At 46.7% G+C, this 144,179-nt stretch overlaps 1 protein-coding gene across 1 annotated transcript; it reads left to right on the plus strand.

The window, feature by feature from the left end:
* Positions 1-41,375: 41,375 nt before the first annotated feature.
* Positions 41,376-119,849, plus strand: LOC126527886 (ATP-binding cassette sub-family C member 2-like; the record flags this gene model as incomplete). Its single annotated transcript, XM_072284581.1, has 16 exons — positions 41,376-41,699; positions 43,439-43,615; positions 49,430-49,597; positions 51,392-51,569; positions 59,556-59,870; positions 60,832-61,019; positions 65,230-65,443; positions 72,080-72,384; positions 80,830-80,957; positions 81,714-81,918; positions 86,420-86,521; positions 87,280-87,435; positions 103,367-103,525; positions 107,151-107,317; positions 117,644-117,838; positions 118,983-119,849. Coding segments are annotated over 16 exons (3,132 nt in total), but the record flags the coding sequence as incomplete, so codon positions are not given.
* Between the last annotated feature and the right edge of the window lie 24,330 nt (positions 119,850-144,179).

The following is a 144,179-nucleotide window of genomic DNA, read 5'->3' on the forward strand; positions in this document are numbered from 1 at the left end:
AGGAGAGTAAACTTCAGCACAATATAGAAACTGCGCTACAGCAGCTCATCTGGCGCTTTTTTTTTACCTACCTTCAATATGAAACAGAAACATAAGTGAACAAAGAAAAAGTGTCAGAACCATGTTATTATTCATTAGTCCGTGAGAAACTTCTCTCGCTGTGAGAGAAGATCACGAATTGTTCGCATTTCAAGTTGTGTTGCCAAAAGCAAAAAAGAAAAAAAAACTGGGCTATTCAGTTTTCGTTGTTTTTGTTGTTGTTAATTATGTTGATGCTGATGATGCTAATGATGATGATGAACGCGGCTTGGCTAGCACTAATAAACGCATAAATAATTTGAAAGATACATCATTTATAAACGTGGTTTTAGACGTGTGGTTCGAATCGTAGTCTGTGAGGTACCTTTGCGTGCTCGATCAATGTTGTGGGTATACCATCCACCACTAGGTGTCGCCACCTTGCAGTGCGGACGTTTGGTGTACCAGCTGCAGCACCACAGTAGAAGTACAAAAAAATACCATTTTGCTCATGTCTTTTTGTGCGAAGAATTCCTCATAAATATGCATTTATATAGGAAGTTCGTTGTAAATAATTACCAGCCACGTGACGGGTAATCATAGAGGGAATGATAACGCAGGCTTTTCAAAGACGTAAATCGACATGGAGTTTCAGCAACGGCTCGGATACCTGCGCTCCGCAGAGGAATTCGATGCAAAGGACTCATCCAGGCAATTACGGCACGACTCATCTCACGGTAATAAACAAATGTTTCAGTGCTGACGAACTTTATTCGTTGCTTAAGAACTCTTCTAGTGTCCGAGAGATAATGCTGTTCCTCAAAGAATTCCCATACGAGGCAGTCTCGAGTATTTGTCTGTGTCTGTGCGTGTACTTTGCAGGCGAAAGTTTCTATGGCTGCTGATGGAAGTTTGCCTATTATTTCGAGCCTTGAGAAAAATAACGTTGCATGCTTTCAGTAATTACACTTGAGGTTTATCGCTCCAACTGTACTCACCAGATGTATGTACAATCATATCACGACTGGGTTTCAGTCACACGCAGATGGAGGACAAAACAGGCTTCTGGCCATAATAGAGATCCAGTAACAGTGAGCAACACTATGAACTGGCCACAGATCAGTTTTCCCACACTCGCCTGAGCCCAATCTATTTAAATCGTAGTTACTTCAGTTTTATTCGTTATTTTGGGGGTTTAAAAGCTGTCGCAGAAAGTACACAAAATATTAATTCGAATTCAACAAGCTACTGCCCGCCTAGTGTACTCTGCACCGGCAATTTTGAAGGGGTATTAAAACAATAAACGGGACATGGCGACCTCATGAGCGGGCTTAGTGATTGCTGTAAATGTTGGCTCCGCCAAAGAAAAAGCAGCCACGTGGCCTGCAATCTAGAGAAAAAGTTGTGTCAGCTGTCAGCAGCAGGCAAATTCACACTAACGCTGACGCGTTGTCACTATCGTGCGGTCGCCAACTCAGCCAGTGGCTATCGTGTCAGACTGCTGAGCACGAGGTCGCGGGATCAAATCCCTGCCCCGGCGGCCGCATTTCTAGGGGGACGAAATACGAAAACACTCATGTACTTTATTTAGGTTCAGGTCAAGGAACCCCAGGTGGTCCAAATTATTCCGGAGTCTCTCATTACGGCGTGCCTCGTAATCAGACCGTGTTTTCGGCAAGTAAAACCACGTGATCTAGTCTGAGTGAGCCATTTAGAACCGTGATTTGTTCGAAACCCCGTTTCGAGAGCGCTCGCACCGCTCACTCAAGGCGCGTGCGAGTGCTCACTTAGCTGTGTTGGCGTATTTTGTGCCACAGCTTCAAAAAGTAAAAAAATTGCAGCGTGTGCCTGTTATGATGTTCTTGAAAACTAAGCCTAATCATGCCCTCGAACTTGGGTCATTACACAAGCAAGCCTTAATTGGAATATATAATTTTTTAGCTAATGGGTAATGCACGATACCAGGAAAAGAGTACCTCGATTCGGGGAACTCTATTGCTAACGAACACCACCGGTGCCCTTTTCCTAACATGCAGACGTTTTTGTAATAGTATAGACCGGCTTAGTTTGGTAACGATGAGCAGATGGGGTATCGATGCATCATGCGCATTACCGAAAATTAGATCTGACTAAGAATTTCAGGACTGCTGAACCGTAAAGCGTGATTCTCCCACCATATGTGTTTTAATGCATGTAGCTTACCAATTAGTACAAAACGAAACGTACTGGCACTTTGCGATTAGTCGAGTTAGTTGAGAAATACAGTACGGCATATTATTTCAGCGTGCGACATACCCTGGCGAAGATAAACTTTAAAAAGGATTCATTTCCAATGCATTAGGTCCTTTACTCGTATTCTAAACAAATTTCATGACTATATTTTTGTTGTGTTTTCCCATTAAAATTGCTCCTAGGAACCGTGGTTCATTCGTGCTTGTTCTGCTGAAGGTCTTGTGGATGGATGTCCTGTGGGTTGTATTGGCCATTGTTGGCTACTACGCCTCCGTATTCGCAAGAATCCCTGCCCTCGAGTAAGTTATCAGCCATTGGTGTAGTGCATAGCTGATGTACTATCAAATAATTTGAGGATAGCGCCTCTGGTGAAATGTTAAGGTCTGTCTCATTTGGCTGCATCTTTCTGAACCAATTGTCGAAACTGCCGTGCCCTCTGGCGGACGAATTCATCTCAAAACGTGCAGTTCTACACCTGTGCACTTCGGGGTCATTTCAAATCAAAGAGAAAAGTGAAGCAACGGAAGAGATCTGGCGCTTGTTGCAGGCGGTTAAGTCATTTCCACAACTTCTCAGGTTGCAATGGGCAGGTAGCCGACGGAATGTTGGCCATGGATGATGTTTTTTGTCGGAAAACATGCCCCAAGAAAAGATCGTTTTTACTAAAGCATTCTAGTGCGTTGCAAACCTTTACCTACGTACTCTGACATAAACAGACGCATCGCTTCTTTAAGCTAGCTGGATAAGTGTTGTAACCAAAGCGGCAGGCATTCACATCCCTGCACCACGAAATGACTAGGCCTGAGCGATGTGGTCTGCTGCTAAGAGACCTGCGTTGGCTGCATTGTCAAATTAGCTAGAGCAGGAAAACCACGAACTCGAGCTCAACTGTCCTGACGCAAATCAAAGAACGCAGTAAAGGTGGCGCACGCAGCGCTGTTCAATCGAAGACAAAAGTGCTGCACTCTCTGAACTACTGTGAGAGGGTCAGCCAAATAGAAGATACCTCTAGCCAGTCAGCAGACAATTATCCCTCAACTCGAGCCTGTTGAGAAAGAAGGAGGGCTAGCAGAAGGCGCGGAAACCCGCTATTAAGCTATTGCAAAAATCTTAATGTTGAGTTCGCAGCCGACTGTAAATAATACAAAAATCGCAATTTCGCCCAAGAAGCAAAGCATCGATTGCCATAACAAATTATTGGGCAGCTATAAGAAGTAAGCATAGTAGGTTTATCTGCTGTATAAGCCGTAAACTAAGGCACACTCGGCATTAAGGCGCTGCTGCGATACTTGAAAGACACGGGACTTTCTGACAAATTGTGGCTATACAATGTGTGACTTAAGACTGTGCGGTGACACTGCGTAAGACTAGGAACGCATTTGCGGGCTGCGTGACAGTGCCCACAGAAATAGTTCGTGTGTACGTGCGTGTGTGTGCTTAGGTTTTTTTTCTTTTTTTTATCCTTCTTTCTTTCTCACCTATTGCATCCCCTTGCCCCTCCTCCAGTACAGGGTAGCCAACCGGAGATAATCTCTGGTTAACCTCCCTGTCTTTTCTTTGCCTTTCTCTCTCTCTCACTAGGCACACTCAACTTGCGGACAACTTTCTGTGGCTGTGAAGAGAAAGCTGCGGGCGCTTGGCTGCTGCACATATGTTACCGCGACAAGTAGTCCGGCAGCGTTTCATTGTGCTTTTGGTTGTTCAGAACAGATGCTGAATCGACGCAGCTTTACGTGCGAGGGTATCGCATTTCCACAAACGCGGAAGGGAAAAGTCGCAAAATAAGTAAACCTTTACGCTCAGTGGTGTGTTCTGCCTTACTTAATTATCCTTAATAAGGTGTTTATGTTTTGTCTTCCCCAGCCTAAACTAACGCGGATTAAAACGCGCAACTCTTTTCACAAGCGCTTTCCCTTGTACGATCTTTCCTATTTCCTGTCTCTTTCTTCGTGTGTAACATGGTATTGGTTGTAAATTGCCTCCGTAGCTTTCCTTTCATAGACAAAGAAAGTTGTTCGCGAGTGCAACTAAATTAATAAGCATGGTATCATGTGTGTATGGGACAACATGAACACATGTCACTCGACCGCAGAAACTCGCTGTCAAAATGCTGCAGTGAGGAAACGCAACAGCAGCAGCGAGCGAATTGATCTTCGTGCAGCCACTCGCATCAACGCGAAAACACAGCGCAATTCAGGACTCTGTACCCATCGGAGATGGCTTTCAAGATACAGCGGCCCGGCCGGGCGGCGTATAAGGAATGCATATCCCACGGAGAACGGGGGTCAGAGCTGCACACCTACTGGCTCTCTCGGCAGGCCACGTCCGCTAGCATAGCCTCCAAGATTTCACTTCGTTTACCTTCCCACGCTAGCTGCCGCAACGTGTGAGATCCGGCTATTTGATATTCCATGCTGATGTAACCAGCGCAAAAGTGGACACGGGATACTGGCTGCCGCCGCGGTGAACGCACTGCAGCAGTGGGAACTGACACTCCATACGGTGATAGGAACCATCATCACTTGCATTGCGGCCTATCCGAGGCACGTGAATAAATTCGAACTGCTTCAAGAAACGCTGCGCGACGCTCGATCCGCGATGGTTGCGCAGCGTTTCTATATACCACGCACTTTCTGTGTCGGATATGTTTTCCTTATATGCGGTTGAGCGCACGCAGCCCCCTAGGCAACCCGGGGTAGCACACCCCCCTCCCTCTTCCCCAAGCCTTGCACGCGGAAAAAGGCGGTGCGCTTCCTCCCCGCTTTCCGCCATTGCGTGCGCGTGATCGATGCCCCGTCGCCGGCTCACCCTCGTATACGCTCTCACTCGCACATGCAGCACATGGCGCGCGGAGACGATTTTATCGCCCATGGACTTTATGCGGAACCTCACGGCGACGGCGATGTTGACACCGATGGCAGAAATGCGCCTGGAGTCTCCATGTAATGGCTATCGCAATGAATTTCCGGCGGAACAAATCTCACGAGGACTGTCGACGGTAATGTACTTAGTTTAGAAGTGTGGAAAGCAGCGTGAAGAGGTAGCCGCCGTGGCCACGGCTTCTTTAGGCCGGCCAGCCATGGTGCCGCGCAATCGCTGGAGCGGTCGATAGCGCGGCCGTTCAAGTCGAGCACGGTAGCGTGTTCTATTCTCACGCTCCAAGCACGTGGGCCCTTTCGTCTTACACGAATCTGGAGGTGATATTCGCTCCAATAGTGGTTCCCTTAGAAACAGTCGCAGCCACAGAAGCATTGTGGCGACGAAACGCACTACCACCACGGAAAAGCGTCATCCATGAAGCGTTTACCGTAGATGGACTCCTCTTTCAGGCTTCCCCTGCACACACTGCGCTGTCTATCGGTCAGCGTGTGGCCTTTAGAATGCATGGAGCGTCAGTGTCTTCGAATGCTGTTAAATGAGCCATTCGTGAAGCGTGCACTGCTATCGGGTGGTTGGCGCTTACCTCCGGACGCTCTGCGCCATCTAGCGACGCTGCCGGGGAGGTCAGAGCGTGGTCTCAGAGATGTGTGGCGCACTGGGCCGTGCGGACACTCAAAACGATTCCCTCGCTGGAGGCGCACCCAGTGGTACATACCCAGTGACAACTTGGCGTGAGAGGGGATCATGAAGAGTGGCGCACATGAAGTGTATTTCTGGCACAGCTCGCAAAAGCGTCAGGCTGCTCCACTTGAGAGAAACATGTGACGCGGGTTGGATTCCGCGTATAACGGGAGAAATATAAATCTTTTCTTTTCATTGAAGAATAAAATGGTTAGGTATTCACATGGTCGCCGAGCAGAAACTCCGAGCAGGAGCTGCGTAAATGGCCCAAGAATTCTAATTGCATAAAACGCAAGCTAAATTCGCACACACCATACGGTCTCGGTTAATTCAAACACAAGTATTTTTTTCATGCACTCAGGACCATAGAAACATAGCCCTTGAAGTGTTCTTGGGTCCTATCTTTACAAAAATATATTGTTTCTTTAAATAGCACCTCGTCTTCGTCCACTCTATTCGTCCTCGTCCTTGTGGCTTTTACAGTTTCAAGACGCCAGCAATAAATTATTTTTCAATGAATGATTGATTTGAGTAGCTGTCACCGCAAAGGAATCGACAAAGGGAACCGAGTTTCGAACTGTTATTTGCTTCCGCAATAATAGAGAAACAAATCGTAATAAACGAAACTCGTTCAAAATTACAAAACGTTATGCGTGGCCCTGCTACCGCAAACACCAGAGACTAGTGGAGCTGGGGGAAGGCCAGTAAAGGTGTGCCAAACCGCACACAAGACACACGACCGCCGGCAACGCGTGCCTACGACGTCCACCAAAGGCGTCTACTACGGCGTCAGCGATTCGTGAGGCCAACGCCGTAGTAGATGTCGCGGTTATCTCTGTATGGAGCAGCGGGCGAGTACATCGAGGCACTCTAGCAGCAACCGGAGAAGAACGCCCCTCCTCCCTCGCCTGACCCCCTGCCTCGCGCCCCAAAGGAGAGGGCATGCATGCGGACAAAGAAGCAGTCAATTGACAAGGCAAGCACTGTTATCACAACTTAATTTTTGATATTAACCAAATCTTTAAATGCAAAGGAATCCACGCATCCGGACAGCGTTCCTTGCTCGCATGCGCATCGCTCCTACTCTCCGGTAGGCTCGACGCACCCTCGCCGCGTCACTATGCTGCATGATTCTATTTCTATACTCTGATTTCACACTCTCTCAGCTCTGTCCCTCCCAGCTTGGCGAAGCTGCGCACGGCAAGAGAAGCCCAAGGAGGTTTTAACAGCTCCACTGTAAAAGGCGAAGGAGAGCCAGAACAACGCTCAGCCATTCCTTTCATGTCCTGTTTTTTCAGGGGTGTGGTTTTTCGCACTCCTGAGTTGCTGTGTATTCTAGAAGTTTTGTGTGAACACCTTTAAAGCCGTTGTTTCGCTTGCGTACCTTAACTGCACATAGTACGCAAATTTCACGCTCACAGTCACAGCAATGATCCTAACTAACTGCGCGATGTCATGCTTCCCTTTGTCTGCACATGTATTGCCGTATGCATATTATACGGACCTAGAAATTAAGATGAATCAGATATTGCACACTTCACGATTTCAGGTTGTTGGTAAGCAGTCGCAGCCGTACGGGCATCACCACTGCGGCGCTCCTTTTTGCTGCAACAACTGCCTGCGAATTCCTCATGACTTGCTACCAAATGGACCTGCAGACTATACTGACCGGGAGAACACGCTCTATTATTCAAGGCCTCATCTTCAACAAGGTGCGCGTTCCCAATTGTTCCCGTGCTCTACATTTTAGGCCCATAAAACTGAAGCGAGCTGCCATGACAAAAGTGGACGCTGCACAGTATCGCGTTTCGCCGAGTGTCTCTCGGTGCTGCAGCAGTGAATAACAATCAAGATTGGGGAGTTTGTGAAATATCAGCTGCTCTACTGCATGTTTTCCGAGAATTTCTAGCACCTTTCTCACAGGTAGAGAATGTTCAGAAATGGCGCGCAATCTCGTAGGCGCCAAACTCGCTGAATTAGGTACATGTTCGCCATAAATTATATCCCTCCATCAGCACTTGTTCTCCAAGCACCTAACTGTTGTGAGTGCCACTAGAAAAAAAATGGAGGGCGCTTAAGCATCGCTTTTAAGAGTGGAACGCCAAAGCTTTCAAATATCCCACGCTTCCCGGCAAATATACCTTATGTAACCGTAATGTTTACCTCGAAGCGCTGGTGGCGAACGCTATGCATGAAGCCGAGTGGGCGGGCGTTCTGGTAGAAACGAGGTTTGTTGCGTGGGCCGCAGATGCGCGGAGGTGAGCGCCATCTGGATGGTGGGGCAGTAAGGAACTGAGCGCAGCGCTCCACTCTGGTAGAAACGCTGGAAAATAGGTTTATGTTTGAGTTTACACGTAACACAATTGCGTTTTCCGGTACATTCAAACGACATTCCGACACTATCCTGTCAGTAGGTTGTGTTTAGGTTGTACTTTACCACTTTTCTCACACATCTTAGCTTGAGGAATTCAATTAGTTCGTTAACGCCTCAGCGCCACGCGCAGGGCCTGTGTGGTTGCGGTTCGGAATAATTTTGTTGGCAGAACGACGTCCGATGCAAGGCGCCGACACCGGATTTTACGCGACACGGGGCCCTTAACGCTGTCGCGTTAGAACGTTTTGGAAGCCTGAGAATCCCTTCCTTCCTCCGCTCGGTGCGCATAACCAGCCCCAGGGGTTGCCAATCAATTGCCACCTAGTTTTTTACAATGGACAGTACTATACAAAAGCATTTTATAAGCTAAAATGTAATAAAAAAAAGTTGCCGCCTACACTTTAGAAGTATGTATTTTAGCTCTTTGGAAGAAACGAAGTGTCTCATGTCAATGTAACACCCTTGAAAGCTTTATGTTCAGCCACGACGGCCGCATTTGATGGGGGCGAAAGGCGAAAACACCCGTGCACTTAGATTTAGGCTTACGTCAAGGAGCCTCAGGTGGTCTAAATTTTCCGGCTCCCCCACTACAGCGTGCCTTACAATCAGATAGTGATTTTGGCACGTAAAACACCAAACTTATATTTTTTTATTTTTACGTTGGCATCGTTTAGTTCAGGGTTTCGTTTCTTGAACAGGTGCATGATGATAACTTTTGCTTAATATTAGAAACGGTACTTGAAGTTTTTTCTGGTCAGTCCCTTTGGAGAGACAAGACTCCCAGAATAGAAGACTAATGCTTGGTCATTTCACTAGTCTAACAATAATTCCACGCTTATTCGGTCGGACAGCTTGCCCGATGCTGTTGTCACTGCATCAGAAAACGTATTCTCCATGCGGGTATAAGACAAGATTGTTTATTCGCAATTTATATATGGAAAATATTTTCCACGTGCCACATGCCGTTACCATTGTTGACTTAAGTAAATGAATAAATAAACAAATAAATGAATAAATAAATAAATAAATACCAGAAGGTCTTATCTGTGATGAAGTACAGTGCAGAGTTCATGGCAGGAAAGATAGCACACGGGAACAGCTTACACCTGCAAGAAGACAAAAGGGAAGGGAACGTCTCGTACAGCACGTCTATAAGAGAGGTTCATCAGCACCATCATGATTATGTAGAAATGATGGTGACGGTGATGAAAACATTTATTGGGTAGTAAGATGGTCTTGGAGATCCTATGGGTGGGGCCCTAGGTCCTGGGCTCCACTGGCCCTTGCTGCCCGCCGGACTTGGTTCAGAAGCGACGTTTGCACCTCTGGGTCTGAGCTGGCGAGCTGCATCTTCCATTGCTCCATACTGGGGGTGGATTGTTTACCTAGGTAATTATCTAGACCTGGGTGTTTCCTCTTAATCACCCGCGAAATGTGGTAGAGTACGAGCTTACCTCCGCATCACGGACAGGAGTTTGGGTATGGCGTCAGATGCGCAGCATGTAGCTTTAGCAAGTGCGCATAAACGCCTGCCTCTACGATTCCAAGATCGACAGCCTATTCCCTCGAGAGGAACTTGTGAGGAGTCCCGCATTTTTGACGTCCGAAGCGCTGTTGTTCTAGAATTTCTGTAGCGCGAAATGGAATATTAATTGCGGGCGCCATGGAGGGACCGCCCGCCGCAGCTCGGTTCGCATTGATTGTGGCATCGCGAATAAACGCCTGTCGGACGATATTGTTCGAACATCGCTGAACCGGGTGGGTGAAACGAGGCCCACAGGGACAGCTGTACCCGCAGCTACGCGAGGTGTTCTGAAGTTCGGGCGTCCGTCTACAGGACAGAGGGTGCACCGTTCCGTCGCCTGAAGCGCACGTTGGAGTGGTACGAGCTTGCTGCCACCTTACGCTCTAGACTGTTGCAGTCGCCCACTCTAGAATGCTGTCGGCTACCGGCGGACGGCTACGTTACCGCCCGTTCTGCCGACCCTTCCTCCCGTTTCGGCCATCACCCCACAGGAGACAGCTCTACCGTATCGGGCACCACTTGCACTCTGGGAACTTGAGACAGACTAGGGCCCTACTTTAGGACGCCTCGTGTTGTTGTGGTTGTTAAATACTTTATTCAAACAAAGGTGTTCAGGTCACGCAGGCGCCTGGGCCCCCGCTCGACCGTACTCCACTCAAGTGTTTCTTTTCCGTAGGTCCATAACCCTGGCAGGCCGGCTGGTCCCGATGGTCTGCGTTGCCGGGTCCTCAGAGCGGAGCACGGTCTCCAAGTCCTCCCACGAGGTCAGGTGCTCCAGGCCCCGCGGGGGAGGGTCCGCCGGGCAAAGCGAGAGGATGTGGATGGCGGATGCGAACGGTTCGGGACAGAGGGTGCAGACGGGGGTGGGGAAAGAGGGATGGTAATGGGATAGGGTGACAGGGGAGGGGAGTGTGTGACTTTGGAGTCGCCTCCAAAGTGTTGCATATCTGTTGTCTAGGGATGGGTGAGGTGGGGGGTAGATCTGACGTGCGGCTCTATAAGCCTGCGTCAGATCGCTAAAAGAGTGCGTGCGTTCCTTCGTGAATCCCGGATCGGAGGCCACCTGAGCCCGGTTAATAGAACCTGGGGCTAAAAGGTTGGCAGCCTCGTTTCCGGGATTCCCGTAGAGCGCAGGCACCCATATCAGCTCCACATGGCGGGGTGGAGGTGCAACGGGCGAGTCCAGTATGCAAAAAACTGGAACATGGACCCGGCCTCATACAAAATTTAGTATAGTTATTTTTGAATCTGTTATTAAGTACCGGGCTTCCGTATGGGTGATGGCAATGGCAATCGCAGCTTCCTCTGCAGCTTCTGGGGAAGTGTGTTGGGGGAGGGGTAGTGTGATGAGTCGGCAGAGGTAGGAGTCCACCACGGCGGCAACCGCCTTCTCTCCCATGCATGCGGCGTCCACCCATACGGCGTCCTGTTCGGGGCCGTAATAGCGATGGAGCGCCTTAGCTCGAGCTCGGGACGCCTCGTGTTTGACAGAGCTTTTCATGCGTGTAATATGTGTGTACCGATTTAGTATATTGTATTTGTGTTGTAACGAAACGCCTTGTCTAATTCGTCTTGCCCCGTGTCGCACATCTTTCTAACGTGCCGAACCTAACCTTGAAACCATCTCACGGTGACTGTCGATGGTAATGCGATTGGCATTTATGAAATGTAGCGACACACCGACTTGCTAAAGACACGTTTATTTAGAATCAGTAGTTTTAGTCTTCAGATTGCCGCTGCCTCGGCTATATGCGACGTTCCCAGTCTCTGGTATCGGCCTACTTTCTGTGGCACTCGCGTGCTCAGGTCGCCTAGAAGCACGACAGTATGACGACGACTGTTTGACGGCGATGAAATGACAAAGAAGTAATGACGTCGTTGGAACGACGGAGCCCATATGACGACGACGACATGGCGTCAATAGTATCACGATTCTTAAATGATGGTATGAGAGCAGCGCGACTACGACGACATGAGGACAATGGAATGACAGTGAGTATTTGACGACAATTATATAGTAACGACTGTATGACAAACACTCTACGACGATGATAGCGTGACGAGGTTGGTATGACGGCTACTGGATGACGAAACTGGAATGACGCTGATGGAACAACCACGACAGAAGACGACTACGGGGTGATAACTACTGCATGACGAAGACCGTCTGACGACAACGCAATGACGGCGATAACAACGACATAATATCGATTAAATGGCGGCAGCATTATTATAATAGAACTAGGAACTCATGTAAACAGTTTCTTGAAAATTTATCGGCATCTGCCAGGTGTCACACCATTGAGTAATCTTTTGGAAGGCCTCGTTCAGTGTTGTTGGATCTGCTATGGTTTTGATTTCTCAGCAGAGCACACAATCATCAGCGTATAATTTTAAATGACCCGGAATGTCTTTTACGATGTCGTTTATATCAATGATGAATAGAAGTGGCCCCAGCACCGAACCCTGAGGGACGCCAGAGTCAACAGAAAGAGAGTGAGGTGAATGATCACGAAATTGACATATTGTTGACGGTTACTCAAGTATGCTGAAATCCAATGAGTAATCTTGTTATCTTTTATTGTGCTATTAATTTTGGAAAGCAGCTTCTTGTGAGAAACATTATCAAATGCTTTTGCGAAATCCATAAATATGGCACCTGTTTGGTTCCCATTATTAATCTAGTTAGCAAAGTCGTGTACAGCTTGGACCAATTGCGTGCAAGTAGAATAACCGTTCCGGAATCCGTGCTGAAATATTGTAATAAAATCATGTTTTCCAAGAAAATCAGAGATGTGGGTATGTAATATGTGGTCTATAATTTTGCAAGTTGTGGATGTTAGTGAGATTGGTCTATAATTATTGATGCACTCTTTTTTACCGTATTTATGTACAGGTAGAACTCTGGCCGTCCTCCAGTCGTTCGGAACCTGCACTTCATTCAGGGACCTTGAAAATAATATAAACAAGTACTTGGCTACCCATTCTGCATAGCTGGTTAGGAATGTATTTTGTATGTTATCGAGGCCGGTGGACTTCTTGGTATCGAGATTCGAAGGCAGTTTAATAATACACTGCCGAAATGTAGCGCAGCAGAAGCGGCGAAATTCTTTGTCGAGAACATCCTGCTGCGACATGGCGCCCCAGAAGTCGTCATCACCAACAGAGGAACGGCCTTTACAGCGGAGCTCACCCAAGCCATTCTGCAGTTCAGTCAGACAAGGCACAGGAGGACAACTGCCTACGACCCTCGCCGACATGCTAGGAATGTACGTCGACGTCCAACACAAGACCTGGGATGACGTCATGCCGTGCGTAACATTCGCTTGCAACACGACGGTGCAAGAAACAACGCAGATCACGGCGTTCAAGCTGGTTTACGGCAGGAACCCGACGACGACGCTCGACGCCATGCTGCCGCACTTCACTGACGAAGAGAATCTTGACATCTCTACCTATCTCCAGCGCGCCGAAAAAGCCCGACAGCTCGCCCGCCTATGGATCAAGAACCAGCACCGTACCGACAGCAGACACCTCCGACAACGCTTCGTCGAGTACCAGCCCGGCGACCGTGTTTGGGCTTGGATCCCGATACGCCGACGAGGACTGAGTCAGAAACTATTGCGACAATTTCGGACCCTACAATGTCATTCGACGGATTGACGCATTGGAGTATGAGGTCATGCCAGACGGCATTTCGCATTCACAGTGGCACCGCGCACGATCTAAAGTGGTCCACGTGGTGCGTCTTAAACCATTTTACGGACGCTGACGAACTTCCTTATTTTGCTGTTCTCTTTGCTACGGGTGTTTTTCTTTATTACTTGCGCTTGCAGAATCGGGCGATGAATCGGGTCGGCACGTGTACTTGTTTGTCTTTATCGGGCGACATGTTTCACCGCCTAACAAATGTTATCGGACAGCGCAGGACACGCTTGCAGGTATCGGAAGTTTCTGGAATGTTATTGATGCTCCCAACCGCTGTCTCTGACCGAACCTTGTGTAATCTGATCACATGTGTGCGCGACGCGAATAATGTAGAACTTTGTGGAAGGCACGTGGGTCACAGCGATTACTCTGGAACATTCGACGACTGATGTATAAAAGCCGACGCGCTTGACCCGCTGATCATATTTCCAACGATCACCGAATGTGTTCGCCGCTATCGTTGTTTCTTGAGTGTGCCTGATTTTGAGGGCACAGGTTCGCCCAATAAAAGTTAGTTTTGTCTTTCACAGTATTTTTACTGTGTTCTTTGACGTCACTACCATGTGGCAATATTCATATTTAGATTGTGTGCACACTGTTTTTTATTACTATCGTTAAAGAAGATTAAGCAGAGTAGTTGCTGTGACTCACAGGGGATGGCTGCTCCTTTTCAGTTATTTGTAAGTAGCGTAAAAAGAGAAAAAGTAATAGTTATTGGAATAAGCATATTTAAGGGCTGCTCGAATAGCCTTATTGACATTATCTATATGACTTATTTGCATGTACATTTTAACGTGTGTAATGCCGCTGGCAGAGACGTCTGGTCAACTGAGCAGATTGTTGATGAGAAACAACTGCTTTAAGTTATTAGGGGCCACAATAACATTGGCATTAATTAAATGAGGCAACACGTTCATACATGCATGTAGAGTCTTGAGTTTGGGTTATGAGGCATACAAGGGAAAACGTCTTCTCAATAATTTTCAATAATTCATTATGAACATATTTGCCCTATGCGCGAATTCGCTCAGCGACTGTTGCCCCTGCGCCCTAAATGCAGCTCCTGTGCACCCCAATCATTCAGAGGAATCCGCACTTAGGCCGTTCTCTCTCCTTTGAAACTCCAAGCACTGTTGTTGTCCGCTTAATGTTTAATGTAAAGAAATATCCGCCATTTCAAATGGTCGTTTCTAGAGACGAACACGAATCGAGCCATGAATACCTACTCGAGCAGCATTTGATTCGACAACGCCTTATAATATTTAAATTACCCTGGAACCTTCATCGCTCCAAAATGTGGAAGTCCACCTCAAATAGGCTCAAGGCCTGGTTTGTCTTAGGTAGGCTTTTTTAAGAGACACGAATGAGACACAAATACATATACCAATGAGACAAGCACAGCTAGACAGTTTAGACATGCTTACCTGGCAAATATGAACGTCGGTATATGAAAAAATAAATATCCAGCGAAGCTTCTTCGCCGTTTCCGACGCGTATTCCTGCTACGTGCGATGGTCTATACGTTTCAGGTCACGAATATGTCAACGGAAAGCAGAAGACGCTACCCAGCCGGGCATATCACTGCGCTGCTAAGCGTCGACGCATATCTGTCCTGCTGCTCTCCCTTGCTGATTGCGCTGCCACTGATGGGAGCCCTGTTCCTCCCTTTCGTCTTCTGGATGATCGGAGCGCGGACCGGAGTGGGCCCGTCGCTGTGTTGCGCCGCGTGGACCGTGCTGGTTCTGTTCCTGCCTTTTCTCAGCTCCTTCCTGCAAAAGCGCTTCTGGGTGAGTGCCGATGCTAATGGTTCGAAGCATGGGGAGGAAGCAAATCGAGTAGGTGGGGGCGTGTAGCAAGAAAATAAGCTGGGAGGGAAGTAATACCCAAAGAAGCAAATTTTGACGCGAGCCAACTCTCCGCGAAGAGCTTCCCTTCTCTCCTTCCCTCGCAGTATGGGCCGAACACGTGACCTCTGAGACTCGGCGTGTGGGTCGAGAATGTTTTATTAACGGGAGTTTTTAAAGGGACACAAAAGGTTACTATGAAGTCGTTAAAGTGATAAAGCAATGCTCTAGGACGTCTAAGGCGTCAATATAATCGGGAGCAGAGCTTTAGTAACAGAGAAATTGAGGTAAATGCATGACACGATTTGAGACCCCCAGCTACATTCCGGTACTAGCCCGATGACGAAGGCACTCGTCATCATAATTTATGTCACTAGTACGCAACCAGTCGTATTAAAAAGAGCATTTCATTCGGTTATAAGACGGAAGAAAATGCTACTAGTCTACTTCTGTTCGCTTCTAAGAAAAAATAACATTTTGGCGTTACCCTTCAGTAGTATGGGAGGTCGAAAGGTTTCGTTTTCGCCACGCGCGCTTTGGAGTTTTAGTTGTTTCCTTATCGCGTCGTACCGCGGTGGTTCTGCTGGCTCGCGAAACTTGAATTTGGAACAAGCAGCGAGAATGCCACGTCCATGTGATGTAGTGGGATGCGCGAACGGTCCGCGGAACTTGGCCAAGGGCAGTTGCAGGGGCGAATCCAACTTTACTTATCACTGTGTGCCAATGAGTGAACATCTCCGTTCGAAGTGAATAAGTCTCGTACCTCCGCCACAGCGCGTTGGCAAAGAGCTGAAAAATCGCATAGTGTGCTCGCTGCACTTTCGTCCAGAGGATTACGAGTTCAACGCCGGCTTACTGAAGTCGTGTAGAGTACCTTTCAAAGAAATGCTTTCCCGTAGCGCTGTTCTGTCGGTCTTGTCTGCATTCTCCGAAGCGCAAGAACAACTGCAAGCCGAAGACGGGGCGGTGAGTGCGGCATTTGGTTCTCACGAAGGAGAAGCTACAGATGTGCGAATATGTACAGCCATGACATACAGTTGCCTTCATAGAAGTGCGCAACGACGCCGGCAGCGTGAGCCCTCAGCAGCAGGTCACGTTCATTAGTGCTTAAATCGCTGAAGTCGAGCCCAGCATCGCGAGCCAACGTGTCGTTGTCATGGTCTTCCATTGCAACGAGCATCAAAGTTGGCGTCATAAAATAAAGAACCAGCTTATTGTCGAGCGCTTTCCCTTCCGCTAGCCACCATAGTTCCGATTTCGCGCTGCTGTCGGCTCTGTTTTTGCTCTGTTTCTGGCCGCACGTTTGCGTTTTGCGCAGAAAAGCCGTAGCGCCGTCTGCGGGCGCCGTTTTACTCACCGACGGCGCAATGTCACTATGATACCATGACGTCACGACTCCTCAATCGGAGGGCAGGCGATTGGAACTGCGCTAGAGGTACGCGAACGCTTCAAAACACATTTTCTCTTAAATAAGTCTCTTATTCGCATGAAACCAGCGTTTCGACGTTTCTGGGATGGTATTTGAATAGTCCACGTTGACTTAATATTAACCTTTAGTGTGCCTTTAATGAACGCGGCATTGGCCGGCTTTCATGCCGTTGCTCTGCTTGCAGAGTGGAAGCACAAAAACTTACCGCGCCCTCTGACTTCTCAATCACGTGTTGGGCCAATTCGTTTGACTACATTTGTGTTGCCCAGTGTTCGCTGCTACTTTTTCATTGTGTTTCCCAGTGTTCGCTGCTACTTTTTCCCCCTTCCTCCGTGAAAGGAAGCAGTAGGTCATGTAGCCAGCCTTCACAAGTCAACTCTCCGGGAAGGCATCCCCTTTCAACTTTTCTCTCTCAGAACGTCGGCCCAGCACGTGACACTACGTTCGGTGGACTCGACCTACCGAGCTTGGCTCCCGGTAGGTTATAAGCGATGCCCACTTGTTTTGGTGCTTTGCGAACCGCTATGTGCCTGTTTTTCCCGACATCCTTCCGCAACTTCGGTCATTTATTGCGATGTACACATTTGTCCCCTTCGTCGCAACGTGCGGCTGTGCCGACCACTGTACGTTGATATCTCAACCGTTGTCTTTTCGCAACAGCGTGCGCTGAGTGTTACTAGAGTGGTGTTGGAAAACCTTACCCCGGCATGATCACGTGTTGGGTCGACATTTCCTGTCTTCGATTTTGTTGTCTTTGTTGTCGACATTTCTTGTCTTCGATTGCGGCACTTTAAACGAATTTGCTCGCGCGAAAACCTACCCAAGTCTGATTTGAAAAACCTCACGCTTGATGGAGTGCCTTCCAGTATATTGTCCACAAGCGCCCGACGTCATACCGTACGGCAAATATACACAATTCGCAGAAATATAGAAGTTATAGTTGCCGCAGTGTTTATTTACTCTATGAGCCATATTGGAAGGAAGAATAATTAAAGCAGGCGTATTGGCATTATTTGTTGTCCATTCTAATAAAAAAAATGAGCGCAGGCACTGAGTACAGAAAATTCACGTTTAGCCGCGAGAAGAATGTTCGTCTGTCGTGACAACGGCTTTGGCAGTGTAGTGACATGGCGCGGGGCTTGCTGGAGAAATTGCTGGTCATACAAGAAAACGGACTTTGTTCTCATGCAAGAGCAAGCCAGGATTTGATATTTAGTCGGTGATTTTGTGCTGTTGTTTCAGCTGTACTTCTCTCTTTATTCCTTTGGGAATTAGAGAATGGAGTGGTCGAATCCTGAAATTCAGTAAGAACACAATATTCCTGGTTATACGAGAATAATTCACAAAAATGAACAGTGTCTGGCATTTAAGCGGTTCATCCAGGAATGCGACTCGATTTCTCCAAAGTCCATGGGAAGGATAGTTCCTACAGAAAAAAAAAAAACTTACGTAACCTAAAAAAACACGTATTTTCGCAAACTAGGGCAATAGTTAAAAACACCCTGACGAGGGGCTTTACATGAAGGTGGGTGCACGTAACTACACGCAGGAGACAAGAGGGTAATTAAAGAATTTTACTAAAATATATATACATTGTAAACATACTTATACATAAATACATATACATGTATGCAATCACCGCGTATTAAATAAGGCGCGACTACTTCAGAACTGCTAGTAGCGCTAGTAGAATTGTCCACTGAATTGGGGAAGTTGCGGAAGGCTGTTCCAGTAAGCGGCTGCTCGAAATAATATGGACCACTGAAAGTTGTAGTCAGCCATGTGGGCGAGAAACCTGAAGGACGTAACGAATTCAGTGAGATATGCCGGAACGATGCTCAGTGTAGAATGCGAAGTTGAAAATGAATATGCTGCAGTGTGACAAAAACTGCAGCATTGCATCTGATTAAGCATTTTGAAGTGCGTCCATTATTTAGCTTTAAACTTGCGCAAACTCAATTAGTTTAATTATAGGAGCAACACACACACACACGCACACACACACACACACACACGCGCGCACACACGCGCACACACGCGCACACACGCACACACGCACACACACACACACACACACACACACACACACACACACACACACACACACACACACATATATATAATTTCTGGTCGAAACAATTTGTCACTTTAAGGGCGAACGTAGCAAATATTGCGAAAATGTCGAATTCAGAAGCAGTGCAATGGAAACAATCAGAACAAACTACTCGGTTTCCCAAAAATCTACGTTGACCTTGCATTTTCGCAACACTTCTTGCATTCGGAGTCAATTTTTAGCTGATTTTTTGGTATGTCCGTGAGTGGACTTCTCGAACGTCCAATTCTTGTACGTGAATTCCTTCAACCATGTGCAGAGAAGCTGCATTTTTATTTGAACTTTTATTCATTTAGTTCCAAAATAGTGATTTTTCGTTTGGCAGAGTTGTCCTGGAGTACGCCTTTGTGATGAAGTTGGCAAATGTATCTAATCGCTGGTGTCATCTACTGTGCAGCAAAATTAAGCATCGCTGAACGCGCATTCCCACAGGTGAACGTGCTACGGGCTCGTGACGAGCGTCTCAAGGCCATTGCTGATTTGCTTTCGACGATACGAGTCGTCAAAATGTATGCCTGGGAAGACGCCCTTCAGGAGAACGTCCTCCGCCCCAGAAATGTGGAGCTCAAATGGTTGTTCCGAGCGAATCTTCTGGACGCCCTATTGGACACCGTCTACTCCTCCACTAGTTCAGTGGTGGGTTCAATGGGAAAAGCTAGTGGTGTACAATACTGGCCTCAATGCACAAAGTACTGTTTAAAAATGCATAAGCTCCGTGAAATCTCTTAAAAAGCTTGGTTCAAAGCAGAGTATATAAAAAAATTAGATACTTCTGTTGCATTCTTTTCAATTTCTGTGTCTCGTGTGACCTTTTAAATGGATTTTATTATTAAGCTTGATTACTTACGCCGGCTCTTGATGATCTGCCGATGCTGCCGATGCTGCCATGTGCTCAGTAACTACAGTCCTAGCCAGATAAAGCATTGAGTTAGGAATGAGCATTTATATGCATGTCTTTCATTTCACCTCGCACATTCAGTTTCGGCACTTTCTGCTTTTGTACTGCTTTTATTGATAGAACCGACATGCTTGCACGTTTTCGTTTAGTGAATCGGACAATCTTCTTGCAATGTCACTACGTGTATGTACAGGAAGACCATACGTCTATGTTCTACTTTTGTGTTTTTCTTGCACCAAAAGCGTTCTTGCGCTAAATGAACTATGAGTTAATTTAGCGAAACATGGACAGATAAGTAATTATCTGTCCACGTTCCTCTATTATCATTGCACAGTCTTTGTATCGTTTGCTTAATCGTCACTCACTAGTGGGGGATTATATGTATAGCCAAGTGGTTGATTTCTGTTCTTTTCCCATAATTTGCTTTCATGAACTTTCTTGGCCAATAAACTCAGTTGACCTTTGACGCTAGGCAGGGCTTAATGACATAATGGGGCACAAAGCATTCTGTGTGTCCGGTTTGTGGCCGTGCCCCCGCGCTACATTATGTTATTAAGCCGGCAGTGGTGGTAGTAGTAGTAATAAACGATATTTATCAAGCGAGCAGACGACGTCTTCTCCATACGCGGGCGACGTCCTCACACCAGGACGCCTTCTAACCGCTTCTTTTTATAAATACCAATTTAGTGCGTTGGCGTGCCGCTTGACATTGCAAGTCTGCGTGTGCATAGGAGGCAGCTTTGTAATGCACCCATAGTAAACAGTCGAATTCATCAGTAATCGTACCGTACGTTTCAGTGCGTCACTTCGTTTTACATATCTTTTTTGACAAATTTACGCTTCTGTGATTAGTCAAGTATTGCGAAGTGTTCAGATATATCCTGCACGACGCTTGCAGCTCATGATCATCCTCTTCTCTACACTGTACGCTTTGGAACCGGACATCGTGCTCACTCCAGCATTGTCGTTCTCCTGCGTGTCACTGCTCTACATAACCGATCCCGCAATGAGCAGCAGCGCGCAAGCGCTAAGGACTTGCAGCCAAGTGAGTGTGAAACAAGATTGCAATGGGGAATGAAATTTCCAAAAGGCTAGCGTATATTCAAGCAACCGTAGCATTATCTTCGTTGCTGGGTTAAAAAGTAATACTTCACGTTACACTTTGGCTTCAGTTAAGCGTCAAATCTATCATGACCACATGCTCATTGCGGTTAGAGTATGGAAATATTTCTTCATTGTTCTCAATCGCCCTAAACAGGATAATTCATAGTCCTGCGAAAGCCGTCTTGTACGGAGCGTTACGTCAAAGTGAAGCCACTAAAATTTAACTCAAAACGTACTTCTCCAGCGGATTACAAAAGTAACCTTTCTCACCGGTGCCGCAGGTCATCAAACGTACGGCCATGTGGCCAGATCTGTCTTGGATCCGGGCAGCTTGACTGCTGAAGTACTGGAGCTGAGATACGTTGGCTTTGTGTGGCGTGGCGGCCACAAATGCCGCGAAAAGTGGCATCGTGCGCGTTTTTTTTTTTTTTGCAACTCAACAACAAATACCAAGTTTATGCAGGCATCGCTGGCACCTCCAAAAATTGCCAAACAGGAGGGCCCAAGAAACTATCAATAAGAAGGTTCGCCATGTACTGGCCAACGGATACGAAGTTGAGGATTCTACGAACAGGATATGTTCTCACTTAAAAACGCCTCAATCAGATTTTCAGCACAAATACTTCACTAGATTATGCTTACTGTGATTGTGTTTGTCGCATGCCGGCGCTCTTAAATGTTGCGCATAATGTTTCACAAGTACCTGCCTTGGCACACGCATGTGCACGTGCTATCATTGAACTAAGAGGAGTTGTCACTATTTACGCTAATGATTTTGAAGTCACAAAGCAGTTCCTACTTGTGCTTGCTTCTATTTTCGGTAGGTCCACGATTCCGTGCACTGTGTTCAATAAAACTTTACATGGATGCTTGAACATCAGTAGCCTTTTCATCAAGTGAGCTTCTTCTTTGCTACAGCCTCGTCAACTTTGAAAATTGCCATAATTACTGCTGATACAGGGCTGAAGAACATCAGGGAGCATAGGGAAAAAGTTCATTTACAAATAAAGGCTAAATTAGTAGCCTAACAAAAGACGCTGACCTTACGAACAAGTCATCCTTGACATGATGATACGTGGGCCTTGATGCACAGCAACACCTTTACACAAGTTGTGGTGCCTAAACTAAATGCTTTGAGCCGTGTTCGACCACGAAACATGAATCGTTTCGTTGAGAATTGAAACCTCATATACTTGTGAATTTTAGTCGCACCGCACGCTGTCTCCAGTACATTCAAAGGGCGCACTTACATTTACTTGCCGTCACGGCCCAGCAAAAAGAACCTCTTCTGTCCCAAAATATTCTACTAAATAGTACGAGGTTCTTGAAAATCTCAAAAGTACACCACATTCATCCCGAATAAATGCTGTCTACCGGCTGACAGTTCTTTCTTTAAAAGAGGAAGCAAAATGTAGTTTGGAAACAAAAAAACTCGTTTTCCTTCATGCTGCGTTCATTTTTGTCAACGAAAATTTTCTCACACTCTTTCCTCACAACTTGAGCACCAGCGATTACCTTGAAGGAGGGTTTGAAAACCGGCTATTTAGTAGTCCACTGCAAACGTGCCTTAGAACGCATACTTAGACAAGCGCATAGAAAGAACGACGAAGACAAGCGTTGACTTCCAAGTGAATTTTTTATTTCGAATAACAATCATATGTGACCCATAACGAAGACCACGGCACCCCCTCCAAAGCGCTTTTCTTTTTAGGCTTCTAGAAGGGAGACTCATTTACTCGGCATCACATTTGCTGGGTGTGCAAGCCGTGTGTCGATATGCCTTTATTATCCCATGCATCCGCCCTTTGAAAACTGATTAGGAGAGGCATCGCTCATGCCTGCTTCCATAATGCACTAAATAAATCTTGCCATCATTTAGCAGAACCTAGTTTCAGTTCGCCGATAGCTCGGTTGAAGGCGGCTGGGTACCCCTAGCAACCTTCTTGTCTCGTTCTCAAAGATTTTGCGCAGTAGGTTGAGCAATTATGCTCAGAGAATAGAGCCTCAGGTACAGCATCAATGAAATCAGACGGCTGTTTTCCTGTACATTCATGTGATCTTTCACAAACATAAGTAGGACAAAGAGCAGGTGTCCATGTAGTTTTTAATGCGCAGCTCTTTGGCCACCGTTCACGCTTTTCGCCTCGCCGTCGGCCTCACCGTAACCAGGGGTCCTATAACATAAAAGTGTACGAAACTTTTCTATTCCAATTCGCAATCAGCCCTCCGCGATCGCTCAAACACTTTTTGGGACCACCCCCACTTCACCTGCCTGTCGCACGACGTCAAGAAAATCGCGATAGATCCCCATCTGATATTCATTCAGTCATTCATTCATTTTATTTCAGCATTACGGTACATTAGAGCATGTACAAAAATGCTGGGGGCACAGACTAAAAGCCAGAAGCTTGACGGGGTTTCTATCCGATAGTTGCACTTTCACAGGGGCAACAGGAAATGTTCGTATGCGATAAGCTTACAATGCCAAAACTATACGTCTGAAAAATAAAACTAGAAGTGTTGAAATGAACATTAAAATGGAAATACTTTACCTTTATGCACGACATCAAAATTTATGAAAACTTGGAGAAACTTTTTAGCACCATATCTAAATTTAACAGCAGCAGCATTACAGAATACAATGCTGGTTGTTTAAAAGAGTAGGCAATGTATATGCGATCATTTGTTGGCCATAGCTAATACGGGTGCGTGATGTAAACCAAAAAGTGATTTCGCGTGTATCATAAGCATGCATTCCTTCAGCCAAATTAGCAAGTTCTATCAAGCACAGATTGTGTGTTTTAATGCCTTGTTTGTAGCGTGTCCTTAGTAAAGAATCGTACAAGTCCACAACAGGTATTACGTTTAGGTTTTTACAGATGGGCCCTCTGTGTGCGTTATACGGAGCATCGACACTCAAACCGACACCCTTTTTCTGTTCTCTAGAAACCCTCAGAATGTTAGAAATTCTGGTGGTTCCCCAGACAAGGTAGCAATAGCACAGTTTTGAAAGGAGAAGTGAATTATACAACAACAGTTCAACTTTCTCAGGCAGAAGAAAACGCGTGCATGATAATATACCAACCGAGCGAGAAAGGCCGGCGCAAACAGAATCAGACTGCGAATCCCAGGACATGTTTTCATTAAAGAGTGCGCCAAGACATTTCAAAGCAGGAACTACCTGAATTTTTGATGTACAAAGAGAAAGCGCTAAATCAAAGTTGACTTTCTTGTTTTAGCTCTAAATAAAATCGGTTTTGTTTTTCACGTATTTATGGTTAGCGAGTTGTTCACACTCCAGGTGTGCAGTTTCGCGAGTACGCTATTTGCTCTGGATTAAATTTCCGATAAATTTGATCCTAAAAATAAGCTAGTATCGTCAGCATAAACTATAAATTGGGTATTTTCATGTATTCTTACTACGTCATTAATATACACATTAAAAAGTAGAGGCCCTAGCATTCTTCCCTGCGGTACTCCGCTGTTTAGGGATCGCAAGCATGATTTATTGTTATTAAGTTGTACCTGCTGCTGGCGATGACTCAAGTAGTTTTGCATAAGTGTGTAAAATGTCCCTCGGAATCCGTAATGCTCTAGCTTTTTTAAAAGGGTGGTATGATTAATTCGATCAAAGGCTTTCCAATAATGTATGTATAGTCGACGTATGTAAAGTTGACGCTCGAAACCATCCAATATGATTTCTTTTTGAAGAAGTAACGCGGATTCCGCGGAACGTTTTTTACTAAAACCTAATTGGAACGGGGTTATGATGTTATGGCGACTCAAGAAACTGTTCATTCTTACGTGAATCAACTTTTCAATAGCTTTGGAAAAAACGGGCAGTATGGAAATAGGCCTGTAGTTTGATACATTATTTTTGCCACCGCCTTTGAATATAACGGTGACTTTAGCAACTTTTAACTGTCTCGGGAAATCGCCAGAAAAAACGATTAGATTAATCTCATGTGTTAGGGCTGGGGCAATGATGTCAAGCACGTACTTGACTAGTCGAATTCGTAGATCATCAGGGTCGGCGCAGTAGCTATTTTTGAGGAACGAGAACACTGCTAAAACTTCTGTCTGGGAGACGGGAAACAAATACGTAGAGTCACGTGCTGTCGAAGGCATAGATTCCATGCAGGACGTATTATGAACACTGCTTGCGACAGAGGCAAAAAATTGTTAAAAAGGTCAGCTAGCTTACAGCCAGTGAAAGTATCGTTATTTAATTTAATCTCAGTGGGACCAGTGTTTTCTTTGGAATAACCTTCCAAGAAGGAATTTAGCCTTTTCCAGACAAGTTCCGGTGTTCGAAATACTTCGTGATTAAACAAGTTATAAAGGTATTGTTCTTTTTTTCTGCGCAAAAGGCTACTTATTTGATTCTGATGTTTCTTAAACGCTTGCAAATCGGAGGCGCTTTTTGTCCTAAGGAACCTTTGAAACAGTGCATTTTTATTGATGATAGCTTTCAAGCATTCCGATGTAAGCCACGGCTTTCTTGCATTATGGGGACGCGTCTCTTTGATGGAAGGAAAACTTTCGGTGAAGGCTGTTTTAATTTTGTCTATTAGTAGTTCATACGCAGGAGTAGCGTTACCACTGCCATAGATGGAGCGCCGCTCTGTAGTTAGTAAAATCGAACGAAAAACGCTGCAATGTCTCCTGGTTTACGTTACGGTATGTGACAGAACTTTCATGTTTGTTTTTTCAGTTTGCTTTGTTGAAGCTTAGTATTATGTATGCGGGCAAATGGTCACTAATATGTGATCCGAGAACTCCTGAGGCAATTTTCTGCTTTTGACATTTGTGATAAAAGGATCAATACATGCTGATGTACTTAACTGTATACGTGTCGGTTGTTTTATCCCATTTACCAACGCATTTACTTCGAGCATTTCCGTAAGTTGTGCCTGTGGCACTGAGTTGCTCAAAAAATCAATGTTAAGATCACCTCCCAAAATTAGTTTGTAATTATTGTTGTTAATCCAAGCAAGAAATTCGTCTAAAAAAGATAAAAATGAAGGTAGTGTCCCTCCAGGTGGGCGATACGTAACCGATAACCTACCATATTTGCACTTTACCATAAGAATTTCATAATCATCTGTAATTCGAGAATAATTCGAGAGCAGTTCGCTTTCAAATCTGTCTTGAACCATTAACGTAGGACCACCCCCTTTTTAACCGCGACGATTTAGAAAGTAAGACTTATAACCACGCAATTTGAGTACCTCCAGTTCATTTGTATACCAAGTTTCGGTCATCATAACTACGTCAAAACAAAATTTAAAACTCTCTATAAAAGTGGTCATTACGTCTTCTTTGTTCCGGGCTGACTGGGCATTAATATAGAGAGCTGAAATATGGCTGCTGGGAGATACAGGTATATTTAAATCACTTGGCAATTTAAAATTCGGATCCATCATTCAAGAGGGGAAATAAAAAAAAATGTACGAGGGAAAGCTAAGATGAACACCTGCCTGCTGCAGGTGCTCATTGATCTTCACTAGGTCAGGGACACATGTTATTTGAAGCGCATTCGAAGACTCAGTCCTGCATGCGAATATTTTACCATCTGTGGTCCACACAAACCGCCATTTCTTTTCCTTCTTTTTCTCAATGGTCATGGCAAGCAACTTTTTGAGCTGTGGACAAAGATGCTCATTTATGTACATGGGTGATTTGCCAGAACAGCCGACGTCAGCCACGGAAGGACGCAGTTTTCGTGCCTTGCGAATATGTAATATGACCTGTACACTTTGATTATGCATGATTTGACCAAAGAAAAGAAAATAGTTAATTATGTTTCGACGCCTTTTCGCCATTAACCCTCGGCTATTGGTCAAAAGTGTTCGGGCTGCAGCTATTTCACCTGCCTGTCCCGCGACGGCACAAAACCTTCAAAGTGACGTGTACACGTTAAAGATGCATTAATATGCCGAACAAAGCTGAATTTTCTTCTGAATAGCCGCAGGCTGCCCCGCTCCGAAAGGAATAAAAGATGGCTGCTCCTGATCACTCAGGCACTGGTTATGCTCGCACTTGCTGGAGAGCGTGGGTTTATTTGCGTATAATAAAACTTTTTGCGTGGCCGTGTAACGTTTTCGACCACTTTTGGCACGTTTATGACCTAGTTCTGCCAACTCTTATTCGCTAAAGATTAATTGTAATGGCATTCTTAGGCTTCATTGCATGCCGCCGCGATTTTCCACCAGTCACCGGACCAATCGGACCAACCGGACCAACCAAAGCGGAGCAATCGCAGAGGCCGGCACCACCTTCTTCATCCGGTTATCGATATTCAGGGCAGTGGCTCGGCCCCATCGAATCCCCCTCCACTTTAGCGTGCTCCTCTTCTGTTGTCAGCCAATTAGATAAGACAAGCCACTTGGTGTAGGCAATGTTATTCGTTTTTCAAGCAAACAAAAGTGACCTCCTATGAACGAGGAGAGCATTCGACTGGTCGGTTCAGGCAACCATGCGGGTGACGGCCCGATGCTTGCGTCAGCGGTTACGCAAATTTTACGTCAGGAGATTGGAATAAAAACATATTCGAATAGTTTTACGTTATAGGGTCCCAGGGTGATCAACCGCGCGCTGCTGCTGCCATCTCTCGCGCGAGGCACGAGCCTTTTCTCCTCTTGTCATAAAGTTTCGTACAATAATTACTAGAGAGAACCCTGGCGCTAGTGTCTACGGGAGCGGCCATAGAGTCAATATACTGACTCTAGAGGACAAGCTACCCATAGGGCCCATGCATTGAAATCGGGAATCGCAAGAGCGCCGCCATGTTGCTACGCGATGAGGTTGCCAGCTTCTACGACGCTTGCTATACTTGGCGACAGTAGTGAGTTTTAATCTGGCAACTATAGCAGCGTAGCAGTATTGTGTCTCGCTTGTAGTGTGGTGATGTGGTGTGCGTGCAGCCGTGTCTTTGGGCTTTATAAGTTGGCTCATTATTCTATGTGGTCCATGTTGGCCGTGTAAGATGGCAGTTATGCAACCGAAGGATGATCCTGTTGAAGTTTCCGGCGGTATGCGGTTTTTAGCGGTCACGCCTGTTGCACGAGCGTCACTCGACGAGGTTACGAGTTAGGAGCTTCGAAGCTGTGGTCAGATTCCTCGTTGGCTTTCCGTAATTCTCTTCGCACGGGCGCGGTATGTTGCAGAAGCCGCTGTCGTGATCTATCGTCGTGACGATAGATCGGGTTTTTTTTTATTACTAGTACTGATCCAACTGTAGGGCACATGTAACCTACAAACGGAACTGCAGGAGAGCACCTGAGATTATTATAAAGCAGGCGGCGCAGGAACTGCAGGGCACCCAAGGAAGAGCGGGGGGATCAAAGCTCGAAGCAGAACGGTACGTAGGTTGGGGCCGCCGAGGCAGGTGTGTGCCAGGGAGTGTTTGCACGGACAGCTCCCCTGGCACACGCAGCGGTCCCCCGCAATGTCGATGTACTTTAAAGGCACCTGCGTCCATGATCTTTCTTCTGCCTCGGTGCAGTGAGCAAGATTAACCAGAATAATATGGAGGGCATCCGGTGCAGTCGCGAATGCGAGCCATGGCAAAAAGCTCGCGTCGCTTGGCGTGTGTAGTAATATCAGTGTTTGTATGAACTTTATGCATAATACGATTTGTTACGGTACCTTAAAGGAATGGGTTTGTAGGACGGTGTTCGTACGTATTTTTGTACCGCCCTAATCCTATACCCCCCTACAAGCACACACACAGATAGCCTCTTTTTTTCTATATTGTAACGTAGATTGAAGACGAGTCTTACAAAATATACGTTTCTCTTTAATGGCGGGCCAGAAGAAGAGCGTGAAGCATCCGCGCTTCGTCGTCTTCCATGGCGCCGGCCGTCGCGCGCGCCGTCCCGCGGTGCGGGAGCCCCACAGCATTGTGTCAATTGCCCCCCATGCGAAAAGCGACCGTCTCGGTCGCGCGAAAAAGTTGTTTCAGCGACGACAACAAATGCAGCTGCTCAGGTGCAGCTCGGCGTACCCGTGCGCGCATAGTAGGGTTTCATGCTCACTACATGAACAACGTCAGTGCGAGGACGACGACGGGGCGAACCGAGGTCAGAACTGCAGTGGACGACTTCGTAGATAACGTCACTGAAGCGGCGTGTAACCTTACAGGGACCAAAATACGGCCGAGCCATTTTTCCGAGAGTCCACAGCGACGGACGGGCGTCCAGACCCACACGAAGGCGCCGGTATTGTAATGGACGTCGCGTCGACCCTGATTGTACCGAAGGGTGTCGGCATGCTGTTGGCTCCGGATACGATGCCAAGCAAGGTGGCGGGCTTCTTCAGCTCTTTGTACGAACTCTTCTACGTGTTCGCTGGTCGGGCTATTATCAGCCAGAGGTAGCATGGCGTCAAGTGTGGACGTGACGTGACGGCCGTATACAAGCTCGAACAGCGTATACTGCGTAGTCTCCTGTATAGGAGTGTTATACGCGAAGGTCACATAGGGTAAAATCTCGTCCCACGTCTTGTGCTCTACGTCCATATACATGGAGAGCATATCAGCCAGCGTTCTGTTCAGACGTTCCGTTAATCCATTGGTCTGAGGGTGATACGCAGTGCTCTTGCGGTGAGAACAATGCGTCAGCTGGAGAACGTCCTGCATAAGTTCGGCTGTAAATGCTGTACCGCGGTCGGTGATGGCAACACATGGTGCACCATGTCGTAGGACGAGTGGCGTACAAAGAACTTAGCCATTTCATACGAGTTTGCTTGCGGAATAGCTTCGATTTCGGCTTACCGAGTTAAGTAGTCGGTAGCGATGACTATCCATTTGTTGTGCGAAGAGGTCACTGGGAATGGCCCAAGTAGATCCATTCCTATTTGTTGGAACGGTGCTTGAGGAGGGTCCACAGGGTGGAGAAAGCCAACCGGTTCAACTGGTGGTTTGTTGCGGCGCTGACAATCGCGGCAGGTCTTCACGTACCGTTTCACAGAAGAATAAAGCCGGGCCCAGTAATACTTCTGTCGTATTCTTGCTAATGTTTTAGCGAATCCAAGGTGTCCCGCGCATGGCTCATCATGGCAGGCTTGCAAAATGTCTTGGCGCACAGCCGACGGCAGGACAAGGAGGTACGTATTGGGACCGCTTCCGCAGTTTTTCCTTTAAAGGACGCTGTTGTGTAAGCGGTACGATGACAAGCCGCGCACGAGCGTACGGGGTAAAACGCCTGCAACTCCTTGAAGGTGTTCGATCAACGGCAGCAGCTCAGGGTCAGCGCACTGGTGCTCAGTCATCTTTATGGCGTCAATAACGCCGACAAATGGCAAGTCATTGTCAGGGTCCGATGACGTCGCAGGGAGTGGTGCACGTGACAAACAGTCAGCGTCGCTGTGCTTCCTCCCAGATCGGTAGACAACTGTTATGTTGTACTCTTGTAAGCGCAGGCTCCAACGGGCTAGTCTGCCTGAAGGATCCTTGAGGTTCGCAAGCCAGCAGAGGGCGTGGTGATCGCTGACTGCCTTAAAGGGTCTACCGTACAAGTAGGATCGGAATTCACCAATGGCCCACACAACCGCTAAGCATTCTTTTTCAGTGGTTGAGTAGTTCTTCTCAGCCTTGGTGAGACGGCCGCTTGCATAAGCAATGGGGCGTTCCGCACCAACTTGCCACTGCACAAGAACTGCACCGAGACCCGTATTACTGGCGTCAGTATGGATTTCAGTGTCAGCGTCTTCGTCGAAATGAGCAACTATCGGGGCCGCTTGCAAACGCTGGCGCAATTCATTGAACGACTGCTCCTGCTCGTCCGCGCAAATGAAAGGCACATCGTCGCGTGTAAGCCGTGTCAGAGGCTCAGCAATTCTCGAGAATTCCTCGACAAAGCGCCTATAATATGCGAACAAACCACGGCAGCGTTGGACAGCCTTCTTGTCTGTGGGTGGCGAAAACTCGGCGATGGCAGCTAACTTGTCGGGGTCTGATCGGACGCGTTCAGGACCAATGACATGTCCAAGAAATTTGAGCTCTTGGAACCCGAAGTAGCACATTTCAGGCTTGATGGTGAGGCCGGCAGTACGGATCGCAGCGAAGACACTTTCGAGTCGTGCGAGATCTTCGTTAAACGTGCTCGAGAACACGACGACGCCTTCCAAGTATACGAGGCAGGTTTGCCATTTGAGTTCAGCAAGCATGGTATCCATCATCCGCTGAAAGTGGCGGGTGCGGAACAGAGACCGAAGGGGAGAACTCTGAACTCATAAAGCCCGCCAGGTGTCACAAACGCTGTTTTTTCACGATCCTGTTCATCGACTTCGATTTGCCAAGACCCTGATTTAAGGTCCAACGAAGAAAGAAACTTGGCATGTTGTAGACGATCTAACGCGTCGTCGATGCGGGGCAATGGATAAACATCACGCTTGGTAACACTGTTCAATTTCCTGTAATCTACACAGAACCGTAGTGTGTTATCTTTCTTTATGACTAACACTACAGTAGAGGCCCACGGGCTTGTGGACGGCTGGATCACGTCGACTTGGAGCATCTCTTTCACCTGATGCTTGATCGCTTCCCTTTCCACTCGAGACACTCTGTAAGGATCCTGACGAACAGGACGTGCAGACTCGTCCGGAATAATGCGGTGCTTTGTGATGGACGTGTGCCGAACTTTGGACGGCATTGAAAAACAGTCCGCAAATTCATTCACGAGACTCAGTAGATAGTCTTTCTGATGGTCTGGCAGAGCAGCGTTAACGTGAATCCGTTCTTTTAGGCTGGGTAACTCATATTGCTCAGACGATGCGATTTCCAATGTGGCAATGTCAGTGGCATCAATGATTTCGCGACGAAATGCGATTGTGGTTCCTCGCGGTACATGCCGATACTGGTTGCTAAAGTTTGTTAGCAAAACGACTGAACATTTGTTTCGCACCTGAAGAAGCCCTCTGGCTATGCGAATGTGGCGCTCAAGATGCAGGGGGATGTTGGCCTCAGCAATTCCTTCGGCGTCGTCCTCCATGTCGCATCGGACAAGGGTAAGCACGCTGCTCTTGGGTGGCAACGTGACGTGATCGTCAGCTACGCGAAGCGCGATGTCACTGTCCTTGTTATTACTGTTCGCTATGGCTTGCGTAGTAGCGAAGCTAACTCTGGACTCTTGCAGGTCGATGATGGCAGCATTCGCCTGAAGGAAATCCATGCCGAGTATAAGGTCCTTCGAACATTCAGGAAGAACGACGAAGTCGCCGATGTACGTGAAGCCCCGAATGTTGACTCGTGCCGTGCACCGGCCCATTGGAGTTATGAGGTGCCCTCCTGCAATACGAATTTGAGTTCCGGTCCATTGCATCGAAACTTTGTTCAGTGTGCGCGCGAGATTCTGGTTCATAACAGACGTGTCCGCACCTGTGTCGATTAGCGCCGCGACTTCGTGGTCATCTATGGTAACTGGTACGTCGCAAGATACTGATACCAAGCTACACTGCTTTCTCTGCGTCCCAACTGCGTCATTTCACGGTCGTCGTAATGGAGGATCTTCAGCGTTCGCAACGTCAGCGACCTCACCTCGGCAGGTCGCTGGACTCAGTTTTCCCGGGAGGCAGGGCTGGGTGAGCGACGCCTTGTTGCGCTCGGCGTGAAGACGGGGATGGAAGACCTATGTCGGGCGGGTGACGGTGACTGGGGGTCACGGAATCGTGGGCCAAACGAGCTCCTGGCGTCCGCGAGGTAGGCTTCAATCTCGAGGGGGCGTTCACCATTGCGTGGGCAAGGCGCATTCAGTGAAAATCCACGAAGCCCAGCTCGGCGGTAAGGACAGGCCCTGTAGAGGAGATCGGCTTCTCCGCAATGAAAACACAAGGGCCTCCGGTCTGCGGTGCGCCATACGTCGCTCTTGCGGGGTGGTCGTATTTCAGCCATGAATGGCGTCGCCAGTTGCTTGTTCAACGGCGCGCACACCATAAAATTCCGGGACGTCGCTCACATCGCGAAAAATCGGGGACAACGAACTTCGGGCTGCTTCCGCATACGACATGCGAGGCCGTGGCTGCCGTACCTCGTGTTGTGGTGCCTCGCTTCGCTGCGGGACTTGTACTGCCTGCCTGATTTCTTCCCGGACGACCTCAGCCAGAGCGAGTAGCGGTACCGATACCGGAGCCACCTGAAGCTTTTGGAGCTCCTCTCGGACAACAAGCCTAATGAGCTCCCATCAGCAAGGCGTCGGTATTGTCCAAGGGTTTAGCTAGAGGCTCATGCGATAGGGTCGACACGTCGCGGTTGTACTGCCTTGTTCGTTGCTGCAGTGCCTTTTCCATTGATATGGCTTCCGCGAGAAACTCTGCGACGGTCTTTGGTGGGTTGCGTATTAGGCCACCGAATAACTCTTGCTTAACACCACGCATCAGGTCCCTGACCTTCTTTTCTTCCGGCATGGATGGATCAGCGCGTTGGAAAAGTCTGCACATATCTTCGGCAAACATTGAGACGCCTTCGTTCGGCCGCTGCACTCTCGCCTGAATTGCAGATTCAGCTCGCTCCTTGCGATCGAGGCTGGCGTATGTGCTGATTAGCTGGCGTGGGAATTCGTCGCGCGTCGATAAGGCCGCCTCACGGTTCTCAAACCATGTCCGCGCGTAGCCCTCGAGGGCAAAGTAGGCGTTGCGTAGCTTGCGCTCTGGAGTCCAGCCGTTGAATTCTGCGACACGCTCAAAGTGATCGAGCCAGTCCTCAACATCCTCGAAAGTGTCCCCATGGAGGGATGTGGGGATTCGCGGCTGGTTAAGGACGACCTCGGTCGGTGCGGTTGAGGAAGAAGACGGAACTGATGTACTCATCTTTCCGACTCGATTGGGTAGAGACTCGTGCTCAGGTGGCAGTCCCAGAAGTCGACGGCTTGTCCGTACGTGAACAGGAGTCAGCTCGACCTGACTTCGTACTGGGCTTGTAGACGGCGTTCGATCTGGGCGTGGTAGCATGTACTCAGCACCTCCACCAGAAAAATGTAACGTAGATTGAAGACGAGTCTTACAAAACATACGCTTCTCTCTAATGGCGGGCCAGAAGAAGAGCGTGAAGCGTACACGCTTCGTCGTCTTCCGTGGCTCCGGCCGTTGCGCGTGCCGTCCCGCGGTGCGGGAGCCCCACAGCATTGTGTCAATATGTATGTATGACGGATTGACCAGTTCAAGTTGTCAACTTATCAATAACTGTGATAGGAATTACTTTAGTAAACACACTTCCACGATCGGATCGTTTACATTTATTTTTATTGTAACACTAAGAACTACATAGAACCTTTTTTTATACATGAGAGTAGTATAGGCCTATTGCACATGTGGATATCACAAGCTTACTCCAATGTGCAATACACAGACAAAGCAGCTACTACAACATGAACTGCATTGAGGGCCACACAACACATATGTAATGAAAGGTGCAAAATATAGAGGGAATCTTCAAATCACGCTCTCTAGCACGGCAAAGTGTAACATATATTGTATGTGTACACTAAATGTTCAAAAAGCAATGAATCAATGTCCCATTTGCCTTCAAATTTATTATCAAGTTGAAGTTTAGTGAAGTTTATTATGAGCATATGTACAACAGGAATCTGCTGACACACCCACAGTCAAGGTGGCTGTTCGAGGTGTGCTGGCTGCCTCAGTGTAAGAAAAAGAAAGAAATTGGGTGAATGTCGACACCAGTGCCACTGCTTCTTACCTCTGACCTGCACGTGCCTCCGCGGCATCTTTGTTGGTGGAGTCTTCACAGGTGAGCTGGCGTGGCGAGGTGTAGGAGTCATCCCAGAGAAAGAGTACCGTTTACATGGAGAAGTGGCTGTTCACAATGCCTGTCGCTTTCCGTCAAATGCTTCCTTGGCGACTAGGGTGACACACCCGCAGTCAAGGTGGCTATTCGAGGTGTGCCCGCTGCATAAATGTAAGAAAAAGAAAGAAAATAGGTGAATGTCAATACCAGTGCTATTGCTTCTTGCCTCTTACCTGCAGTTGCCTCCACGGCCCACTTGGCTTGCGGAGGCTGCATGAGGCAGCTGCTGTGGCTAGGCGTAGGCATCGTGTGGGCAAAAAGAAAAGCCCTTTCAAATGGGAAATTATGGAAATAAATGCAGTTCTTATATCTGCTCCTTGCACTCTTCCTGCCTAAAGGTTTTCAAACATAGTGTCCAGAATACACGAGGACTTTGACTGCTGTTGCTTTTTACTTGCAGGTGTTGCTGTGAGATCCTTACTATGGCTGCGTGCAGCATTGTAACACTTGGTGGAGGCATTTGAAGTGGTAGACAAAAATATAAGGAATCATCCTTGTCTGCATGAATGCTTTCAATTTCTCAATGCAGTGGTAACTATATTGGTTCAAGGCCCCCCACATCTATGCTGCAAGTGCCATAGCTCGAAACAGAATTTTTCCTTTAGCGTTTCACAAGGCGTCTGATATGGCCACATTAGATGTGATCCGTTTCTTTTGATTTATCCCAGTGTGGAGAGAGCATCATTAAATAGTATTTTTTATTTTTCAGTGTCTTGTTTTTTGGTTTGTTTCTAAATTTATCAAGCAGCAGTCTCATGATGCTAAAGTGACTTATGTAATGACAATCATCAGCTCTTGTTTTGCAGAAAAACAACGCATATACGGATTCATTGTTCGGCATCCCATCACTCGCATAATATTTCTAAGTATTCTACCTATATTGACTTGCTTGACCTCCACTAAAGAGTCGTGCATTTTCAAATACCATTCTTTCCTTAACATCATTCGACACTTCACATAATTTGGGCGACCTTGGGCTACTGATACTATGCATTCACCATTTTTGCTTGTTATTTCTAACTAGAAATGTCTTCTTTAATTTAGAGGTTAAATTTCACCTTTTGAGCACACAGAAGGACTTGCCATCGCATATCTGCATAACAGGGAAACATGTTTGAATAAACATTTGCAAAATCCAATAGAAGATTGATGAATGCAGCTTGCAGTGTGGTTTAACTGAATGAGCCATAAGAGTAACTCATCCCACTTGGTAAATAAAGCACATATTGGTGTGATATGTACAACATGTGTCACACTAACGTGGTGGGTTCTCTTGTTCATCGAGTAAAATAATCGGTGCGTGAGAAAAAACTTATTTTTGCATACCCCTTTTAAACACTGATTTAAGGAAAATGAGCTGGAGCTCTCCACATGATCTACTTAATTTACCGGCGAGTATACTCAACAAAAATGCATCCCAGCTGCTTAGTGGTATTTGAGATTATGTCGGTATTGCATACGTGCCTGTTGTCTAAAATAATTGAATTTTGAAAATGCTCGTAGGGATCTGATGTGCATATGTGCGGTTTATAGACGCATGTAAAAGACTCAGCATCAAGTGCAAGTGAACGGTCCCACAAGCTCATGCAAATAGTGGATCATGCAAATAGATTCGCTGCACACATTTGTGACGAAAAAAGATATGCCACATGAAATGGCATGCGAGGAATTGTTGAAAATATTGCACAGTCAATAAAACGCCTACGCTATTAATATATTGGTTCATGCGCTCGATTTCGTCCGTATTAGGCACTCGCCTCTTGATTGCTTCCTGACACAGAAATACTCGGCACCAGGCTGTTTTTCTGCTCTAGCCTTTGTAGAATCATGATTGTTCAAAATGCAACAAATAAACACATTCTATGACTTGATTGTCGATTCGCCAGTACAATTCCGGTGCGCTGGTCCACTTGTCCAGCAATTTCCCATTGAAGGGAAACCTGCAAATAACAACACCGCTCAGCATGTAAAAAAATGCTCTAATGTGACGCTTCTCAACCCATTGGGATGCATCACAAGAGCTATCTACTCGCGTGATGTTCTGAACAAGAAGATACATTCGTTTACTTACATGTGAAACTATATGCCTGAGCACTTCGGGGCTTGGTTGGCACAAAAGGCACGAAGGTGTCATAGCATCCGATGTTGACGAGCGATCGCATGTCAAACCTAAACTGTACGAAACTACTACGCTTTCATAAAACAGAAATTCGAAACCGAAATTTGTGTCATCCTTTATTGCATGAATGCGTACATCGTGATTTACATGAGTCACGCACTTAGCAGGCACTTTCCGTAAACTTAATATTAACGCATCACCTTCATAAAGCCACCAGGTATGCGTTTTTAAATGACAAAGCATAAGGTGACCTGTACTTGTTTTCAGCTCGTTCAATAGTAACACCGCTGGCCACAATGACCAGTGGCAACCGGGCGGCGCTCTAGCGGTTCCCACTTTTTCAGGCGAGCTTTTCCTATAGTGTTGTTATACTAACTCTATGGGAGCTGCAATGTACCAGCATGTGAATATGGGAAGCACATGGATTTGCCGAAATTTCGTCCTTCTGGCTTCAATGGCTTTGTGACTTTGTAAACTGTTCAATGTATAGTGTAATAAGTAATTAAATAAACATTACATTACATTATAATAAAGTTCATTCATTGAAAAATGCCCGGCGGCATGATTTGAGCACAGAACCTCTAGCAGAGCAGCCGGATATTGAAACCATTACACGGACGCATGCACGGACAAGCGATGTGAAACGTCTTCATGAATTTATTGCGGGCATGAAACACCTTGAGACCGTTGGCGCGTTTCGATTTGGCCACCTCGACAAGCACAATCGTTGCAATTAGTAGCGATTGTGCGTATTCCTGGCGTCTTATGCACTCCGAAGAGCGTAGATTGCTCTGAAATTTACGGCAATAAGATTTATATAGAAGAGCTGCGCTCAAATTTTGCATTATTAAGTAACGTAATCGTCTGCAATTTTTTTGTGCGCCTAGAAAATTTGCAAAGCTTTGCGTTAGAACTAACCACGTTGCTAAGGAATCTAATAATTGCAGTTCCAAAAGAAAGTATGCAGATTGTACAAAGGGTGTAGTTTACAAGAAGTCCCTGCAGTGCAGTCTGTCTTATGTAGGGCGAACAGGTAGATGTCTAAACGTTAGACTGCAAGAACATAGAAATAACGTGCCGAAAGAGAAAGAAGGGTTTCTTGGAGTCCATTGCACACAATGCGGCTGTGTTCTGCTCTTTCAGATCACCAGTGTCGTAGCAAGGTATCCTAATGAAAACACAAGACTTATAATTGAAGCAACAGCGATTGCTGAGGGTGACTCGCTCAATAAGCTGTCAATAGCATTAACAAATAAAGCACTTGCTTTCTTCGGATAGCACATGCACTCTCGTTCCTCTTCAGAGGGCGGTTGTGGTTCTTTTGAATTTTGAGTGCCTGCTCACATTGGCTTTGCGTTTTGGAGGGGACGCCGTTGTCTTGGTTTCTTGGTCATATATGATTGTTATTCGAAATAAAAATTTAGTTATTCAATTGGAAATCAGCGCTGGTCCTAGTCGTTCCTTCTGTCCACTAATTGGCCATGCATGCGCTGTAACTTGAGTTTGCAGTGGATTACCTTTAAGTGCAGGACGATACATGTATATGTAGGAAACAGACTCGACCCGTGACTTCTGACTCGGCGCTATCGTTGTGATTTGAGTGTTGCACGCTTTTCAGAAAACAATATCGCCTTATATTGGGTTAGATTGTTAAGTCCCACTCTTGGTAATATGTGTTGTTCTTTACGTTCAGTAAAACGTGAAATAAAATTTATTAGCGTCAGAAAGAGCAGTAGTTTTATGACACACATTCACGTCGATGTAGTATACTAAAGCAAACGTTACGCGGGAACTAGTGGTGAGGAATGAATAGAAATAAAATGTGAAAGTTAAATTTCCGCATAAAGACCAATAGACGCATGTTCTACTGGAATATTTTGGATATAACTGCTGTTATTTATGGGATCTTCTTCTGTATGTGCGCCCCTATATGCAACAACTTTGCAAATATAATGTTTAATAACTGATTGATGGATAGTGTGTCCAAAGATGAAAAAAAAGGGAAAGAAAATGAATGACCATCACCGGATGCTCTAGCTCTTCAACGAGTCACCTGACGCTACTTTTATGCGTTGTCGCTCAGAGGGCAGGCAGTTCGAAAAAAAATGTTCACAAGGCTGCGCAAATCTTTAGCAAAGTGTTGATGTCTCACAACAAGTGTTTTTAATGATATCTTCGAAAATTCATTATTGCTTTGTTCTTTTCTTTCAAACGTGCTTTAACGTTATCTTTAAAACGAGGCAGTTTACGATTGACACATGATCAACGCTTAGACCGGGAGGTCTGCAGTAAATAATGTGCCTTGATGAACTACTGGTTACTGCTGCCACTAAGCACAGTGTGTAATAGAGGTAAGCCTAATTATTGCAATGAAGAATTGCTCTTGCATCTTTGAGTAAGTGCATAACTGCCTGCATACTGTTCGGTTGAGTGCGCGCCAGCTCCGAAGCCAGTTATATTGCCGGTTTTCATACAGCCTGTTATTAGACAAGGGTGAAAAAATTATCCAAAATCAGACTTGCGAGCCGGTGTGAATGTAGTCGGCATATTTCGGTTTGATATTGGTTTGATACGAATTACTTTCAAATATTATTGTTATTGCGGCTACTTCTAACAAGCGTTTAAATTCCGCAATGCTGTCTGATATGCGAAGAGTGCTTGTCATACCTTTTTCAGGTCAAACTCTCTCTGAAAAGAATAGCGGACTTCTGTACGGCTGAAGAATTCAAGGAAGCAAAATGTGACGTCAACAATCATGCTTCCACGAGACAAGGTAGCAAGCCACCATTTGCTGTTATATGCAGCAAAGCGTTACGAACTTGTCCTACTTAAAAACGTCAAGGAAAAATATGCCCTTCAACTAAGCCATATAGGGTCGTGTTTTGCATAAAATGTTTACATCAAACAAATTTTCTGACTGACAAGCTGGCTTCAACTTAATTTATTGTTGATTTCTAGCTCTCGCTCTCTTTTATCAATGTCATTATTGATACACGAAATGACAACTACATTGTTCGCTTCCTGAAATGCAGAGTGTTGCACAGAGCATCACTTTTAGAAATGGAGTTCACATTGTTTAGCCTTAGAATGTCACAAGCATTCAGCAATTGTCATATACGTCGGCCGGGAGCTGACTCGTAAAAAGAAAAAAGTTTAAATATAACAAAGGCACAAACACTTTTCTCTAGGCGGTTATTCTGTGGTGAGTGAAAGAGGAGAGAAAAGGGCAACAAGGTGGGCAACGATTACGACAGTGCGCAGAACACATAGGCAAGCCTTCTCCCAGCCCAGAATCCAGACGCGTAGTCAAGTAAGACATGGATGGCCTGTACACTAGATCTGCAGTCTCGCCTAGGGCCCAATATTACTTCCTCTGACAAAGGTTGGCTGTCGGGGTGGGCAACAGTGAAATATATTCTCTGCCAATCTTGCACGTACTAAGCGCAGTCAAATAGTACACGCTGTATAGATTCATCCACATGGCACCGCTCAAACTCTGAAGGATCCGTAATCGCGTTAGGTCTTATGACGTAATGCTGTGCAGAAAAATGGCACTGCTCTGCTAAATTTATAATGGTACCCTAAGTGTTTTGTCATAGTCCAGTATCTAGAAACGCCTGTGGCACTATTCCGGTCAGTTCCAGTGCCTTTTTGTCACGTTTCGTATAGGGATCATAAGAACACGAAGCTAAAGTGGTTCCCATCGAAAAGTATGCAGATTATATGATCATTCATAATTACAGATGATCTTACTCCCATCAATTAGGTCGTTCCGAAAATGCTAAATTCAGTGAAACTGTTTACTTGTTAACCAGTAGACTCAACGCATCGATCACTCGTAACGGACAATGGCGTGATAACTGGTCGGTCGTTGTGACGGTGGCAAATCACGCACACTAGTTACGTGCGATAAGAACCCTTCGCTCCAGCTCATGAGTTCGACAGCTGCCATGAACTTCTGAATGATTTTATTGCAATGAATGCGAAGTCCGTTTCTTTAATGTGCGCAACCACCTTTGGAAAATTTGTGCTTGCCGAAAAGGGACAAAGCATCTTATTTTATTTTGTTGGTAGATGCACAAAAGAGGTGACAGCATAATACTCATGGTCATGTTGCTATAGAAATTTCGTAGGCATTCCTTATTACAACGGTAATTGTCAAAAAAGATAAGACCTGTGCCTTGGTGCTACAAACAAAACAAAACATTTAATTTGTCCGGATGTTCTTATTTTCCCGGTGAATAAATAATTTAAAATAAGAATTAGCAAAATATTATAGTCTTTATTTAAAACATGCAGATAGTTTTCTTCTCGTGTTTACTTTGATACATCACAATTATTTGTCAAATGTTACCGGCATCATAAGAAATGGTGCTTTGTTTTTTCGAACGTATCAACATTGATCAGCGAACGGATGTAATATGAAGAGCAATGTAGTGCAGTTTCTTTTAAAGCGGTCTCATATACATATGGTACAAATTACTGGGACTGTGGGTTTGACTGCACAGCTTGTCTCAGTTGGAAAATAAAGCGGCCACTGCAAAATGTGTTTTAACATAAAAGTCCGAATTTCGCATCTGCCCACGTGTACTGACATATGTGTGCGTGTGACTCTTTTGAAGCAAATCATACGCCATCAAATGTGACCTTTTGGTGCTGAAAAGGCAGTAACCTTTTCCTTGTCTCAAAGGAACTTAATCATTGTGGAAGTAGGAATATCGCAGCAAGTACATTGGTTGACTTCGACTGCCGAAAAAAAAAATGTCGCAGGTACCGTGCAACTGGAGAAGTGCTCCTTCTCGTGGGTGAAACCTACCCACGGTGGCTCTTTTGCCCAGCTGACCGATATAGACCTTTCCGTAGAGCCAGGGGCCTTGATTGGCGTCGTTGGTTTTGTGGGCAGCGGCAAATCCTCTCTGCTCGCTGCTATACTGGGAGACATGCACCTAATTAAGGGCGACATCACCTGCAGAGTAAGTACATGAAACTAACCTGTCTCAGTCGCATAAAGTAGCTTGGTTTCCATAGCAGATATAATTAGCATCCTATTTGTGCCACTCTCACTTTCAGCACGATGTGGGTGCGCTGCATTGTTAAAGTATATTTCGCAAATTCTGAGCCAAACTAGTGGGATATTATAAACGCAATTCGTATGTACCTGTTGGAAATGTAGAAAGTGACGCTCGCTATGATTTCTATATTTTTTCTTCGTGCGCGACGAACAGACTAAAAATCGTCATTGAAGCACAAAAAATGTCAGTTAGAATATTTTATACCTGTTGCTGTGTTAATCACACCATCGCTATGTAGTAAGGTGACGAACAATAAATGAAGTAGGTCTCATGCATCTATAAAGCGTGTGTTCGGCAGTTGTGTAACTAAAGTGCATTGACAACCCCTAAACCAAAATGTAGTTTTCACTGCAGTATGGTAAACCTTTAACCTACGGCGTTCAGTTACACAGCCACAGTAAACATCACAACCACTGCTCAAACAATTTAAGCCAACACGGTAGCACTACCTGAAAACAGAACTGGAAGGCTGCGTGTTGTTACCCGGGCAAAGGTGAAAGCCTGTATCCGTGAGACTGTCACATCCCGCACTTGTCTGGCCTTGTAACAGAGACAAAGTACCCCCAATAGGTGAAAAACGCTAATAAACCTGCATGTTATCGCAGGTTTCGTTTTACATCCGTTCCTCGCTTTTGTAGCAGCATATTGAGGCACTGGTTTTAAAGCACCGTAACTCACGGTAAGCGCAGATAGCCTTGGTGTTTCTTCGTATTATTGCAGGATTTTTTTTGCGCACCTGACTCCAGAGCACATCTTCATTGCAACTTTTGATTTTTCTCTGGCCAAGTAAGCTGATGAAGGCGTAATCGACATTTTTAACCTGCACACTTCTTATTTAGTCAAGCAATACCTGTATCAGCGCACATATTTTTGGAATGCTCGACGCAGAACACCTCTGTCATAAAGCAAACAAATCAGGAGTCCGAATCTTTTGCGTGCCCTGTAAATCATCACTTGCGGCAGTAAGATGGCTCTGCCTGGAAATATGGTGAATCTTTAACGTTTAGTCCTACCATTCGATAGTTGTTTGATAATCCCTTCAGAAAGTTCATTTGGTTATGGCACGTTGCGAAAAAGACAGAAGATTATTAGTAATAACCATTTTTCCTTAGAAAGAGCAGATGGAGCTTCGGACTAGTTAAGCCACATGCACGCTTATGCAGCAAAGTCCGATGGCCAAGCAAAGTGTGTGATAACTCAATCATAATGTTCAGAGCTGAAGATTTATTCCTGAACTTTTTTTAACCAAACTAGTAAGTACTTTCTAAGCCGCAAGCGGTGGTTCTAATTGCCGCACGTAAGGATAACCTGTCATGCAGTTCACTCTTGTCTGGCTGCCAGTTTATTATTCTGACAGAAAGAGCCACGTACATGCCTTAAAATGGACTCTTTGGTCATTTGCTATATCCCCATACTGAGGTGCAGCTTGTTGGAAGAACTCTGGAGAAAAAAGACACTGGTCGAAGAAAATATAATTTCTGATATCCATGCTCTTGCTGGCACGACCTTTACAGGGCATTGTGTATGTGTGTTAAGTTTCACAGCCAGTATAAGTGAAACGATAGTGACCATTTTAGTATATGAAGACAATATAAAGAATTACCATTCATCAAGAATCTTACGTGTTCGTTTCTTTTCAGGGCCGCATAGCCTTTACGCCTCAGCTACCGGTTCTGCACAATATGACAATACGGGACAATATAATTTACGGAAAATCCGTGGACGCGACCTTTTACGAAAGAGTTGTACAGAGCTGCCAGCTTATGAACGACTTCAACAAGCTGCAGTCAGGAGATATGACTGAAGTTAGAGAAAAGGTAGAGTTACGTTTACGGAGAACAGCGCTAAAGAATATCGTTATCACTGAAACGTGACACTAGATATGATTCAGGGAAAACACGGGGAAAGCGGGAGATGGAAATTCAAGACGATGAGCAAAACGAGAACAAGGCGAAAGCAGGAGCCAACGTTTCGACAACTCCACTTGTCGAAACGTTGGCTCCTGCTTTCACCTTGTTCTCGATTTGCTCATCGACTAGATATTATTGTTGTTCTTTATCACGTTGTCCTACGTTTCCCTCTTGTGCTACGACTGCTTCGTTGCCAATTTCAATTCGTCAGTCGGTCACCTTTAGATTTCAGTGCTTATGGACACTGAAAGAAAGAGCTATGTACTGGCCTGAAGAGATCTGCGCCCCCAAATGTAGCAGGCAGTAACAGAAAAATATCTTGGGCGAAAACTCAAGTATACTACAACTAAATAGGTGGGAGTAAAATTATGAGTAATATACAAATAAAAGTAATTAATTCAAAGACATCTTCACCGATCCCACAGAATTATACAATCACAAATTAAAACGAGGGTACTAATATGCAAAATGGAGGTGCTGGAACGTCATCATATTCATCATCATCATCATAATAATCAGCCTGTTTTATGTCCACTGCAGGACGAAGGTCTCTCCCTAATCTATCAACCATCCCTGCCCTACGCCAACCGATTCCAACTAGCGCCCGCGAATTTCCTAATTTTATCGCTCCGCCTAGTCTTCTGCCATCCTCGATAGCGTTTCCCTTCTCTTGGTACTCATTCCGTAACCCTAATGTTCTAACGGTTATCTAACCAGCGCATCACATGAGCTGCCCTACTCCATTTTTTTCTCTTGATATCAATTAAAACATCGTCTATACCCGTTTCTTCTCTGATCAAAACCACTCTCTTTCTCTCTCCTAACGTTACGTGCAGCAATCTTCGTTCCATCACTCTCTGCGTGGTCATTAACTTGTTCTCGAGATTCCTTCTCAGTCTCCAAGTCTCTGCCCCATATGTCAGCACTAGTAAAATGCATTGCTTGTACACCTTCCTTTTCAATTATATTGATAAGCTTCCAGTCAGGAGCTGCCAATGTCTGCCGTATGCGATCCAACTCATTTTTTTTCTTCTGTGAATTTCCTTCTCATGATAAGCGTTCCATGCGATTAATTAACCTAGGTAAACGTGCTCTTTCGCAGATTCTAGAGGGTGATTGGCGGTCCTGAACATTTTATTGTTTGCCCGGTGTTTCGTCATTACCTTTGTCTTCTGCATATTAATGTTCAACGCCACTCTTACACTTCCCCTGTTAAGGCCCTCAATCATTTGGTGTGACTCGTCTGCATTGTTGCTGAACAGAACAATGTCACCGGCAGAGCGAAGGTTGCTGAGATATTCGCCGTCGATCTTTACTCCTAAGCCTTCCCAGTTTAATAGCTTGAATACTTTTTCCAAGCACGCAGTCAATAGCATTGGAGAGGTTGTGTCACCCTGTCGGACCCCCTTCTTTATATACATTGTTAGATACGGGACCTTTTTCTGAGCCCCCTTCGACTTCACCAGACCACATCGAATCGCACCACAGCTAATTGAGAAGCGCAGAAGCACGGATGCCACATTCCAGAGGCGCGCACGTGCAAACAAGTTGAAGGCCCCCACTTCGTACGCCGCCGGTGGGGCTATTCAATGCTTGACTCTTCCAGAAAGCGAGGGGATAGCCCGGCACTGTTCCAGGTAACGTGAGTCCCGAAGCAAGACGGCTGTGATGTACCGGGAAGGCCTGGCAGCGTCGCCCCGGCCGCCTTTGAAGAGGGCATTTGCAAGCCAGCGAGGCCATACCGCCGGGATTAGAAGGCCCTTGGTAATTGGTAGAGGGCCCTCGGACAAGTGGGGCCCAAGCGTCGTCCCCGTTCTCTTGTTGTGACGACGCATTGCAAGTCAGTAAGGCAAGACCGCAGGGGGACCAAGCGGCGACTCTTCGCCAGGTATGACACCATCGCACGGGCGCCTACCATTGACCGAAAATGGCGTCATCTGAGCGGGCTCTTCCATTGGCCGAACATGACGCGTCTTCCAGACATCGAAGGGCGTAAAAGAGAGACCGGGACCAGCAAGAGAGGATTCCTACAGCATTCCTTGATTCATCTCTCTCGGACTTCTTGCGACGGGCCGCAGCGTCCGAGTTGCTGTCAGCCCGTAATGACTGTAAGACTGTTAATGGACGTCTCACTGTATATAATGTAAAATAAAACCTCCCAAGTTTTTCATCCCGAAGTCCCTCCTCAACTCCTACAACTGGCGCCAGCGGTGGGATTTCCTCCAACTCCTACAACATCATCCTGCTTTTCTTGTGTAGAATTAAAGTAGCTGAAAACCTCTGTAGATATTTTCGAAGGATTGTACGTAAGCGTTTTGCCCTCCTTGATTACGTAATGTCCCTATGATTGCTGGTATCTCTACTGAATCGAATGCCTTTTCGTAATATATGAAAGCCATATAGAGAGGCTTATTGTACTCTGCGGATTTCTCGATAACCTGATTCATGACATGGATGTGATTCATTGTAGAGTATCCCTTCCTGAAGCCAGCATGTTCCGTTGGTTGACTAAAGTCCAATGTTGCCCTTATTCTATTGAAGATTATTTTGGTAAATATTTTATATAGTACTCGGAGTAAGCGTGTGGGCCTAGAATTTTTCCTTCTTTAACGTCTTCCTTTTTGTGGATTAGTATCATGTTTGGATTCTTCCACTTTTCTGGGACCCTTGCAGTCTGTAAACACCGTATAAATACTCACCAGTTTTCCAAGCATTATGTCTCCTCCATCAAATCGACAGTTATTCCATCTTCTCCTGCCGCTCTTCCTCGTTTCATGTCTTGCAAGGCCCTTCTGACCTCATCTCTGGTTATAGGAGGAGTTTCTGCATAGTGTAAATCACTATTTCTAATGGAGGTATCCTGACTTCTCTGGGTATTGTACAGGTCAGTACCGAATTCGTCCACTTCTTTTACTATATCTTCGAGATTGCTGATGATATCACCCTACTTATCTTTCAGTGCATACATCTTGGTTTGTCACATGCCAAGTTTCTTTCTTACTGATTTCAGGCTTCGTCCATTTTTTACGGCTTCTTCAGTCTTTCTCACGCTATAGTTTCGAATATAATTTATTTTCGCCTTGTTGATCAGTTTTGACAGTTCCGCGAATTTTATTTTCTCTCTTGAGTTGAACACTTTCATTCTTTGTCGTTTCCTTATTAGGTCCTTTGTTACTTCGGAGAGCTTGCATACTGGTTGCCTTGCCTCCCACTTCAATTGCTGCCTCTGAAGCCAGCCTACTTGCGGTTTCATTCATTAGCTCTATGTCATCGTCATCTCTCTATTCTAAGGCTGCATATTTTTTTGCAAGTACCAGCCTAAATTTGTCTGCTTTTACCCTCACTGCCTCTAGGTTGACCTGTTTCTTCTTGACCAGTTTTCCTTGTTCTCTCTTCAAACTGAGGTGAATCCTAGCCCTCACTAATCTATGATCACTGCGCTTTACCGTAGCTATCACTTCTACATCCTGCACTATGCTGGGATCAGCAGAATATACGAAGACAATTTCACTTCTTGTTTCATCATTAGGGCTTTTCCAGGTCCACTTCTATTGCTACGCTTTCTGAAACGGTCGTTCATTATTCGCAGCTTATTTTTTTTCTGAGAATTCTACCAGAATATCTCCTCTAGCGTTCCTAGAATCGACGCGGTAGTTGCCCATTGCTTGTTCACCAGCCTGCTTTTTCTCCACCTTTGCATTGAAGTCGCCCATTACTGCAGTATACTGAGTTTGCATTTTCTCATCGCTAATTCAGCACCTTCATAAAACTGATCTCCTTCCTCATCATCATGACTGGATGTTGGAGCGTAGGCTTGTACTACCTTTAATCTATACTTCTTATTGAGATTGACTACGACTACAGCTTCCCTCTCATTAATGCTGTAGAATTCGTCAATGTGGCCCGCTTGTTCTTATGGATTATGAATTCTACCCGGTATTGGCTTCTCATCTAGGAGACCTCTGTAGCAGAAGACATGTCCATTATTCAGCAATTTATAAGCTTCACGAGTTCTTCTAATATCACTAACGCCGCTGATATCCCAAACAATGTCTGATAGCTTTTTTATGGTAATAAACTTGACCACCTAAACAAACAGTATGAGCACAATTCCCTGGATTCTTTCCTGGATAGAACTAAACATTTGACTCAGACGAATCTTTATTTCAACCATATTATTTATAACTGCCTTACGTAGGTTCCCGAACTTATGCAGCTGACCTTCTGTCAAAAATGAAATCGAGAAAACAAACAAAAAGCAGGAGTATGAACAACGGTGTTATATCAAATTGTTAGGAAGACTTACACGTATCCATAAATAATATCTGCGTTTGGCTTTATAAAAGGTGTAGAGTATTTCACTAGCGTTGAGGATTGGGTGAGTTGGTGCTGTATTCAAAAACTGGTACAGCGCAACATAAAAGAACAGCGCTCAGTTCCTTTATCTGGCCGACTCGGCTTGTTTCTTCCTTTCTATGTTGCGCTGTACCAGTTTTAGTATGCAGTAGGTTTTAGCATTTCAATAAAAGATATAGAAGTCAATTCGTGCGTGCGGTAATAGGACAGAAAAAGTTTAAAAAAATGTATTAGTTGCTAATAGCGTCGGCAAAAGCTAGAATATTGCCTGGCGCTCTTCGCTGTGTAACTTTAGCAGTGACGTTCACTGGCGTATGTACTAGCAGAGCATCTGTTCTGTTCGCTGGTGTTTGTCTTACGACCTACAAGCACTCGATAAACTGATAACACACATATACACAGCCCCATGTAGGCAGCAACATTCTTTTAGGGCCGACAGTAAATTTTGCCACAAATATTTCTCTCTAAACATCCGTCATTTCCTCATGCAGCCTGCTACGCTTTATTCATGGTGTTTAAATAAATAATGAAGTCATCGCGGCCAATATTCTTAAGCACACCTGCAATGCAGAGTTTGCCGGCCCCCTTCCCCTTGATTTAAAGGCTCCTAAATGAGCTCCACAAAATATCCAAGCAAAAGGCTGGAAGAGAATTTCTGTTGGACAAAGTTCCTGTGCCTGCGCTCCTAAACTGCCCCCTTTTAGAATGATAGAGCGGGAAGAGACTTAGATTTACGTTCATGTTTAAAAGAAAAAGCTCGTATGGTAAAAACTGCTCCGGAGTTATCCGCTACAACGTCTCATACAGCTCCTGAGTGGTGTAACATGAAGTAAACGCCATAAATAATCTCCTGTCTTCGTTGTCTGAGTTAGCCCAGTTCGATATTAACTGAGTGTTGTTGAAGAGAATGCTCAAGAACTGAGAAACGTGCCATTCCAGCCACTTCACTTCGTTAGGATTCCAGTACTGCCTTCCTTTACCGGCCGATATTTCCAATTGACTCTAACTCCAAATATTGTGTCTTGCAGCTCTATTCTCATTCACGTCGTACTTTTTTGCTCCCAGTTAGTCTTAGAGTGACGCCCTTCTTCAGCAATTAAACCGTTCAATTGCCTGAGTCCGTGAATGAAAGTTTGTAACTATAGCTTGTACGTTTGTCCTTTTTTTTTGTTTATGCGCTCTCGTTTGACGATCACGAATAACGGACTGGTAGAATATATTCTACCTATAGAAGAGTAGCAACGACTTTCCCGGCAGGGAGCTGTACTATATGTATAGAATAGAACGCAAGTGAATTATCAATGTCATGTCAATCAGTGATCACGTCAGTTATCATGTCAATCTTTTCACACTTAAAACACGCAGGGAACAAACCTGAGTGGCGGCCAAAAGCAGCGCATCTCCATCGCGCGGGCGGTTTACAGCCAGAGCGACGTCTACTTGCTCGACGACCCGCTCAGCTCCCTCGACCCTGTCGTCGCCAGCTGCCTGTTCCGGGAGGTCATCAGCAGTCACGGCTTGCTGAGAAACAAGGCGAGCGCCACGTTAACTTGAACGCCGTTCGTGCATAAGCCATATAAATATGCAGCAGCATAAAAAACACAGTACTCGTTTTTATCTAACAATACGATATCGACGTATGTCAACTCTTGAGCTGGCAAGTGACTGTAGTAAGCGCAGCTGAGGCGACTCGGTATCTGGAGAGCAGGATCCAGAAGGGGAAGACAAGAACGGTAGGTGTCGACCGAACAGTCGGTGACAGCAACGCTCACGGGGGGGAAGTGAATGGGACGGAATACTTCATGGGACATTTGTCAAACGCAGTGAAGAGAACAACTTTGTGGTGATTGGTGATGCAGACACAGGCGGTACAAATTTTGATGACACGGACCACCTTTGTCCTTCCCGGCTTTCGATCTTTCTTTCGCCAAGTAAGCACTCACGATCGAGAGGTGAGCCCGAGCGTCGATTAGAGCAGTAACACGTGCGCCGTCATCTTATACGTCGAGTGCCTACTGAATTGTGGCGATCATGAATAAAGGATTTTGGGTCGGTTGAAACAACGCAGCGCTACCTAAGGGGATGTGTTGGCTAGTTTTCCGGCAGGAAGCGTTGTAGAACAATTCGGTGAAGATGGTCGGGAGGGCTGTTGACAGAAAACTACCGTACAAGTGAGTGGGTGTAGTGAGACTGAGTGCCAAGTTCTTGAGGGGCAACGTAGTCGGAGTGGAGTCCGTAAGAGCGAGGATGGCCAGAGGATTAAAGTAGTCGGGGAGTGGGATCCGGGGTGGACGCCAACGGCTTCGGCAATGGTGGGGGGTGCAGGCGATGAAGTTACAGGAAGACATGTGAATTTATCGTCGGCGGTTCGCCATGTGGACGGATTGGGATGCTGCGAAGAGAAGCCTCAGACCTATATACTGGAGTACGCTTGCGTGTCTTTGGGATGCTCGAGAAGCTTTGGGATGCGAATTTATGTGGAATGCTTGAACGTGCACAAATCGGAGCTTCCAGGTTTGTTTCAAATGAATATTTCTACCACATTGTTACTTCAATGAAAAACTAAAATAGGCTAGGCCCCTTTGAGCGAATAGAGACCATGGGATAAGCTGACAGTTCTGTGCAAAATATACTCTTAAAAATTTGCGATATTGAGATGAAATTATCTTTTGCCTCCGCTGCATTTTGCCGTGGAGACCCTGCCTGCAAAGTCCATGAAATGCAGTGCCGTATGAATCCGATTTAGATAATCGTTCTTCTCACTTGTATGTTTCATATAGAACCATCCCCCTGAAACTGTTACTGACTGTGTTTCACAAAGCTTGCGAGGTGCATTACTTTCCAAGTATATTTTTGCTGCTCACCATTTTTTTTCTTTATCTTTGTTGTGCTTTGCTTCCTTGCCTTCAATTGTTGTACACTTGCTTCTTTTTGTAGTCAATTCCAATTTGTACCATGCACCGCCCCCTCCTTACAGCATTATCTCGTTGGCGCAGCAGGTTACATGTTTAAGCAATTTCGAGGTGCCCACAGACAGCAGAGATAATTGGAGACAAATGTAGTAATTTGTAGTAATGTAGTATTCGTAGTTAAACCGCTGTAGTAACAGCGATTTGGTTATTTTATTAAAGAGGGTAAATAAGGTAGTATCACCAGAAGATCTGCTCCTGAAAAGGCGCTCTGTGCATGCATATCTTCTAATTCGAAATAGTTGTTTGCGAAGCATTGCGACTACCAATAACCATGCTATGCCTGTATTTTCACCTTTGTTGTGTGCTTTTCGTGTTCGCTATAATAAATTTCTGTTGCGACACGTCGTCTTTTCAGACTCGCATAATGGTCTGCAACCAAGGGCACTACCTGAAGGAGATGGACAAGCTTGTCTTGGTACATGGAAAGCGAATCAGAGTGTACGACAAGTTGGAAGATCTCATCAGCGACCCCGAGTCACCGCAAAATTTTCGCGAAGCGCTTGAGCAGGGCACTTCACAGCGAGGCGACAAAAGTGGGTGAGAAGCTTGTTTCTGCATCATCCCAATCCAGTCCCGCATCCAGTTGGAGCTTCTGATGAAATGGTTCGGTAGGATTTCCGAGGAAGTAGCGAGGGAATAATAAACTTAGTTCATATAAGTGGATGTGGCAAGCAGTAGAACTTCGGCAGTTGATTGTTCTCCTGCCTCGCGGTAAGACGTCATGAGTAGGAATGTATATGTTAGGCTCACGCATCCCAACTATTTTGCTTTCACTAGTCGGTGTTCTTCTCACTAAACTTATCATGAAACCATTATCTTCTTATTTATTTATTTATTTATTTATTTATTTATTTATTTATTTGTTTATCTGTATGTCTCTCTGCCTATCTATTTGAATATACAGACCCGTTCAGGGATTGACTAGTCGCGTCATAAAGAAAGAGAGATTGGTTAAAAGAAACAGAAAATCACGTTAGAATAAGTGTAGAACAATAAAATAAAATATAGAGGATATTATAAGAATTGTGGTGCTTTTAGCAAACAAGGCGTGGATATAAAACTCTTGAGTAAAACACGGGTACAAGCGTATTAGGACAAGTGTAGCACAAGCACAACAAACTATAGTTTTGCATTTTTGTTTTACATAAACATTAGCAATGCTTTTCTCACGAGTGAATCCCTGACACTCAAATAAAGCGGGAAGTATCACCACATAATGGAACTTTATTGTCAACGAGACAGTGCTTAGCATACCACTTAACGTTTCTGCCCACTTAAAGTCTATTCACAAGTGCGGTGTTCGAGTGCAAAACTTTAATACCGAATCAATAGCGATCATGAGATGCATGTCCTCTTCAGACAATCATGTGCAATGTCATTTACTGCCAAGCCATTTATGGCTATTAGAATTGACGCTAACGCAAATTTCAACCAGTATTGTCAGGTGGATCACACAGACTGTGCTACGTGTACTAATGGCGTCACCACCCACTTCATGGCATTACGGGGTGAATGTCGTGGATGCATAATGAAGAAATAACGATTGGACCGCTAATGACATTATGGTTCTTCATTATATCCGCATATTCCAGAAAGTGTTACGTCTTTACTGCTATTCCACAAATGTCATGGTTTTGTGATTGCAATGCGTAATGTTTTTGTTGTTTTTTAGCATCCCAGGATTGCTTTTACAGCGCTGTTAATGCGACAAGAAGCGTTCAGAAACATTATATCCCCTTTCTTACGCCTACCAAAAAAACATTATATAGCTCACAAAGCTTATATTTCAGGAAAATGTGAAAACTGTTAGGGCCAATAAGCAGGTAAACTTTGAGGCGTGTGTGACAATTAATGGCTCAATAAAAATTTCTACACCATTGTACCCGGCGCGTTTTCGAAGCGCTATATGAAATGCTTAAAAATTTACGCCACTTTCCTGAAACGACCAAACACGCAAGAACTATCATATTTGACGAGAAAGGGAGCCATTCAGCAGGTGACGTGTAGTGAAAGTTTCAAATATTTTGGTTTATTTTGTGTTTTCATATTAATTAATGAATACTTGTCTTCCCCGAAATATTGCGCACCATACGAGGCATGTAGCCGTTTTTCCTTGGTCTCCTCGGTGAACTATGTGAGGTAGAGTGTTCACGTTCCGTTAAAGTAGGAGGCATGTTGTGAGGGACGAACCATATATGTTTAACCAGCGTAAGTTATTTACAGCTTTGCAGAAAGATGCTCATTCAAGCGTTCCAGTGTAGCGACAACCTTTACTTGCGTAAGCATCTCTGTGCCGACCGAACGAAGAAGCCCGTCCGTCCATCCGTCCGTTTGTCCGTCACGCAAGACGAATCAGCCTAAAAAATGTATAAACCAAAATAAATTCGAAACTGCGACCCTATGCTCAGAAGCTGAGTGTCTTACGCACTGACCTAAATACCCACGCTCGCCGAAGGTGAATATATTTGAACCATATGAATATGTTGTAACGGTGGTACATAACAAATGCCAAAGGAGAACAGTTTCTATGAAGGCTTTGCCGAAAGATTTGATGATGATTGAATAAAAGCTATCTGAGATCTAGGACCACATGTGAGCCGACTAGGAGCATTGTAGACATCAGGAAAATGCCGCCTTTGCGGAATTTTAGTGCCAAACGCATCACGTCCCCGATGCATTTCAGAGGTCGCAGTATGCGCCTTCCGTTGGGACGTTTTCATGCAGACCGAAATGCCACCGATCTCTGAGGGCTCATGCACTTCACCTCGCGCAACACTGACAGTCACTGAGTTGGTAAAGACGATAAGTAGTGATTAGGGGTTATATGGGTCTCATCACGGTTTACAATGGTTCGACGCATATGTATAAGCTTCTAAAGAGCGATAAGGGCTTACAATAATCGGAGCAGTGCTGATAAGGTTGACAAGGAACGATAAGGAACAGATCGAGTCGGATAAGGTTGATAAGGACCGCTAATAGTTTGTAAGAGTCAGATCATGTGCTTTAAGATTGATATGGACAGATAAGGATTGATAAGGATCGGATCAATCGCTATAAGGTTTATAACGACCGATAAGGGTTGATAAAGGTCGGATCGAGTCTGATGAGGGCGATAACAAACGATAAGAGTTTATACGGGTCGTATCTAGTCCGATAAGATTAATAATAACCGATAAGTGTTCATAAGTGTTTATACAGGTCGGATCAAGTTTGATAACATCGATAATGACATCGCGCTGAGTGGAGATGAGAAGCAGCACGACGCTTACGCATACTTATTCCACTCCAGTGGAGTTTCTGCCACAATTTTTTTCCACGATATTTCTCATAGTTCTAGAACGGCTGCACGAAACTTGGAATTCGGCGAAAACAAATAACATACTATCAGGTTCCTACTATACTATCAGGTTCGTAACATACTATCCTGGCTTAAATAGAAGCGTTACAAACTAGTACTCAACCCTCGTTCCTTTCCTGTTTTCACGTGTCATAAAGGGTTCCTAGTTGGTTTCTCTGGTGTCTACGGTGAACAAAGCAACGCACCATGTTTGTATTTGGCGAACAATAGGGACACGTTATAATTCATGTGTAGGCAAAGTTCGAAGTGTGCGAAGTAAATTCGGCCTTTGCAATACATTCTCTGTGCAACTGCTCGGGAGCCTGTGACAGTATTTTACGAGCGCCGCGGTATTCATCCCGCTTCCTTGGCGTGACTCCCCGAGGCACCGAGGTCAAACTTAGGCAGCACGGAGGCAACAACAAGGAAAAATTTTTGTTTCAAAGCTTGCGGCTCAAATATAGCCTTCGTAAAACATCTTTTATGTGCTCGAAAGCATTATCTGACAATTTTACCCGATGTTTCTGATTGTTCTGAGGAAACTATACACAGAGTTAATATTGTTACGGAAGAATGAAAGAAGAGAGAGGACGAAGAAGTTCGAAGATGTTGCCTGCTGCGTGTTGTTGTTGGTCAGCCATCTCAACTACCCTGACTCAGCCTGTATATATATTGTAAATGTAGTCTTTCTCTACTCGCAACATCCCCGTAACATATTGGTGGAGGTGCTGGGTATCACGGCTGGATATTAAATGTAAGGGGAACGTTGTGGGTTGTGAGTGGGCGTAATTCGAAGTTTTGGGAATCATTGTGGCCTTTGCGATATATTGTGCATGTAAACGCTTTGAGGCGTATGTTGTAGGCTTTTACAAGCGGCGCAAGATTTAGCACTCAGCCCAGACGTCATTATATATGTAACTAATATCAAATTTAGCGAAAATGGGCGTAATTTTATGGCCAATTTCTTTGTGGTTAAATGCGTGTAGGTAAAATATTGCTTTTGCAATAAAATTAATATTCAAATGTGTGAAAGCTTTATGCTGCCGTTATCCCCTACATTTTCCGGAACACTAAGACAACCGTACAGACTACGTTTATGTTTAATTCCTGGCGAAATTATCACGTTACTAGCTCATTTAGAACTTTCGCAAATAATTGTCCAGCCCTAATTTTCCCCCTTATTTTCATGTGTTATAAGGAATTGGCAGTTGGTTAACTAAACAAGAAACCTGGCTTATGTGTAATGAACATGAGGGGATCATTTTGAGCAATGCGTAGGCAAAGCCCGAAGTGTGTGGGTAAATTGTGGTCTTTGGAATGAATTACGTATACAAGAGCTCCGGATTGGTATGAGTATGTTTTCGAAGCAGCGCAAAATTGTGCACGCTGCCCTGGTATAACTACAAGCATCACAAATATCCAACTTAGTATAATGGAGCTGATTAATATAGCAAATATGTGTGCGAAGTTGTGTGTGCATGTGGTTTAAATACAACTTTTGCCAAGCATTTCTTGAAAAAGTGTTAGAAAATGTCACGCGGCCCTTTTCAGCTGCGTTTTCCAATGTGCCGAGAGGACTCCGGGCTGCACAAACTTTAATATTTCAGTAGAAATTAGGACCATATTAAGTAGGACGCGTCGCGAAATTGCAAGGTTTATGGCTAAATTAGGAGTCTCACAAATGTATATTCAACCTTGAAATTTTTTTAAGCGTTATACGATCTTCTGCCGGTGTCCTTGGAGGTGTAAACCAGGCGCCTTGTTTATGTTTGTTGAATGACAAGATCTGGTAATGAGTGACGGGCAGGTAAATTTCAAGCGGATAGGTGGATTGCGGCCCTTGTAGTAAATTACGTAAGCATGCGCTTCAGAACTTTATGAGTGTTTTACAATTGTGGCGCATAATTTAGCTCGTTATTGTGCCCGTACTACAAATACAACTCAAATCTAATGTAGCAGTAATTCGGTTAACGCAATGGCAAATCTCTCTGCGATGGTAAATGTGTGTATATGAACTGTACTATTTTGAAAAAAAAATCTGAATCAATTGTTCAAAAATCTGGCATGGCCGTTCTCAGCTTTGTTTGTCAGTGCCCCGAGATACCGTAGGCCAAGTTTGTACTTTGGTGAAATGGGGGGTCGGGTTAAGTGCTTTGTGGAACGACAGTTTAGCGTGTTTCGTTTAATTAGAAGTGCTTCTTCAAGGTAGCACCAGTCTGCTGCATTTGATTGTTGGTGCTCGCACGTGTGGTAGTATTTCGTTAACCGGTTATCATCTATGTACACCCCATTCCCCATGCATGTTTGTCGGCTTGCCCGTAAATACTAGTATAAACGGTTGACCTGGCGCACTTAGTAAATACATGAAGTAGATGTGCTATGGCATAAGCTGAGCGTGTGTGACTGAAAGCTTCAGGTAACAGACCACGTTTATTGCCTTACTACTGGGTTGGGGAAATGCCGAGCCCTGTTTTTACTAAGGAACGACATTCTAACTCGCACTTTCAAGCAAGTACACACTGTTTATGTACTTACTTCGTGGAGCCGACATAAGAACTTCCTAATCTCGAGATACTCTTCTAAACGTAATTCGAAATATGTAAATTTGCAGGTGTTTAGGGAACTTATTGTCGATGCTAGAAACTCATGATGAAGGCGTCCCCTAACAAATGTCTGGCATAACGCTTATTTCAGCGCTGCAGCGGAAACACTAGAAGAGAACTACACAGAGGGACGAATAACTCGAGAGGAGCTGGGAAAATCAACAAAGGTGAGGACACTCTGCCTATCCGGCATTTTCCATTAGAGTGGCTTTCCCAATGGAACCTAGAAGCTCCCGACACGCCGTTCCTGCATTAAAGCTCGAACGGTTACCCTATGCGTATTTTGTTCCATCAGTTAGAGCTGACAATGAACACAATGCGGCTTCCAATAAGTGCATTGTTTATATGAATATGACAGAGAGAGAGAGAGAGGATAAAAAAGGAAAGTGTTAGGTGGCACTTTTAACGGGGAAAATGTCCGGCCGGTGGCACAACGCTTGGAAAATGGTAAAGGACAATTGCGTAGGAATAAATATATTTAAGGGGTTGACTGGCACTTGACCAGGTAAGGGAGGCGGGTTTTGTCGTACGTCGTTTCATGCGAGGAATCCTGCTTCAAAAATATTAGGTGTGGAGGGGGCAGGTGCTTGGTTGACACTGCTTCCTCCCTGGGGTGCCTCAATGCGCACCTCCTCCCCCGCTCCGTGTGCGAGGAGGACATCAAGGCGCTCTATCACACGCCGGGGCTACGCCACTGAAAAAGAGAAATAGATTTTCGGTGAACGCGAGAGGAGGTCAAAACGTGCTCGCACGCGCCGACGGTGCCACGCCGTCCAAAACATTCGCATAAGCACGGAAGTGCCTCCACTGCCTTGACGGCCGGCGAGCTGGGCAGGCCGTGGTCTAGTAGAGGCTGCACTGAGAGAAGTGAGTCTTTCAAACATCAGAATGCGTTACACAATGCTAGTCCTTGAAATTGAAAGGAAGGATCCGGACACAATACGTGCTAGATATTCCATCCGAAGCCACTGACATTGTAGCTACGCTGCATGCAGTGTCAGTATTTCAAATTAGTGTTGTGTAAGCTTTCGCGAAGGCATATCCTAACAGCCGAAAAAGAGGCGATGCCTCATGTCGGCGAAGTCCAGGTGGCGGTTGTAGTAGCAGCGAACGTTTTTTAAGTGTTGTGGGAAAAGAGACGCATACACAAAAGCTGTGGTTGTGCAGTTATGCACACTGCCGAGATAAGGTTTCTTTTTTTCGTTTTCGATGCGAATGCATCAAATGGCCCATTGAGCGAAAGAGCCGGCGTCTCTAGCAGCGAAATGGCGCCTAAATTTCGAATGGCTACGACGCCACGTCGCATGCGCGCCTCAACGGAGAAGCGCGGGCGAAATGGAACACCCACTACCGCGCCAGGTGTTGGATACCGATTGATAGAATACCATGAGATCACCCTCCACTACCGCGAAATGCGGTTGAGATATCCTGCCCCACATAAATCCACAACAAAATTCCAACAAATTACCTGCCGCCAGCTTCAGGCACAAACCTTCCTTTTTCCAGCTTTTTGTGCCCTAGTGCATCCAGGCCTATATCGACAGGAATGTACGCTCTGCAGCGCGCTTAGAGCCAACTTCTACCACCTATTGTTCGTATGCCCTGAGCTACAGCCATCCTCTGACTGGCAACTCACTGACGGCGAGGGATGGGTGACCGCGGTGTCTCGCTCCAACCCAGCCGACCAAATATGGCTGGTGGACTGGTCTCTGAGGCTCGCCGAGGGCCACAAACTCCCGGACACTCTAGGTGCTCCTGAGCCGCCTCACAAGTAATGTTGTGAAAAGGCTCAAGTAATAAATGCTTGCCACCACTACCACCACCACCACCACCACCACCAGGTGTTGCGTGAGGGCAGAGGGCATCACCGCGATGCCACGTCATCCGCCGTCATCCACGAAAAGACGGCGGCGGCGTTCTGGCCGGGCAGCTGGATGTAGAGCTCGGGCCCGTAGCCCGACTGCTCTTGTCCTGCCCACGGGCGCAGAAGCTCGAACGCCGGCCTTGGGCAGCAGGCGGCACGACAGACGGGGGTGGCGTTCCGGCCGGGCAGCTGGCGTAGAACTCGGGCCCGAAGCCCGACTGTTCTCGTCGTACCCACGAGCACAGAAGCTCACCGGCCTTGAGGAGCTGGCGGCACGCTCGGGTAGACGGGCGATACACAGGAAGAGGTTGGCAGGAGGCCCCGGTCGGGTGAAGTCCTGGTGGCTCGGGTCCGGATCCCGACCGCCCGTCTTCAACGCCCGCTCCGGTGGTTGACCTCCTCCTGGCGTCGCTTCCTGGAACTCTCCTGGCGTCTCCCCTGCGTCTCCTCCTTCTGCCAGCGCACCACGCCTTTTCTTCTCTCTGGCCGATTAGGCATTCTCCGATTAGCTGCCTGATGCCCCGTGGTCTTTCCTAATTGGTTTGCTTTTCTTCTTTTAGTTGTTTTTATTGCACCGCGCATTCTCGTGCCGGACGCTCTTCGGCGTTGTCGTTTTTTGCCTTCCAGCACAGAATTTGCCCCGGCGCGCGCACTCCTTGTCGTCTGCTCCTGACCGTCCCGATCAGCGCACCATGTCGCGCACCACACATCACAGCATTCACTGTCTTGACTGTCCACAAGCACCTTGTACGCGTAACGAATCGCTCGGCGTCCTGTTACTCGCCCCGCGAGATTCGACACCTTTCCTACATCTCCGAGTTTACAACAACGTTCCGCCACATCAAGGGCACCGACAACATCCCAGCCGACGTTCTGAGCCGTATCAATGTCGTTTCCACGTTGGCATCAGAACCTTTCATCATCGAGGCCGACTTACTCGCCAGTCAAGAGCGTGACGACACTGAACTTCGTACACTCCGGAATTCGTCAACGTTCCTGAAATTGGAAGACGTCGTTGTGACCCCTGATGGTACGTCCGTCGTCTGCGACACTTCTAACGACACACCTAGACGATACATTCCGTCATCCCTTCGCAGACGTCTATTCGATACCGTACACAACCTGCCGCACCACGGCATCCGCGCGACACAGAAGCTTCTTTCCAGTCGTTTCGTTTGGCCTCGGCTGGGTTCGCGATTGGGTTTGCTGCTGTTTGTCGTGTCAATGTTCGAAGATCCCGCGTCACCTTATTCCGCCTGCCAAGTCTTTTCTTCCACCAGATGCTCGTTTTGACACCGTACACCTGGACCTCGTCGGCCCTCTCCCACCTTCGAAAGGTTACTGCTACATACTGACATGCATCGACCGTTATACACGGTGGCCAGAAGCTACACCTATATCTGACATCTCAGCGCCCACAGTTGCAGCAGTTTTCGTGTCTACGTGGATCGCAAGGTTCGTCCTGCCCATCCACAATAATCACAGATCGCGGTCGGCAGTTTGACTCAGCACTCTTCAACGAGCTACTCAAACTACTCGGAACGACAGGTTTTCGCACAACTGCTTACCACCCGCAGTCCAATGGACTAGTTGAACGTTTTCACCGGCATCTCAAGGCCTCCCTTATGGCACATGAATCGCCGGAGAAGTGGGTCCTGCATTTGCCCCTCGTCTTACTTGGCATCAGAGCCGCACTCAAGAGTGACCTAGGTTGCTCCTGTGCTGAGCTAGTTTACGGCACTCACCTACGCCTTCCGTGCAATTTCTTTGTCGCCACCCCCAAAACGCCTATGCCATCACCTGCCGAATACGTCGCCGAACTGCAAGCTTTCTTCAGCCAGATACGCCCCGTGCCTACACGTTCACAAGAAGCAAGGTCCCCGTACGTTTTCCCGCACTCACTTCTGCTACCCACGTTTTCGTGCGTAACTGTGCCGTGCGGAAGCCTTTGCAGCAGCAGCCACACTACTTCGGGCCATATTGTGTTCTAGAGCGTCGTCCGACGACGTTTGTTGTGAATGTCAATGGCCGATCAGACACAATTGCCCTGGAGCGTCTCAAACCCTCCTACATAGAAGCACCCGCGCCATCAGTCCCACCAATATGCGACGCCACCCTGCTGCATCCTTCGCCTCCGCCTGCGCACGTGACACCCAAGATCAACGCCAAGACACGCCGCGTCAGGTGGACTTTCCATCGTTCGTCGAACTTTCCTCCTCTCTAGGGGGGGAGCCCTCTGTAGCGGCAGCAGCATCGGCGTCGCACGAGAGATGACGTAGACGCTCGCGTCTACACGAGGCACGAGCAGCGGGCACGCACCGACACGGGCTAGCGTTCCGAAGGAGATTATTGAAAAGAATGTTACTCTAGAGATCGAAGGTCGGTTCTTCCTTTCCTGCGAGAGCCCGAGACTTTACTGGTCTACGTGGTCGCTCGTCGCCACAGATTTAAAAAAAAAATGAAGGATTAGAACTTGCGACTATCGCAACAAAGCATCCGACATAGCTCAGATAGACGATCCTTTATGCGGCCGATACAACTACTATCCCTACTTCGTACAGCTATCTATTTATTTGCTATCGCAATCAGTTCTTCGCCTTTCGGACGGAACTGCATTTTTCTTTTAGTTATTGGCACTAACCTAATTGCTACTTCTGTGCATCAGAATAAACCGTGGTAGATCGCAATGACATAAGTACATGTCTGCTTCTAATATAGCCCTCGTGGCATTGCGAAACATCTTTTAGTAAGTGTTTGTAGGCGCGCCAATCTAGACACTCCCTATTTGTTACAAGCGACAATGCACAGTACGCTCCGTCGGCCGGAACAGACGCCCCTGTGCTAGCGTCTTCTGCTCTTATCGCCATTCCGACAGCATGTTGGCCAGAAGCGCGTGTATTGGCAGGCTCAAAAGCACGATATGACATAGGACGCGCCTGGTCATGTCTCCCAATGCCACGTCTCTCCTATGGGGCTTGCTTAGTTGGAGTGTGCAAGTACGCTGTTGGGTACGCACTCGCATATCCTGCAATATTTTGTCTCCGCTTCACAGCAGAGCAGGCGCGGAAGTGATAATGGGTTGCAGACTACAGAGTAAGAATGTGAAAAAAAAAAGCGTGATATGTAGACTAGAATCGGAGGTGCGGGCGATGAGTTGAAGTGAAGAGATCACGAAATCTCTGAGTAAACTGAATGATTTGATTGGCAATATCTGGAGGACGCTTTTGTGCAGCAATGAGCAATGCAACGGAAAATTATAGGCGTCTACTTAAACACGAAGACAGCGGGATGGATGAAAAGGGGAAAACGAGGGTAGCCGATATTCTAGTTTAGACAGAGGTCGAGTTTGGGAGGTCAAGTAACGGGGGAGGGAAGGTTTGAGTAGATAAATGGTGGTCTGTTTTAGTTACGGAATGAGTGCAACGGGAAGATAATTGCCGTCGAAGACGGCAGAGAAAGAGGTGGTGTGATAAAATTTGTAAATCGACAGGCATAACATGGAGTTGGCTCATGCGAAACAGTGGTAAATGCAATTGCGCATGCCCTTCGCCTTGCAGTGGGCATAAACTCGGCTGATGGTGATGATTATGATGACGGAGATGACAATGACGGCAGCACCTGTTTAAGCTGATAATTAGCATGACCCGCCTGACGCAAGTAAAAGGTGTATGCAAAGTTTCAGTGGGCTATGTAAATGATGCTGATTAGCGATCATTGATTCTTGTTCCCTTGCCAGACTAATAAAGAATACCTCTTTCTTCTCCATAATAATCTTCAACCCTACTCTTACACTTTCTCGGTTACGGTCCTCAGTCATTTATTCCAATTCATCCCCAGTGTTGCTGGCCAGGAGAATATGTAATTTTCAAACCGAACGTTGTTGACATTCGCCCTTGATGCCCACTCCCAAGTCTCCCCATTTAATGGCTTGAATACTTCCTCTAATCGTGCTGTGAATACGTTGGAGAGATTGTGTCCTTGCCTGACCTCTCTCTCTTCATAGGCGATTTCCTTATTTTCTTGTGGAGAACAAGGTAGCTGTGGATTCTTCGTAGGTATTTCCCGAGATATTCCGATATGCCTCCTGTACTCCTTCATTAAGCAATGCCTCCATAAATGCTGGTATATCTCCTGAATCAAATGCTTTTTGATAATCTATGAAAGTCATATAGAGAGGCCGATTTTACTTCGCAGATTTCTCATTTATCTGATTGGTGACGTGAATAATTCATTGTAGAATATCCCTTCCTGAAGCCAACCTGTTCTGTTGGTTGATTAAAATGAAGTGTTGCCCTGATTCTATTGGAAATTATCTAGGTGAATACTTCATACAATGCTGAAAGCAAGCTAATCGACCTATATTTCGTCAATTGTTTAACGTCTCCCTTCTTATGGATTAGTGTAATGTTGGCCGTCTTCCTGCTCTCTGGTACACTTGAAGTCGTGAAGAATTGCGCATAAAGGATCGTAAGCTATTCAATCATATCTCCTCCATCTTTGGGTAAATAGACTGTTATTCGATTTTCTCGTGCCGCTTTTCCCCGGGACATGTCTTGCACGGCTCTTCTATTTTCATCGCTATTTATAGGAGCCTTTGTAACATGTACGCAAGTGCTTTGAATGAAGGTTGTATGGCTGCTCTGGGTACTGTACATGTCGGTATAGTATTCTTCTGCTACTTTTGCTTTATCATTAAAGCTACTAATCACATTACCCTGCTTGTCTTTGCATACATATTGCGCTGTCCTATTTCAAGTTTTCTTCTCACTGATTTCATGCTGTGGCCATATTTTACGCCTTCGTTTTTTTCCGACGCTATAATTTCGAACATTGCTTACTTTCTTCTTGTTTATCAGTCTTGACAGTTCAGTTAATTCTATAATATACGTTGAGTTAGACACTTGCACGCTTTATTGTTTCTTTATGAAAATCCTTTGTTACTTCCTTACTGAAATAACCCTGTATCCCCCATAACTCATTTGTACTTTATTAAGTCCTTTGTTAGTTCCCTACTCAAATTAGCCCATATCCCCCATAACTCCTATATCCAGTAATTTCATATGACATATGGAAAAAACTGCTTTTTGTACGCAATCCTATATGCTACATATTGTATTAAAGGATATGGGACTTACGAGGCATATAGATTTTTCAATACGGTTGAGAGAGCTTACCTACTGCTTGCCGGGGAGCCTTTACCATCTCGGCAAGGGTGCGTATGTCCAAGTAAAATGCTTGCAAGGGACTCAGATCTTGAGATAGGAAATTTAGAGAAGAATAAAAATGAGCAAGGGTGCATGCGCCAGGCGTTACCAAATTCCTGCTGGAAGCTGGCCACTGTCATCGAAGAGAAAAGCGCACAATCATCACATTCTACCGGTGCTAACATATGGCGCAGAAACTTTGAGGTTAACGAAGAAGCTCGAGAGAAAATTAGGCATCGGGCAAAGAGCAATGGAACGAAAAATGTTAGGCGTAACGTTAGGAGACAAGACGAGAGCGCTGTGGATCAGGGCGAAAACGGGTATAGCTGATGTTCTAATTTAGATTAACAGAAAAAAAAATCACCAACGATTACGATACCCCTTAATGCGAAGTTTGAGCACAGCTGTATACGTGTTTTCATTTCGTGATACACTCGCTGGCGTCGACAATCTGTCTCGTGCGGCACATTGCAAACGGAGCGAAGTGTGGCGCGACTGCCTAACTAATCGAGAGGTCGCGAGAGGAAGCGTGCGGGTGAGGCTTAGGCGCGATTCACAGCAGCCGCCACAAACAACCTCCGCTCATGCAGCGCTTTGTTTCCATGCAGACGACGCGCGCTACTCTGGCGTCATCTTGTAGGCATCGTCGCCGCAAAGCCCCTCATGTGCGACACTACACTTTTGTTCTCACCTTTTCGCCATACCCTCCTCCTCTGCTCTCCTCCTCGCAATCACTTATTTCTCGCCGCTTCTTTTCATCCCTCGCTGCGCTCCGCGTTAGCTCTCATCTTTCGTTGTGCTTCTTCGCTCGATTACGAAGTAGGACGCCGGCGCTGACGCTCGCCGAAGGAATGGGTGCCTGAGAGATGAGTTCATAGAAATGGAGCTGGACAAACCCTGTAATGTGTAGGGCAGATGACCTGCGGCCCAGTACAGCTGCATAATGGGTGCCAAGGGAGGCGAAGCGTAGTCGAGGAAGGCAGAAAACTAGATGGGATGAAGAAATTATGAAATTTACATGCGCACGTTTCGGGGTGGATCACCCGTTTTGCTCGCGCAAGACATGAGTGATTGGAAATCGCTGGGAGAGACCTTCGTCCTGCATAGGGCATAAAAGACAGGATTGTGATGATGATGTAGATGTGGCATGAAACTATGTGTACAAACGACCCTGATTGCTTCCAGACAGCGTGGCAGGTGCTGGGCAGCCTACTTCGCTTGGCACAGTTGCCAGCGCCCGTCAGCGTCCTGATGTTCCTTGGTTCTGCGGGTGCCTTCGGTATGCAGCAGCTCTGGATCAAGCGATGGACTGACGCCTCCGCGGTTGACGACTCTGCGACTTCTTCGCCGTCTCAACCACCGTGGGTTCGCATCCTCGTCGCCTTGTGTCTCGCAGATGGTAAGTCACGCGTAGACGGTCTTTGTACCGCATTGTGCCGGTTACTGTGACCAGCTTTCTTGCCAGCTTCCGTTATATTGCCTTAGTTTATTCGAATTTCCACTTAAATCGAACGTATACTAGGAAACCTCGGGGGGAAAATCGTCGAAGGATAAGTTATTTAGTTTGAACTCTAAAGCATGCTGCTTCGATTTATTCGGCCTCCACCGACACCCACCGACGCCTCCTACTTGAGCGCGCAAAATACTAGAAATCAGAACAAATTCCGCAGACGACGCTACCGCTTGCCTAAGCGTGCAGCTATTTTATTTTATTTTCTACTTCATTTTGTATTTTATAACTTCTTTATACCTTTTTTGTGTTTCCGAAAGCAGAAGACAGGTTTTAAACACGTCAGCACTCGATCTTTGCCGCATGCTGATCGAGTAGGGCTTCAAGAGCAAGAAGTAAAAGGGTATTCTGCATAAGTAATGAAACGATTCTGAATACGTTTATTCTGGCGCCGTTCGGTAAACCAATTTTTCGTATAATTTCACAGAAGCTCTTACTCTTGCAAAGGTTGAATTACAGAGAACGATGGGCGGAAATTTATTGCTTAACTTCTATCGTGCGCGGGTTTCGAAGGGCAGTGTAAACCGTTTGCGGCTAAAGCGCTGCAGGCTCGTTCGCGACGATAGTCCCGACGGAAGCGACATTTGGGGGGCATCTTTATTTAATCTTACGTTTGTAGGCACCACTTTGCGGTTTTTGGCAAATAATTGATCGATGTACACAATCATCGACAGCGACGACGAGAAAAGAAGCGTAGAAGTCGGAAGAACAAACGATGGCTCCTATTGTTTACAGCGGGATAAATCTGCAGCGGATTTTGTCATGGTATAATAACCTCAATAACCTCAAATCAAGACCTACATAAACCACAATCAAAACAAATGCAATGTTACCTACATACCTGAAGCACTCTTTCAGGTCATCAAGGATTTCAAGAATATTAAAGCTAATAGCTAGATGTGGTTCTTTCGACTGTTTTCGTAGTAAGTCGGTGGTATGACGGTGGTCGCACTTCGGGTAGGGAAGGCGAGGAAACGCGCCGATGGAAAGGGTGCGTGCTCTTGAGTAACCGTCTGAGGAAGAAGGGTGGTAGGGGGAAGAGGGAGAGCGCACTGTCCCTCGTTAGCACGCTCGTCGCGAGAAGGTGAGGGAAAGGGCGCGTGCTCTCGGGTAAGCGAGTGGCCGGACGGCACCGCGGGAAACGAGCAGGGAATGCGGTCCCTCGCTCGTTCGTCTCACGCTCAGGTGGCCGCCCGGCGATGGCCAGCCCGTTGTGAAGGTTGCGGCGAGCTACAATCCATAGCAGATTCTCGTCCGCGAAGTAAACACCGCAGACAAGGGCGAGCGTTCGCTCTAACACTGATGGCGTTCGCGCCAACACACCAAGGAGAGCACAAAGTGGACGCATTCGCTCTCGATGGGTGCCACGGAGGAACTCCGGGGAGTCGCCGAGTGAAAGGATGCGTGCTTTCGGCAACTGATCTTGAATTCCAATGGTAGATCCAGATCAACTTCTTTTTTTTTTCTCTCTGTATGGAGCAATCCTATTGCAATAGCAGGATGAGAGCGGGAGTTGCGTGTTCCAATGGCAGATTGCGACTAGCCACTGATTCCCGATCGTTATGCGCAGCACAATTATTTGCTCCGCCGAAATCGGCAGATTTGAACGGAAGTCCGCGTGTCGTATTTCCTTCACCCGCCTCTGCTTCCTGTCACGGTCGCCTGTTTCCGGTCGCGGGCAGCTATGGAGGACATGTAAAACATGGACGCTACGTCGCGCCGTGCGTATTTGTTCCTGCTCCTGGATAGTGACAGCTCCGACTCGCACAGTATAAGTTCCAAGTACAGTGATGATTCTTCCGGCACAGAAGAAAAACAGACGCACGGAATGTCGGGATAATCCAGATGATGGTGACGAGGCCTACGCGATCCACCTGTAGTCTAGCACCCTCTGACTTGATTTCCCTGTACTAAGTGCCCCCGCGGCAGCGCACGCATTCCATTCGCAGATTTGATGACAGTGATCTGAGACGGAACGACGCGCTCCGTTTGTGATCCGGTCGAGCGATCACGATCTGCCATTGGAATTCAACATGAGTTGCGGGCACGAGCAGCAACGACGGGGGGAGGGGGAGTCTGTCGCCCGCTCGCTGCTATTCGTCCGTTCGTTCGAGCTATTCGTTTGCATTAACACTCATCGTCAATGGCTTCTGCCGAACGTTTGCTTACATAAAAGAGAGTGTAAGCAGCGAGGTTATTTTTTAATGATTACAATCACATAAACTGCACATCACTGCATTCTAGCGTTCACTGTCTCGTATGCTTACATTACTCAAGCCTACATTTGCGCTGATAGCAACAAGCGATATGCATTATTTAATATTCGCTCGTAGCGTTCTTCTTTGAAAATATTGTGCAATTCTGACTTTTAACCAATTGAAACACTGGCACTTTGATGAAAATGCTCCGTTCAGGCGAAGTGTTCACAAATCTTAGACTTCTTAACAACCAACATGTCGACGTGGCATGAATGTTGTTCTGCCATCACCCCTTAGATAGAACGTGTAGTGGCACTCTGACGTCACTGAGGTCTTGAATTGTTGTATGTGAGATAGAACGCACGTTCCTGTGTGTGTGTGTGTCTGTGATGTCACTGATTAGTAGCTCTGCATAGCTATATAAGACGGCCACGTAAGCGGCTTGGGGTTCTTTTTCGTTGTATTGCAAGTGGCAATGAACATGTGGGCTGGCAAGTAGGCTATGGCGTACTTGAAGACGCAAAAATAATGATTGACTTTGGTAGTTCAAAAAAAAGGCTTATTATGAAAGCTAAAACATCGTCCTCAATGTAACGGTTCTTGTCTCACCATGCTCCTCGCAGAACTACAATTCGAGCGTCGCCCATATTATTATGCAATAATGTTCCCAGTTAAACAACTTGTCGCATGCAATTAGCTGACTTGGGTGGCTTTGGAGGCCGCAGCATTGCTGGGTCTTATACGGCGGTCTAGCCGTGTGTGCGTGTCTGTGGACTTCCCCGCTCAAGTAAGCTGAACACCTTATGTACCAGGGACAGCCAATACGACCCTCCGATGAATAGAGGACGAGAGTAGAGGCTCCAGGCGCCCTTCACCATTTGTATCACGGGGGTCCTTTATGACATCACCCTGAACTGCGGTCGATACTACGTGGGGCACACTGGCCATTGCCTCACCTACCACTTCCAGGAGCATAGCAACAATGAAAAACGGAAGCATCCCAACAATCTCGCTTTTCACTGCCGATCATGTGGGCACACGCCGAAAGTCAAGGAAGTCCCCGTCATGAAAAGACACGCAGATCAGCCAACACGCAAGATCTTTGAGGTCTTTACGATTGTCAAATGCGTACATTGCATCAATATTGCATCCATCGATTACTTCACAAAGAAATCGCAGTATTTAGATAATTAATAACTTTCCCCTCCCCCCTTTCACACATCCCGCGTACTCAGAGTATTCTAATCACTCGCGTAATAATTTTTGTTTGCCTGTGCGTGCATTGTATTTCTGCGTTTCTGCATTAAAACATCTAGTTGCAGACAAATATAAAATACCTCCCCAAGGCACGGACAACATCGTAAAGGAAACGGATGGTCGGTACATAAGCTACACTGTAACGCTCTGCAATATTCTGTTGCTATAATGGTCATCGTGTCAATTCTTTGTTGATCTGTTAATTAAACACTTCCTTTGCTTTCGGATATACTCTCGTGAAAATTTCCGTCGTGTTTATTACAACTTGACAGGTGCCTTCATACCGACGTGCTCAATGCCCTTTCCCAAGGAGCGTGGGCCTGGTCCGGCGGTGAGCTTTTAGCCTGCCCCCTGGACGTGCACTGCGTGACGTTGTATGCGTAAACAGGAAACTCAATAAATTCGACAAAATATATAAACTCAATATCTATCAAAAGTGACTTGTCTGTATTATTCTTCTTTCTTCTTCTTTTGCTTTTGTTTTCTTTTTCTTCATTTATTTGCCCTGAAGGCCCATCAGACATTACATAGAAAGGAAGGGTGGGGTGTTGGAGAGGCATTTTAGTACAATAAACGGCAAAAATATAATAAATGCAACAAAGCTTACAGAGGGTGCTAGAAGTTTGGGAAGGACAACAGATTACAACACTAAACGAAGTACAAAACATTCATACCTCTACATATACAAGGGTTGAAAACATCACAGATAACCACTTACAACATAAAGTGCAGGTACACTTTCTCATTTACAATTGAAGAACACATAATACGAAACACTACCTTATCAAAACCTAGGCAGGCGCAAATACAGCAGTAGACTAAACTGACTTCGTTGTGCCCGGAGGATCCTTGATGACCTTCCTGTGTTGCCATGGAGGTGTTACGTGTGGACCCCGAATGACGAATTTCTTTCTCAAAACTGTCTAGAATAAGTCGCTTGTAACAAACAATGCATTCATGCAAGACTCAACGGCCATTGCGCAGATACAAAACACAATTTGCCTAAAGCAGTAGCCAACCACTTCGATGCTCGGGGTCGTATATTTGACAAAGCAAGGTCTATATACTACAACTAAACTTCCGTTGCCCTAGCGAGAGGAAATGTACAGAATCATACCTCATACACAAGTTTAAAGGCCCACACTCGACGGGGACCAATTTGACACGTGGCAACATAGAATCGCTAGAAGCTGTAACACGGACCAGACGCTCTCACATCACAAAGGCACAAAACAATATGCCACCAGCTAACATCGAGTCCTCAGACTCACCTATTCCTCCATTTCCAGTTCTTCCCTGACTGCCCCCTACCATTTAATTTGTTATTCTCTTCCACGTTTTTGTACATATGTCAACCATACGAGCCGTTTTCCCATTTACACCTGCCGCCTCCCGTTTTCTCTCCTGTCACCCTCCAATTGGTTATTCTTAAAAAACCAAAGAGCCCTAAGGACGATCTACCCCCCACCCCACAAAGACCTTAGTAGAGGGCAGTCGGTTGCCTGGGGACAACTGCAGACTAGTACACACCCCAATCTGAGTCTACTCAGCAAAATCTATCCGGCAACATATGACAATAAATGCCCGCTACGCGGGGAACACTCAACGCTTTACCACGTTACATGGGCGTGCCAAAAACCAAAGGTAGCGCCAGTGCACAAAACACCAACACCGGAGCAGTGGCACGCTGCGCTATCCTGCTCGAAGCAGCTGATCGACAGAGCTAGCAAGGTGGCAAAGTCAACAGGGGCCCTGGACCGACGTCTCAACCTTCGCCGGGATACCTCCTTTGTGAAAATAAAGTTTTTCGTTCTCTCATTCATTCAGTTATTCATTAATTCCGGTTTCTTTCTCTTTACCCCCTTTTTTTTACTCCATGATTTTACTTTTTTTTCATTTAAAAAGCCACACTCACACATTCCAAAGTCCTAGACGCCAGGATACCTTCTTTTGGAGCCTCGATCACACAGGGTCGCGCCACTTCTGTATACCGACGTGACGACGCCTGCGCCGTACCATTTTGGATGACGTCCCTTGAGTCACTGCCTTCCAACTACCCTATCGATTGCCCCGATGCTCCATGTCACCATCTTAACACCTTAGAAATTACCCGACGCTTTGCTGCTACGCTACTCAAGTCATTCTTTCAACTGATGTAATTTTCTTACCCGCGCACAGGCTTCCTAACCTCTCGCTCCTCCAACACCCCAACGTCCTATGTCCTTGTCTTTCTCTATATTATTTCTTTTCTTCTCTTTTTCTTTCTTGTTCCCCCCCCCCCCCTTTTTTTTTTTTGCTGACTCTCCCGCTCTTGTCCCTTCGCCTAAGAAGCCCCGCCTAGCGCCGTCAAACGACGCCGCTTATTTACTCGTACATTTAAGTCTGTCTCTTTACAGCCAGCCGCCACCGACATTGACCGCACGTGGCATGACGCTACTAACCCTTTAAATCTAACATGCCGAGAATGACGAGGCTGCGTTTGACGAAGATAGGTCCTCCTATCGAAACGTTGGCCCGCCTTTCTGAGGCACCTCATCATTGTTTATGACGTTTATACCACGTTCCTCAAAAATAGTAAGTTGTCTACTCGCTGCCATTGTCTGTGGAACATGAGACGCCGGCCATTCTTACAAATGTGGTAATGATAAATAATGGGAGCATAATTACAACAACATGCAAAATAATCATGTATTTCGTTGCCGCACGTACAACTTTTCATCTCCCTTTCACGAATTCACCTTAGTGAACGAGCATCTGGATCAGCTTACTAGTCGGATATCAGAAACTGTTAAAGCATAACGGTGCAGGATTGATTGACTCAGCAGCCTTCCAATGTGTCTCACTTGGGAAATAATTGACTAGCATTAGGAAGCATTGCGATTGCTAATAAGGAAAAGTCACTGCAGTACAAATGGCCGGTTGTTGGTAAAAAAGTTGAGTTGAAGGCGCGGTATGTATGTTTGTCTTCGTCCCTTTGTCGTGCACCGCAATTTCATTGCGATTATTTCGTTCATTGCACGGTCAGTGGCAAAACTTCTAATTGCGACGTATCTCTGTGCCTTCCTCACAGTGGGCTTTCGGATTCTAGGGAGCGTACTGGTCGCCTTCACCGTGAAGTGCCTTTCAGGGTCGCTTCACAACGACATGCTGAGTCACTTGGTGCACAGTCCCGTGTCCTTCTTCGATGCAACACCACGAGGCCGTGTACTGAACCGCTTCTCGGCCGACGTTGAAATCGTGGAGGCACGCTGCTTCCTCGCCGCCAAACAGACCATCCAGAACACACTCATCATTATCGCCAAGGTGGCAATCGTGGGAACACAGTCGCCTGTGGTCGCCGCCATTACGCTCATTGTCGGTCTATTTAGCGCTTACGTACTGGTGAGCACGTGTCTCGTTTTAGTCGGTGGCCTTCTACCAAAAAAAAGGCGGGTCAGGGAGGGGGCTTAATTATGAACCTGAATCGGAAAAATATGTCGCATAAATAATTTAATCAGTAACTGAGGGCAATAAAAACCACAGGCACAAGAACGGTGGACAAAGGCAAGCTCTTGTTCTTGTCCACCTTTCTTGTGTCTGTGGTTTTTATTGCGCTTAGTTACTGGTTAAATTATGGAAAGCCAACTAGCCCAACAATCCGCTCTTCTAGATCACAAAAATACTTTCTCACCAACTAAATAAACTCTTTTTATGTGAGAGGATTACAGGCGTACCTGGCGATCTTTGTATTTACCCGTCCGCCTAAAAAATATGCGGATGTCACGCACTGTGAGAATCGATGTAAGCGAAACTTTTTATGCTGTTTCCTTCGACTGACGATAATTAGCGGTAATGTTGGCGGCGAATGTGTAATTGTTTTCAGCGTTTAGTGCAAAACGAGAGCGTTGAGTTAATGCTAAACGTTACCTTGTGTGCACCGCTGCTGTTTGTCTGCTTGAGGCGTTGTGCGCCGCTGTTCATAATCTCTGAGAGTGTTGAGCATCACCATTTCCTCAAATGTCACATGGCATTGCGGCAGAACTGTTTTATTTATTTATTTATTTATTTATTTATTTATTTATTTATTTATTTATATTCAATACTGTGGCCCGCCTTCGAGAGCGTGGCAGTTGGGCAGTACAATAATTCTTCTGTACAGTGCCACAAAAACAAAGTGCAGGTTATACAAGAACTGATATAAGGAGTGCAAGTTATACGTACTATGCAAGTAACGCAATGTTAAGGTCAAACGGAATAGTAAAAAGAGAAAGACATGAAGCTTTACGAGAAATGGCCAAGGAGAATAACGATATCACTAGGGGCAAGTGATAAAACAGAATTAAAGTTCTCAATGGTTCTCAAGTTCCAGCGCTTGAGAACCATTATGGCAATCGAGTAAACTGTCATACATGATAAGGTTTATTAAAATTTCATAAAGAACAAAGAAATCTGTGCCGATGCCCCTGAATTCATAGGTACTCTTGCGCATACACAGTTTTTTTTTTTATTTGTGAGATAAATTCAAGTAATGATTCAATGTTGGTGATATTAGCGTGAAGTTCGTTCCGTTCTGCTATTGCGAGTGGGCAGAAAGAATACTTAAACGTGTGATTTTTACCTACGTATTCTGTCAATGAGTGCGCATGCTTGTTACGTGTAGGTCGAGCCTGGGAAACGAAATGTACTTGGAGGTATCTGTCCTATAGTTATTTTTAGTAGCTGTAACAAGAATTCTAAGGGAGCGTGTTTCGTTCTTGTGGATAGCGTTCGCAAACCGGACTGGCTCCAAGGATTTGTTGGCGAGTCTGTGCGTTTATTTTTGTCATGGATGAACCTCATAGCCTTGCTTTGTATTGATTCTAGTTTGCTTATGCTAGTCATTGTATGCGGAAACCAGTCTGTATTAGCGTATCCGAGAATAGGCCTCACAAATGATGTGTAGGCTAGGAGCTTCATTGACTTGGTTGCGAGCGCCAGGCTTTTTTTAAAAAATATAGTTAGCGCAGCGCCTTTGAGATTATATTACTGATATGTGTGCCCTCTCTGAGCTCCGAGGTTAATGTATCGCCTAGATATTTATGTTATTTAACCTTGTTAAATGGAGTGCCACTGAGTGCGTATATAAAGATTGATGGTACCGTTTTCCTGGTTGCGGTCCTGATCGCGGACTTTCGTATGTGGATTTTCATCTGCCATTTAGAGCACAAATTAGCTGTGTCAGCTAGAAAATTATTCAATATAATATGATCATTATAATGAATAATTTCTCACTAAATGACGCAGACGTCCGCGAATATTGCAATTTATGTTAGCAGTGATATCGTCAACATAAAGTAGGAAAAGTAATCGTCCAAAAACCAACTCTTGAGGGACTCCGGATGTTACTGCGACTGTGTCAGAAAGCGTTTTTTCGTGAACTACAAATTGCGAGCGGTTACTTAAGAAGCCTTTTATCCAAGCAGAAAGTTCTCCTATACCAAAAACAGTTTCACCTTTAGCTATTAATTTTCTGTGACATACACAATCAAAAGTCTTAGATAAATACAGCATAATCAAATCAGTTCGACCGCGGTAATAAAGGTCGCGGACTAGTTCTGTTAGTGGAGTTGCTGTCAATATACCACAAAGAAAACCATGTTGGTTGAGAGAGAAAAAGAATAATGCGCTCTAGGAATACTGTCATGTGTTTTAGATTATGTGCTCGAGAAGTTTACATGATGTGCTAGTTTGTGAAATAGGTCTCAAATTGGAATGTAAAGTTGTATCAGCGCCGTTGTGGAACAATTACCTTTGCAATTTTTCAATCATGAGGTAGTTGTGAAGTCGTAGTTGATTTCCGGAAAACCAGCCCATGATGTTTACTACACCACTCCATATATCTTATGAGGAAATTATTAGGAATGTCGTCGGGGCCACTACCTTTCTTGGATAAAGTTTAAGCAGTAGATTGAAAATACCAGCGTCCGTAATGTCTAGCTTATCGATTTTTATGTAATGTTGCGTTATTAAGTTTAACAGCATTATAGGCTGTACGTAATTGAAATAATTATCATATTTGTATGGGTACATTCTATACAAAAGTACGTCGTCTGCACCACGTTTCGGCTGCGTTGCGAAGAAGCCCCTGTTCCGCGCGACACTTTTTTCGGGCCTGGGTGTCCTCGGCGCTGAGTGCTCACTTTGTACCCATTTTGCTCGAGCGTGGTTCCTTCTGCATACGTAGCCAGCACGCTGTCGAGACTCCAGCTCCAAGCGCTCTCTTCAGTCTATGGACGATCGCAGTGTTTGCATTATCTGAGCCCAGCACGCGACCTCCGCCAACCAGCACCCGCATTTTTGTTGCATAGCAATGCAGGCACAGCACGTGCCACACGCACAAACTGTGAAGTGCTGCCATGGTGACGCCGGCCTGGATGCGCGGAGGCGAGCGCCATCTGGTAGTGCTGCAAGAAATCCAGCAGCGTGCGCGAGCACGTATGGATGGATACTAAGCGTCCCCTGTAGAACGGGGTGGTGGTTTGCGCCACCAATCTCTTATTGGTTAATTGCCTAATCTGCTACCTATATTTAAAAAAAAAAACCGCGATGAATTCCCATCATGAAACTTTCTGAAAACCTATTGGGAACTTTGTTTTTGTACGCCTGTGGTTGTCTATCGTTTTTCTATTTTTCTTCCACCAGTCTTCAAATTGCCTATTACTAATCTTTATTGCGGAAATCTTTCCTTTCATCCTGCTCTCGCTGAACCCAAGGGCTTCAAGGAGGCCAGAGGTGCCTAAATCGACCGCTGGCCAGATATGTTCACATTCTAATAAAACATGCTCCATCGTTTTGCCTAGCTTTACCGCAGCAAGACATGCTTCTTTTTCGTTCTTATATCTTGCTTTATAAATGCGTGTACTAAGGCATTCTCATCTCGCTTCGAAAAGTAAAGAGCTTCCCTTCGGGTTATCATAAATTCTTTCTTACTTGATTTAGTTTTTTCCCCTCTTAATTATTTACTCATAGCAGGTTTCATTTCTATTGCTGCAACCCATGAGAATGTCTCAGCCTCTCTGCCTCTTGACGTTATCTGTTGCCATATTGGTTACCATACAGGTGGCATACTTGCTGCTAAGCTTCTAGTTCTTTTGCTCCACGGTGAATCAGTGTTTTTCTTGTACAGATACCTGAACACCATTCCAGCCCATTTAGGTTCTTCCATATTCCTCAGACGTTCTTCACAATCAACTTTACTCTGAAATTCACTCACTTCAAAACTTGTCCAGGCCGTATCACCTTACACAACTTCATTTGTAGTCGTCGCGTGAGCGTCCAATGCAAGGCGTCCCAATGACTTTTGGTTGCCATCGAGTACCGATTGTACCCCTGACTTCAAGCAAACGACCGCATTTCCAAATGAAAGTGGTCGAACCATTTCACCTAGCACATACGCCGGATCTCCTCATACCTATTGTATCCCCATAGCGCTATGTGTTTTATAAGGGTCGCATTTCTCTTGCCCTTTCCTGTTTCCTGTTTTTGTTCTTTCTCTTGTTTCCATATATGTACTCCCTTCGTTTATCCATATACCAAGGTATTCCTATTCTTTTACCAGAATGTATTTCCTGGCCCGGTATTGACATTGTCTATTCATTGTTTTTTATTGAATACCCATGGCCCTTGCGCCATTAAACATGATATATTGATTCATTCATTATTGAATACCATAGCACCTGATTTTTCAAGGCTAAATTTCATAGCTTAATTCTCGCCTTCCTGTCTACAAACATTAGCCAGACATTGCATATCATTTCGGTCGTTAGCCAGCAACACGATATCGTTTCTTGGGCAGCGCACACCCAAACGAAACACAACAATGAAGACAGGACAAACACTGGGTCCTGTCTTCTCGTGTTTCATGTATGTGCGCACTGCCCAAGAATGGGAGGGTCCCAAATCGCCCGCTTTTCAATCCTTCTGCAACACGATCTCGTCCGATTAAAGTAATGCTTGAAGCTGCTGCTCTCCTACTGTACCCGCCTGTTCGTATGAGAGATTAAACCCGATATTACTTCCTTCTAGCGCGCTTTCCATATACTCACCATGTACATCATAAACAACAGTGGGGATAAAAGGCGCCCCTGTCGCAGTAACTTGTTGATATCAACTTGCTCCTCGTCCCTTTTCATTCAGCGCCAACTGTATTGTCTAGGTAAATCTCTCTCAAAAGTTGTATACATTCGTTGCCTGTGCTTTCCCTTTCCAGAATATCCCACAATATGTTGCGGCTTACGTTGTCATAAGCTCCAGTAATGTATAAAAAATCAATGCCCAAGCACACCGTACAGACGGTTAACCAGTGAATCTGAAACGTGCAGCCCCGGTGTTTATCACTGGGTTACACCCCACAGTTCATCAAACAACGGGTTCGTAGGCTGCCGGATCCTAGGTACGCAGTTGCTTCTTGTGCTCGGTTGCGCGAGCCTGTTCTTGTGCCCAGGCTGCAGCATAGGCACGGCGTAGACGAGCTCGTTCCCGGTTATGCTCGCGGCGTTGCTGATTGAAAGCTGCCTGCTCCTCAGGAGAACGCCACGGTGCGTGGCCTACCCATTTCATAGCCAGAGAGAAACTGCTGCGCGTGCACTCGGCGGCAACGGAGGGCAATGACGTCACTAGTGGCGCAGCCAATTGCGCGCCTCTCTTTCTCTTTTTTTTTATCCCATGGGCATGGGATATCGCGGGCGGACTTTTCGGCGCACAGGTGACAGACGGACGGACGGACGAATGCGCTAGCCATATACAGCTTCGCTCTAAATTAGCAACATATAGCGGTATCCTTTCTTCTCCGGATATTTCAATGCACTGAGTAAGGACAATAAATTATCATCCATACGCCTACCAATTCTGAAGCCATTCTGAACTTCCCCAAATATGCCATTGTTGTTTGTCCAAGAGTGCAGTTTTAATTTAATCGCTTGCATTGCTAACCTGTATGATAGCGATGTAATTATCAACGGATACCTTACCTTTAAAAATGAAATTTATTCTGCATTGTCTCCAAGTGCCTGGTATTAGTCCATCGCAAAGTATATTCTTCTGATCTCAACGGAAGTCTCCTTGCTTTTTGATTCTGGTTTATTAATTCGCCTAAAGGGAACCTCGTCCAGCCTTGTGCCTGTGCATTTAGGAATTTCCTCTTCGGCTTTCTTCCAGTTGAAATTTGTCAGCACCAGCTCATTTTCCATCTGATTCTCTTTCATGCTTCTTTTTTCCTCAAATACTACCTCGTAACTGCCTTGCAAAGATTCGGCTATTACTTTTCGGATGTAATTTAATGCCGCGTCCCCTTCCATTTGGTTTCCACCTTCGTCTAGGATATGTTGTTTTCATTGTTCCAGCCTTCCTGCCTATTAAGTTTATGTCGTTTCGAATATTTCAGGTGCGGCCTTTATTTTTCTTACGTATTCCTGACAACCAGCGTTCACTTTCACCTTTTATCTTTGCTTGAATCAATATTTGAACCCGTAAGTTTTTCTCCCGGTATATTTACCATCTTCTGGCTGCTTCATCCTGCGGCAACTGCACTTATTTTTGCCTGCCTGTGTTCTCGTGATGCTTACTGTTATTCGGCGATCGTTTCTCGTATATCCCTGTTCGACCACCAGCTTTTGTTTTGTTTTTTCCTTTCCAACGAGCATGTTGCTCCTCTTGCCGTATTTGCGTCGTAATTACGCTTAGAAGCTCATTATATTCCCACTCTTTGCTTGCCCATCTGCCAAGTTCTTCCTCGACTTTTGTGACTACCGTATTTACTCGATTCTAAGCACCCCCTTTTTTTCGCGATCGCGATGCCCAAAGTGAGGAGGGGTGCTTAGATTCGAAAAATCTAGAATGACCCCCCCCTCCCTCCCTCTTTTCGCTGCGACATCACGACGAGATGGGTGCGAGAAAGAACATTTCATTTTGCAGACATTCAAAAGAAATATCGGTGCAGACAGTAAACCCGCCGCTTGTGTAGGATGCTCAATCACTATCACTGCCATTCGAGTTCGTCGCACCGCTTGAACCGCTGCTCTCGGTATCCCACAGCAGGTCGTCTTCCGTTCCGTCGAAGTTGTTTGTGATCGAGTAATTCTTAAATGATTTGACCACGACGTCCACTTGGACCCTCTTCCACGCGTCCTAAATCCACTTTGCGCTGGTTGATTGGGACGCTTTCTGAAGCTTTCCCGTCGGCGTCTTCTTGCGGTCAGGATTTCGCACCAACTCTTCGTACTCCTGTCGGAGATTGGCTTTGAAGGGCTTGTTGACTGAAACGTCGAGCGGTTGCAGCACTGGCGTCATGCCTCCCGGAATCACAACCACGTCGCTATTGATGTTTCGAAGCTTTGTCTTTACCTCCGGGGTCAGGTTGCCGCGAAACGCGCCCAACAGAAGCATCAACCGCGTGCCTGCAGGTCTACCGAGCAATGATTCCAGAGTGAGCAAGCGCGTTTGGCGGCCTTGGCTACGCACTCATCCTAACAAATAGGGGGGGGGGGGGGGGTGCTTAGATTCGCATGCAAACTTTTTTCCTAACTTTTTCGCGAAAATAGAGGGGGGGGGGGGGTGCTTAGAATCGGGGGGTGCTTAGAATCGCGAAAATACGGTATATTTGTTATTTGTTCAGTGTTACAATTGTAACTGGCCATTCTTCGGCCCTGGCTCTCTTTCCCAACTATATAGCCATTTTCAAAATGACACATTTATAATCACGCCCTATGCTGCTATGCCCTTCCTCGTCAATGACCGTTTCTCTCAACTTATCATAAATTTATTCTGTGATCAGACAGTAATCAATGATCGATTGCCGGTTCTCTATTTGTTCTCTAGTTACCTGCTCCTCAATGTCTACCCACTTCTCCTTTTGTCTGTCGGCCTGCATGTTTATGTAACCTACTGCAGGTCGAGCACTCTTTCTTGTTTTCCTCCATTTTCTCTTATTGACGGCGATGCTATCCTAACGTTCCCCCTGGGGACCTTCTTCATTACAACCTACCCTGGCCTTCTTAGCACCCGTGGGCCCCCCAAAAAAAGCAGCTGCGCGACCAGCAAGTCGCCAGCCCACTTCTCGTCCAACCCTGTGATTGAAGTGGATCCCGTCTGGTTGAAAACCACCATGCCTTCTCACTTCCCTGTTTACTTCTACAACCTCGGAACCTTCCTTTATCTCTGCTCAATCGTCATACAGCCTCATTTGCAGCCACAACGCGAGCGCCATGTCGTGGTGTTGCAAGAAACCCAGCGGCACGCGTGGAAAGACCATGACAGCAGCAGTAGCAGCGCCTGGAAACTTGGGAGAAGAGGCAAAGAAAGCTTCGCTTTAAAATGCAGGCCCATCCCGAACGCAATGTAATCGAACACAGTAATCGTCACGTGCGAGAAACTGGCACATGGCTCACGCGCCAGACGTTTCATAGGGCGACTTTGGTACGAGAGAAGCATGCGTCCCATCGCGTCCCAGTGGTGAGAGCATTGGGCGGCCGTGCTGAATAAGAGAGAGGATCGGTTCCACCATCTGTCACACGTTTTTATGAGTCTAGGCGAATTTCACCCATTTTGAAGGTACCTAACAGAAACTTCAATCTGTGTTCAGTGTACGCAAGCGCGTCGCGGTTTGCAAGAAATCGCAACAAAGATACGAGGCATAGAGACGTAACTTTGATAAACCAGACTCAGCAACGTGGAACATGACTCACGCACGCGCATTTGTCGAGAATTCACTATCTACGCATGCTATCCTACACCATAAGTTGCAAAGTTCTGGCCACATATTATTTTTCTGCGCTCTGTCTTCCTCAACCTTCTCACCGTTTTCAGAGGGTGGCACTGAAGGCAGCCAACTGTGGCCGCTACGTAGAGAGCCTGGCCATGTCTCGCCTTCTGCAGCACGCTGCAGAAACCACGGACGCGCTGAGCACTGTGCGAGCGTACGGTGTGGCCGGCAGGTGATCATTTATTCTTTCTATTTCCATCTCTTTTAAATCACGTGGCGACAAATATTAGTGGTGTGGGAGGCGAGCTGCAGCTAGAAGAGTGTCTAACCTGGCGAAAAATGAGCGCAAATTCCCCGAGCCTGAGCGTCTCTTACAACATCACTGCGACCCGCCGTGGTTGCTTAGTGGCTCTGGTGTTGCGCTGCTAAGCACGAGGTCGCCGGATCAAATCCTGGCCACGGCGGCCCTATTTCGATGGACGCGAATTCTAGAAACACTCGTGTACTTAGACTTAGGTGCACGTTAAAAAGCCACAGGTGGTCAAAATTAACCCGGAGTCAACCACTACGGTGTGCCTCGTAATCAGATCGTCGTTTTACCACGTAAAACCCCATAATTTAAGCGTCACTGCAATATTTTACTACGTGTCCTTGAAACCCGTCTCTCTTTGGAATGCAGAAGGGAGATGTGAAACCTGCGTAAGCTAATTACGCATTACGATATCGTGAGCTAGCAGTATTCCTATGTCTGCTTCATCTCGTAGAGTTCCCAACGTCCATAATGAAACTAACAGCCTAAAAGTAGGCCGTGTACACACGAGATGATAACACGACGCTTCCGTTCTGTTGTGTGCGAGTTCTTAACTTAAACCACTGTTTCTTCAAATATATCTAAGCAATTTGCGCAAACGCGCTCCTAACAGCCCGACCCCGCGCGCTCTTCCTGCTCTTTGTGCAGCCTATAAACGTAGCTTGCTTCCTTCGGCAGGTTGCGACGCCACTTCTGCCACCTTGTGGACGACGTCGCCCGCGGATTGATGTGCTTCCTGAGCGCGTACCGCTTTGCGCGAACGGTGACCGCTACCTTTGGTTTCCTGGTGGTCATCTGCACCTTGGTAGCCAGCATAGCGTTTGCTGGCGCCTTGGGACCCGACCCGAGCAGCCTCGGACTGACAATGAGCACCGCCTGCTCGGTGCGTTTACTTTTGCCCTTAAATGAAAATCGGCAGAACACGTCTAATGACTACGGTCAACGTTAATGCCATTAGTACTCAAGCAATGTAGCAAGAAGCAGTATTGCTGGAGTCACCCTTACATTCAATTCCTAGTCAGAGAAAGAGTAGAAGAATTTTGATTTAACGATAATTGAACGCAGGCCCTACAGCCTCAGGAGTATCCGATCGATGGCCAACCTATTCATTCTAAAGACGAGCGATACTGCACCTCCATAAGTTCCTAGAAACGAGTGGTATTCTCGGAAGGTGTTGAGTAGAGCATTTATGTGTGATAAACTGTTGTATGTGTTTAAATTACTCGGACTGTGGCCCATTCTATTCCTGAATTCATGTGCCTTCGTGTGAACCTATACCGTGTTTTCTTATGTGCCCTTACTTTGGCCTATTTATGTAACTGGAGTTCGTGTTGCAGGGATGACTGAGTTTTAGAGGAGTCTTACGTGATTTCTTTTTTCATATATGTGGCCTTTACTATTTTCGCATCCCTATGTGAAATGGAGGAACCGGTGCCATTTAAAGGCGCCGGCATGTCCTAAGCATTGCCGAATAAAAATGAGGTCGATTGCATTAATACACACATGCTCAATAGCCTGTTCACCTTCGGACGCCACATAGAAAGTTTCGGTAAAAGCGCCCTCTCAAACCGAGTGTCGTCCCGCTGGCCTAGTAGAAGTAGCATTCAGCATATGCATGACTTCAGGTAAACAAAGACACGCTCTCATAATCGCATATTTCAGGCCTAAAACGTTTATTCATTGCGAGATGGAATAGCAGGCGTTCTCACTTTTTTCAAGCGGTTGTGCACCTGTGGAGTGAAAGGGTAGCAACTGAAGAGCGTCAAGAAAGAGGTTAAGCGCCCGGCAGACCGAAAAGCGTCTGATGTATTCAAAGAATGGGAATGGCATGGAAAGCGGAATCATTTCGGCCGATGCTTGCTAAATCTAAATTCACTACGTCTGTTCGCTGACCGTCAGAGTGAGCCTTTTTAAATCGTTAATTTACCATATGATCGTCACGCATGACCCGCTTAGGGCGCTGAGCTTATTGCATGGTGCGATTATTAAGAGGAAGCTTTAGCTCGGGCCCAACTCCGACGCGGCCTATTCGTCATCATCATCATCAGCCTGGTTACGCCCACTGCAGGACAAAGCCTCTCCCATACTTCTCCAACAACCGCGGTCATGTACTAATTGTGGCCATGTTTTCCCTGCAAACTTCTTAATCTCATCCTCCCACCTAACTTTCTGCCGCCCCCTGCTACGCTTCCCTTTCCTTGGAATCCAGTCCGTAGCCCTTAATGACAATCGGTTATCTTCCCTATTCAAATACATGTAAAACGCAGAAACGTTTTTCTGAGATAACCCCTGGACCCATTTTAATTAAATTGGTTTCATTCGAGAGAGAAAGTTACGTTCTAGTGACTGTTGGAAGTGTAATTTTCGATTCAGGGTCTGAATTTTGTTTAAAAGATTTTCAAGTATTCGACAGTTTGAAAAATATAGAAGTACAGAGTTTACAAATTCACAGCTCTGCATCAAGAACAGATATCGCGGTTCTGTTAAAGGCATCCATTAGATCATTCAAAGCGGACAAATTCGATATGTCATTTTACATCTAACGTAAAGTTGTTACGTTGTTTACAAGGTTTCTGCCAAAGCTGTATTTCCATAATACTAAATTCTTTTATATTCATGCGTAACATATTAATTTTGTCAGATTTAGATGTGCTATTAGCTGCAATTAACAGAATTGTATTATTGTTTTTCGTTGTTCAGTTACAGAGTTGTAAACATGACAGTTTCATTTATGAAAAGTTTCGATTTTTCCAATTTTTATTAAATATTGACGACCTAACTCAAAAATTCCAAACAAACAGTCACTAGATTTTAAGTTTTTCTTTTAAATGCAACATACCTCGTCGAGTTTGGTGCAGTGGTTGCCGAGAAAAACGAATTCTTCTTTCACATGTATTTAGATGGGAGCATCGAGCTAAAGCTTCCTCTTAAGGCGAATGCCTTTTAGTAAAGCAATGAAGGGGGCTAGTTGGTGAACGTTCATGGTTGTTTTGCGCTCAGTTTTACACAGACGATATTAAGGAAGGACAGGACGTGGACGGACGGCTGCGCTACGTCCGTCCACGTCCTGTCCTTCCTTAATATCGTCTGTGTAAAACTGAGCGCAAAACAACCATGAGCGAATGCCTTAAGTGGCTCATATCCCCTATGGTCTAGAAAACGCGGAGTGCGGTACAGAAAGTCATGTGGGCTAGCCACGCGCAGACACGCGCTCGTGCCACTGCTCGCGCGTTCTTCTTCGTCTTGTTCCACAGCTGGCTCCAATGCCGCTCATTATGCCAGAAAAGGCAAGGCTGATTAAGGTAAAGTTAACTCAGGTACTCTAACCCACGACCTTCAATGGGAGTCAAACCCACGACCTTTACTGTTAAGACGAAGTTAATTAAGGCGCAAGTAATAATTATGCAGTTGATTGAGGCACCAGAACCCTCGACATTTGGTAGGAGTTGAACCCACGACCTGTGGGGTTAACTAGGACGCAGTTAATTAGTATGCAGTTGATTGAGGCGCTCGAACCCTCAACCTTTGGTAGGAATTGAACCGACGACCTGTGGGGTTAACTAGGGCGCAGTTGATTAAGGCAGCGTTAAGGCATGCGAACCTAGGACCTTTGGTGGGATAAAACAAGTAATAAGAAGTAACACCGCATTCGGATGAGAATATTAAGTAATTTAATCAATGTCCCCTAAGTGCCCAGGCTTTCGTCCTTCACCCTCTTTAGCGCACGCAAAAGTAACGAAATGTTTGTCTTTGCAAAATGGAAAATTGAATTTTACGACCTCACGTGCCCAACCCACGATCTGATCGTGAGTCACGATGTAGTGGGAGACTTCGGATTAATTTTGACCACGTGGGGGTCTATACCGCCTACCCATGCCTAAACCATACTTTCGCTCCCATCAAAATGCGGCCACCACGTGGACGGGATCAAACCCGTGACCTCCAGATCAGTACGGTAACCTCATAGCCATTGGGCTACAGCAGCGCGTAAAATGAAACGGTGCTGCCATACCGCACATTGAGTGGTTGCTAGACGACCAGGCCTATGGAGACTTGGACTGAAAGTTGCTGCAGGTATGTGTTTTCAGCTAAAAAACAGAAATAACTGCCGATGATAATGCAGTCTAGCTAGTCCCGAGGATAAATGGATAGAACACTACGCAACAGGGCATCGCGGCCAATGTGTGCTTGTTGTAAAGGGTTTGTATGTAATATGCCATTCCTATGCTGGATTCCACATACTGGTCAGACCAGACATTGCTGGAACCTTCGACAGCGTGAGAATGCGAACAATGCTAAAGCCCTGACAGCCATTTGGCAGCCCAGTGTCGCTCGCGCGGCTGCAGACCTCGTGCCTCGTGCAGGCTAAAGCCTCGTGCAGGCTAACGTATGCATAGCTGTCGTTTTCCAAATTTTTTTGCGACTGAGAAACTGGTATCGATGTAGTTATGAATGAGAGCAACGAGATTTGGCGGGAGACAGCGTGCCTCGTTATAATAGAGCAAGTTGAAAATTCCAGAAACAGAAATAAAACAGCAGGTTGCGAGAATAGTGCAATGCGGCGTGGTGGTGGCTCAGCAGTTATACCATTAAGAAGTCATCTACGATTAAGAAGGAGGTCGTGGGTTCGATTCCTCAATTCTATGGCTACATTTTGTAACGACCGTGACACTTTCATCTGGAACGCCTGACTGCGGCGTCTCTCATAGCCATTGTATTCCTTTTAAAAGTTAGCAAGCCTATACGTAGTTAGTAGGTCAAACAACCAAGAAATATTCATTCAACTACTTAACTGTCATAATGGATTAGCTAAGTCACCAGTCCCGCCTTGTGCTACAGCGCGCGGACCGCTCACGATGCTTGCGACTTCAGCCTCGGTGGTTTCTCACCTGAGCGTAGCCTGGCACGCACCGATTGATGCGCATCCAAGTGCGAGGTATCGCGTTGTACTGTACGCGCAATAAAACTTGCAAACCGATGACGATAACTAAGCAACGAAGCATTTCATGTTTTCTGCTGCTACAGCGCACTTGACTCATGGGAACACCAAGAAAAAACATGAATAAAAAGAAAGACGGTTTGTTTTGCACTGAAAAGAAAAGGTGACCAAAGAACGGAACAGTTATTTGGACAACTACAGACAATATGCCAACACATTCTGCGCTAACTCTGCACGCCAGAGGTAGAAGTGCTTAAACTAACATAAAAACCGATAGTATTGAACACAGTATTGTACGTCTTCACCCAGTTAAACAAAGGTGGGTGTCCTTATGTCACAAGCACCACTTCAGGACATTTAGAAAATATTTGTGTGCATGAATGAGAACGCAAGAAAGCAAATCCTTTACTCCTATTTTTGTTTTTTTTTTTTTGCTTTTGCCCAGGTCCCGCTCTCGTTGATGTCGCTCTGCATGATGATGTTCACCGTACTTCAGATGAACGTCTCGTTTGAACGTTGTCTGGAGTTCGCAGAACTTCCAGTGGAGGTGAGAAGTTTTCGGCGCGTTTCGTGCGAACTCACTCTTTGTCGACGTGTCATGCCCACAGGCAAAGTACTCGTCAAAATGGAAACGTAGAGGAAGCACTTCACCTTCATGGGAAAAAAGTAAGATCTAAATATACCTTGAGGCTGCGATAGAAACGATGCTCCAGTAAACAAAAAAAGAACAGGATAGAGATGGCTAACTTTGCTATATGAGCATGTATGCTTTGCTATAGGATAAAAGTCAGTCCATTATCTGAACATTTCAGAACAAAAATTATATGTGCGTATTATCAACAGCAGGCGAGGCCCCATAGCTGGACTGCACGTGCCTCAATTGTCCTATGCAGCCTAGCCACCTTCTGATTATTCCAACAACCTATCTTTTATGTGTGTCCTCTACCGTGCTTTCAGATAGGCTTGGAGCATTGCAATAATAAGTCGGTGGTATATTACGCTATACGGGTTTTTTTAAGTGCCCAAGCCATCAAATCCCAGAATGGTCTACAATGCACATCTTTCCATACACAGTGGAATATGAACCAGGTAATAATTTTTGGTTCCTAATGGTAAATGTAGCTAAAAGTTGATTTCGCGTAACAAAATAAGAGAGATTATTCTCTTCTCTAGAGGGCTCAGTGCACAGTTAATGATAAATATTTGTGTAGCAGTCACTTTTTCTAAAATAACATCTAGTTGGGAAGCCACCATACCAATAATTCGAATGAACGTTTGTCTCAGCTAAGGGTGTTTCCCGCGCAGAGTGGTGCTCCGGCCACCCAGAAGACAGAGCAGTCCCTGTGCAACTGGCCCAAGGAAGGAAAAATCGAATTCCAGGACTTTTCTGCATCGTACAAGCCAGGTGTTCTGCCCAATGTGCTCAGAGGCATCACATTTCTCGTTAAACACAAGGAAAAGGTATGTTTTCCAGTCTTGCAGCACGAATGCGCGTCAGTTTAGTAGCAATAACTCTGCTCACGGACAAGTAACACCCAACCGCTATTTTATAGGAATTCTGGCAACAACGATAGAGCAAAAGTATGAAGCACTTGTGCACCTCTATACACGCAAGAACTTGGATCTGTATTTTGATAATAGTTGATTAGCATAGAAACGCTAAGTATTATCAGACTAGAAAAAGTGACGTGTTTTCCTTAACCAGCAGTAATGCTCACACATTCGCGTAAAACAGATGAAACGACGTGATAAACGCACAGTGCATGTGAACTCCGCACAAACAGCACAACTAAACTGGAGGGTGCCAAGAAAGATGTGGGCTAATGCGAACAAGATGTGCACCATATTTGATGGGACCTCGAGATGCTGATAACATTTAACATGATTTGCACAAAACAACTTAGCATTAGTAGTATTTTACATGCATTCTGCGCCGCACTAAACGAGCGACTTAACGAAAGGGAAGCCATGGAAGCGTTCCACTGCCGATCTATTATTTCCGTACATCTGGCACGTGTAAGCAGTATCGAGATAGGAACATTGCGCTGCAGTTTGGAAATTTTGTTACCAGCATATTTTCAAACAACACTTAGAAACGGGGAGTAACGTCTGCTGCGGGGCTAGTCGGTACATGGCTTTTAGAAATGGCTCTCGGCGCAAAAAATAAGACGCGGACTGAGTATAAAAGACACCTGTGCGCCTGTCGGTGTCTTCTATACTATTGTCCGCGTCTTAGCTTTCGCGCCTAAAGTCATTTCTGATAGTAATGGGAAGTTTACGCGGTTTTTATGAGCCCATGAAAAAACAAAGCGGCTGAAAATAATTACTTATAAATACACGTATTGAAATATAATAGCGGTTATAACATCACTTATAACTCATATATTTCACGTAGGCCGACACGAAGCAGAATGCCTCATTATTGATACGCTCACTTCGATACCATAACATTTTGGTTTAAACTTGCGAAACGTAAAGCAAACCCCGTAGCAGCGTTTTGACACGCTGTGGGGGAGTTTCCCTTGTGAGTTGTGAAAACCATTTGCTTAATAATTATTTCCTAAAATAGTTATTTTTACCTCAAATATATCTTAATATGTTAGCGTGAATTTAGACATGAATTTACGCACTGTGGCCAGCATTAAAGGCAAACGTTTTTTTTTCTCGATGTTGAATGGTATTTGGGCTATATGGTGTTTATCAGAAACGCTTCTTTGTACAGCAAAAGTAGCCATAATCTTTCTCATCTATAAATGTAGCGACAAACACACAGCAGCTAACTTAAGACTCCTACCAATCCTTTGGCCATTTTCAAGAGGGTTTAGCAATTGTCATGATGCCTGTCTTATATGCTCCACAGAGAACTAGCATTGCTGACCGCATACGACATACATGACGCGGAACGAAGACGCAGCGTACTTTTTCTATGGTTATGTGTACAGACATTGACTGTCTTAACAATATCATTTTGGCAAAGAAGCTGTCATGATGGGGGACTACGTCGCGGAGCTTTTAGGTGTGTTGTTTAATTATTGGAAACAGTGTGTACGAGAACACAAGCCCCATTAATCCTTCCTACCTATAGTTAGCTGACTGTCCCAATGAAGCGCATTGTGGCCACTGTTCTTTAGCTTATGCGTAAATGACATTTTAAATGCAAGCAAGCTGCTCGCTTGTGTATATGCTGATGTTTAACAGCGTGGCATTGCTGGCAATGACAAAAACAACTTTGTACGTAAACGTAATGAACTTCTTGTCAAAGAATGCACGTGCTCAGCGAAGTGAAGTTAAAAACCTAAAAACAGCCCGACTTTAACATTTTCCCAAGCTTTTTAATACCACCAATTGGGCTATGACATTATCATCATGGCTTTGTGTGCAAGTGTCTGTGCGGACATACTGTCTGCTCACCGCACGTTAATACCCTTGAAATTATAGCCCAGTTATATTAAGCTTTCTTTTCGTTACATTTAAACCATTCCATTCTTGTCTGTCCTCGACACGAAAGAACAATATTGATCAGGTGATTGTTTTGCAGAAATGATTCCTACGCTGGTACGTTCTGGCTGTAGGTTCTAGGGGAGAAATTTACCCTCGAAATATACGATATAATTCCTTATTTTTACGAGTTCCATAACTCAACTGATTTTAGTACTTCCATGCTGGACACGGCAATTTTCAGAAAATTCAGCTTCCTTCAATCGCAAGCTACTATTTCACTTACTCAATGTCCTCAAGCTTGATGCGTGCAGATTATTTTTTTTTATTGCAATGCTAGTTCAAATCTTTAGCACACAATTCACCTCGAGCTCCACCACTGTAAAAGCTGGCGCCACCGTCGGCGTGACGTCCTATGAGGGATCACGTGGACATAGCGGCCGCGTCGGCTGCTTCGGGAGCACCGAAGCGAGCTGAAAACGAAAGTTTAAATTCCCTCGTACGCTGCGGTCCTCATTTAGCGGCGAGATTTTCCCGCTTCGAGTGCCTCCTTTACAACGCTTGAAAGCACTACAATAGGTAGTGGCTGCCTTTGAAGGCGCGCAACATGGTAGGCTACTGCTCGATGCCGCAGTGCCGGACGTACGCAACGGAGCCCGGTGTCAGTCTTACTAACACGTAGCCACTGGACAAGAAGCTGCGTGAAGCTTCGCTCGCGAAACATACAACCGGCAAACAGTCGTCGGCTACAACTCTGATATGCAGCAAGCACAAACGCGAGGAAGTTTTCTGCTACGGCGCCGGGTCTGCGATGTTCGGAAAACGCGCACTGAGACGCTCGCCCGAGTCACTGCCCGGCTAATGTCATGACCGTTTGGTCTATGAACTTGTCGATGCTATAGATACTGGCAGGCTCACTGGAGTGGAAAGGGAGCGGTAAGAAGCATATTAAAAAAAGCACGGCATATGTTCGTGTTTGTGTTATGAATTAATGCACTGAATTAAAAAAAAAATAAGAAGCAGCGGGAAATCGTGCGCTCAGAACACCGATAAACATGCAGTGCGACGCAACTCGAGAAACACTATTGAAACGTCCAAGAATTTAGAAGAAAAAAAAAAAGATTAAATCGTCGCGACGGCACATCACTGTCCCCGTAGGCGTCGAAGTCTCTACAATGAAATTACTTTTGAACAGCTGTGATAGCGCCCACGCAACAATGGCTGCTTGTGTACTGTCAAATGCTCCTGTTCTGCGGCCTAAAGCTCATGGCACGGTGTGCAAACGAGCACGCGGCGAAAGCGAAACAGTGCGCGGTCAAGCATGCAGACGCGCAGTCGGTCGTTGCGAATATGTGCGATCGCTGCATTGAGGCTTCATTCTATTACGCTCCATTTAGTTATACAAACACTATAAGAACGTATTTCACATAGTTTGCTCTCAGCGTTTACCTACCTTTCACGCAAGAAGCCGGTTCGGGAGACTCCATCGCGGCGACCGCTCGCAGTGGCGTTCGCTGTACGTATTCAGTAAAGAGATAGCGTCCGTAAACGATTCTGTGCTTTCAGTTTGCCCAAGATTATTATTTAGACAGTAAAAACTTCTCTCGTTTCGAAAGTACTTACAGAAATGTCCAGGAGAGCTCGTGCGTGGTGTTTTCAGTGAGCGCTGGCAGCGAAACTTATGAGGAGCGCGCCGCGTGATCCCTCATCCTACGCCATCGAGGCGCATCCGATAGATGGCGACTCCGTAACTCCTCACCGCCAATATGCTCATTACCAGCAACCAAATCAAACTTTTGAAGCATCTTCAAGAAACTCTGTTAGGGGTACATTTCGCCTAACTACAGACATTCAAGTTGTGGGGTGTTATTGCCGGGCCGTTTTATGTTTATTTGTGCTAGTGTTACACGTTCATTTCAATGCGATTAGCGTACCTTGGTTGCTTCCGCGTTTTGAGACTGTTTATCTATCTAGACTTTTACGCCAACCCTAGTTATCTACCAGCTCAGTTCACGGCGCGAGGCCGTCGTGGCCGTTTCATCGTCTTCATGAAACCTTCGCCTTATAACTCTCGTGATGCAGTCGTCGTCACGCCTTCTACGCAGGTTCAGAGAACCGAGTTGCCGTATAGCTTAGCCATAGCTTTGCGCTATAGAGCTATAGCGACACCGTCACCTGGCCGCGATACTCTTGTGGTGATCCTTTTTTATTGAAATGAAAATAAAAGAAAGATACGTAGTCACCTTATAATGGTGACGGCTACTCCTTTTCTCATGGCGGAAACAATATAAAAAAATATGTAGGAAAACGAAAAGAAATCAGTTCATACGGTCACAAAGCCACAGCACAGTCCTATACGCCTATGAACATAACAGTATAAAAGTCTGATATGACTGACGCCAGACATGGACGACGAATGAAGAACGTTTATTGAACAGCACGAAGGAGTATATATAGGCCCGAGAGGCGTGATAACGCAGCACGGAATCTTGGTGCTTTCAAGACCGCGATGACGTCACAACACGGCGTCGCGCTATCACATTTCTTTCCCCACCACAGGCTCTACTTAAAAGCTCTCGTATCTGAACCGATCCGGTTGCTTGCGCAAACGAGAGCTTCTGCGAAGGATTGGCTTTTCCCTTATAGGTGGCGTTGGCTCTGACACTTGCAGCTGCCCTGGGTTTTGCAGTGGTGCCAAGTCTGCACTTGTAGGCGTTGGCTCTGACGCTTGCAGCTGCCCTGGTTTTTGCTGTGGTGCGAGGTCTGTAATAACAGAGGTCGGCAGTACGTCACCACTAGAGGAGGTTGAAGAGTAGTCGGACTCTGTTCTTATGGTACTCGAGCTGATTGAGCCCTTTCATTAGGTAACGGACCGCTGAGTAGAGGCAGAGAATTTGACGGTTCTGTTGCAACTGGCGGCTCTGGGGCTGCCGCTGGATCAGCATGGTGCGGGCGTAGATGGTCGGCGTGGGTGAATCGAAGATGCCCGTGCACTTCCACAACGTATGTCACAGCACTCGCAACTTGTTGAACCACACCTGCCTCCCAAGAGGCGTGTTCGCCTCGCACCGTCTTCACGTACACGCGATCACCTTCGCGAAACACGATCAGCACCACGCGACACATCACGCTTGTTTTTCCATGTCAGCTTGCTTTTGCCGCATGTCACCGACAAACCTGGTCTTGAGCAAAGAAAGTTTCGCGCGCGGTTGACGCCTTAGAAACAACTGTGCCGGTGTTTGCCCCGTCACACTGCTTGGTGTATTTCTGTAGGCGAAAAGAAAATTATCCACACACTCCTGAAGCGATCGCACGCGAGTGCCATCCCGCTCCGTGACTTGCTTTAACAGCACCCGTTTTATCGTCTGCACGGTGCGCTCCGCCGCACCATTGGACGCAGGGTGATATGGCGGGGCACGGACATGCTTCACTCCATTGCGCTCTAAGAAGTCCGAGAACTCAACAGACTTGAACTGAGGCCCGTTGTCGCTGACTAACGTTTCAGGCAGCCCGTAGGCTGCAACGACATTTCGTAGTCTCTCAACCGTCTTTGTGGTAGACGTTGAGGACATCGGCCAAACTTCCACCCATTTAGAAAAAGAACTAAAACAAGCAACATACCAGAATTGTTGCATACAAAATCAACGTGAACTCGTGCCCAACACTTTGACGGGTAGCCCCACGGATGGAGCGGCACGGGTTGGCCAGCTGGTTGGACTGCGTGGCAGATTTTGCATTTCCTGACGTACATCTCGATGGCTTGATCATGACCCGGCCACCATACAAAGCTTCTGGCTAGCATTTTCATGCGAGTGCTGCCAGGATGCTCGTCATGAAGGAAGTCTTACATCCGTTCTCTTAACTGATTCGGTATTACTACCCGAGTACCCCATGTTAGGCACCCTTGCTCAAGGGACAATTCATAACAACGCACGCGATATGCCTTCAGTTCTTCAGGGTATTGGTTTGGCCAACCATTCATGTGTATTCAGACACACGACTCGAAGTCAAGTTGCGCTTTGTGGCCTTAACAACATCTGCAGCATATAACGGCAGGCTCTCGAACACTGCCAAGCATTCCTCTGCAGCATCAGTTTCCTTCTCAGCCTGCGGTTGTATGGAGAGCGCATCCGCTACGTCCAGGTTCTTGCCTTTGCGTACTTCAGCCGATAACGGTAGGCAGCAAGCATCATGGCCCTGCGCTGCATGCGCACTGCGGCCAAAGTAGGCGTTGGCTTGTCCTGGCCAAGGATTCCCAGCAATGGCTGATGGTCGGTGTAAAGTAAATTCCTGGCCGTATAAATACCGATGGAATTTTTTCAACCCAAAAACTAAAGCCAAGGCTTCACGCTCACATTGCGGGTACTTCCTTTCCGCAGCTGTCAGCGTTCGGGAGGCAAAAGCCATGGGACGTTCGCTGCCGTCTGGCGTCTCATGAAAGATAACAGCGCCCAGGCCATAAGATGAGGCGTCGCAAAGCATGCCGATAGGCGTATTGTCATCGTAGAACGTGAACACTTTGCTGCTTGTGAACAGCTTTTTGGTGGATTGGAACGAGTCGCGACATTCTGTAGTCCATGACCACTCTTGATTTTTCTTTAGAAGCTGGTAAAGTGGCTGTGCGACAGTGGACACGTTATCCAAAAATTTTGATTAATTCAACATTCCCAGATACGCCTTCAGTTAGGAGAGTGAACTTGGCTCCGGCGCTTCCAGAATTGCCTGTACTTTGGCGTCAGTAGGGTAAATGACCTCTGCAGTCACTTTGTGACCCAAAAAAGTCGCTGATCTTTGAAAGAAACGACACTTGTCGACATTCAGTGTTATGTTGAAGGCACACAATCTCTGCAAGACACGCTCAAGCGTCTTTTGACAGTCATCCATGTCTGACCCTGTTACAATGACGTCATTAATGTAGCATCCAACTCTCGGAATGCCCTTCAAGACTTCATCCATCGGGGCTTAAAAAGTGGCTGGAGCGCTCGCCACACCGTACGGAAGGCGTTGAAATTCAAGAAGTCCCAACCGAATATTAATGGTCAAAAATGGTCTGGCTTCTCAAGCGAGCGGTACTTGCTGGTATGCTGCAGAAAGATAGCGCACACAAAGTGTCTTTCCACCTGCTAGTGTTGAATACAAGTCCTCTGGTCTTGGTAGCGGGTAGCGTTCGGTTTTCAACACTGGGTTTACCGTAACTTTATAATCCCCGCACATCCGCAGGCTGCCATCTTTCTTCTGCACCGCAACAACCGGTGTTGCCCAGTCACTGTGTGGAACTTGCCGAAGCATGCCCGTCGCTACCATTTGGCCGAGTTCTTTTTCTACTCTTTCCCGCAGCGCGAAGGGAACTGACCGTGCGCGACTGAAAACGGGAGCAGCATTCTGTTTTAGCACCATTTTCGCCTCGAAATTACGTACTGTCCCCAACGTGCCCGAGAACACCGATGAAAATTTTTCACGCAGTGCTTCGACGCGGCTTTCTCCCGAAATGTGGCCGATCAGCTGCCACTCTAACTGAAGGCGCTCAAGCCAGTTGCGACCTAGCATGGCAGGCAGCCGCCTCCCGTTATCGCGCGATACGAAGACGGGGCAGATTGATGTTCTGATTACCGTAGACGACTGATACGTCACAGCAGCCTTTCAAAGATAACTGCTCTCCCGTGTACGTGCGCAATGACATGCTAGTGGGCACGCACTTCACGTGCGGAAAGACAGAATTGTGCACACTCTCAGGAACAATTGAAATAGCCGCGCCAGTGTCGATCTGCATTCTCAATGGCTTGCTTTCCACTTGAACATTTACTTCGTAACTTGATCGCGTCAAGTTTTTAAAATGGTGCACGTCTAACTCTTCTCCCTCGTCCTTAGGGTCATACACTGTATTCAGGAGCTTTGCCTTAGGGCACATTTTCTGCAAGTGACAGATTTTTGAACACTAACGGCATTTAAAATTTTTGTACCAACGCTTCTGCGATTCGTGCTTCCTGCCACATCTTTCACAAGAGGCTTTTACTGACACCTGGTCAGGAGACTTCGCCATCTTTTCGTTTCTTGCGCTCTTACTCTTAGTCTGCAAATAATGTAGCGATAAGTTTGCTTCACTTGTTTGCATTATAGTGGCGTCTTTTGCCGCCAGCTCCCGATCCAATGCAATTTTGCACGCCCCCTCAAATGTTAATTCCTCTGTAGTGAACAATGCGTGTTGGCTTTGCTCATTCCGCAAGCCTGCAACCAATCTGTCCCGTAACGCATATTGCAAGAATGTGCCAAAGTCGCACTTCCAGGCCAAGTGTTTCCGTTCAACAATAAACTCTTCCACACCTTCATCCTCTAGTTGCACGCGGCGATTGAACTTGCAACGTTCGGCAATGACAGAGCTTTTCGGGCAGTAATGGGTTTTAAGCAACCGCTGTACCTCAGCTTACGTTTGTTCGGCGGTCGTTTTCGGAACACTCAGATTTTTCAGCACCCCATAAGCTTCTGCGCCAATAACTGTCAAAAATAGTTTTTTTCCCTCAGCGATTTCGTTCGCGCTGACAAAAAGTTCAAAACGTTCCACGTATGACTCGAAGTTCTCAGTTTTAGCATCAAACTCCGCCATTTTCCCGTAAGAAGGCATTTTGACAGTACTCATCACACGTTGCGTCCTAGGTAGTCACTTCGTCCCATCGGCACTTGCACTGGACTTCTGTCAACACCTCCGTTGGCTGTCGTGCTCCTTGAACATGTACAGCTCAGTCGACGGTCGACGAACATTCCGGGTGCTCTGGCTGGTCTTTCCGTGTAGAACGTTGATTCCGCAGTGCCGAGCCAGCTCCGCGCGTGGGCGTAGTGCCTCGTCGCCAGATGATATGACTGACGCCAGACATGGACGACGAACGAAGAACGTTTATTGAACAGTACGCAGGAATATATATAGGCCCGAGAGGCGTGATAAGGCAGCACGGAATCTTGGTGCTTTCAAGACCGCGATGACGTCAGAACACGGCGTCGCGCTATCACACATAACACTAGAAAAGTCAAATGCAAGTTTTACCACAACGTGTTCGTAAACAATGTCAGAAACACACACAAACGGCCGTGATGTAGACTTCGATGATCATATAAACAGCTGAGGCGTTACGCAGTGTTAATACAATTCACGCACAAAAAAGAATGTGTAACACGTAATATACAAGCACTAATAATTACAAATAATGGAAGAACGTTATAGTGAGATCGTGTGATTATTCAGTGCAATACCTAGTATTTGTTAAGGATGCCTGCGTCTTCATAAAAATGTTCAAGTGCGTTCAATGTTTTTCGCTGTGCTATTTTCGATGGCCAGGGGCCCAGCAATATTGCGAGTGAGAAATGCCGGTGAGGATCAATGGAGGTTGTCTTGTTCTAACTGCCGTCTTTGCATCTCGTATATGGCGCATTCGAGGAGTAGATGGCGAACATCCTCATCGTCGTGCCCACAGGAGCAAGCCGGGGAAGGAGCCCGTTTGATGCGATGCATGAAACGTTTGGTGCCTTTGGTGTACTTTCAGAAAGTTGTACATCCAGTTCGTGTTCGAGCTGAGGGTCTGCTTCGTAAAGTATTGATTCCTTAGTGTTTTCATTAAACCACGTTGGCATGCACAAGACTTTCTTTAGTACTCTCATTATCCATTTTGTGGCCATTGGTGATAGAGGGATGAGTTCAATTTCTGCATCTTTATGGGCTGATTTTGCCAATGAGTCCGCTAGCTCGTTGCCTGCTATACCAGCATGGCCCGGGACCCACTGTAATATCACTTCATGTTTCCTTTCATTAGCCTGAATTAAACTGTTCAGTACTGCGCATGTTATTCGTGCGTGGGACTGGCTGTCATCAACATCTTCAAGACATCCTAAAGCCGATAAAGAGTCCGTGCAAATTATCCACTTTGTTGGTGTCTCATATCTTTTGATAAAATGAGTGGCTTGGAGAATTGCCACTAATTCCGCTACTGTTGGTGACGACGTGTGTCTTAGTCGACAAGGATACTCTACCTCTAAGAATGGTATAACAAAAGCTGCAGTCGCACTTCCTTTGACTACAGAACCCTCCGTGTAGACGTGAATAGATTCCTGGTAGTCGTCAAACAAGTGATGTAGCGCTAATTGTTTTGCTGCTAATGTAGAAACGTCGCTTTTATTTTTAAGCCCTTCGATTCATGTTTCTATTTTCGGCGCTTGCAGAAGCCATGGTGGGTAGCAGAGGTCGGAATGCCAAAAAAAAATATGATCGTGGAAGTCGTGATTTATGCTCTTGAAACAAGGCGTGTATCTCTGCACCCGGACGGTTCTCTATCAGAGAGAGAAGGGGGTGTGCAAAATGCTGAGCAGAAATTGTGAAGAGATGTCGGCATGTTTCCAGGTTGCGAATCACCGTGAAATGCGGTTCCCGCGCTTCTAAAATAGGGAGGTGACTGGACGTAGCTTGCGGGACTCCTAGGCACACTCGCAAACTCCGAGCCTACAATAGCTGCAGCCGACGGAGGGACGTCGCAGATAATTTGCGAAATATAGGGGCGGAGTAAACAATTCCCTGACGCACAGGTGCGGAGTGGACGTGAAGCAGGGATGCAGTTGTTCCAATCCACTTCGTGCCTGCGATTCTGCGGAGAACATTTATAAATAAACTAATTTGGTCCTCCAGGGTGGTCAAATTCTGGTCCTCCAGGACGGCCATCGAAGCTAGTGGTCTAAAGTCACGCCGAGAAAACGATGTTTTCGAACCAGCTCGATCACATGGCCATCTGTTGAAAGACCAAAATTTCTAACCTTTTTTCTTGTGAAAGGCAGAACCGCTGATTTGGCGTAATATATCTTCATTCCCGGTTCTCTTAAATAATAACCTATTGCTTTCAAAGCTTCCTGCAACCGATTCTTAACAACTTCTAGAGATTTGTTCGATGTCCATATGCAAATGCCATCAGCATACATAGATATGTTTATGTCTGCTGGAAACCGCTTGTAACCCTGCTATTGCTGCATTGAAGAGAAGTGGACTTAATACACTTCTTTGCGGAACTCCTTTATGTATTGTGTATGCGTTGTTCTGGCCGTAATTTGTATTTATATATATCTTTCTGTCTTTCAAGAAGTTAGCGATTCATTTGAGAACTCGGCCATGCACTCCGACAGTTGTGAGTCCAAGCAGAACGTGAAGATGACTAACCGAGTGAAAGGCCTTCTTAATATCAATTTACACAACAACAGCAATGTTCCCACAGCTAATCTCGTGGTCAACAAATGTTACCAAGTCAAACATGCAGTACATTGTTCACCTGCGTTTTCTGAAGCCAGCCATTTGATCTGGTAGACAACTGCTGGATTCTATCCACCATTGCAGTCTAATATCGATGATCTTTTCCATCACCATTGAAACACAGCTCGTTAATCTAACAGGACGGAAGGAGTCAAGAGACAGTGGTGTTTTGCCAGACTTTAGCAATGGGACTACGTTAATGATCCTCCAACTCATAGGAACATGTGCTTCCTCCCACATCTTGTTGAAGACGTGTAGGAGAGTGGACGTGCCTGTTGGGCCAAGGTTTTTCAAGGTACAATAAGAGATGTTGTCAGGACCGGTCGCTGTTCTTTGGCGTGTCTTCAAGAGAGCGTGCTGCAGTTCTTTTAGAGAGAACAGAATATCCAACTGGGTATGAGGTAACTTGCAACCATTTTCAATCTGTTGCTGCACCGAAAAGATAGATTGATCTTGAATTGATACAGGATTTGCGAAATCTACTAGGGTTGCGCAGAACGTGTTTGCAATTTCGCATTCAGATACGCCAAGAGCTTTAGCAAGGCTTTTGAAGGGACTACATTGTGATACCGGATGGTCAAGGGCGTTTATTAATCTCCGAATTTTCGGCAAGGGAGTGAAGGGGCTAAGGGACGTACAGAACTGACGTCACCGTTGCTTTCCCAGTTTTTGCATGTCCCGGTTACATTTTCTGTGTGCAGCTTGACTTTCTTGATAATGTTCAAGCCGTCCGGAACGACGAAACCGACGCTCGGCTCTCCGTCTAACCGCTTGGTTAGACGGAGAGTCTGCGTCGACACTGTTTTGTGCCTCCGAAACAGTTGTGTATCGCGTAGCCCTGGAGTAATTACTTAGTACCGATGAAATGAACGTGTCCAAGTCATTTACTTGGTTCAGTACCGCAGAATTATATTGTCGAAATAGTTGCCAATTAGTAAGTTTAGTTACTCTGAGTGATCTTGCCGGATGCATAAGGGGATGCGCTATGAGAATTGGGTAGTGGTTACTACCCCGTGTCTCATAATTTGTGCACCCTCTAATACCGCACGTAAGGGCAGGGGAGGCTATAGTAAGGTCAAGACCACTAGCGTAATTGTAGCCTCTTAAAAAGGTAGTGAGCATTGAACGTTATGAGCATTGAAGTCCCCGCAGAATAGGACTGGTCCTTGAATCCTTTGAAAAAAAATAATGCATAAAAGTTTACTCAGTAACGCGCGATGCTGGTTGCATGTAAACGCAAACAATGATCACTAGCAGCTTTTTAAACCGAACTTTACAGGCAACGAACTCAGGAACATTAGAGTCCGAGGAGAAGAGAATACTGGAAGGTAGATCGTGTCTGACGCATAACATAGTTCGGCTACGGTTCGGAGTTCGTGAAGATGAGTATATTACGTAGTTCGAAAGACAAAAATTACAGTCTGCGGCTTCGTTCAGACACACAACAGAGAACCTGTATTGCGAAACAAGCTTCCTGAAGTCTGCACTGTTAGATCGAATGTCATTTGCATTCCACTGAAATACGGTTGTGTTTCGAAAACGGTTACCCATCTGGCGAGCCATTATGCTATGTTGTAAGCTACTTTTGTAGTACCAGCGGTTCTAACGAAAGAACTGCGCTCACCTCTGGAAGGTTGTTTGCCATAGGAAACGCCCGCAGAATCGCTTTTAGCGCAACAAAGAGCATAGACATCACCATATGCTGCTGAGATGATTCCGCTTCAAGTGAGACATGCGCAGGTGCTTGTGTTCTCAAAGGGATGAACGCCTGCTGAGAAACATGTTGGCGGTCGACAACAATTGGCGACGTATTTCCTTGGCTCTCTTTCCTGCTTGGTGTGCCGTTCATCTGCTGTAAACCACTAGCCACCATCGCATACGTTTTCTTGCGCTCTGCTGATTGTAACGGAGGAGCTGCGTTCACTGGGTCGACAGCATCTAAGTTCGGAGGAGGCGAGCCTTGCTTCGGGGTCGGACCATGTAATATTTCTTGTCGCCTGAGTAATGAAGCCGCTTGATACTTGGGACATCTGGCGTATGAAGCTGTGTGGTCTGCGTTGCAGTTGGCGCGATTGGGTTGATTTCTAGAGGTGCAGGCTTTATAATCGTGCGCTCCCGCATAGATCTTGCATCGCAATTGGCCATGGCAGGACTTAGCAACATGGCCAAATCGCTGGAAATTGTAGCACCGAGTTGCAGGTTCCAAATATTATTCGAGTGGATGACTCGTCAATCGAAGTAGGACGCGCGTTGGCAATGGTTTGTCAGGCAAAAATTGTAGGATGATGCTCCGAAGTGCATGTGGTTCCACTGTTCCATCTTCTCGCCGGAGCCATCTTGTCTGCCTCTTAACAGAAATGATGCCGCTATCTTGTAGGTACTCAAGTAGCTGGTCTTCAGCGTATTGATTTGGAACATGTTTTATTTTTCCTAGATTTTTCGTGTACGATGGTGGCACGTATGGTTCCACTGCAAGGCCAGCAACATGAGTTAACTCAAGTAGTCTTGTAGAGGCAGCGAGAGAAGACACATTGACGGAAAAGTTACTTTCCGTCGTTACACGAAATGATTGTACCTTCTCTTTTGCCGTGGTAATAATCTCACTGGCCAACTTGTTTGGATTGACTTTCCAAAACGACGCGCTCAGGTCGGTGACCTTGAAAATCACTGGTATTCCCGCTTGGCGTGATTTCTTGTACGTCACCGTGGTAAAAGATCCGTCTTCCGCTTCCATGTCGGTGGTTTCAACTATTGTGGCATCGCTGTACGGCTCATGATCGCCACTATGTGCTCTCTTGGGAGAGTTCGCCTCGAGGTCAGCATCCATTGTCGCACTAAGGTTAAAGTGGTCATTGCCAGCTGGTTGCACAGCGGGCGCTTGTTGTTCTGCAGTAGCATTCATCTCTCCACTTGCATCAGGCAAGCGATGGGAGGAACGGGGTCTCTTCTTTGCCAACTCCTTCGGTAGCCGTAGGAGCCGCTGGTATGGCTTGGAGGCTAAAAAGTCCTCCCGCCTGGTGAGGCGGGAAGTCGTCGACCGAATTTCGGCCACTGATTGCTGAGGTCAAGCGAGGAAACTCACAAATTAGGACGTCCGCTGGTGGCACACTTCGTCGCCTTCCTCTTCGTCGTGGTGGTTAATTGCATCGTCGTCATCCCATGTTGTGATCCGTCTTTCGTTGTGCCAGTGTCATCATAGAGTCGTCATGCATTATTTGTCATGATGTCATGGTGAGGGCGTCGTGGTCGTTTCCCCGTCGTCACTCCAGCTTCCTCGTTTCATTCCCGTCATGCCGTCGCCGTCACGCCACCGTCGTTATACAGCCTTCCTAATTCAGTCGTCGTAACGCCATCATCGTCATACACTCGTCGTCAACCCATTGCCTTCCTTACCATTGCCATGCTGTTTCCGTCATTGAGTAGTCGCCATAACGTCGGCGTCATGCCTACGTTCTCATGCCTACATCGTGGTGTCTTCGTGTTCATTCTGTCGTGATCATTCTAACTTCGTCACGCCGTAGTCGGCATTCCATTTTCGTCACAAATCCGTTCTCATGTCATCGTCACGCTGTGATTTAGTATCGTTATCGGCTCAGAAAGTAATCACATTGTCATCACGCCGTGGTCGTCATAGCGCATTTGTCACACTATCGACCCCGTTCCTTCTTTGTTATTCTTTATAATCGTGTTGAAATACTGACTTTTCCGCCCTAGTCACGCTGGTGTCGCCATTACATCGCCGTCCAACAGTCGCCATCATGCATCCGTTGTCATACCGTCCGCGTCCTAGCGTCCTGGTCGTGCCATTGTCGTCAGTCCAGCTTCATCATTCAATTGTCGTCATGCGATCATTGTCATACACTGGTCATCGTCATCCCATTATCCTCAAGCCGTTATCGGCAAGCTGGCGCCATTATCCCATAAGCAACATTTCAGGATAACCATGTCTTCGTCCTCATGAGGTCGCGTCACACAGCTTCGGTCGGCGCATTGACGACACTCCTTTTTCATCAATCCATCGCCGTCATTGTGTCGTCGTCATGCTCATGAGTGACCTTGGTAAGCAAGAGTCTTAGAAATGTTTACCAGTGTTGGAAACGTGGTCCGTCGCACGCTGCCGAAACAGCGCCAGTCGCAGAAAGATCTCAGTGCATAAATGCGGACTTATCGATGTTGCATTTTGGAGTACCATTGTAGCGCACACAGACGAGGACGCAAAAAAAAGCACATGACGGCACGTGTCTGTCTCTTTCGCGTACTTCAGATTGTCCACTACAGGTTTCAAATAAACGTGACTTCCGCAATACGGTATGTGGTTGCATTGCTTGCATGCTAATCGCTTTGCCGTCGCAGTATTCGACCGATAGGTTCTGCCGTAATGTTTTCCTATATATTTAGTCAGAAGTGAATAAACACAGCCTATTGCAAGGTTTATTTTCCCGTTATTTGCTATGAGAAACGAAAGTGTACAATAATTTGTGAAATACCCTTAGAATGTTTGCGAAATAATTACGATTTCTAATGCTGCGTTTCTTTCTTCCACTGGCATTTACAATGTCTCCTGGGTCTTTGTCGGCGTTCTGAATGCAACTGTTAACCTGGCAGACGAACCGTGCTTCTTTTAGAAAATGAAGCTGCTTTGGCTTGATTTCAGTTGTTTGATGTACACGCTTTCAGGTCGGAGTGGTGGGCCGCACCGGAGCGGGGAAGTCCTCACTGGTGCTCGCACTTCTGCGCATGCTCAAAGCCTCAGAGGGTCGAGTCCTCATTGATGGCGTGGATATCGCCGACGTTCCCCTCCGGAAGCTGCGAAGGAACATCACCGTTATCCCACAGGTAAATGCAAGATGCCGATAGCCAAAACTTCGGCACTGTTTATAAAGGTGCTTTAGTAGAGCGCTTACGGTCCGCTCTGGTCAGCGCGGCCCGTGCTAGCACTCCGCACAACCTCTTAGCGCAAACGCGAATGCGCATGCGCACAACACTCACGCCGGCAGCAGAACGAGGATCGCTGCCCTCGCTCCGATCTAACCGTTTGATAAAATGTCCTTCGCATGAGCAAGAAAGGTGTGTTCCTACCGAAACTGTAAAAGTTGGCAAATTTTACCGTACCAATACGCGGTCCACGTGCGTCTTTGTGTTACTGGTTTTAGAATGAAACCTGAAAGCTGTAGCTCATTTTTTGCAGATAACGTCATCAATGTTCAGCCGAAGGTAACACTTTCGTCAGGAACAATCAACTTTTATTTTCTAATTAGCCTAGAATTTGCATTGGCAGAGCAAAAGCACTTTAATTGGGCACGGACTCCACCTCAGGTGGCCGAGAAGCGGTGATATATGACCGATAAGAATAGCGGGGGTATGCTTTGGTTTCTAACCACATTTTGTGGAGTAGCAGCAGCATCGAAGGTGGCGCGCACTATTTTGCAACTCGTCCCGCGTCCACCTGGAACATCGGTCGTTTTTCAGCCGAGCTGATTGCGTAGTCGCTCGCGTCTCGCCAAGACGCGCTTATAAAAAAATGCGAAAACTACGCACTTCCTCGCAGTGCCTCAGTGCGTCAAATTTGAGCGGAGCGAAGCGTATGTGGAGTTCAACTAAAACGGTCGATTTGAACAGCTGCTGTGAGCACTAAAATCGCTCGCCTTGTCTAAAGTCCGCATATCTGAGTCTTAACGCAGCAGTCGCAAAAGAAAAACGAATAATTCGGCATACAGGCTGCATTCGATAAAGCGTTTTGAATGTACGGATGATCATTATGGAATACCGCTAGGGTTGTGTGTTGATGCTCGCGTCAGGTACGAAAAGCGCGATTAACAAAGCTTGCGATAAGCAATCCTGTCCACAGTGTCTATGTGAAAACCAATAGCATTCTTTGGCTATTTCGGTCATTTTCGAGATCGTCGGTGCCCGGAAGTTGATGGTCGTTGAACTCTCACCGCCAACGCAAAGGACGCGTGATTTCGACGGACCTAGTTGCGGGCCGCGTCGGCCGGCGAAGGACAACTCGCCTGCTTTCTTGAGGCGCGCCTACGGTAGCGCCAGATCCTACAGTCAGTCAAAGACTGCTGTTCTAACCTCACCTAATCTAGCGTAACTGTCCTCACTCCAACAGCGTTGTTACTTTAATAGAGTCAATACCTTTCTAGAACCATTAGGTTATTCGCTTACTATGTCAACAATCATCCTCGATGGTTTCTGTACGTTTTTGTGTGTACTTCTCCACTAATCGCCTAATTCTGCAGTGTTGTGCTGTCTCGTTTTTTAATGCAGTTGCCAATTTACGATTCTTTACGATTATCATTTACGATTCTGCTTTCATTGTTAGTACAATCTCATGATTTCTCAAGAAAAGTGCGATTCTTCGTCAGTGCACAGAGCTAAGTCCATGTTCGTTCGATAATTATTTCGTTAACTTGACAGATCTCGCCGACCAGTCCTGAAATGTCACTACTGCGTCTTGAAAAACATCGACGCTTTGGGCATATTCCATAAGAGGTTGGAAAAAAGTAAACACTGCCTCGTATCAAAGCATTGATGAATTCGTTGCGCCACCAAAGTCCAAGAAATCGCGGTCAGTATTTTCCTTTCCCATCAATTGTGCGTCCCTCATCTCGCAGCTCACTCTCGCCGCTTGCGTTTCCTGGGTGATGAAAAGTGGTACAATCATATCGCAGTAATTAAAAACGTCTGTGCACACCTAAGCACTGCTTCCGAGTTGGGAATGTGAGAGCATTCATTTCCACTTGGACGCCGCTGAGCGGTCCCTCGAGTTTTGCGCTGTGAGTAGCGTTCCATAGCGATACGTGCTGCCCGAGCCAGCAGCGCGGCAGCAGCCTGCGGTGCCAGCGTGGCATGCCATCGACGTCCTGCGCGACGAGGCACTCGCCCCTCACGCTACACCTGGCGCGCTAGTGCGGCAGCAGGTGCTTCCCCCTCTCCCTTTCCCCCTCTCTGCACCGTCGAGGCACGTTCGTGACGTAGCGTCGCAGCCAATAGGAATTCATGTGTCGTTTCGCTGCTCCAGACGATACGCGCCAGTTTTGTTTTTGTTTTTCTTTCGAGCCATTTGACGTTTTCGCATCAATAACGCCCAGCAACTGACCCTCAACTGAAATGGCTTGATTCATTGGGCGGTGGCGTTCGAACTGCTTCATTTTCTTTACTGAATGCACTACTCAGCATTTTAATGGGGCTTTTGACCGCTTCATTCCTTGAGAGCGTGCCGCACATCTAGAGGCATTCAATTTCTGTAAATTAAAAAAAAGCACAGCTGAAACCTGGTATTGCTGTACCAGTCCTCTCAATCCTAAAAAAAACTTTACGCGACTTGTATAACACTGACCACTGCCTTAACTGATTCTTGCGAATGACGTCCCTGAGTAATGATTTTAAGCTGTGTGCGGGATTATATACTGGATCAGGCGCTTTGAAGGATGTCACGAATCTGTCCGCTGCTGTGGCTTACTTACTAAGCGCTTTGCCTTGAACACGCAGTGTGAGCTTGAATTAAGCAGGCAGTGCAATACTATTGACCATAATATCCTGCAATTATTTTCTGCTTAGAGCCTACAAGAGAGTTCAAAAAGCTTTATGTATGAGGCACAGCTCGACTATAAGGCTTGGCTTTCAACACGAGGAAAAATTTAACGGAGGTGCACACTTATATTAAAATGTACAGGAAGAGATTACATTACTTATCCTCTAGCTGTTCTTTTCTTGGGACCCTGTGTGGCTCCAATACAGTCTTTGACAACAGGACCTCCTTTTGGAAAACATATCTTGCACTTGTACATTTCTGAACTATTAAAATAACTGTTCTGTGTTCTATTTCTCTTGATTATTTCACCTGGTATGACTATACTACTGGGTTTTCTTTCTCTTGTTCTCGCTCCCCCTTATGTAATGCCCAAACAGTAGCCTTTAAAGGTTAATAAACGATTATGATGATGAAAATCCAGGAACAAATAAAACAGAGCGCGTAACCCGTACTCAAGCGATAATTTGCTGTATAGAGCCTCAAGAAAGGCTTCCAAAGGGTTGAATTATAGTATATATATATATATATATATATATATATATATATATATACGCTTTTGCATTCTGCTTTGCAGAATTTAGCAGAGATAACTCCTTATAATAATGTTAAGGACGGCAGCACGTAATTTTACGTATCTACCTTTTGCAGTTATGTTCTTTTACGGGGGGAAGGACACAATAAGTGTCACTGGAGCGCTAGTAGTCAAGAACTTATTATACGACACTGTCATCCATTATCGGCCATCGCTGGAAGAGTTCTGTTATAACGCCAATCGCTATCATTAACAGCATGTGCCTGAAGTCTTGCCAGTGAGGGAACGTTGATATTTTGGACAAGTACGGGCCCTGTTTCCCACGTAGAAATACGCGTTTCGTTTTATAGCTGCTACGCACTGAGAAAAATTGTTTGTCCAATTTTCAGGACCCAAGCATGGTGAGGGGCACACTGCGAATGAACCTGGATCCTACAGACTCCCACACAGATGGAGAAATCTGGCAAGCGCTCGAGAAAGCACACCTTGCAAAAGTAGTCGCCGGTGACGTCAGGGGGCTGCTTCTGGAAATTACGGATGGTGGCAGCAACCTTAGGTGATGAACGTTTCTAGCTAAGCTGTTATAAAACTTGTTTATAGTTACCGCCATAATGCGGTACGTTTTAGATGTCATTCCAGCAGAAATATATTGCCAAATCAGGGCAGAAGCTGTAGCATATTCGTACAACTATTGCTTAGAATGTCACAAACCGAAAAACTATATGCGCTCGAAGAACAAAAACAGTTGTGATAACTCTTTTTTGAGGAGTACTTCAACTGTAAGCTGCCCTTTCAACGTTTCTTGAGGTGTCCGAACGAGCTGGTTTATTCTGATTATGAACAAGCAGCGGAAGGGCATTCCAATGTGAGAGCAAACTGAAGAGTTGTAGCAACATGTTCTGATTGTGAAGTTGGTTTTTACGATACCTCCGGAGAAGTAACTGCTCCAGGCTGCACGCCGTCTCCGGTGTCTTGTTTTCTTTTTCTTTAATTTGAGCACTGGCTGACATTGCATGAAATGGTCTGACAATCGGGGCTAATGGGCTGCTGCGACATCTGTCACTGGCGATGCGCCAAGCCGCCAATGCAAGAAGTTTCTTATAATGGCTATTGCTATTAAATAAAACAACGAAGGCACTGCACGGACGTAGTCAGGCTGTGACATTACGCATCAGAACTAAGCGCGCGCACAAAAAAACCGATATAGGACGTTTGTTTAGCGCGTGTCTCGTGAGGAAGTCGTGATGTGGTTCAGAAAGACTGAACAGTGGGGGACTTGATACTCGCTTTTATTATAACGTTACGCTAGACGCAGTGTTACAGGTAAATGTCGCAGGACTCATGCAAGATGATTGTCAAGGAAGAGGGAGCGAAGAACAAAGCAAAATACACAGTTTCCTACCTTGCGCCGGGGGAAAAAGAAAGGAACGACAAAAGTAGGTGAAAAATACAGAGCATAAGAACATCAGGAAGAGAAGAACACATGTGCAAGGCAAATCAAAACACGCTGAAGTGTTTATAACTGTTCGCCCAGGCAGTTGTTCGAAGGAATCGCACAATCTTCTTTGCTGACAGTCGGCGAGGCTACTTTTGAGCTTTCTGTGCCCAAAATTATGATTGGTCGTCGTGCACACTTTTTTCTCAGGGGATGCCCAGTACATACAACGCCCTTTGAGCAGTTGTAGTGTGCGGCATGCCTAAGAGTACACGGATGACGTTCGTCAATGACCGTAGCACTGATACGGCATGTCTATCTGCAATTGGTGTCTCACTAGCACGTGTGCTTCACGTAATAGTAGGGGCAGCACGCTGCGATTTTTTGACAACCTTTGCGTACGATAGTGCAGGCCATTGTTTAGAACAGTTAGCAGTGGCTGCTTCGGTATCCGATGTGCCCTCAACTTCGATGAGTGCGCCGCTGATGAGAACTACTGGGAATGTAGACGCCACCTCCGCAGCAGCCGCATTCTGGCTATGAGACCGTCGGTGGTGGCGTCGGCGATGCCGTACAATTGTAGCGTCGTCTCCGTATGTCGAATTTTACAACGAAGCTGTTAGCCTCCATTTGGTCGGGGTGTTTCGCGGCCTCAGCCTCAGGAGAAAGAACACACCCTTCAGTGACTGAAGCGAAAAGTTCATAATTTTTTTGGTATCACGCGTTATAACATGCCGCACAGAATTAGTTTCAATAAATAACAAGCACAAAACTAACATTCAAACCACGTCATTCATGATAAGGCGCTCCTGCTAAGAATGCAAAGCACATATACCTATCCATTTCCCGCTAAAGATTCCTGTTGTGCAAGCTTCCACGGCGACAGCAGCTTACGATGTGAGGAGTGACGTCATTAGCCTTTCATATTGGTACGGAAGGATGAAAGCAGAGAGGAAGAAGAAGATCGCGGGGCGCTGGCTGCTGCGTGTTGTTGGCGGTCAGCTATCTTAACTACTCTAACTCACTATATATATATATATATATATATATATACATATATATATTGTAAATACATTCTTCTATACTCCCAACATCCCGGTAACGTATTGGGGAGAGGTGCGGAGTACCACGGCTGCAGGCGGAGCTCCGCAGTGGACGTCGGATCCCCGTCCGCACCATGAATGACGGTGAGCACTCGGGATCAAGGTCGTAGCCGCCTCCAATGTCACCATCGCCCTGCTACGTCGCTGTCCCCTTCGGTTGTGGTTGTGCTACCCAAGGATCCCAGAACTTTCTACGGGACAGAGTGGGCCGCTATGTACGAACGAGTGAGTGGAATCAACAGATGGGGCCCTACGCTTATGCTAGCTAACCTGGTGTTCTACCTAAGAGGCACGGCAAAGGTGTGGTACGAAAACTATGAAGAGGAGCTAACGAGCTGGGACCAATGCAAAGAAAAATTGACAGATTTGTTTGGCAAACCAGCCAGCCGTAAAATTGCCGCAAAGCAGGAAGTGGCCTCATGTACCCAATCCCCCACAGAGTCCTATGCTTACATTCAGGACGTGCTGGCACTTTGTCGTAAAGACGATCACGACATGACAGAAACTGAGAAGTTCGGGCACGTGCTTAAGGGCATTGCTGACGACGCGTTTAATCTGCACATGTGCAAGAGCTGCTCTACAATTAATGCAGTCATTAAAGAGTGCCGACAATTCGAACAGGCCAAAAGCCGACGCGTCTTGCAACGACTCACCAGACTTCCCAATACTGCTGCAACGTCGACGTGTGAAGATCAACCCGCACAGCAGCATTCGTCGCCATCAAAGGACGTGGCGCGAATCGATAGGCGTGAACAGGATGCGGTGGCGCCCGCAGCTTTCTGTTCGCGTAGCCCTGATGCTACCACATTTTCTGTTCCCCTCGTACAAGCCATCTTTCGCCAGGAACTTGACAACATTGGTTTACAGTCTGTGTGTGCTGTCGCCAATTGCAGAGATAGCGAACGCCCTTCTACTATTCTCGCTCCACCCGACGCTTCTCTCCGCGTTATCGAAACCCGACTGAGTGGAGATCTGCGGACGACCGGCCGATATGTTTCACCTGACGCCGCATTGTACATGTCGCCCGATACTGTCGCAACTCGTGGCCATGAACACCTCGCACGCAGACTAACCTGAGCTGTTCCGATGCAAATACTGGCAATGTTTCGCCCACCGCCGAGTGTAACAGCGCCAACAACCCTTTCGGAAAACTAGAAAATGCAGCCCTCGGAGGTGGCGCTGCATTGCCGATTACTGCAGCAAATCCTCTGTTTGTGGCCACAAGGAGAAGTGCAATTAACGTTAAAATAGACGGTGTACCTGTCCAAGCACTCGTCGACAGTGGATAACACGTATCTGTTATGAGTGCTAGCCTACGCTGACGTTTAAAAAACTTCCTCACCCGAGCACCTGCCCGAGTGCTTCGTGCGGATGAGGGCGGCGTGCTGGTTGTTTTTGGAATGTGTACTGCGCGTTTAAGTATAGCCGGCCGCCCCACCTCTGTTCTCTTTGCTGTGGTCGACAACTGCCCTCATGACGTTATCCTTGGATTGGATTTTTGTCCATTCATTCTGCTCTCATTGAGTGCACGACCTGCGTTGTTCAGTTGGAACTGCCTCAAGTCGCCAATGCTCCGAGCACCGCTCCACCGCACATGTGTTTGCTTCAGGATGTGCGACTGTCACCCGGGGCAGTTACTTACGTCACTCTGACCGCCGAGCCGCAGGTCCCTGACGGTGAATATGTGCGTCGCCCCATCATCCACGTGCTTTTAAACCGGAACGTTGCTGTTCCACATACGCTGGTCACGATTACTAATAACGACGTCGTTCTACCGCTTCTGAATTTCAGCCGGTGCCCTCAAGTGATTCCGGCCAGCATGTTATTGGCCAGTGTTTCTAATGGTTCCGAATTCTGAATGGCGAGAGTTGTTTATTAGCACCAATTGCAACACGCAGCTCCGGTTCCTTTACGGATGACTTCGCGAAAATGATTGCACCTGACCTCACCTCTGCACAGGCCACGGGCATACGTCTCCTGCTTGAATCGTACATTGACATCTTTGATTTCGGCGACAGGCCTTTAGGCCGAACATCTGTTGTTCAGCGCCGTATAAACACTGGAGGCACGAATCCCATTCGTCGACGTCCATATCGTGTATCGCATGCTCAACGTCGAGTCATCCAATCCGAAGTGAACAAAATGCTCTGCGAAGGGGTCATCGAGCCATCAGCCAGTCCTTGGGCTTCGCCTGTCGTCCTTGTGAAAAAGAAAATGGTGCCCGGCGTTCCCGCGTCGATTATCGCCACTTAAACAATATCATGCGAAAAGATGTCTACCCACTACCACGCATCGATGACTCCTTGGACTGCTTGCACGGAGCTAAATACTTCTCGTCCATCCATCTTCGATCCGGCTACTGGCAAATTTCAGTTGATGAAATGGACCGCGAGAAAAAGGCCTTCATCACGCCGTGTGGTTATATCAGTTCAAAATCATTCCCTTTGTCCTATGCAATGCTCCTGCAACATTTGAACGTATGATGGGCTCTCTTCTGCGATGCTACAAATGGACCACCTGTCTCTGTTACCTTGACGACGTTATTATTTTTTCTCCCACGTTCGGCAACCACCTTACCCCACTCGCTGCCATTCTTGCGGTCTCTCGAAAAGCCGGCCTCCAACTGAACTCCTCCAATTGCCAATTCGGGCGCCGTCATATTACCGAGTTGGGACACCTCGTAGACGTATCCGGTATCCTACCAGATCCGGAAAAGTTCGCACCGTACGCAGTTTCGCTGTGCCACGTTCTGCTTCTGAGGTTCGCTGCTTCGTGGGCCTGTATTCTTACTTTCGCCATCTCGTCAAAAACTTCGCCGACTTTGCTCTGCCCTTGACAGATCTTCTAAAGAAGAGCACGCCATCTTCATGGGGCCCAGAGCAGACTCACGCGTTCGCCGCTGTCATCGGATTTCTGACCACTCCTCCAATACTTGCCCACTTTGATCCATCTGCACCGACCGAAGTCCACACTGAGCAAGCGGCGCTGTTCTCGCCCAACAACAGAATGGTACCAAGTGCGTGATAGCTTACGCCAGCCACCTGCTGTCACCTGCCCAGAGAAATTACTCCATCACCGAGCGCGAGTGCTTGGCTTTAGTTTGGGCTGTCGCCAAGTACTGGTCATATTTGTACGGACGCACATTTGCGGTCGTTACAGACCACCATGCACTCTGCTGGCTGTCTTCCCTCCGGGACCCGACACGACGGCTTGGTCGCTGGGCTTTGCGGCTCCAGGAATTTTCGTTTGCTGTGTCAACTCTAAGTCTGGACGTCTGCACAAGGACGCTGAATCCCTCTCTCGTCACCCCGTGGATCCCCCGAGCCCGCTGCGCATGATCTGGTGGCCTGCGTGATGGCTTTTACTGACATGACCGACATGCGCGCTGAGCAACAACGCGACGAATCCTTGCAGTCCATCATCGCCGGAGTGCAATCTGGCAGTACTGAAGCCACGTGCCGCATGTTCATTCTGCACGACGGCATCCTCTACCGCCGCAGTATCAACCTTGACGGCACTGAGTTGCTCCTTGTCCTTCCTTGTCATCTGCGATCCGTCGCTGTCGAACAACGTCACAATGCACCGATGGCGGGACACCTTGGCGCTTTGCGTACATACGACCGCGTACGACGCCGGTTGTTCTGGCCGTGTTTCTACCGCTCCGTGCGTCGTTAAGTCGTAACTTGCGAATTGTGTCAGCGCCCGAAGAAACTTCCCTTGACACCTGTCGGACGACTCCATCCATTTCAAGTTCGCTCTGAACCGTTCTTTCGCCTAGGCCTTGACCTGCTTGGCCCTTTTCCGACGTCGACTAGAGGGAATAAGTGGATGGCCATCGCTACTGATTACGCGACACGCTCCGCGATAACAAAGGCGTTGCCGACTAGTTGCGCAACAGACATCGCCGATTTTCTCCTCTACGACGTCATTGTACACCACGGTGCACCTCGACAGTTACAGACAGCGGCCACTCGTTCTTTTCACGAGTTGTCGACGACCTCCTCCGCTCTTGTGCCACTGAGCACAAGCTGTCCACTGCCTACCACCCACAAACGAACGGTCTTACGGAACGTCTCAGCCGAACAATCAGAGATGCTGTCGATGTACGTCTCCAACGACCACCGCGACTGGGACGCCACACTTGCCTACGGGATGTTCGCATATAACTCGTCCCGACATGACACCACAGGATATTCACCCTTTTATCTTTTGTATGGTCGCAACCCCACATGGCCGTTTGACACCATCCTCCCTTCTGCGCCACATGTTGCAACTGAGTACGCTCGGGAAGTCGTCGATCGCGCTCACATGGCACGTCGAGTCGCCCGATCACATTTATAAGCCTCGCAGCATATAAAAAGAGATCGTTCTCACGGGTGCCATCGCGATGTTAAGTTCCCGACAGGTGCTTGGGTGCTCCTTTCGTCACCATGTTGTCGGGTTGGCCTCTCCCAGATGCTTCTCTCTCGCTATACTGGGCCTTACGAAGTCCTACGTCAAGTTAACGACGTAAATTACGAGATTGCGCCGCTACAGTTTGATACATCATCAAGTCCGACGCCTGTTGACGTCGTCCTCGTTTCGCGGCTGAAGCCATACTTCGTTCGTAATTCTTCGCCTACCACGCGCCGAGACGGCGCTTCACCACCCGGGGGTCCTGTTACGGAAGGATGAAAGAAGAGAGGAAGATGAAGATCGCGGGACGCTGGCTCCAGCGTGTTCAGCTATCTTAACTACTCTGACTCATTTGATATATAAATGTATTGTAAATACAATCTTCTAGACTCCAAATATCCCCTTAACAATATGTAAAAGCAGCCTAGCAACTAATTTCATTGTTGTTGCCGCGCGCTATGGGTAGTCAAAACATAGTTAGGACTCCGGAGGAGCAACGTGAATAGGAGCAGTCGCAAAAGGAAAATCCGGCAATACGATCAATGACGGCTTGCTGCATGCCAAAATATGTACCACGGGGAGAGATCGTGTTTGTACTTAATCTTGGCCAAGAACGTAGAGAAAGTGCTCGCGCAACCCATCACAGTGTATCACAGCTACCACAAAGCGATTGTCACTACCATTACTCTAAAGCAATAAAGCACTGCATACCCATTTCAGCAGTTGCAGGGGTGGTTTTCAACAGTTTCGCTGCACATCCACTGTCACATGGCCGGGATGACGAGTCAATTTTTTCTCTGCCCCATTTCTTTGAGGATAGCGTACTTGTTTGACGGCAGTCTTTGGAAGCGGCGTCATGCGAGCCATTGCAGTTCGAACACTCGAAGATGGTTTCACGGCAAGTGTCTTTTGTGTACATGTTCTGCGCCCACGAGGCAGAAAGCATTCAGCCTGCACACACGGCCTTGTGGCACTGAAGTGGTTTTGGTAGAAACCGGCGCCTAAGCCAAATGAAGCTTCGGTGTCCATAGCTATAATTTATTAAAATGCCTGCTTACAAACAAAGTGCACTCCGCGATTTGAAACGCAAGCAAGAAACAAGTCGATCTTTGTGATGTGTGTCGAACAGACCAGCAGAGTGTGAGTCAACTTTTCCAAATGCAGAAGTTTCTTATCCAAGTAGCTATGCGATGCGCGTCGTCTGTTTTTTTTGGGGGGAAAAGATGAACTCCTACATTGCTACCTTTCCCCCGCAATGACACGCATAATATACAAAATAATTATTTCTACTTCCGTCTTTTCTTTCATTTTCGGGCTTGTTCGCGGTGGCATCAAGTCAATTTGAGAACGACAAGGCATTAAATGCATGTCGTGATGGGAGACCCCCTTTCGCTTCAAGCCTGAACCTGGATCGTCTGTTACTCGGCGCCGCCGCTAGGTGGCGAGCATTTACTTGAAGGCGATTGGAAGATTGGTGGAAGAAAAGTAGAGAAACGCCGAAACACGAAGACGTACAAAACAAAGTTCAGAAGGGGGGGTCAGAAAATTTGGTTATAGGAATTCATCGTGCGCCTTTTTTTTCTTTTTTCTTTTTCTTTACCTAGGTAGGACATTCGCTAGGTAGGTCCCAATCGAGATCAGTGGACAGACGCTCCTGAATTATTTCACGGGACATCGTGTCTTACTATTGCAAATGACAAGTACGAGCGCCATATCATAGTTCTAGCTGAGAATTCCGACACGAAAGCATGTGAGTCATGCTGAATAATGTAAGCAGCTAGCTCTGCCTGAAAGCGCACCATGATCGTAACGCAGCGCAGCAAATACATGCCTTGTTGCGGCAAGCAAGAACCAGGTAAACCTCCGAATTTGAATTTGCCGGTCACCAAATTCAAGTCACCAATCGTCAAATGTCCGAAAAGATGAAGTAGCGGCAAAAAGTTATCTTACGTATTGACCCGCAATATTTGTAGCACGTGAAAACTTGGGTATAAAATCAAGCAGCGCGAAGACGACGAGGGCGGGTGTCGAAAACAAACACTTCAGGACCAGCGCCAAACTACGAACTGAAAGTTTTCTTGATTGAACAACCAGCTTTAAAGCATGTCAAAAAACGCTAACAAGAACCAAAAGGTTCATGGGCATGCGTACAGTCAAGTACAGGTGTTTATCTAAAAAAGTGTGTCTCAAGTTTTATTAGACCGAATGACGCTGCGCTGACACATTTATCCCCTAGTTTAGCAATGCAGTAAGCTTCTAAAAAATCTATTTCTTTTTTTGTGTGTGCATTTTGCGAGAAAAAAACAAAAACCTATTGTCTTGTGACACTATAGGTTTCTGAAGTACGCTTTCGGGTTTTGTTGATGTTTTTTGACATGGTATAAAGATGGTTGTTCCTTCAATAAAATTTTCAGTAGGCACTTCAGTGCTCGTTCTGTTGTTCGTTTTTGATTCCTCTACTCGTCTTCTTCGCGCTGCTTCAAGTTATGTATAATATGAACCAACTCGGCAAATCAAGTTGTTGAAAACTTGAATTCTAAAATTTTCGTTCCTACGAAGTTTTCTGCCCAAACATTTGCATAATCAATTAGCCGCGCTTCGAGGTTGTGACCTTAGATGCATTGCAATGCATATTACTTTGTTGCGCTTCCTATAAAACCATACAAAACAATTAGGAGCTATTTTTCAACTTTTCCAGTATGTACACGAAAAAAGAATTCAATGATTTCTTGTATTGCAGGACTTCGTCTCCTGCAAATTGCAGCACATCCATACTAATCGAATTATGTGTCGTTCACTCATGCTTTCTTAACGTGGTCAGCAGATTTATGCAAGCGTACAGTAACGATTCATTAGCTTAATAATTAGTTTATTACTTACACGTTATTCTTTGTTTTTCGTTTTATTTCGGTATGCATCATATCACTTTGTTGTAAAACATGTTGTGCAATTCACGCGCATTTAAAGGCAGTTTTTAATGCATTTTCGCTATCTTTCATTGGCATCGTTATTACGCTATTTGTACCAACTGGCGGGCATCCTCTTGGGTTGCAGTTTTCGCTTCAGAACAGCCGTATGAAAACTAGACCACATGCACGATACAGCGCTTTTAACTAACGCAGTTCAATGCAATACATCTGTGCTTTGGCTCTGAAGTTCTTCAGAAAGTTCAGAAGTTCTCCTCTAGAGGAACTTTTGCGCTAAAATCACTGAGTTACCACAAGTATAGGACAGCTAACAGTCTTCATTTTTAGAGCTGGCGATTCATTTTCATTGTACTCTCTCTTAAAGTGTGTCCTGTGCAAACCCACTAAATTTCTTTTTCTGTTCAGACAGTTATTTAGCGTTCAAAAAATCATTTTGTCGCAAAAGCAACCACAGTCGTCGTGTTACATCGGAGTACGCGCATCGAAAAGTTTACGTGGTGTTTGTTAGTATCCTGTCACAATGCGAAAATATATGTTTAACAACTATTTGCAGTGTTCTTTAACTACCTATCAATAGCAATGTTAGAGGTTAAATGAGACCAACTACTGACAAACAACAAATTTGTTGTTATATGTGAGCCTGAACGAGATTAGTTTAGGTGTCCACGAGATTGTCGGAGTACACGATCTCTATGCGTTCCCCCTCATTTTCACATCCTGACGGCGCAACCACACTGTCGACGCACGCAGACATAAGTACTAAAGTTATCTCTAGTGATCTTAATATAAAGCTCAACATCGGCAGACATACAAGTGTTTAAAGGTTACAGGAGTTGGCCGCGTAATCTACTGTTATCCGTGTGATCTCAACATTCATCGTCTCCTGGGCCCCGTCAGGCTGTTTTCTTGCAGCTTTTAGCCCAGGAGTCCAGCCAGGATTTGTGACGTCATGGTTCAAAGCGCTCCGGTCCTCCGTCGGGAAGGAGGTGTTGATTCCCTCATTACAATTGCCCTCCTCGCAGTGTGGGACAGCGGCAGCTGGTGTGCCTGGCCAGGGCCCTCCTGCGCGGATCCAAGGTTCTTCTGCTGGACGAGGCGACGTCACAGATGGACGGCGACACAGACCGCCTGATCCAGGTGGCGCTGAGGGAGGCCTTCGCAGACTGCACGCTCCTCACCGTGGCGCACCGCGTTCACACAGTCCTCGACTACGACAGGTGAGGCGGCGTCGCGATTCCGGCGACAGCATGTGTGACCCACGTGCGGACTCCGTGCGCAGGCGCCTGACGTTTCTCTCAGCCGTGTGATCGTGATACACTATACAGGAGAACTCCGGACTCTTTTGCTGTTATAGCGTTAACTCGCGAAAGGTTTGGCGCACTTGTGACAATGGGATGACTTGTGACAATGCACAATTGCGGGTAAGATTGCATAGTTCGATGTACCTTCTTCTCAGTATTTCTGCATGCGAGTTACAACGCGAGTTACATGCTGCGGATTTCTATCGGCGATTCTGTAGGTGGTATTTCTGTAGTGCTAAAGATACAAGTCTCAGTTTAAAGTTTTGACGTACGGAGTGTCGCCTAGCTAAACGGGAGCGCCAGGCACACATGTCCCTTACAGCTATAGACCACTAGCTCGCTGGCCCTGAAATTTCACCCACAGGCCGCATTTCGTAGGGGGTTCGATTTATTACCACGTTTGGGCGCATTACTTGCAGCTTTCATAGGCAACAAAATAAGAACTGCATGACATCTGCGGTGAGGCCGTAGCAAAATGGCCCAATCTACTCGGGTGGGTCGGCCATGAATCGGGCGATACGAGGGTTCAAAAAATAAATAATTAGGGTAAAATATTTTAAACGAAATTAATACCTACGCGTTCTCCAATTAAAGGTTAGATGATAATAATCTGAAGTGAAAATAGATCAATGTTACAGTACACAAATGCAAAAAATGCTAAAACACAGAGCATTAATGAGCATGCATCTATTCTTGTTTCAAACACTGGAGTGGAGAGGATCACAACCGTTGCAACTCGGTAGCCATTTTTTCGTCAGTCCTCCATAATCGGTATGTGCCACTGTGACTCGAGGGGCATAGAATTCTTGCGTGTATTTGTATTGTAACGTGTAGCTCTTTGTGCAAATTAGGTGCAATTTGGTGGAGTGCATATTGTGATGTGTGTTATTCCGACGTCCCATGTGATATAATATCTATCCGTGCAAGCTGACTGTTCGTTATCATTGCAAGCTCCCACACACTAATGACCTCGGGCAGAAGTTAGGTAACGAATGCATGTAAGTAATTAACATTTCGAGCGTTGTCTGTTTGTTCTTATTTTTGATTTCCTCTCTTGCAGAATACTCGTGCTCGAAGACGGGAAAGTTCGAGAGTTCGACTCCGTGCAAGCGCTGCTTTCGGACACGTCTTCTGTCTTCTACAGCATGGCTGCTGAGTGCGGCATTTACAGCGCTGAAAGGGAACCAGATCTAATCAGCACTTGCTTGTGACAGACTGATCTCATACCAGTTTTCATTTTTTTTAAGTTCGGTAATAAAGTTTGTCTTCACATTGCATTAAGTGGTAATTATGATACGCAACTTTATAAGGTCCTAGAAAATGGCACAAATAATACTTGACAAATGCCATGTCTTCAGCAATCTGCTTGCAAATGCACTACAAGCGTTTTTCTCGTATTTTACCACTACTAGTGTTGCGCGCCAATGCTACACCCCTCTCTCTCTCCCATCTCTCTCTTCCCCTTGTCCATTCCCCCAGCGTAGAGTAGCCAACCGGACTCTTGACTGGGTAAGTACCTGCCTTCGTCATCTTTCTCTTTCTCTCTCTCTCCTACACCCCTGGAAGTGAGTAGCATGAATAAACATGAACAGATCATTAATAGAAACGATGCCTCAAAAACGTGTGTGGTTATGCCAAAGCTTTCAGTGTAGTGTAGATATAAAGTACCGGAGTAGTTGTAAAAGCAAGAAATATATATATATCGTTTTTTGCCGGATGGCTGAATTACACATCTCCATCCGATGTGTTTGACCCTATCAGTAGTTTCATATGGGTTTTAGATTCCGTGCATCGGGGTCATTTCGTGCGAACGTACGATTTTTGTACGTTTCTGTGTTCTCGTGCGACACGTGTGAAAACCCACGACCCTGAACGACTTTTTAAAAGCAACACGCTCAATAAAGATCAACTAAGGAACTGGGAAAGGACGAAGTGGCAAGGACAGGGTCGCTTGTAATAGTGACGTCATGCAGAGGTGCGGCTGTTTCAACCCTGTAACGCCAAAACGCAGTTCTACACCAAATAAAGTTACAAAAACTTGTTCGACTTTATTTCTCGGCATGCACAGTACATTTACATATAAAAAACAACTAAATAGCAATTTAGGTATAAACTAGATAATATCGCGATTATTTCATCGGCACTTGCTTTGCTGAAGGGCCCGCAACTGAGCACTCACTCGAGTGTATCAAAAACACCACCATAGGCTTTGCCTTAAGTCTTCCATGCTGAAATGAGAACTCTCAGGTATCGAAATAGCGTATCGTGTGCATGATGCGATTGGTATAACAGGCTTAAGCAAATGTAGCACAAGCACACTCCGCGAATTGCCCGGAATACATCTGCCGTCTGTTCTATTTTGTTTCTCCCTTAGACAGCTTGTTCATTTTGTGTCGTTGTATTTAATTATCTGTATTTAGACTCAGTTTGTTATCATGTAACAGTGGAGCTCTTTTCTGTATGCCTGTATTCCTTTTCGATGACCTTCGCGTCGTAGGCAGACTAAGCTAAGCTGCAGACTTATTAATAAATGTTGAGGCCTTGCTGCCATCGAGTTCGGCATGTGTTTGTTAGTGAGTGACGGAGTGGCTTTATTAAAAGCTAATAGAATGAAAGCAAACAATCAGAAAATACACTTACACTTGGACCCATTGCCCAAGCGTGAAAATTATTCACGAGGTCGTTGTTCCTTCTAAAGTCGTACAGGCTCGTGTAGACGGGCTCGTGTAGACGTGCTTAGTGCAGGACGAACACCATTCCTTATAGGCCTTATCGTCTTCGCCGCGGAAAGACAGTCTCTGGAAGGCCTTCTGCCTATGGGTGGCCAACGCTCGGTGATAGGAAGCCTACAGCTACCTTCACAAGCTATTCTGCAGATAAATAGTAAAACAGACGCAGGCATTTCTGAATGCCAGGTTAGGCATAACATCCGCCCTGCGCCTACGTGAAAGCTTTGTAGATTATATTACACAATTTATGATCATATTATATGATGTCATTACATTCTCTAGATGCGAAAGATAACGATAGGACGGCGCCTGACTCAGTGACTGAGAAGATTACGGCAGAGCCTATCTAACGATGGATAGCGACGTTAATTTGATTAGCACTGAAGCAATATCGTGAGATACCGTATTTCAACCGCCGAACAGTGTCATTCATATGCACGAGGCATGTGTGCAGCCGGAGTTTTCACTCGCATGCCTATGGATTCGCACTGCCATCTAGCGTCGCCGCCGCGAAGTCTGCGCGTAGGCTGAATTAGATTGCCTGAATATATACGACATGTGGCCGATTCCCCCAGCACCGGAGGAATTTCGAATGATTTCTTTTCCGTGAAACGTCTTTCAATTCGGGCAGCGCAGGGAGTGGCTTCTTAAAGGCGCGTGTAACGAAAAACATGCAATAATATTATCACATACAGGGTGCTTCAGCAAACACTTCCAACATTTTTTTTAATTGCCTTGGGCAGATGGCAAAATTCTAGTACATGAGCTGGTCTACTCAGAGAGACAGACATTGCATGCTGAAACATTGAAATGCATCATCGGCTAATTAACAAAATGCATTCATTCAGTTTTTAATTAATTATATAACGGAACATATTGCAAGTTACAAATTCTAGATGGTGAGATTGCAAGGCCTATCCACTTGAAAAGAATTGTGTGGATGGCACCATCTACGAGATATGCACCGTCAAACTTGCGGTGAAAATGCACTGTCGTTCCATTCACTTTCTTCACAAAACGTCGTCTTATGCATTGAAGCCCAACGGTAGCTGGAATGCCAATGCATTTCTCCACAAAGTATCCGGAACGAATCTCTTGAAACTGGTGTCATCCTGAGAATTCGTTCCAAGGAAATCTGCCTGGCGAACTCCCCGGCTAGAACTTGTAAATTGCAATATGTGCTATATGAGTTAAATAGTTAAACACTTCATAAGTGAATTTTTGTCAATTAGTCTATCATGCATCTCGATTTCTCATTCAAGTAATGTCCGCCTCTTCGAGTAGACCAGCTCACGGACTAGAATTATGCTATCTGCCACAGGTAATTTTTTTCTTAAGTTTAAATACTCGCTGAAACACCCTGTATATCATTACGACTGTACTAGCCTCGCTCCTTACATTGGTATTGTTGTGCAGACAAGAAATCCTTTACACCATCGTGCAAGGGTTATGTGCACTAATGACTCCGTTGTGACGCCACAGGTGGCGCCATATTGAAGCTAAATTTAGCTTCTTGTTCGGTGCGCCGAGAGGCGTAGTTCCGTTGTACGTTGGTCGATCCGACAGGGAGTGGTCAGGTTCGAGAGCTCGCTGAACCGTGCTAGGTCTCGTTCAACCGTGCTAGTCTGAAGAACACATTGAACACCGTGACGGGTGGTGCCGGATTTCAACACCACGAAATGTGCGGTGCTGTAGTTCTCCAGCTCTCAACCTGACGCAGACGCGGTTCTCGCCAGCTGTGCCACACTAACATTCTGAACGGAATAGTGTTACCTTGGTATAAGGCTTAATGTGTCAAAACATGTAGAGGAGGCACCCATGGACCAGGTGAAACGGGATACTACGAGAGCATGCCATTCACTGCGCAGACGATGTATGCGCGGTTGCAGCCATCCAGTGTTGGTGCGACAGCTCTTCAAACCGTTACACGTGTCCGGTCTCACGGATGCTAACTCGGTTGCATACTGGTCGGCTTAAACGCGAGGATGAATGGAACGCAGTCTGCGCGAAGTTCGAAGCACAGCTATAGACTGGCCATGCGGGCGTCGTTGTCGATACGATCCAGGGTGACATCGCCTGCTCTTCTTTCTAGGCTAGAGAAGAATCCGGTAAGGTTTCATTCGACAGTCGTCTAAGGGTAACGCATGACGAGGGGCTGGCCCGACGAGTGTTCAGATACCTACATTTTAAAGGGGTACAGACATAGTGAAGGAGACGCCTATACATTATTGAGCGTAAGTTTGGTATCCTCGCTCGTCCCGTGCAGGAAGAGACCGAACGCAAAAGGGTGAAGGCAGCGACGCCTGGGGTTAGGAAAGAGGAGACCGCGCTATGGTAGTCTGCCATGTTCTTCAAGCGAACGCCGCACTTATACAGGACCCACGAAGCCGGCATTGAAGTATAAAACCTACACGACAACCGCAATGGGAGTCGTGTGCTCTACGGGGCAGGCGCAGGAGCACTGTACACTCTTGTGCATCGATGTCGCCATCAACCGAAACCAGAAGTGCTGGCTGCGAAGTGCCGCGCATAAGGAGAAGCGGAGGATTACGCGGGTCATCTCTTCCTCGACTGCAAGAGCCTCACGCCGCACCACACAGAGGGCAGCACATTAGCTTTAGCGCTGGGATAATACGTCGGACGCGCTCGAGATAAAAGAGTCCACCAGGAAGAAAAGGCTGCATCGAAGGTGAAGGGTAGCGAGTAGACGTCTGGGAACCGAAGTTAGTGACAATGTAGACTTTTTCTGTTTTGTTCCTGTTTCTTCTTTATTATATACAGTGTTATTTTATTGTTTTTATTTTTTTATCATGGCTAAGGTGAAGCACAAGTGCCCACCAATTCACATCAACATCAACGTGCGTCGGAGTCCAGCTGGCTTGAGTATACTGCCCAATGAGGACACGCGTAAACAAAACATCTTTTAAAACGTCTTACAAACATTTTTTTTTATTTTCGTATCTTCTGTTTGTCAAAAGCCGTTTGTCGGCTGCTTCTGCATTCCAAATTTTGGACCGTCTTATGCTGCAACCTAGGAATAAGGCCGCGAAATTAAGCAACAAGCATTGACACAAATTGTCGTCTGTCTATTTAATAGGTAGCACACGTTCTTACACATATCAGTGTAGGACGTATGCGGCGACAGCGTCCCTCCTTTTAAATTGGGATCCTGCACGACCATAAGCATAAAGCACCTGTGAAACTGTTTCGACGACGGGCGTTTAGTTACAAGCACAATAACAGGAAACTAGATCGCCCTTTCAATATTCTTGCATCCAATAAGGCAGTTTCGGAGATTCACCCCTTCGAAAGAGCGGCAATAATGTCACCGGGGGAATATTCAAATTAAGCAGGTTCTGTCACGCCTATCGTCTATTCTATAGATTCGAGAAACCCGCATTCGGTCTTGTAGGAGGCATCGGCACATATGTTTTCCCTGGTAGAGTGCCTGAACGCCATTACTAAGTCGAGGCAGTTGTGTTTGAAGCTTTCGCTTGACGTTATCGCGATGCAACTTCTTTAATCAAAGTTAATCCTGCATCTTCTAGGAGAATGGGCTCGTCGTTATTAGACGCTGTACACGTGGCAATAATTACAGCACGTTTACGTAATGCATTGGTCCCTGCAAGAAAATATATCGGTGTGGTAATGCATGTGGCATTAAGTCTTCAAATAAATTGCGCGATTTGATTCGACGATCTAAACGCACTAATACCCCTGTTACACGGGTGACCTTAACTGCGGTTAAGGTAACCGCGGTTACCGCTAAACGCGGTTAGCGCGGTTACACAGCAGGCGAAACTGCGGTTAGGCTGCTAACCGCGGTTGACCGCCAACCGAGCTTGGCAACTTCGGTTTAGTGTAACCAACGTGTCGGAAACGCTCAAAATGGCGGACGGTACTTGTCCCGAGCGCAGCGCTGACGCTTCCCAGATGTTTTCCAAAAAGCGTATCATTTGGCCTGACGCGACACCTGAGGCACTGATATGCATTTGGGAAGATAATCTGGCCGCTCTGCGCTCAAGTAGTCGAAACGCGCGCTTCTAAACAGAGATGACCACTACGCACAAATTTAGAATTTTAAGTACAGCGCATTCAAACTGGACAAGTGAGACACCCAAACGCTGTGTGTTTGTGCGCGTCTCACTTTCTTGTACCGTTGATGGCGCTGCTTTTAAATGTATAACTTCAGTATTTTTTCAAGAAATACTTTTTGTGATTATTTGTGCAATGTGAATTCGCAGTGTACATACTTTAGCACCTCAAAGCACTGCCTTTTCTTCATTTTTATTCTTTCTTTTGTAAGTGCAAGCGTACAGTTCCAAACTACGTTCGCGTAAGGTTGTACGCCCTCGAATTATGCAACCAATGTTTGTTAGTTGAAACATTCATTTGTTCATTAAGAACTTCTTTTTTCCTTTTCATTCAGTAGACCTCACTTTATTTTATATTTACCCATTTGTGACCCTTAATTCTGACTTTTTATATATTTGTATGCCCACCAGGCATCCTCACACCTGAGAGCAGGAGTGCCGAAAATAAATCACCTGCACGTGCAAAACACAGTCTTACACGTTAAAACTCGAATATCGCAATTGTTTTGCTAAAAGATACCATCTTTATACCACTGTAAGCAAACGTCGAAGAAAAATTATTCAAAATGAAGCCTGTACGCATGAGATCGCGTTACGAGTCATCAGATCATTAACCGTGAACGGATATCCCGTGTAACCCTGGCGGAATACGGTTCGCGTTAACCGCGGTTGAGCGAATTAACTACGGTTAAGTTTACCCGCGCTTAAGCTGCCCGTGTAACTAGGGTATAAGAATGCGCTATCTGCTGCCGAATCACGTCGTTGTTTCAAGTGAACGTGTGGTGCAGAGTACGGCTATTTACCATGTAGAGAAAGTAGCCGAACGTGGAGGCCTCAGAGAAAGATACAAAATGCGTAGACTAAAAGGTTTATTGAGGCAGTTATCTTCTATCATAAGTTCATAAATTTTATGACTATACACTGATCATTGCCTCCCATCAACACAGTGACTGCATGGATTTTTTAGTCAATCTGTGCGATACTCAGAATGTTATAGAACATGCGTGGCGCAGGCTGGGGAAACTCAGGACGTGACCGATGAGGCATAGGGAGGGCAGTGACGTCGGCAATGTGTGCTTTCCTTAATTTTTAACTGCTTAATGTTTTTCAGGCTTCTTGGAGAAAGAGAGAGAGAGGGAGTAACTTTGTTGATTTTCCACGGTGGGGTCAAGAGTGGGGAAAGTTAAAACTCCCTCCAGCCATCGGCCAGGAGCGCCTGCTCCTTTGGCGGCCACCTAGGCCATCTGGAGGCCCTTGCACTGAGTATCGGCATCCGAGCTGAGCAGTACCGTTTCCCACTGCCCGTTGTAGTTATCAATTTTCTAGCTTCGTCTGTTGTGATGACTGCATTTGGAGAAGCCCTGCGGACTGATCCGTCACCACTTTTCCAAAACAAAGAAAGCAGTTTGGAGGCGATCGAAACTTGAGGTCAATAAAGGATTATCTCGTGCTAAATTACCATGGGGTTGAGAAGGGGGCGTACGGCACTTTACCGCGTCACGAATTTTTGGTCTGCACTACATTACGGCTCGGCCCACATTTTCCAGGCTGCAGCACCTCCCGCATCCGACCACATTGTTAAACCACCCCATCTTCGGGATCTAGCCACGAAAGCAGGTTTGAAACAAAGATACCCGATACAGAAAAAGCGTGAACAACTCGGCAAGCAAGACATTGTAATAAAAAAAAATTGTTTCAGATAATGAATGGGCCGGCGCACCGTAACGCGGTCGCTATGGCCGAGCACCTTGCCTGTCAATGATACTGCTTTATGGCGCAGAGAGACGTACCAGTGGCAATATGGTGACAGCAGTCATACGAGCAGGCTTTATACTAACGTTTCTGTATTGAACACAAACTCTTAGGCATCTGTCGTTATAGTTATCCCCTAAAGACAGTAGACGCTGCTTTCGAAATGCTCCCAGTAATTTAAGTATACTCCCACGATTTGACACCATCGTAGTGCAACGAAATTTCCGAATCACCGCAAAAGGGCAACCTGGGCTGCTTGTGTGACTGCTCTCGGCTGTAAGCGACAACTCAGAGCATATATGAGGCAAATTGTGGGTTTGTTTGCAGACTCAAAACAAAAAGATGATTCTCCGAAACATCGCAGAGTGTCGTAGAACGCGATGGCATCTCTGCGTAACCTGCTCTACGAAGACGATAAAACGAGAATTCGCCTTTTTTCCAATGATAATTATTGCGCAGCCTCTCGCATTTACCAATTAAGGGTTTGTTTATGCGGAAAAGCGATTATGTTCATAAATTCGGCCATTAGATTTCAACAAAATAGGCTTAGGTATGTAAGTTATTATGCTCAGGTATGAGTATGTTATTAGCAGCTACGCGTGTGAGTAAGCTTAGAGATTGATCTCAAGCCCGATCTCTGCGTGTGGGACACCGACCGCAGCCAACAATTGCAATGTTCGATACAGGCAAAGGCAGCTATACGCTTCTTTTAAATGCGTAAGCAATTCTATGCCTGTCCAACGACAAAATCATCCCTCCCTCCATCCTGTATACGACGACCGCTTTCGATAAGGTAGGCCAACGGCAATTAGTGGCTCAAATTGGAGGCCCCAGAGAAACCTATGCGCAAAGCGACGTGCGCCCTACAATGCAAACACCCAGGAATGGACAGGGACCCACGAAGATCGCAATATTTTGGTGCCGACTAGCTCCTCATTAGATTGGAAGCGCGAGCAACTCTCGCTCATACACAGTCACATCGCCGTCACCAAACGTAAGTAAAAACAATAAAACAGGCACGTCGCACGCAACCAGTACAAGTTGAAACGTAGCACGCTGCCATAACAGCAAGCGCACGAATAAACATTCATATCAAATTATCTTGGGCTACGCAACTTTGCCTGATCACGCTCCAAATCGAAAACAATGCGCTAACGGCGGACCAACGGAAGATTAGGCAACGCGATTTTATATCGCCGAACGAGCGACACTTGTCGAGGCCGTAAAGTTTCGGCCAGTTTAGGAACTCTGCCCTTTGCTAACTGGTATGCATCCTATCGTGCTGCTCTTCTATTAACACGTGCAAAATAGTATCATTATAATCTTGTGCTACATAATTAAATGAGAAAAAAAGCAGCCTCATGGATAAGTAGCAGGCGGAAGTGGGAAATTGTGCAAATCCCATGCACTGCGCGTATCAATGTTATGCGAAGCATTTAGCAGGCGCCTGACCGTGCAGCGTTTCTTTTACGAGAAGGACCAACTTATATATGTAAATCGAGTAGTTGTGTGTGTGCACGGTACGCAAGCGTACATGTGTGTGAGGACAGCGCCATTACCACGACCCCGTCGAAGACGATCGTATGACAGCAAAAGCAAATCTTCACCGACAGGTCGGCGCCATCTCTCCACATCACGTTTGTTGGGATCTACACCTACAGTTCTAGGTTCTGCACGATGAACGCAGGCGAGAGAAAGGCGCATTGTTACGTCATCTGCAACTACGTGTTATACAATCGTACATACCTATGCCTATGCCATGTGATGCGTGTGCAAACGATGACATTTGTACGATATGTTAAAACGTGATGAACTCGGGCGGCCATTAATATGGTACAACGTCGCAGAGTTTATCATAACACAGATTACTACTAGGAAAGTATTGGGAAAGTCGGTATCACTGGCAGTATGGAGGCATCCTCCGTCTAACGCGGTGAATCACAGCGTGACCTGCCACATGAGAAGAAGACAAGTCAGGGCCACGTGATGTACGCCTAGAGTATTTCGAATAAGTTGGCTGCCCGTGGAAAGATAAGGGAGCGTTGAATGTTGGCTTACGTGTATGCATGTATACACCCACGCCCACGCACACACACATTACCCCCCCCCACACATACACACACACACACACACACACACATATATATGTATATATATATATATATATATATATATATATGTATATACATATACATATATCACCGAGGGGCTCCTTTTCTATTATAATTTCATAAGAAGCCAACAACCAGACACCAAGGACAACATAGCGGGAACTACTTAAGTACTAATTCAACAAAAGAAAGTGGAAAAAAATGGAAATGAAAGTGGAGAAAAAGAACCAATGGACCGCAGGTGGGATACCAGCCCACGTCTTCGCATTACGCATGCGATGCTCTTAGCAATTGAGCTGCTGCAGTGCCATTTTCCCATCCACTTTATGGGGTAATAATGTTTTTCCTACCTCATATCACCTTGGCTAACACTCCGTAAGGGAATTCCGTTACCATGGCGTAACGATTAGTGCCAAAAAAAAGATATGTTGCGGAGGTACACGAGGACCACGTGGCACGCGATGCCCCGAAAGCCTGGCATTCGTTGCGCAGGTGGTGTATGTGAGGTCGCAGCCGTCCAGTGTTGGTGCGACAACTGTGGAAACCGTTTCACGTGGCCGGTGTGAACTTTGCTGAAGCTGTTCTGTGCCTGTAGGCGGAGACTCAAAGATGATTAGATGGCTATCAGCGCGACGTTGGGCGGAGAGCTACAGGTTGGCTATGCGCGCACTTTTGTCGAGGCGATTGAGGGCGACATTGTCTGGTCTCCTTTCCGAGGCTGCAGGAAAGCAACCGGTAAAATTTCATTCGATCGTCGTCTAAGGCTAATGAACGACGACGTATGCAGATGTTCAGATTTGTACATTTCAAGGCTGTACAAACGCGGTGGAGTAGACGCCTCAAGGGTTCAGCGAAAGTTTGGTTTATTTCGGTCGTCCCGTGGAGAAAGAAGGCGGACGCTAGAGGCGAAGGCAACTAGGGCTCGGGTTAGGTAAGAGAATACCACGCTATGGCAGTCCGCCGTGCTTCTTAAACGAGCCTTGCAATTACACAGGACCCGCGAAAAAAACATCGCAGTCTAAAAGCTATACAACGGCAATGTGAGTGGTCTGCTCTGCGTGGCATGCAGGGGTGCACAGCGCACGTTTGTGCATCGACGGTGCCGTGACCCGAAACTGGAAGTGCTTAGTGCGATGGGCCGTGCGTGCGGAGATGCGGAAAAGAACGAGGCTTTCCTATTGATGGGCTGCAGAGGGCAGTAAGTGAAGTTTATTCGGCCCACAATATTTACTTCGTGTAATTGTCGAATACTCCCTATCGAAACGACGCCACTGGGGCATAAAGGCGACTTTTCATTTCTTTCCCTAAAACAAGCAAATAACAGCATGCGCTATCAACAAAAATAATAATTGCGGTTTCGAGCGTGATTTAATTTCGGAACATTCTAAGAATATCGGCCGAAAGCTTTTCTCGATAGCCGGGCCAACTAATGTGGACTTGTAAGCTGGGGAATAAAATAACGTTTTTTGTATTGTGTCTCCATCAGCACTGCATCCGTAGCAGATATATTGTCTTACGCAATATGTAATCCGTGTTACTGGTTTATAGTGATAATGAATAATTCTAGGTCTCTTGAAGGCAGTACGCATGCGTACTGCATGAAGAATCATGCGATAAATGCTTTAGATAAGCACATAAACTTTTAGGTGGTGGGCATGCGTTTCAACCTTTCGGTTATTTGTGTTTTTCGACATGCAATATAAGCCGTCTGATCTTTCTAAAAAATTTTTCCACTTGGCAGTACAGCGCTCGTCCTGTGTGTGTTTTCGATTGTTGTCATCGTCTTCTTCGCGCTGCTTCAAGTTTTACTCAATATGAACCAACTCGCGCAAATCAAGTTGTTGCAAGTATTCATTATTACGATGAACCAGTGTCATGGATTACATATTGTGTAAAGCAGAATTTGAGTCGATACAGGACGCAGGTAAATATAAGCCGGTCATGATATATATACATATAAGCTGGATATGTGAGATACATATCACATGACCAGATATATGTGGCACAGTAATGTGACTACGCCTTTATGTTCAAGCACAAATCGTTGAACGATGAGTGCGTAATGTGGGTAATTTTACGACTTGAATACCAATTTCGTCAGTTAACCTTGCTTCGTTCAATTGCCCTCGCTCAGCATCACAGAATTATTGACTCCGGTCCTCACATGGCTATATGAGCGTGAATGAACATCAGCGTGAGGGTGGCCTACATCACGTTGGCCGTGTGGGGTATTAATCACTCAGAACCATAGAGCTTCGTACATTTACTACTTTTGGGAGTGGTGGCGCTTGTGTCTCTGGGAGCAACACGCAGGGCAGTTCAGCCGGCATGTGAATTATGGGTAGTACATGGGACAAGTTGAAGACCGCACGAAGAGCGATGGAACAAACAATGCTAGGCATAACTCCTAGAGACAGAAAGAGACCGCTTTGATTCATAGAGCTAAAGGGTATAGCCCATATTCTAATTGACATTAGGAGAAAAAAATGGCGCTGGGGAGGTCATCTAATGCGCAGGTTAGATAACCGCTGGACCATTAGAGTTACAGAAGGGACACCAAGAGAAGGAAGGCGCAGTAGAGGAAGGCAGAAGACTAGGTGGTACGATGAAATTAGAAAATTTGCGGGTGTTAGTTGGGATCGTTTCAGACAGGAGAGGGGTAATTGGAGAACACAGGGAGTGGCCTTCGTCCTGCAGTGCACATTAAATAGGATGCGTAATTGGCACGTTGCGTAATTGGCACCTTAAATGTGCTCATTAGTATTCCCGGTAATTATCAAGAACGATTTTTTCAATATGTTAAACATATCGCGAAAGCTTAAGTAGCTCAAAGGCCACTGGAAGGAACATTGTTGGAAGTGCATGCCTTTGTTAAAAATTATTTTTACAAAGCAATGAAAGGTCGCAGTGTCGCCCCGATGGCGAAGCCTTTATAGTGGTAGTAAAGTATTAGTCCCATAAACGACGCAGGTTTGGTCGGCCGAAAAACTTGCGATAAATAATCGCTTATTAATTAAGTTAGCGAGCACGCTGTCATGGGTGCACAAGCAAACTTGATCAAATCTCACTCGATGACCATGGTAACCCGTTGTCACAACGCTGGTGAGATGAAGAGCGGCAGCAGCAGCGGCGTGCGAACGCTTCAACGTTTCCACAAAATTTGCTTACGCACCTTCCGGCATTAGTTGAGCGATAGCCAAGCGAAGAACAATTCACCATACAAATCGGCTCACTCACCTGATCTTTGCATCCGCCCCAGGTTATGTTCAACGCGTTTGAAGAATATGAGAGTTGTACGAACAGGCCTCGAAATAAGAATGAAGACTGGCTAAAACTTCGTGCTTTCTGGGACAGGTGCCACGGGAGAGCGGGCGCTATGATACATGATTCCAGGATTTACTTTACATTATGCATGTGTCGGGAGCGGAGGGCAGGCTGCTCCAGACTGGCCTTGGCTTCGAATTCGAGTACGTTGGGGACGAACAGCCGAACTCTTGGCCATTACTGGGTCCGCTGTTTGCGGTCGACATCGAGCAGATCGCCGAGAGGGCAGAGGACGTACATCGATTGCCCACGGAGTTCAATGCCAAAGAAACCTGTGGTGCTGCAGTTCTCCGACTGTCAAAGTGATGCAGACGCGATTGTTCCCATCAGTGCCACCCTACCATGGCCCGTGGAATACCGTTATCTTGGTGTAGCGCTCAGTGCATAAAAACATGCTGTGGAGAAGCACGAGGACCGCATGAAACGGATGCCATTGCCTGCGCTGACAATGTATGTGCGGTTTTAGCTGTCCAGTGATGGTGCGCCAACTCTGAAAGCCCGTACACAATTCCCGGTCTCAACTTTGAATGCGCTGTTGTATGCCTCTTGGCGAAGATGAAAGTTGGGAGCCCAGCGATAGGCTAGCTATGCGCGCCTCGTTGTCGAGGCGATTCAGGGTGACATGGCCTGGTCTCATTTCTAAGATCGAGAAGGAACCGGCAAGATTCCATTCGATGGCCCTTTAAGGCTAATGCATGACGAGAGGCTGGGCCGACGATTGTCCAGATACCTACATTTTACAGGTGTACAAGAACATTGGATCAGACGCCTCTACACTCTTCAGCGATAGTTTGGCTCCGTCACTCGTCCCGTGCAGGGAGAGAGCGAACGAAAGTAGGAGAAGGCGATGGGGGCTCAAGTTATGGGAGGGGAGACCGCCTAATGGTACTTCGCGATGCTCTACAAACGAACGCCGCAATTATACAGGACCCACGGAGCCGCCATTGAAGTAGAAAAGCTGTACGACAAAAGCAGTGGGAGTGGTGTATTTGCTCTGCGGGGCAAGCGCACGAGCACTGTGCAATCATGTGCCTCGACGGCGGCATGACGCCGAACATAAAATGCTGCATAAGAGTGTTTTCCGACGCGTGAAAGAGGACCGAGAATGTACACAAAGCGCCTAGGGCCAGTAGTGCGGAACTTGCCTATGTCAATAATGTCTGTCACGATAAACCAGTGAAAACTACATTAATGAAGGAGCCAGCACCTAACAAGCGGATCGTACGTGCCACCTTAGAAGTCGTCATTACTTTGCCCGCTTATTAAGAAAACGTTTTTTACGATATCGTCAGCATGTTGGGAAATGTTGACAAGCTCAAAACCTCAATTACGACATTTGCTGGAAGTGCACGCCTTTTGTTAAACTGTTTAAAGAAATGCAAATGAAAAGCCGTATTTTCGCCCCAGTGGTGTAGCAGCGAAAGCGGTCGCAAAGTGTTCAAACACTGCAGGAAGTAAGCTTTGTCGGCCCAATAACTCCACCTGCCGCCATCTGTGGGGCATGGTGCGAGGCTCCTGCAGAGCGAACCTACATGTAAGCGCTGTTTTGGTGGTGGTGACAACACCAAAATTTTGAGCGGTATCTACCACCAAATGTTTTGAGTAGCAATTTCAGACCCCAACTATTTTTTTTTTCTTGCGCGCGCTCTAATGTATACATGCTGGCGAGCGTTTAGTTAGATACCAATAACAATTTAGTTCAATACCAATGCACGCACGAAACCTGCCTACATATTTATTATGATCAACGCCTTTTCCTTTTATTTTAGCGCATCAAGCTTCCTTTTTTTCAATTGCTTTTCATGCGACACGTACAAAGCGACAAGTTGTAAGTCACGGTAGCGTGCTCGTGGTTCAGTATTATCGCACGCATAGAAGTTGAAGTTCATTAAGCATTTTCGTTACGTCCGAGTTGTACGTACTATATATAGGGCGTTCTTCGAACTGTGCTGTAATAACGACTCCGCTTACTAGCCTGTTTAACTAAAACGTAGACATGCCGTGTACTGCACTCAGACACAGCACTTATGTCTGGCTGCTGAAGCCAAAGTTTATTAAAAAAAACTAAATCGTTTTACGTCACGAAGGCTTACGGGAAACGTGATCTGTCGACTGGTATTTCGCCATGTTTGCTCCCATATCTTTTAATTTGTCGGCACGTTTAACATGCCAATTTAGCTTGCAGCGGCAACTACCCTTACAAAGGCTGTCCCCACCAATAAACAGAGATTGCATGTAGGTTCCCTACTCCCGCAGCCCAAGACCAGATGATCCTCGTTAAGCACTTCGCAGCCAGCACTTCCGCTTTCGGGTCACAGCGCTGTCGATGCACAAAAGTGCGCTGTGCTTCGGCGCATGTCTCGCAGAGAAGACCACTCACATTGCTGTTTATAGGTTTTATACTGCAATGCTTGTTTCGCGGGTACTGTATAATGGCAGAGTTCGTTTAAAAAACATGGCGGACTGCGATAGCATGGTCTCCTCTTTTCTAACCCGAGACCTCGCCGCCTTCGCCCTCTTGCGTTCACTGTCTTCCTGCACGGGACGAGAGAGGAACCAAACTTATGCTCAATTATGTATAGACGTCTACTCCATTGTGTTTGTACACTCTTAAAATGTAATTATCTTAACACTCGCTGGGCACGCCTCTTGTCGTTTTAAGACTTAGGCAACCGTCGAACAATATTGTCACGTGGTAGTGACGGTGAAGAAAGGAGCAATACGGTGGAATACAAAACTAGCTTTTATTGGGCGAACCTGTGCCCACAAAAACAGGCTACACTTATAGCACAACGATAGCGGCGAACACGCTCGGCGATCGTCGAAAATCTGATCAGCGGGTCAAGCGCGTCGGCTTTTATACAGCAGTCGTCGAATGTTCCAGACTAATCGTTCGGACCCGCGTGCCTTCCACAAAGTTCTACACCATTCGCGTCACTTTATGAAATCAGATAACATAAGGTTCGGCGACAACAGACAGCCGGGTAGAAGCATCGATAACTTCCCAGAAACTTCGGATACATGCAGGCGCGTCCCGCGCTGTGCGATTACATTTGTTAAGGCCAGAATACATGGAGCGAACTTTCACGACGAAGTTCGGGCGGCAGAAAATCTGCCGCGGCGCGACGCCGTATGTTCGTCGGGCTGCGCTACATGGAGCGAAGCCAGGCCGGCCGCCGCCAGCGAGTCGCTGCGTTGTTATCAGTGTGGCTAGACGAGGCAAATGCGCTGTCGTGAAACACATGACAAAAAAAAAAAAAAAAACTTTAGCGACAATTATTATCGCTTTTGAATTACGGAACACTCTAAAAACGCGTCAAATTTTGTTTAGAAATGATTTCTAGTCTTTTTTTTATGTGTTTGAGACATTCATGTGCCGATGTAGTTTAAAGAAAGCGGCGATGCTATGCGTTGTGGCAACACTGGGCGGGTAAACAACTTTCGGCTCCTCCAACTCCGCGGCTCTGTTCGCAACAAAGCATTCTACAAACACGAACACCCGAGTGCGGAGCAATGGGAGAGTCGGCTCACCAGCAGCGAGCTCACGGCCCAAAGGGCCCTAGTGCAGCACGCGAACGATGCAGAACGACTCAGTGGAGCCTTGGAATAGGGGCCCACCCTTGCTGAAGAGGAGTCTCAAGTCGCCAGCGCCAAGAAGATGAAGACGACGGAGACCTCGTAACCGCGAAACTCTTGAAAGACTCAAAAGTTTTCACTCACTCACTCACTCTGTGGCTCAACGCGCGCGCGGCCGAAGCAAGCAGACCCGAAAGTAGCGCACGTGAGCTTGTCCAACCATGGCTGTTATTAACTAGTTAAATTCCAGCCGCGCCACTTTGGATGCCATGAATACGAAAAGTGGGAGACCGGCGTGAACGATAGAGCGGGATCGGGATACGCGGACAAGCGGGGAAGCCTAGCCGGAAGTCGGGGCGGATAGTGAGACCTGATTGGCTCGCTTTGGGGCGCCGCTCGTTTGCCGCTTCCGGTGTCGTCGCCGCCCGACGAACTTTTCTGCGCCAGCTGGATCGGCGGCGAACGACGTTTTCTCCGCCGCCGCGCGTCGCGCGTACGCCGCCGGGCGTCGAACGCCGACTATTCGTCGCATATTCGCTCCATGTATTCTGGCCTTTAGGCGGCGAAACGTGGTCACCCGATAAAGATAAGTACACGTGTCAATACCCCCCTCCTAAAAAGCATCGACCCGATGCTGCATACAAATGAAAGTAATAAAGAAAAACACCCATAGCAAAGAAAACAAAAATAAGGAAGTTCGTCAGCGTCCGAATGAGGGTTTCAGACGCACCACGTGGACAACTTAAGATCGTGCGCGGCGCCGCTGTGAATGCGAAATTCCGTCTGGCACGACCTCACAGTCCAGTGCGCCAATACGTCGAATGACCTTGTCGGGTCCGAAATAGCGGCGCAATAGTTTCTCACTCAGTCCTCGTCGGCGTATAGGGGTCAGAACCCAAACATGGTCACCGGGCTGGTACTCGATGAAGCGTCGTCGGAGGTTGTAGTGTCGGCTGTCAGTCCTCTGCTGGTTCTTGATTCGCAGGCGGGCGAGCTGTAGGGCTTCTTGAGCGCGATGGATAGGTAGCGACGTTGTTGGAATCTCAGCGCTGACTCCCGTTATTGCAATCGCACCGCTGGCACGAGTTGTTGCAAATGGGTCGCAAGCCCCAAGGGTAGCGTTGGCCTGGCGGCCGGGGGCACAACTGGAAGCATCCGAAGGTCCCGGCAAAGCATGAGTCGACTGGTAACAGAACAACTTGTTTATTCTAGCATCGTAAAAGAGCGGGCGGTCAGGTCGACCGAAATGGAGAGACGGGAGAGCACGTTACTCAACAGAAGAAATCGGAGCCTCTCTCTTGGCGTCCGGGGGCAGCTGCTCTTATACTCTCGGAGTCGAGGGCAAGAGGAAGGCCTTGTGACGAGGCCACGTGACGGCTGGGCACGAACAGGCTGAGAGACACGTTGAGACGAGTGTAGTGACGCATCCGCCAGGCCGGCGCCGGTCAGACCTCCTCGCTTCACACTTGGGGAGCTCCTCTCCCCGGCTGCCGCGCTTTGACAAGCGTGGGCACCAACATGCACACACACACATACGCACACTTGAAGACACGTGGCATTGAAACATGCCTGGACGCGCTTGGCGGGGAGGCGTATCGGCGGCGCTGAACGGGCCAAAATGTCCGCCGCTTTGAACGAAGCCCCGGCGTCCGTTGCATCCGCGCCGGCTATACCGCGCGTCGTAGGTGAAACGTAACAGACCGCCCCGCCGGGGGAAGGAGATCCCGATGGTCAGGGGACTGCATCCGCTGTCCGGAGGGATGTCGCTCGATGATGCTCATAACCGAAGTCGGGCGTCCTTCGGCGTTTCTTGAGCGCAGCGCACAGAGAAGGCCTCGTTCTCTCGTTCAGGTTCACACAGGACACTGCAAAGTAACTTCGGGAGAGTTGACATTTTTGTTCTCGTTCCCGGCAAGCGTTAGAACTACGCCGAAACTCAACTGCTCAGTCAGCAAGCACGACACAACCCTCACTAAGTCATGCCAGGCTCTTTCCCCTTTTATACCACTGCCTAGTTCCTTACAGTAGTCTAGCAGCACTCAGAACGCGTCCACAAATTGGAAAATTGCACTAGAAAGCGCGTCATCACTTTGAAACACTACACAAAAGCAATATGTTAAAAATCCTGCCTCAGGAAGAAAAACATCAGTAACAAATAACTTTGAGGCTGATTCTTACGTTAGGGGCTTCGACTTAAGCCATCGGCGTTACCGTTGAGACTCCCCTTTTTGTAACGCACCTCAAAGGAATATTGTTGCAAAGCGAGGCTCCAGCGCAGGAGGCGGCCATTTGTGGAAGAGATAGTCTGCAGCCTGGAGAGGGCAGTGATCCGTCTCGAAGCATGCGAAGCGGAGACCGCAGCGAGCGACCGTACACCAGCTCAGCTGGCGAAAACCCCGTAGCCGCATGCGGCGCGGTCCTTAATGCAAACATCACCCCAGGCAGACACAGCTCCCAGTCAGTTTGTTGTTCAAAACACAATGCTCTCAACACGCGCTTCATGACGGAGTGGAGCTTTTCAACGGAATTCGACTGTGGGTGGTACACTGAGCTGTGTAACAGCTTTACCCCGCACCTTTCGAGAAAGGCTGTCGTCAAAGCGCTCGTAAACACCGTGCCCTGATCCGACTGGATTTCCGCAGGAAAACCAACTCGCGCAAATATGGACAGTAGTGCATTGACTATTTCAACTGAGCTGAGTTCTTTAAGCGGCACTGCTTCAGGGAACTTTCTCGCTGGGCAGATCACAGTCAAAATGTGTCTGTACCCCGTGGTTGTTACCGGCAGAGGTCCCACTGTATCAATAACGAGCCGTCTAAAAGGCTCCGTAATGATAGGTACCAACTTCAACGGCGCCCTCGATTTGTCCCCTGGTTTGCCCACCCGCTGACAGGTGTCACATGTCCTCACAAAGTGGTCTGCGTCCCGAAAACACCCTGGCCAATAGTACTCTTGCAAGAGACGGTCCTTAGTTTTCTTAACTCCTAGCTGTCCGTACCACGAACCCCCATGCGACAAGCGCAACAGATCCTGACGGTAGCACTGAGGCACGATCAGCTGATCGAACTCCACTCCCCTGCGGTCTAGATACTTCCGGTACAGGCCCCACCTCTTTCCACAAAACGAGCATTTTTCTTGGCGATACCTTTCTTGACATTGCAGCTTATGTTTTCTAGGCTGCCATCCTTTTTTTGCTTGGCTATCAAAGCTGACCGGCTGACTTTTAGCAACCTATTAAGTCCGTCTGACGTAGGCGCGATGAGCAAATCTGCAGATAGCTCTTCTAACTTTCCTGTGTCGGGCATTTCCTCTCCAGTATCTGGTGCCTTCAACGCTACAGGCTCGATTTTATTCAGTTCGGACGTGCTCTGGATATCAGCTTGCTGCGCCTCTGACCCTTTCTCATTGTTCGACAACGTCGGCCCCGCAACTACCGCCTTTGCAGCGAGCTCCCGAACCTTCGATCTGGTTAAGGCCTGAACGCTAGCCTCACCAAACAAAAGCCCCTTTTCGCGCAGGAGGTGATCGGACCTGTTCGAAAATAGGTACGGGTACTGGGGGGGCAGCATAGATGACACTGCGGCCTCCGTCTCAAGCGCTCCGAAAGGTCCTTCAATAAGCACTTTTGCTACGGGCAGACACACGCTATGAGCTTCCACGGCTTGCTTGATCCATGCGCACTCGCCCGTGAACATATCGGGTTCTACGTAAGAGGGGTGAACTACATCCATTGTAGCTGCGGAATCGCGAAGCACTCGGCACTCTTTCCCGTTCACGAGGAGGTCTCGCATGTAAGGCTTGAGAAGCTTCATGTTCTCGTCAGTGCTGCATAATGACAAAAACACGACTTTTGTTTTTGTTTCTGGACACTGCGCCGAAAAGTGACCCGGCTTCTGGCACGTATAACAAACGCGCGCTTGCCTCGTCTCGAACCGCTTTCTGCATTCGGCTTCGGCTGCCGCCGTCTCCTTACGTTCGGTCGGACACTGCACCGAAAAGTGACCCGGCTTCTGGCACGTATAACACACGCGCGCTTGCCTCGTCTCGAACCGCTTTCTCATGGGCGTCAACTTCGGCCTCTCAAACTTGGAGCCAAATTCACCCTTTTGACCGTCCTTAGCTCCGCGAGCCCGACGCGTCACAAACTCCTCGGCTAGCTCAGCGGCTCTAGCCACCGTACTAACGTCTGGCCTATCCAAGACCCAGTACCGCACGTTCTCAGGTTACCGACTATAAAACTGTTCCAGCCCGAAACACTGCAAAACTTTCTCGTGGTCACCAAACGCTTTCTCTTCTTTGAGCCACTCCTGCATGTTTGACATTAGCCTGTAGGCAAACTCTGTATATGACTCACTTCTGCCTTTCTCATTTTCCCGAAACTTCCGACGGAACGCCTCCGCTGACAGCCTGTACTTTTTTAGCAGACTCGATTTCACTTTGTCGAAATCCTCTGCCTCCTCTCTCTTCAAGCGAGCGACTACGTCGGCCGCCTCGCCGGGTAACAAAGTGAGCAAGCGCTGTGGCCACGTTTCCCGAGAGAACCCCTGCTTCTCGCACGTTCGCTCAAAGTTCACCAGGAACAAACCAATGTCCTCTCCAAGCTTAAACGGCCGCATCAGGTCAGTCATTTTTAACGATACTCGTTCTCCTGCACCGTGTGCCTGACTTCCATTACGAGTGCGTTCCATCTCTATCTCGAGACGCTTCATTTCCAAAGCGTGTTGACGGTCGCGCTCCTCTTTTTCTTTCTCTTTTTGTTCTTTTCGTTCGCGCTCATCTTTCTGTTCTTTAAGTTCGCGCTCCTGTTTCTCTTTTTGCTCTTGAAGTTCGCGCTCCTGTTTCTCTTTTTGCTCTTGAAGTTCGCGCTCCTGTTTCTCTTTTTGCTCTTTAAGTTCGCGCTCCTGTCTTTTTGCCGTCTCCCTCTCCTCAATGGTCTCAAGGCATTCCGACAGCTCGTCATCCTCAGCTTCTAACTCAAGAATAGCCCTTAGCAGTTCTGGTTTTCTGAGTTTGTCTGAGACATCCAGACCCAACTCTCTTGCAAGCTCCAGCAATTTCGGTTTGCGCAACGACTTCAAATCCATGGCTGCTATGAATGCTGCTTTCTCTACTGCCTACTATTGTCTTGCCGCAAACTAACCCGGCAGCAACGACAACCACAATTACCAGCTCTGTTTCTGACACTAACAAAAGCCTGGCAAAACTCAGAAGAAGAAAGTCCCGCACTCACCAAACCTCGCAGCCAAGAATTCAGTGCAGTCGTTCCACTGCAGGCAACCAGTCATCACACAGGGCTCGTTGCACTGCTCCCGGATGGTCGTTGTGCTGCTCAGCATACAGTCAACCGCATATCTTCGCTGCTGGCCTCCGTTGTCGTGATCTCACCGCTACCAGCCAGTTGTTGGAATCTCAGCGCTGACTCCCGTTATTGCAATCGCACCGCTGGCACGAGTTGTTGCAAATGGGTCGCAAGCCCCAAGGGTAGCGTTGGCCTGGCGGCCGGGGGCACAACTGGAAGCATCCGAAGGTCCCGGCAAAGCATGAGTCGACTGGTAACAGAACAACTTGTTTATTCTAGCATCGCAAAAAAGCGGGCGGTCAGGTCGACCGAAGTGGAGAGACGGGAGAGCACGTTACTCAACAGAAGAAATCGGAGCCTCTCTCTTGGCGTCCGGGGGCAGCTGCTCTTATACTCTCGGAGTCGAGGGCAAGAGGAAGGCCTCGTGACGAGGCCACGTGACGGCGGGGCACGAACATGCTGAGAGACACGTTGAGACGAGTGTAGTGACGCATCCGCCAGGCCGGCGCCGGTCAGACCTCCTCGCTTCACACTTGGGGAGCTCCTCTCCCCGGCTGCCGCGCTTTGACAAGCGTGGGCACCAATATGCACACACACACACGCACACTTGAAGACACGTGGCATTGAAACATGCCTGGACGCGCTTGGCGGGGAGGCGTATCGGCGGCGCTGAACGGGCCAAAATGTCCGCCGCTTTGAACGAAGCCCCGGCGTCCGTTGCATCCGCGCCGGCTATACCGCGCGTCGTAGGTGAAACGTCACAACGTCAGGATTTTCCTCGTCAGTGACGTGCGGCAGCATGGCGTCGAGCGTCGTCGTCGGGTTTCTGCCGTAAACTAGCTTAAATGGCGTGATCTGAGTTGTTTCTTGCACCGTCATGTTTTAAGCGAATGTTACGTACGGCAGGGCCGCATCCCGCGTCTTGTGCTCAACGTCGACCTACATTGCTAGCACGTCCGCGAGGGTCTTGTTCAGGCGCTCCGTGAAACCATTCGTCTGCGGATGGTAGGCAGTTGTCCTCCTGTGACTTGTCTGGCTGTATTGCAGAATGGCTTGCGTGAGCTCTGCTGTAAAAGCCGTTCCTCTGTCGGTGATGACGACTTCTGGAGCACCATGTCGCAGCAGGATGTTCTCGACGAAAAATTTCGCCACTTCGGCTGCGCTGCCTTTCGGTAGAGCTTTAGTTTCAGCGAAGCGGGTGAGATAGTCCGTCGCCACGACGATCCACTTATTTGCGGATGTTGATGTCGGGAACGGTCCTAACAAGTCCATCCCGATCTGCTGAAAAGGTCGGTAAGGAGGCTTGATCGGCTGTAGTAATCCCGCTGGCCTTGTCGGTGGTGTGTTGCGTCGCTGACAGTCTCGGCATGTCTTGACGTAACGTGCGACATCGGCGTTTAGGTGCGGCCAGTAATACTTTTCTTGTACCCTCGATAGCGTCCGGGAGAAACCGAGGTGCCCAGCGGTCGGATCTTCATGTAGGGCGTGCAGTACTTCTGGACGCAGCGCCGACGGAACAACAAGAAGGTAGTTGGCACGGACTGGTGAGAAGTTCTTCACGAGTAGGTTGGTTTGAAGCGTGAACGAAGATAATCCACACTTAAATGCCCTAGGGACAACGTCGGTGTGCCCTTCCAAATACTCGACTAGGGCTTTTAGCTCCGTCATCCTCGTCATCTTGCGGCGGCGGGTCAATGGGGGCGCGTGATATGCAATCGGCATCTGAGTGTTTCCGGCCGGACTTGTATGTTACAGTGATGTCGTATTCTTGTAGTCTGATGCTCCACCATGCCAGCCGTCCTGAAGGGTCCTTTAACTTAGCTAGCCAACACAACGAGTGATGGTCGCTGACCACTTTGAATGGCCTGCCATAGAGGTAAGGGCGAAATTTCGCTGTAGCCCAAACGATGGCTAGGCTTTCCTTTTCGGTTGTAGAATAATTGCCTTCCCGGCTAGCGTAAGCTATCACGTGTTCATGTCTATCTTTTCTCTGGACTAGGACGGCACCGAGGCCTAGGCTACTGGCGTCAGTGTGTATTTCGGTATCGGCGTGCCCGTCGAGGTGCGCAAGTACGGGCGGCGTCTGCATGCGTCATTTGAGTTATTGAAATGCGTCGGCCTGCGGCATTTCCCACTTGAACTCGACGTCACATTTAGTTAGCTTTGTCAGCGGCTCAGCGATGCGTGAAAAGTCCTTGACAAATCGCCTGTAGTAGGCACACATGCCAAGAAATCTACGCACTGCCTTCTTGTCGATGGGCTGCGGGAACTTTGCAATGGCAGCTGTCTTCTGCGGGTCGGGGCGGACTCCAGACTTGCTGATGACGTGGCCTAGGAACAGAAGCTCATCGTAAGCGAAGCGGCACTTTTCTGGCTTCAGAGTAAGTCCTGATGACTTGATGGCCTCTAGTACTGTTGCAAGCCGCCTAAGGTGATCGTCGAAATTTCCGGCGAACACAACGACGTCATCCAAGTAAACGAGACAGGTCTGCCACTTCAATTGGCGTAGGCGTAGCACCTACTTCAAAACCGTTTCAATCGGAAGAATACCATCAATTTGCCGCCTAGGCGCGCTGTGTCGACATTAAATTCTCTCACTGCGATGATCGACCTTGTCTTCGACGGATGAGATCCAATCAAAGGCCTACATTCGAAATGTCTCATTGTGTCCTTCGGACGTAGCCGCATGGAAGTAGACCGTCCAGACAACGGTCCAATCTTCCGTTGGCGCGGCACACACTCGATGGTCCCGGCTCGTCGGCCGCTGCACATTTGGGGGCAGCTGCTTCTCGTCGCTTTCGTGCGCATTCGTGCTTTCGCTCTCATTGTTCTTCTAAGAGCACGTTCTTCTACCTCAGAGTGAACAGCTCACGTCCTGCCCATAGCAACTCCAGAGTGCAGCTACTCACAACGTCGCTAGGGCGATGTTCGCTTGCCCAAGTGCAAATGCCCTTTCCCAGTCCTTCCTGCGGTGAACAAGCGAGCGAAATAACAATCGACAGTTCGTCCTCTCCCCGTCCTTGTCGTTTTTGCCCATTCCGTTGCCCGATGGCTTATGCACGCAAGATGGAGCGAAGAACTGCGATTGGTGGGTAGACTATGACATTTTATTATCCTTCTCGGCTTTTCCAGTCGGGAGAAGTCAGGCGGGCGCACCGCAAAGGTATGGGGACAAATTCACGATCTGCAACGCTCGATGGATGCACGCAATTGTTTTCGAGAACCTAGCCATACACAGCCTCGCTGTAATATATAACGAGTGAGAGAAAGAACAGATGACATCCCTGTGTGTTCCACGTCATCAGAGCCCGATTGATGACCGATCTCCCACTGTGGTTTGCGTCAGTTCACTATGGAACCAGAATAACTTTC

The sequence above is a fragment of the Dermacentor andersoni genome, chromosome 9, assembly GCF_023375885.2.
Source record: "Dermacentor andersoni chromosome 9, qqDerAnde1_hic_scaffold, whole genome shotgun sequence".
NCBI classification, from domain to species: Eukaryota; Metazoa; Arthropoda; class Arachnida; order Ixodida; family Ixodidae; genus Dermacentor; species Dermacentor andersoni.